This window comes from Meles meles, chromosome 5 (genome assembly GCF_922984935.1).
Source record: "Meles meles chromosome 5, mMelMel3.1 paternal haplotype, whole genome shotgun sequence".
In the NCBI taxonomy this organism is placed as follows: domain Eukaryota; kingdom Metazoa; phylum Chordata; class Mammalia; order Carnivora; family Mustelidae; genus Meles; species Meles meles.
Genome location: NC_060070.1, coordinates 122,737,953 through 122,882,131, shown reverse-complemented (window position 1 = coordinate 122,882,131; position 144,179 = coordinate 122,737,953). Strand labels below are relative to the sequence as shown.

At 37.8% G+C, this 144,179-nt stretch overlaps 1 protein-coding gene and 1 long non-coding RNA gene across 2 annotated transcripts; both read right to left on the bottom strand.

The window, feature by feature from the left end:
• Positions 1-39,399: 39,399 nt before the first annotated feature.
• Positions 39,400-94,916, bottom strand: LOC123941440 (butyrophilin subfamily 1 member A1-like). The gene is made up of 10 exons (XM_046004592.1): positions 94,709-94,916; positions 76,011-76,184; positions 73,438-73,548; positions 70,929-70,949; positions 45,866-45,886; positions 42,639-42,656; positions 41,711-41,737; positions 41,222-41,248; positions 40,639-40,665; positions 39,400-40,463 (listed from the first exon to the last, which is right to left on the bottom strand). Exons 2-10 carry the CDS (start codon positions 76,021-76,023, stop codon positions 39,907-39,909), a joined length of 822 nt encoding a protein of 273 aa, XP_045860548.1. The 5' UTR covers positions 76,024-76,184; positions 94,709-94,916; the 3' UTR covers positions 39,400-39,906.
• A 14,280-nt stretch (positions 94,917-109,196) lies between these two features.
• Positions 109,197-114,155, bottom strand: LOC123941442. The gene is made up of 3 exons (XR_006818289.1): positions 113,985-114,155; positions 113,010-113,189; positions 109,197-109,467 (listed from the first exon to the last, which is right to left on the bottom strand). It is a non-coding gene; the product is annotated as an uncharacterized LOC123941442 (long non-coding RNA).
• Between the last annotated feature and the right edge of the window lie 30,024 nt (positions 114,156-144,179).

Here is a 144,179-nt window from a genome sequence, read left to right as displayed (position 1 = left end):
TCACAGATATATTCAGAACATTTCATCCCAAAGCAACAGAATACACATTCTTCTCTAGTGCACATGGAACCTTCTCCAGAATAGATCACATCCTGGGTCACAAATCAGGTCTCAACTGGTATCATAAGATTAGGATCATTCCCTGCATATTTTCAGACCATAATGCTCTGAAGCTAGAATTCAATCACAAGAGGAAAGGTGGAAAAAACCCAAATACATGGAGACTAAACAGCATCCTTCTAAAGAGTGAATGGGTCCACCAGGAAATTAAAGAAGAACTGAAAAAATTTATGGAAACAAATGATAATGAAAAAACAATGGTTCAAAATCTGTGGGACACAGCAATGGCAGTCCTGAGAGGAAAATATATAGCGGTACAAGCCTTTCTCAAGAAACAAGAAAGGTCTCAAGTACACAACCTCACACTACACCTAAAGGAGCTGGAGAAAGAACAAGAAAGAAACCCTAAACACAGCAGGAGAAGAGAAATCATAAAGATCAGAGCAGAAATCAATGAAATAGAAACAAAAAAAAAAAAAAAAACAAAAAAAAAAAACAATAGAACAAATCAATGAAACTAGGAGCTCGTTCTTTGAAAGAATCAATAAGATTGATAAACCCCTGGCCAGACTCATCAAAAAGAAAAGAGAAAGGACCCAAATAAATAAAATCATGAATGAAAGAGGAGAGATCACAACTAACATCAAAGAAACACAGACAATTATAAGAACATACTATGAGCAACTCTACACCAACAAATTTGACAATCTGGAAGAAATGGATGCATTCCTAGAGAAATATAAACTACCACAACTGAACCAGGAAGAAATAGAAAACCTGAACAGGCCCATAACCAGTAAGGAGATTGAAACAATCATCAAAAATCTCCAAACAAACAAAAGCCCAGGGCCAGACGTCTTCCCAGGGGAATTCTACCAAACATTTAAAGAAGAAATAATTCCTATTCTCCTGAAACTGTTCAAAAGAATAGAAATGGAAGGAAAACTCCCAAACTCATTTTATGAGGCCAGCATCACCTTGATCCCAAAACCAGACAAAGATCCCACCAAAAAAGAGAACTACAGACCAATATCTTTGATGAACACAGATGCAAAAATTCTCGCCAAAATACTAGCCAATAGGATTCAACAGTACATTAAAAGGATTATTCACCACGATCAAGTGAGATATTCCAGGGCTGCAGGGTTGGTTCAACATCCGCAAATCAATCAATGTGATAGAACACATTAATAAAAGAAAGAAAAAGAACCATATGATACTCTCCATAGATGCTGAAAAAGCATTTGACAAAGTACAGCATCCCTTCCTGATCAAAACTCTTCAAAGTGTAGGGATAGAGGGCATATACCTCAATATTATCAAAGCCATCTATGAAAAACCCACCATAAATATCATTCTCAATGGAGAAAAACTGAAAGCTTTTCCGCTAAGGTCAGGAACACGGCAGGGATGTCCATTATAACCACTGCAACTGATTTCTGTGCATTGATTTTATATCCTGACACTTTACTGAATTCCTGGACAAGTTCTAGCAGTTTTGGAGTGGAGTCTTTTGGGTTTTCCACATATAGTATCATATCATCTGCGAAGAGTGATAGTTTGACTTCTTCTTTGCCGATTTGGATGCCTTTAATTTCTTTTTGTTGTCTGATTGCTGAGGCTAGGACTAGAAGGGGAAAACCCAAAAGACTCCACTCCAAAACTGCTAGAACTTGTACAGGAATTCAGTAAAGTGTCAGGATATAAAATCAATGCACAGAAATCAGTTGCATTTCTGTACACCAACAACAAGACAGAAGAAAGAGAAATTAAGGAGTCAATCCCATTTACAATTGCACCCAAAACTATAAGATACCTAGGAATAAAACTAACCAAAGAGGCTAAGAATCTATATGCAGAAAATTATAATGTACTCATGAAAGAAATTGAGGAAGACACAAAGAAATGGAAAAATGTTCCATGTTCCTGGATTGGAAGAATAAATATTGTGAAAATGTCCATGCTATCTAAAGCAATCTACACATTTAATGCAATCCCTATCAAAATACCATCCATTTTTTTCAAAGAAATGGGACAAATAATCCTAAAATTTATATGGAACCAGAAAAGACCTCGAATAGCCAAAGGAATATTGAAAAAGAAAGCCAAAGTTGGTGGCATCACAATTCCGGACTTCAAGCTCTATTACAAAACTGTCATCATCAAGACAGCATGGTACTGGCACAAAAACAGACACATAGATCAGTGGAACAGAATAGAGAGCCCAGAAATAGACCCTCAACTTTATGGTCAACTAATCTTTGACAAAGCAGGAAAGAGTGTCCAATGGAAAAAAGACAGCCTCTTCAACAAATGGTGCTGGGAAAATTGGACAGCCACATGCAGAAAAATGAAATTGGACCACTTCCTTACACCACACACGAAAATAGACTCCAAATGGATGAAGGACCTCAATGTGAGAAAGGAATCCATCAAAACCTTTGAGGAGAATGCATGCAGCAACCTCTTTGACCTCAGGCACAGCAACATCTTCCTAGGAACAACGGCAAAGGCAAGGGAAGCAAGGGCAAAAATTAGCTATTGGGATTTCATCAAGATCAAAAGCTTTTGCACAGCAAAGGGAACAGTTAACAAAACCAAAAGACAACTGACAGAATGGGAGAAGATATTTGCAAATGACACATCAGATAAAGGGCTAGTATCCAAAATCTATAAGGAACTTGGCAAACTCAACACCCAAAGAACAAACAATCCAATCAAGAAATGGGCAGAGGACATGAACAGACATTTCTGCAAAGAAGACATCCAGATGGCCAACAGACACATGAAAAAGTGCTCCACATCACTCAGCATCAGGGAAATACAAATCAAAACCACAATGAGATATCACCTCACACCAGTCAGAATGGCTAAAATTAACAAGTCAGGAAATGACAGATGCTGGCAAGGATGTGGAGAAAGGGGAACCCTCCTATACTGTTGGTGGGAATGCAAGCTGGGGCAACCACTCTGGAAAATAGCATGGATGTTCCTCAAAATGTTGAAAATAGAACTACCCTATGACCCAGCAATTGCACTACTGGGTATTTACCCTAAAGATACAAACAGTGATCCGAAGGGGCACATGTACCCGAATGTTTATAGCAGCAATGTCTACAATAGCCAAACTATGGAAAGAACCTAGATGTCCATCAACAGATAAGTGGATAAAGAAGAGGTGGTATATATACACAATGGAATACTATGCAGCCATCAAAAGAAATGAAATCTTGCCATTTGCGACGACGTGGATGGAACTAGATTGTATCATGCTTAGTGAAATAAGTTAATCGGAGAAAGACAACTATCATATGATCTCCCTGATATGAGGACATGGAGAAGCAACATGGGGGCGTAGGGGTATAGGAGAAGAATAAATGAAACAAGATGGGATTGGGAGGGAGACAAACCACAAATGACTCTTAATCTCACAAAACAAACTGGGGGTTGCTGGCGGGAGGTGGGGTTGGTAGAGGGGGAGGGGATTATGGACATTGGGGAGGGTATGTGCTATCGTGAGTGCTGTGAAGTGTGTAAACCTGGTGATTCACAGACCTGTACCCCTGGGGATAAAAATACATTATATGTTTATAAAAAAAATAATTGGAAGGGGAGGGTAACCATAAGAGATGGACTCTGAAAAACAACCTGAGGGTTTTGAAGGGTCAGGGGTGGGAGGTTGGGGGAACAGTTGGTGGGTAATAGGGAGGGCACGTTTAACATGGAGCACTGGGTGTTGTGCAAAAACAATGAATATTGTTACGCTGAAAAAATAAATAAATTAAAAAAAATAAAGTCAACTTAGTGGATATAAAATGGGGAAAAAAAAAACACCATAAGAATGTAATAATAGTGCAGAGGATCATAGGAGAAAAGAGGGAAAATCAAATGGGAAGAAATCAGAGGGGAGACAAACCATGAGAGACTCTGGACTCTGGGGGAACAAACACAAACTGAGGGTAACAGAAGGGAGGGGATGGGTGGATGGGGTACCTGGTGATGGGTATTAAGGAAGGCATGTGTTATGATGAGCACTGGGTCTTATACGCAACTAATGAATCACTGAACACTACATCAAAAATTAATGATGTACTAATGTTAGCTAATTGAACATAATAAAAAAATTTTAAAGTAAGAGAATCAGAGAAGATATTTGCCGATATTTAACAAAATATAAAAGATTGCTTTCATAATTATAAAGAATTTCTACAAATCAATAACCTCATGGATAAATCGGTAAATTAAATGAACAGTTTGTATAAGGTGAAGCCTTAAGTAGGTAGTAAACATGTAAGATACTCAGTTTCAGGATTGAGGAGAAAAATGCGAATTAAAAATTTTACGCTAATCCAAGTGGCAATAAGGTGGAAATATGACAAAATTGGGGTTGTTACTCATGTAGGAAAATGGGAAGCATTTATAGATTTTTGTGTGCCTCCTATGTGGAATTCAATTAAACAACAGCTAGTAAAGTAAAAAAGTGCTTAAATTACATAAATGTTCATACACACCGTGATTAATTAATCCCATTTCTGGGTGTGTACCTGGGATTAATTATTTTTTAAATTACTTAAGGAGATTTTGCAGCATTATTTATGATAGCAGAAATTGAACACATTGGGAACAGAACAGTAGGAGAAAGAATAGAAGAAATATGTTCAAAAGTTGGGATATTTATTTAACAATTAAAATGTATAACCTGGATTTCTGTATGTTTTCAATATTATAATATTTGAGGGGGAAGCAAGTTTTAATTATACTTTCAGAATGATGTCATTTCAGTAAAATTTTTAAATAAATATGTACAAAATTACTATGTATTTTTCAGTGATCCATAAAAATCATATAAATAGATGAAAATAAACTTACAGGATTTATGGTACATTTATAAGAATTTGGGAATTGGGGAGAGTGGAATGTATGTAGGGATGGGGACAAAAGAGATTTCTATATTATGTCACTTGAGAAATATGACAAAGTATCAGTTGTCAAATCTAGGGTATGGATTTACAAGGGTCAATTATTTTTGTACTTTAAAACTTCTTTAAGAGATAGAAATAAAATACAGAAACTATACAGGATGTGCAAACTAGATGATAGTAGAAAATCCACAAGGAACTTACCTAAGGAGTTGGCTGTTGGTGCAAAACCAAACAGAAACATGAGGTGAATTGTCAGAATTTGGATCACTGACCTTGCATATAAATTACTGTGACCTCCTCTCAGGAGGAGGTCCAGGCCCAGGGAGACCTATTGACCTAGTTGTGGGTACCAGAAGCCACTCCCACCTACTCCATCCCTTCTATCTCTGTAAAGTGTTTCAGCTTTTAGTAGACAGATGTTATTCCTATGAAACTTTGTGGCTTACATCTCTGTCCTAATCCCTCCCCCATTCCTTTCCTTTCTTCTCCTTTCCTCTTCCCCTCCTTTCACTTCCCTTTCCTGTCACTCATCATTACCTCTTTTTTTTTTTTTTCCTTTTCTCTCAGACCGTTCTGAAACCAGCAGACCAAGTATGGAAACTGACAGTTTCTTAATGACAAACTATCTTAAACCGGCACTAGGAGACTTCACTTATTACTTAGTATTCATATGAACTGATGGCATTTCTCTTTTCTCAAAGCATTTACAATCTAGGGAAGCACATTTTTGTTGAAAAACAAGAGAATACTTACTGTAATCTCCTTTGGATCCCTCTAAAAACACAAAACCAAGAAAAATCAGTTTGAATTGTCTATTTCTATAGTTTCAATATCATTACAGAGGATTACCCAATCAACGCCCTCAAATATCCAAGTAGGCCAGAAACTGGGGGCAAAAATCTTCTCATGACTTAGTTTATGAGTCAAATGACATGAAAAACCAGGCAAAGATTAATAAGGTAAATACATAATGAGAAGAAATAATAATTATACATGGAAAGAAACACAGAAACAAGAAGAGCACAGTAGTTATAAAATAAGGTAAAGTAAGAGAAAAATGGCAAAATATTTATTCAACTAATTGAGAGTTCAAATTTAATGAAGAGTGGCAAATTTAATGAAGAGATTGTGAAAATTTAATGAAGGCATGGCAAAGTATAATCAATACACACACACACACACACACACACACACACACCCATATTGTGATTGGATGTGCATCCTACAACCTAAAACTTAGTAATGTTGTGAAAACATTGTCTAAAAAAATCTGGAGACAAAGTAAATTACATGAAAACTTGTCATCCTATCACTATTGTTTTCATGAAAGTGTAAAAATAAATTATACCAACACTCTGGAAATGAAAAAATTATGTTGCATGACGGTCTAATTTGCTATTTTACTGACGTATAAGTAAAATCTACCTGGAAATGTAAAGACAACTTTTTTTTTTTTCTCATCCCCATCCTGAAAATGAATGCTTTCCTTCCATACTCGCGTGTCATTGTGATGGGATTAAGTCCAAGACACACAAAACCTCTGGTTTACACTATTGTTATTTGTTTCTTTTTTTTTTCTGTGGGTATTTTAAAAACAGGAAATACCAAGATGTATATACCAAATGTGCCTCAATTACACTTGCTCTAAAAGTTAATAACATTAGAAATAAATTCAGTGCCTTTCAAAATTCGTGAATTATCATGGCAAATTTGATATGTAATACATGATATATTTAAATATCAAAATTTAAGTACTAAATTTCATGCACCTCAACTGATCTGATGACTTTGCCCAATATTTTCCTGTCAGAGGATTTTTGTAGTCTCTAGCTGACCAGCAAATTTATATCTCCATGTCTAGAAAATATAGAAGGGCAGACTGGTAGAGCTTGGGAATGTAGAAACAAGGTCACTGAGTTTCATAAGGCTACTTTAGAGAGACTGGGAAATCAAAGAACTAAGTTGTCATTTAGCTCTATGAATTTTAAATTATAGCTTATTTAGACCACAATAAAATGTTTACTGATCCAAGTTTTCCCTAAAAATGCAAGGGTAGCCTGGAATAGAAAGAAGCTAAGATTGCAAACTCTACAATAAAGATCCATAACAGGAAATTAGTAAGATATTACTAAATTGTGTAAAAATAAGGAACATGAAATCTAGAGTCAGATAATTCTATGTTTCTATCAGGTTGAGTCATTTGTAAACCCTGTGGCTTTGGGCAAGTGACTAACATTTTTCATGTGTCTATTTTTCTAATTAGGGATAAAAAATCAAGGATGACAATATATAGTAAGCTAATTGATTTGAGAACTGCTTGCTAAGGATCATCCTTACTGATGAAGAAAATAGACTGTAAGAGGGCAAGAGTAGTTCAGGCAAGAGATGTTGATGCTTGAGCTAAGATTGTCATCATGGTGAGAAGTGATCTAATTTGTAATATAATGGGAAAGTAGTGGGGATAGGATTTGCTGGTGGATTGTCTAAGGAAAGTGAGAAAAAGAAGTGAGAGATGGCCTGAGCAATTGGGGGAATGCATGTGCTGGTACCTGTATGTAAATAGGATCAGGACTTGGGTTTTGGACATGTTAAGAATGAACTACCATTCTTATATCTTCAGGACCACTGTATTATGGCTGCATAGGTTGTTCACGGTGCAGAGGGATTTGGGGGCTAAAATTCCAGTAGTGCCCTTGAGTGGGACTGCATCTGCCTAGAGAAAGGAAGACTCTAATTTGTACCAAAGCAATCTGTAGGCTAACTTGTAGAGACCTTGAGCAGCCACAGGAGTTTCATTCTTGTGGTTCCCAGGGTCATTTGTAGATGTTAAAATAAAGTGAAAAACATCCACAAGAGTGGCTGGCACATAGAAGGTACTGAATGCATGTTAATTCTCTCCCTTTCTTTGTTTATAGCTGCATTTTACTTATCTGTGTACCCTTACATTTCTCACATTCAGGTAGCTTTTTGCACTGGTTTAATGCAGTGTCGTGATGACTGACTATTCTGAGGAGGTTTGTTTCCCAAGAAACATGAGATGTAAATGACAACAGTAGACAAGATCAGGCTTTCTTTGCCCTCTTGGAATTTCAGTGCAAAGGTCAAACCTTAATATGACAAATTTTAAGGGATTTATTACTCCATTTCTTAACATTTATATTAAAAAAGACACACTTAGTGGCTAGCATTCCTGTGCTCTGGGATATTGAATGTACCTTGAGTACTCAGACTACTTTAAGACTATTAGGAAGTGAATAGAAGAGGAATTGGATGGTACTGGGGGAAAAGACACCTTATGGTGTGAAGGTAACCATTTCTGAATGCTTCTCAGAATCCTCTATACATTACGTAGATTTCCCATCTTTTTGCATAAATTGTACAGCCCCTCATGTTATAACAGGAAAGAAAACATATCTAAATATACTTACCTTGATCATCATATGAGGTGTCTAGAGGATTGAAGGAAAAACATAAGATTCTTAATTTCTCATAAATAGATGTCTGTATTAATTTCTTAATAATTCAATATTTAATTTATTTACCACTTTCTGTTGAATACAAATGATGGAATCATAAAAGGCAAAATGAAAACGTAATGAGATTCTACCCTGACAACTATGTCTACATTTTCTTTCTAGGTGAAAATCTGTTTACCTCTTCCTCTTTCAGATCTCTGAGAAGGAACATCATTTGGGGAAAAAAAAAACAGATTAAGTTTACTAACAGCTCATCAAGAAATGTTTCATCATATGTCTAAATCCAACTAGTAGGATTTCTCTTCTTCCCTAGATTTTTCTCCTTTCCTAGAAGTTTCCATTTCCCTTGGATCCCATTTCAGGAAAGAAAGAGAGGATCCCATGGCTCCTCACTCTGTTCATGACAGATGAATCATAGAAGTAAGAGGAGAAGGCATGGACCAAGAGGCCAAGTGTGGGGCAAGACAGGAAGCAGAGTGACCAAGCTGTCTCCTCTTTCCTTTTGGAAATATGAATCTTTATGCTTGTAGAGTGTGTACATGTGAGCATCTGTGTGTGTGTGTGTGTCCCTACGAAAAAGTAGGGTGCCTTGGCCTCTACATCGAACCATTAGATTTCTGGCTGTTTCATTTCAAATAAGCTTTATCATTATTTTTGCATCATGTCAGACTAAATGTCCTGATTTGATTAATATTAATATAATTAATATAAATTAAAATTAATATTAATTAATATTAATAAAATTAATAATAAATACCGAAGTTCAGTTTAAAATGAGCCTTTGTTGTCTTATCCAAATGGGGGTAGTGTCATGTGAGAATATGAGTACTGAACTCAAGGCCACAACCACGTGAATTTGCTATCTAACTTTTTTTTGCTAGGTGCATTTGGGTGAGTCTTAACTTTTAACATTTTTGTTATCAATTCCTTCTTCTAAAATGATGATAATATAAGTTGTGCTCACCTATTGTGTTGTATAGTTTACTGTTTCTTTTCATGTATGCTATGCAGTCTTCATGATGACCCATGAATTATCCCTATTTTATACATATTTATCCCTATTTTAAACATCTAGGAAATTGTTTCAGAGAGGTTTCTTCCCTTTCCAAGATCTTGGTATAAACAGGAGTTGGAAAGACATATTTGACATATTTGTCTTTTCTGAGAAAAATATACAAATATACAAATCACATTATATATATATACATATATACATATATTTACATATATACATATATTTATGTATTATATACATATATTTACATATATACATATATTTATGTATTATATACATATTTATGTATTATATATATTGGATTGACAGTTGGATATGATAATAATAAAAGTTATGCTGACCTCACAAATTGTGCTCAAAGGGAGATGGGGTTTTTTTGTTCTTTAAGAGCACATTTCTCTATTCATTCTGTAGTAGTTCCTAATCTATTTACCTCTACCATCCTCATAGTGCAGAAGACCAGCACCTGGAGTATAAAGAGAGAGTGCTTCATGGTTTTGCTTCTTGAAAAGGAGTGGGGCTTTAAGACTCAGAGCTAATGTAGAGATGAACTCCCAGTAATGAATGATGATGGGAATTTATTTACTTTGTAGGAACTAAGGACTGCATAGCTGGAGCAGTTGATGAGTGACTGTGCCAGTCACCAGATTCACTAGACTAAACAGTAATCAGAAAGGGCCTCAAATTGTTTTTCCTTCTTGGTGCTCCAGAGCTTAGCTCCTGTTTTCCTTTTCTTACTAATCCTGGGCTATCTTTCAGCAATTTTGACATCTCACTAGACATTGCCATGGAAAATATGCTTCATCTCTTCATATCTTGAACTTGGTGCTCTTCTCAATCATAATTACCTTAGTTGTGTTTACTTTTTTATTATTCCTAGCAAATTTGATTCTTCTACCCAGCCACCTTGCTGAGGCCCTCTTCACTACCAGATTTAGACCTTCTATTCCACTGCCCGAGGAATCTGCTGTTTTCATGACTTGGTATTCCTGTTGCTGTTGTTCCACAGAACGTATCCAAACAGAGCCTCAGAATCATGTGGACCTATGACCTATTAATTTATTCTGCCCAATTTCAGTTTGGCACTCAGCGTTACATAGAAATCTCTGGTAGATTTTTCTGAGTAAGTTAGAAGTTCAATTTATGGAATGATTCATTTTGCAAGGTGCTGGGAATACAATGGTAAATAAGACAGACTGGGCCCCTGACTTAAGGAAATTCCATTATGCATTCTATTTTTCTTTCTCTCTTGGATCTAAGTACTTACTTTGTTCTGAACTGTATCTTGAAACATCAATTTCTGTGGAAGAATCAAGCAAAAATATTACTATTAACTACTTGTGAGAGGTGTTCATCCTCTTGACCCATCTCTCGTCACTCTAAACTGTGCTTCTGTGTTCCCAAGGCGGCACTCTTCATACAATGTATTACTGGTTCCTACCCCTTTCCAGCACCTACAGGCAGCCCAGTTCTGTCTGTTTCCACACTTATTCTCTAAGGGCTCATAGGTGCTGAGATGAGAAAGAGGGGTGGTGGGGGGATACAAGGCAATGTAGAAAATACTGAGGAAAATCCTGGAAAGAGACACCTTATGGCATAGAAATAGGTCATTGGCTACATAAGCCCCATTTCTATTTCCTTGACAAATACTAATTTATACTTGTTTCTTCTTATCACCTCTGTAGTATTAAGTAACTAAAATTCTTTTTTTTTCAGATTTTATTTATTTATTTATTTATTTATTTATTTATTTGATAGAGAGAGAGAACACAAATAGGCAGAGCGGCAGGCAGAGAGAGAGGAGGAAGCAGGCTCCCTGCTGAGCAGAGAGCCCAATGTGGGGCTCGATCCCAGGCCCCTGAGATCATGACCCAAACTGAAGGCAGTGGTTTAACCCACTGAGCCACCCAGGTGCCCCAGTAACTAACATTCTTGAAATTTTTTGGTATAATACCAGCTACTGTTGTCTATCACCACAGTATCTTTTCTTTTCCATTTTTATTACGTAGATAATTTCCTTGGAACTTAGACAATTACTATTTTTAGTATTTACTATTTTACTATTACTATTTTTAAATTCAATCTGCTTTTTGGGGGGCTTGACATTACTGGCTATGTGATCTTTTGGAGTTTAAAATGTCTCTAGCTATCTCTAGAAAAGTCCCTAGCTATCTAATAAGTAAAGACGAAGTGAAACTGAATCTTGACATCCCTTCCACTGTGACTTTCATGAGGAATTTCCATTTTGACTTGTTACTCACCATTTTGCTTGTGCCATGTTCATCTTGTTAATAAAATAGCCAGAATGGCAAGTCCCAGTAGAGTCAGGATGACAGCCAAAGTTATTTCTGCAACAAAATCTCACCTGTAGGCCTGCTTATTTAGACCTGGTCATTATCAGAGACAGTTACCGATCACCTCTTTATTGTTTTCGCCAAATAGATGTATCTCCCCTGCCCCTTTTTCTGCTACCTGAACCCTTTTCTTCCTTTCTGTTCTTCATCTTATTGTCCCCACATTCCTTTCCCTACCCATTTTTTATGTTGGTCCTTTTGGTCGGATACTAAGAACCACAGTTGCTGTCTACCATTGATTTAGGGTGGAAAATGTGACAGATTTCCTCCTCAATTGAATCCCTTACTCTCTATAGACAGAAGACTAGAGGAATTCAGTGATATGCAAAGCAATCCACTGGGGTGTGAGGAAAAAAAAACAGTTCTACTTTTATGTAATTTTATATTACGACTTTAAAATTCTAGGTTTTCTGTTTTGAGACATATATTAGAACAGTAGTATGTTTTATGTGTGTGTGTGTGTGTGTGTGTGTGTGATATACACACATATATAATGTGTGTGAAAAATTTTTACAGCAGAATTTTTTGAGCAATCAATACTTAATGGCCCCTGACTGAAAGTGGTCATATTAATGAAAACCACAGTAGAGGGCAGAAATTTCTTACCATTGGGAAATACCTTTCAGTCATCATCCACAAATCTGTGATGAATGTTACTTTTATTAATAGGAGAAAGAATGCTGGAACTGCCTAAACTATATATGTTTATGTATAATTGGAGAAACAAATCTTAATTACATACTTTGCTACGGTTACTGAAAAACTGAAACTAAGGAACCTTTGGAAGGAAAAAGGCAGTCAGTGAGGCAGAAGGAAGGAAGGGAGGGAAGAGTGGAGAAAGGAAAGAAGGGAGAAAGAACAAAAGAAAGAGAAGAAGAGATAGTAAGGGAAGAAGGAGGAAGGAAAGAAGGAATGAATGGACAAAGGAATCATACATCTGCCTGTGACAGTGAAAAATGTTGAAGACAATTGACTATGAAGGGCTAAGAAAATTAATTACACTAAGATTAAGGATGCTTCAAGAAAGCAATAGCTGAATTCATCTCAAGATGTAATGACACACCTCCAATGGGAAAATTGGGCAAATGTCTACCAAATCTTTCAAGTATTAGATCATGTGAGAAAATTTTCGCAAAAAGACAATCTTCAGAGATTTTCTCCTAATGGACCACTAAAATGAATAGTAAGTAGTTGGACTCTTTCGTGCAAGTCAGAATTTCATAACTGATCTGAAGCAATCCTTAGGGGTGGAAGGGATAACCAGGCGGTATACTTGGATCAAGCTTCTGGTACTCCCTTTGAGTAGTGTCAGAAATGTTCTGGCTATTGGACTCCATTTATGGGGAAAATAAGAGGAAGAGTTGAGGTCGATTATAAAGTGAGTAGTATTACCAGAAGTGAGATAACAGGCTAAGGAATTTTCTTATTATTCCAGAGGATGGTTATTTTCTTTTGGTAATTCAAACTCCTAAAACCAAAAGAAAGATTAATGTCCTTACCCTAGAGTTCAGTTGACTATGTTGGTTGTTTTCCCCAGGCTCCCAAAGGAATCAATGAGAATGAAAGAAAGGATATTGAATTTGAAAGTAAGCAGGCAAGAAAGGTAAAGCCATGTGTTAAAGTCGCTAAGGAGGAGACTTTTCTGATTCAGTAGGGTGAGGGAGGTCTTAGAAAGGGATTCAGTCCATACCCAAAACTACCATTTTCCAGATATTGTCTTCAGTGGTTTCTGTATCATCTGGATTTCTTTGTCAGAGGGTGATTTAGAAAAAAGGAACACTTCAAGCTCACTGTTTCTGAGCAGTATGAACTTGAATGTGGGGGAGACCCTTGTAGACAAGCATGCAGAGGGTTGCAGAGGAACTGTGTGACTTAGGCTGATCAGACCTAAGCAGGCTACAGGAGTGCGGCCTATGACATTTCCAGAATCTATGTCAAAACAAAGAACTGGAACGTTAGAGAGGCAAGAAGAAAGGAAGAGGAGAACCAAGACACTGGGAAGATTTCAGAATATTTTAAAGACTTTAAACTTATGATTTTGGAAGGGATTTTATCTGTACTTTGGAATAAGTTCTAATTTTCCAGCAATTTTGAGGCCAGAGGCTGTATTTCCATCATCCTTATAACTCTTGAGACAGAGAATGTCCTATGGAATAGGAACTTAATGTAAGGGCCTGGTTGGCCAGAGGGAGCCATTTCATTGTGGGCTTAGATTGGCCCTGCCCCTTCCAGAGGAACTTACTTGCAAACCCCGGATATAGGGGTGGGCCAGGTCAGATGGTAACATCCAATCAGTTGGGTGCGCATATATTTACTGTGGTGAGTTGAAATCTCATTGGCCACCTGTGTGTGGGCTGGGCTAAACCACCTCTCTAATGGTTAGTCTGTGAGGCTTGGGGCTGGAGGAATAGTAGGAAGAGTTAGAATAGTCGTTGGGATAGCTGTTAGGAAGGCCTCAGAGTGAGAGTTGTCTGGAGCCATTCCGATAGCCGTTGTAGTGATAGTTGTCGGGAACAGCACTGCCAGGAACGGCCCCACAACCACCAAGCCGCAGTCCCACCGCAAGTGGCCCTGCCGCCCAGAGTGGCAGCCCCCCCACCCTGAGCCACAGCCCTGCCGCGAGTGGCCTCATCCAGAGCAGCCTCATTGGCAGCGGCCTCATCAGCGTGCAGCCTCATCATTGAGTGGCCTCCTCTGGAGCGGCCTCATCTGGAGCAACCTCATCTTGGGAGCAGCCTCATCTGGAGCGTCCTCATCTTGGGAGCGTCTTTGTCTTAGGAGCATCCTCATCTTGGGAGCGGCCTCATCTAGAGGCGGCCTCTTCTAGAGTGGCTTCGTCTGGGGAGTGGCCTCATTCCAGAGCAGCCTTGTCCAGAGCAGCCTCATCCAGGGAGCGGGCTCGTAGGCGAGCGGCCTCGTCTGGAGCAGCCTCATCCAGAGCGGCCTCGTTCAGAGCGGCCTTGTTGGGAGTGGCCTTGTTGGGGTCGGTTGTCGTCCCCTCTCTTTCCTTTGATCACGGACCCTAACAGCCTCTTCGTAAGAGACAGCCCCTACCGGTCAGTTGGGTTTCAGATGCTTGCCGCAACATAAAGCTTTGCTTGACTTTCGCTTTGCATCAGTCTCGTTCCTTTGATCACGGACCCTAACACTGGGGGCTCGTCTGGGATCAAACGACAAGAACTGAGTTAGCTTCAGAATTTCTGGGAAAAGCCTATGGAGGTATCGGGATCTTGTCTGTCTGTCTGGTTGCAGAGCTCCAGGGTATAGCCCACCAAGGAGAAGCTGGATGCGGCCATGCTCCCCAGGGCTCCAGCGGGGATGCCCCATCCCTCTGCTGGTAGATCAAAAGGGGGTTCGAGTCCCCCTGGGCGATTGGGGAGTTTGAGTCCCCCTAGACAGTTGTGGGGGTTCGAGTCCCTTTAGATGGTTGGGGGGTTTGAGTTCCCCTGGGCAGTTGGGGGGCTCAAGTTCCCCTAGATGGTCAGGGGGTTCAAGTTCCCTGGGCGATTGGGGGGTTTGAGTCCCCCTAGATGGTCAGGGGGTTTGAGTTCCCCTAGGCAGTTGGGGATAAAGAAAGCCCCCACCAGTGGTAGGTTCTGGGTAAGAATCGTTGGGCCTAGGGTACTTTGCCTGATTCTTTTGTTGTCTATTGTGTGGTTTGTTGTGTTTGCAGGGGACCAAGAAAGTCCCCACCAGCAGCAGGCTCTGGATGAGGATCGCTGGGCCTGTGGTTGTCTTTGCCTTGTTTTTTTGTTGTCTGTTGTGTTGTTTGTTGTATTTGGAGAAATGGGACAAGTAGGGAGTAAGGGACCTGTGACACCCCTAGGTCTTGTTCTTGAACATTACAAGGATTTTCAAGGTAAAGCCACTCATTTAGGTGACAAGGTTTTCCCGGGAAAACTAAAAACACTCTGCCAATTAGAGTGCCCCACTTTCTCCACAGGGTGGCAGCTGGGAGGAATGTTTGCCTTGGCTCAGATCTATTCTACCCTAAGTGAGGTCTTCAATCTACATTGAGACCAAATACCATACATTGTGGCCTGACGATATCAGATAGAAGAGCTACCATCATGGCTCAAGTCCCACCTTCCCCCACTAACGAAACCATCTCTCTCCCTCTAAGGCAGGTCAGAGCACCAAAACCAGAACAGACAGATGAGGGGGAACCAGGGAAGAAGACTGTTCTACCTCCATTGGATATGGAGGATGTGGAATTCCGCCCCCCCATCTGTTCCCTAAATCCGACTCTCGGTCCCGAGATGCCTTTACCAGTCTACCTCATACGTGGTCGGGGTCCACCTATGGGATCACCAAGCAGAGACTGCCCTGATCCTTCCCCTCTCCTCTATCCCCCTCTGCTTCCCTTTACCTCACTGGTACTGTCCATGCCAATGCTGCCTCTCTGTGAGGTTGCTCTACAAGGTGGGAGAGGGCACCCCCACCTAAGCTATATCCCGTTCTCCTCTTCTGACATCTATAACTGGAAGACCAACACAAATCCTTTTCTGTCCACCCTCAGGATTTAATTAGTCTCTTGGAGACTGCCTTTATTACCCACCATCCTACCTGGGTGGATATTTAACAGCTCCTTATGGCTCTCTTTAATGGGGAAGAGACGGATTGCATCATGTGAGAAAACCATAAGGTGATAAGTGAGAGACTTGACAGGGACTTGATCCCCGCTGAATAGAGGACTACTGCCCAAGGGAACCCCCTGACTGGGATCCAAACTCCAATGAAGGTAAGGAGAGCTTACATTTCTACCACCAGGCTCTACTGGGAGGCTTTGGTGCAGCTGCAAGGAGACCCATAAATTTATCTAAAATTAGAACGGTGACTCAAGGTAAGAATGAGTCTTCAGGAGCTTTCTTAGAAAGGCTGATTGAATCCTATAAAATGTATAGCCTGATCAACCCTGAGGCACCCAAAAATCAGAGGGCAATGAATCTTGCATTTGTCAGTCAGTCAGCCCCAGATATAAGGAGGGAACTTCAGAAAATCGAAGGATTTGAAGGGAAGAATCTGACTGAGTTAGTGGGAATAGCAGAAAAGGTGCTTAACAACAGGGATGCACAAGAGGATGAAAAACAGACAAAAAAACTGGTTACAGTTTTGGCTTTATATGAGGCGGGGAGGAGACAGGTAGGGGATAGTAAATGGAAGGAAAAGCCTAAGCACAGAAAAGGCAGGCAGGAAGACTTAGATTCAGATCAGTGCACTTACTGTAAGGAAAAAGGACATTGGGCCAGGGAGTGCCCCCAAAAGGAAGACAGCAATGCTCACCACCAGAGACTGAAAGGGCCATGGTTCAGAACTCCTCCCGGAACCTTGGGTAAAAATTGAAGTGGAGGGGAAATCAGTTGATTTTTTGGTGGACATGAGAGTCCAATTTTCATCATTACTTAAACCTATGGGAAAACTATCTGGAGAAGAAGTCTGGGTACAAGGAGCAAATGGCACAGAGAGACATAAATGGACAACAGAAATGACTTTAAATTTGGTCTCAGGAGTAGTTAAACATCGATTTTTGGTCCTCCCTAATGCCCCATATAACTTGATGGGAAGAGATCTCTTCCATAAGTTAAGAGCTGGCATTCAGTTCTCAGAAGGAGACATGACTGTAACCTTGAGGCAACCCATTATACAGTTGCGTATGGAAGCAGTAGATGAATACCTCCTTTATAAGCCAGTCTGAAAACCAGAGGAGAAAAGGAGTGAAGCCTTCTCCAAATCCTACAGGTCAAGTTTCCCAAGGTCTGGGCAGAAGGGAAGCCCCCTGCCTTGGCCAAGGAACAGCCTCCAGTGGTGGTACAATTAAAGGCAAGGTCTATGGCTGTTCATGTTTGGCAACACCCCCTTCCCTGGGAAGCAAAGGAAGGGATCAGAAAACACATTAACCGCCTCCAAAGAGATGGGATCCTAGTTCCTTGCAAATCTCCATAGAACACATATTTGCTGCCTGTCAAAAAGGCCAAGACTGGGGAGTACTGACCTCTTCAGGACTTGTGGGAAGTTAATAAACGGGTTGAAGATATCCTCCCAATGGTGCCTAACCCCTATACCCTATTTTCCCTCCTGGGCCCCAAAAGAACGGTGTATACTGTCTTAGATCTAAGGATGCATTTTTCTGCATATCTTTAGCAAGGAAATCTCAGCCCCTTTTTGCTTTTGAGTGGTCTGACCCACAGAAAGGGTTTCAAGGCCAGGTTACCTGGACAAGACTTCCCCAAGAATTCAAGAATTCACCCACCATTTTTGATGAGGCCCTACATGAGGATTTGCATGAGTACAGAACCTCCAACGCAGGAGTCACTCTGTTACAGTATGCTGATGACTTGCTAATAGCTGCTGAGGACTATGAGTCATGTTTTGGGGGATGAGAGCTCTCTTACAGACTCTGCAGGAAAAAGGGTATCGGGTGTCAGTGAAGAAAGCACAGCTCTATCAGAGCCATGTCACTTATCTAGGATTTGATCTGCACGAGGGAGTGCGTTCACTGTCTGAGTCCAGTAAACAGGTGATCACTCGATACCCCCACCCCACCACATCCCAACAAGTGAGGGAGTTTCTTGGGACAGTGGGCTACTGTAGGCTGTGAATACCGCGGTTTGCAGAGATTGCCTGACCTCTCTATGAACTGGCAAAAGGAGGGCTCACTATGATAGAGTGGACAGCTGAGGCAGAAGGAGCATTTTGGGAATTACAAACAGGCTTACTGAGTGCCCCAACATTGGCCATCCCAGATGTTACCAAGCCCTTCCACTTGTATGTGGATGAAAAAGCAGGGGTGGCAAAAGGAATTTTAACTCAGACTCTGGGGCCTTGGCAAATGCCAGTAGCCTATCTTAGCAAGAAACCAGTAGCAGCTGGGTTTCCCCCCTTGCCTCTGCATAATTGCTGCCACGGCCCTCCTTGTCAAGGATGCAAGTAAATTGACTTTGAGTCAAAATCTCATCGTAACCACCACACACACTATTGCGGACCTTCTCCGGACTCCACCAGACCGATGGATGATGAACGTCCGAGTGACGGGGTATCAGGCCTTCCTCCTCAATAAACCAAGAGTGACGTTCCGGCCCCCAGCGGTGCTAAATCCAGCCACACCACTGCCAGAGGAGCTGGCTGACCACCCACATGACTGTGGGGAGGTCCTAACCCAAGTCACGGGAATAAGGCTGGATCTCAGAGACATTCCTGTCCCGGATGTCAAGATGACTCTGTTCACAGATGGGTGTAGCTACATAGTTAATGGAAAGAGGTATGCGGGGGCTTCAATGGTTTCTCCTGAGCAGGAACTCTGGACAGCTGCCCTGCCACACGGAACTTCGGCATAAAAAGTGGAACTGATTGCACTCACTAAGGCACTGCAGATGGCCAAAGGTAAAACTGCCAACATCTATATGGACAGCAGGTATGCCTTTACTACTCTCCATATACATGGGGCTATTTATAAAGAAAGGGGCCTATTAACAGCAGAAGGAAAAGGAATTAAAAACAGAGGAGAGATATTGGCTCTCCTCCAGGCTACTTGGGGCCCAAAAGAGGTAGCCATTATGCATTGCCGGGACACCAAAAGGGGACTTATCTGATTTAAAAAGGAAACCAATTATCAGATCCATCCACAAAGCAAGCAACCCGAGAAACAGTACACAAACTAGTTACACTCCCGGCTCCACCCCTACCAGAAAAACCTAATTATTCAGAATAAGATTTAAAGTATTTACAGAAATGGTTTAAATTGGACTATGAATGGGACTGAGCTAAGACTAAAGCAGGAAAAATAATTCTTCCTCGAAGACTAGGTAAGAAGTTAGTAGACCAGATACATCATGGTACTCATTTGGGAATACGCAAACTCAAGGAGCTTATAGGTAAGCAGTTCCAGGTTTCTAAATTAGGGCGTATGGTTCAGGATGCAGTTGATAGATGTGCTCAATGCCAGGCACTTAATTTGGGAAGAACTAAAATGGGAAGAGGGAAAAGAGAAAGAGGTAAGACACCAGGAATTTATTGGGAAATAGATTTTACAGAAATTAAACCCGGAAAATATGAGCACAAGTATATGTTAGTTTTTGTAGATACCTTTTCAGACTGGGTAGAGGCTTTTTCTGCCAAACATGAGATGGCAGGAGTGGTAGCCAAAAAGATACTAGAAGAAATAATTCCTAGGTTTGGGCTGCCTCTCACAATCGGGTCAGACAATGGCCCTGCATTTATGAGTTCAGTCTCACAGGCATTGGCCAAGGCTGTGGGCACTAATTGGAAACTACACTGTGCCTACTGGCTCCAGAGTTCTGGGTAAGTAGAAAGAATGAACCAGACTCTTAAAGAGACCTTGACAAAACTAATTCTGGAGACTGTCAGTGGATGGGTGGATCTCCTTCCTTTTGCCCTCCTCAGGGCACTATGTACACCCTATTTAAACAAGGTGATCCCATTTGAAATAATGTTAGGGAGACCCCCCCCCCGGCTCTGTCCTTGGCTACAAGAGGTTGCCCTAGCAGAAATTACTGATCAGTCTGTACTCCAGTCACTGCAAGCATTACAGTCTGTCTTAAAAAAAGCCCACACAGGGATCCAGACTGTACACACTGAGACGGAGATGGAGGTGGAACCACATCCTTACCAACCCAGGGACTTGGTTTGGATACGTCGCTATCAAGTGGGAAACTTGGAGCTTTGATGGAAGGGACCATTTATTGTTATCCTGACCATGCCCACAGCAGTAAATGTAGAAGGGCCTGGGTTCACAAGGGTCACGTCAAATGAGCCGAGAACAAGGACGCCCCCAAGAGATGGAAGCTGCAGCTGATGGAACCCACTGACCATGGACTAAAACTAAGACTAAAGAAACTGAGTTTATTGTTGCTCCTATTGTTACTTGTTTATGTAAATTTTAGGTGGGAAATTAGATGAACAGAATTAGGAAAAATGGAAAAGGTTATACAAAGCGTTGAATGGCTAACTCATCAGCTGACTGTGCACTACTGTTACTTTTTGACCCCTGTATTATAAACGCCCTAATGTCATTTGTACCAAAGAAAATTAGAGCAATAAAAATGTTAGTCTTACATACTCAATATGACCCCTTACAATAGGAAAACATAGAACTGGCTGAAAAGTCAAGGATTTGACTAAATTCCAAAGAAAAGAGGGGAATGTAAGGGCCTGGTTGGCCAGAGGGAGCCATTTCATTGTGGGCTTAGATCGGCCCTTCCCCTCCCAGAGGAACTTACTTACAAACTCCAGATATAGGGGCAGGCCAGGCCAGATGGAGACATCCAATCAGTTGGGTGTGCATATATTTACTGTGGTGAGTTGAAATCTCATTGGCCACCTGTGTGTGGGCCAGGCTCAACCACCTCTATAAAGGTTAGTCTGTGAGGCTGGGGGAGTGGTGGGAGTAGTATGAGGAGTTAGAATAGCCGTTGGGATAGCTGTTAGAATAGCAGTTGGGATAGCCGTTAGGATAGACTCAGAGTGATAGTCCTCGGGAGCCCTTAGGATAGCTGTCATAGTGATAGTCGCCAGGAGCCATTACGATAGCCGTCGTAGTGATAGTTGTCGGGAACAGCGCGACCAGGAGTGGCCTTGCCACCACCGAGCTGCAGCCCCGCCACCCCTAGCCCTGGCCCTGCCATAAGTGGCCTCGTCCAGAGTGGTCTCATCTTGGGAGCGGCCTTGTCTTGGGAGCGGCCTCGTCCAGGGAGCGGCCTCATAGGCGAGCGGACTGGTCCAGAGCAGCCTCGTCCAGAGCGGCCTCGTCCAAAGTGGCCTCATTGGGAGTGGCCTCGTCGGGGTCGTTGTCGTCTCCTCTCTTTCCTTTGATCACGGACCCTAACAGCCTCTTCATAAGAGACAGCCCCTACCGGTTGGTTGGGTTTCAGATGCTTGGCACAAAATAAAGCTTTGCTTGGGTTTTGCTTTGCATCAGTCTCATTCCTTTGATCACGGACCCTAACACTTAATAAATGTTTAATAATTAGAAATGAAAAAAAATTCCTAAATCTATTTAAAAGAAATACCTTGAAACAAATGGAGGGTGAGCCAGTGAAGCCCAGATGATGGGGTTAGATAGTAAGGGAAAGTCAAGAGGTCTGTGGTGCTAGGAAGAAAAACAAAGCCAGTGAATGGGATTTCAAGCCACTGTGGAGAACAAGAGGAATAATAAAACCATACAGTTTTATTATAACTATAAGGCTTTATGGTAGATATATACTTTATATGTACAAATGTATTTAATCCTTAATAATGTTTACAATGAAACCCTTCACCTGAGACATCACCTAGCCAACAACTGGCAAGTTTCTGACTCCAAAGCACACTCTATTCACAAAATCACATTTCATTTCAATCTTGGGGGACTACTCTTCATGGTAGTGTGTTATAGTGTGTTACAGGCTGAGCTGTCAGCCACTGGAGGAGCAGAGTGACGGCCAGTTTTAGGATGCTCTACCCTCCAGGTTTTGGGCAGCTCTGGACTACTACTGATTTATTTTTCACCCATCTCCCCACTGACTTCCCTCTGGTAACCATCAGTTCGATCTCTATAATTAAGAGTCTGCTTCTTGGTTTGTCTCTTTTTTTCCCCTTTGTTCATTTGTTTTGTTGCTTAAAGTCCACATATGGCACTTATCTGTCTGATTTATTTCACTTAGCATGTAGTCTCTAAGTCCAACCATGTTGTTGCAATGGCAAGATTTCATTCTTTCTTATGGCTGAATAATATTGTATTTTATATATATGTATATATATAATATATATTATATATATATATAATATGTATGTATACGTGTGTGTGTGTGTGTGTGTGTGTGTATATATATATATATATATATATATATATATAATCTCACAGCTTCTTTATTCATCCATCCATGGGTGAATGTTTGGGCTGCTTCCATAGTTTGGTTATTGTAAACAATGTTGCAATAAACACAGGGGTGCATGAATGCCTTTGAGTTAGTATTTTTGTATTTTGGGGGGGTAATAAACAGTGGTAAAATTGCTAGATCATAGGGTAATGCTATTTTTACTTTTTTGAGGAATTTCCTTACTCTTTTCCACAGTGGCTGCACCAGTTTGCATTCCCACCAACAGTACATGAGTATTGTTTTTCTGCATATCTTCATGAACACTCATCATCGCTTGTTTTTTTTTTTTTATTATTTTAGCCATTCTGACACGTATGAGGTGATAATTCATTGCAGGTTTTTTTTCCAGACACTATTTTTTAAATTTATTTTTATTTTATTTTTACTTTTTAAATTTCTTTTCAGTGTACCAGAATTCATTGCTTATGTTCATTGTAGTTTTGATTTGCATTTCCCTGATTCTGAGTGAAGTTGAAGATCTTTTCATGTGTCTATTGGCCATCTGGGTGTCTTCTTTGGAGAAATGTCTGTTCATGTCTTCTGCCCATTTTTTTTAAAAGATTGTATTCATTTATTTGACACACAAACACACACAGAGAGAGAGAGAGAGAGAGAGAGAGAGAGAGTGAAAGAGAGAACACAAGCAGGGGGAGTGGGAGAGGGAGAAGAAGGCCTCTGGCTGAGTAGGGAGCCCAATAAGGGCTTAATCCCAGGACCCTGGGATCATGACTTGAGCCAAAGGCAGTCACTTAATCAACAGAGTCACCCAGGCACCCCTTCTGCCCAATTTTTAATGGGATTATGTTTCGGGTTGAATAGTATCAGTTCTTTATATATTTTGGATATTACCCTTCATTGGCTGTGGCATTTACAAATATCTTCTCCCATTCCATGGATTTCATTTTAGATTTGTTGATTGTTTCCTTTGCTGTGCAGAAACTTTTTATTTTGATGTAGCCCCAATAGTTTATTTTTGCTTCTGTTTCCATTGCCTTAGGAGATATATCTAGAAAGATGTTGTTATGGGCAACGTCAGAGAAATTACCACCTGTGCCCTCCTCTAGGATTTTTATGGTTTTGGGTCTCACAATTACGTTTAACCCATTTTGAGTTTATTTTTGTGTGTGGTGCAAGAGAATGGTCCAGTTTCATTCTTTTGGATATAACTGTCCAATTTTCCCAGCACCAGTTGTTGAAAAGACTATCTTTTGGCCACTGTATCTTCATATATCCTGTGTCCAAGATTAATTGACCATATAATTGTGGATTTTCCCTTCTATTCCATTGATCTATGTGTCAACTTTTATGCCAGTACTGTGCTGTTTTACTCCCTTCTGCTTTGCAATATGACTTGAATTCTGGAATTGTCATATTTCCTGGTTTTTCTTTTTCAAGGTTGTTTTGACTAATCAGGGTCTTTGAGTTCCCATAGAAATTTTAGGATTGTGTTTTCTAGTTCTGTGAAGAATACTGTTAGTATTTTGATAGAGATTACATTTTATCTGTAGATTGCTTTCAGTAGTACAGACCTTTTAACAATATTTGTTCTTCCAATTCATGAACATGGAATTTGTTTTTCCAATTCTTTGTGTTGTCTTGAATTTCTTTCATCAGTGTTTTATAGTTTTCAGAGTACAGATCTTTCACCTTGTTGGTTAAGTTTATTCCTAGATACTTAATTGTTTTGGTACAATTGCAAACGGAGTAGTTTTTTTAATTTCAATTTTAGTTGCTTCATTACTAGTGTAGAAAAATGCAGGATATTTGTGCACATGGATTTTGCATTCTGTAATATTACCAAATTCTCTTATCAGTTCTAGTAGTTTTATGATGGTTTTAGGATTTTTTTTAAATTATTTTAATTGGGAGGAGTCAAGATGGTGGAGAAGTAGCAGGCTGAGAGTACAACAGGTAGCAGGAGATCAGCTCGATAGCTTATCTAAACATTGCAAACACCTACAAATCCAACGGGAGATCAAAGAGAAGAAGAACAGCAATTCTAGAAACAGAAAATCAAACACTTTCTGAAAGGTAGGACTGGCAGAGAAGTGAATCCAAAATGATGGGAAGATAGACCGTGGGGGAGGGGCCAGCTCCCAGCAAGCGGTGGAGGAATGGAGCACAAAATCAGGTCTTTTAAAAGTCTCTTCCACTGAAGGACATTGCTCCAGAGGCTAAACCTGGGTGAAGCCCACGCAGGGTCAGCGTGGCCCCAGGTCCCGCAGGGTCACAGAAGGATCGGGGGTGTCGGAGTGTTGAAGAGCTCACAGGTATTGGAACAGAGAAGGCAGCTACAGAGACAGAGCCAAGGACTAAGTCTCAGCTCGGGGATACTTTGAACTGGTCTCAGGCTGGGTGAGCTTGGAGCGTGGCTGGAGGCTCGGGATATGGGAATGTTTGGGTGCTGTTCTCTGGGGGTGCACTGAGGAGTGAGGACCCGGGTTCTCAGCTCCTCTGGGCCGGAGACTGGGAGGCCGCCATTTTCATTCTCGTCCTCTGGAACTCTACTGAAAGCATTCAGGGAACAAAAGCTCCCAAAAGCGAACCTGAGCGGATTACTTAGTGTGGGCCCCCAGTAAGGGCAGTGCAATTCCGCCTTGGGCAAAGACACTTGAGAGTCACTACAACAGGCCCATCCCCCAGAAGATCAACAAAATATCTAGCCAGGTCAAAGTTCATCTATCAAGGAAAGCAGGTTCAATACCTAGGACAGAAGCAGAATTCCAGAGGAGGAGAAAGCAAAGCATGGAACTCATGGCTTTCTCCCCATGATTCTTTAGTCTTGCAGTTAATTCAATTTTTTTTTCAATTTTTCTTTCTTTTTTCTTCTTCTGCTAAATTTTTTAAAACTTTTACCCTTTTCTTTTTTAGCGTTTTGACTAGTTTATCTAAAATATATATTTTTTTCTTTTTTATATTTTTTTCTTCATTTCTTTTATTTTCTTATTTTTTTTCTTTTTTTTTCTGAACCTCTTTTTATCCCCTCCCTCCCCCCAACAATTTGGAGTCTCTTCTGATTTGGTTACAGAGCATTTTTCTGGCATCTTTGCCACCCTTTTAGTATTTTATTTGATCCTTCATATACTCTTACCTGGACAAAATGACAAGGTGGAAAAAATCACCACAAACAAAAGAACAAGAGGCAGTACCAAAGGCTAGGGAACTAATCAACACAGACATTGGTAATATGTCAGATCTCAAGTTCAGAATGACGATTCTGAACATTCTAGCCGGGCTCAAAAAAGACATGGAAGATATTAGAGAAACCCTCTCTGGAGATATAGAAGCCCTTTCTGGAGAAACTAAAGAATTAAAATCTAACCAAGTTGAAATAAAAAAAGCTATTAGTGAGGTGCAATAAAAAATGGAGGCTCACAATGCTAGGATAAATGAAGCAGAAGAAAGAATTAGTGATATAGAAGACCAAATGACAGAGAAGAAAGAAGCTGAGAAAAAGAGGGACAAACACCTACTGGACAACGAGGGGAGAATTCGAGAGATAAGTGACACCATAAGATGAAACAACATTAGAATAATTGGGATTCCAAAAGAAGAAGAAAGAGAGAGGGGAGCAGAAGGTCTATTGGAGAGAATTATTGGAGAGAATTTCCCTAATATAGCAAAGGGAACAAGAATCAAAATCCAGGAGGTGCAGAGAACCCCCCTCAAAATCAACAAGAATAGGCCCACACCCTATCGCCTAATAGGAAAATTTACAAGTCTTAGTGACAAAGAGAAAATCCTGAATGCAGCCCAGGAAAAGAAGTCTATAACATACAATGGTAAAAATATTAGATTGGCAGCAGACTTATCCACAGAGACCTGGCAGGCCAGAAAGAGCTGGCATGATATATTCAGAGCACTAAAGGAGAAAAACATGCAGCCAAGAATACTATATCCAGCTAGGTTATCCTTGAAAATAGAAGGAGAGATAAAAAGCTTCCAGGACAAACAAAAACTAAAAGAATTTGCAAACACCAAACCAGCTCTACAGGAAATATTGAAAGGGGTCCTCTAAGTAAAGGGAGAGGCTAAAAGTAGTAGATCAGAAAAGAACAGAGACAATATACAGTAGCAGTCACCTTACAGGTAATACAATGACACTAAATTCATATCTCTCAATAGTAACCCTGAATGTTAATGGGCTAAATGCCCCAATCAAAAGACACGTGGTATCAGAATGGATAAAAAAACAAAACCCATCTATATGTTGCCTTCAAGAAACTCATTTTAGATGCGAAGACACACCTCCAGATTTAAAGTGAGGGGGTGGAAAACAATTTCTGATGGGTATCAGAAGAAAGCTGGGTGGCAATCCTTATATCAGATCAATTAGATTTTAAGTCAAAGACTATACTAAGAGATGAGGAAGGACACTATATCCTACTCAAAGTGTCTGTCCCACAAGAAGATCTAACAATTTTAAATCTCTATGCCCCTAATGTGGGAGCAGCCAATTATATAAACCAATTAATAACAAAATCAAAGAAACACATCAATAATAATACAGTAATAGTAGGGGACTTTAACACTCCCCTCACTGAAATGGACAAATCACCCAAGCAAAAGATCAACAAGGAAATAAAGGACTTATATGACACACTGGACCAGATGGACATCACAGATATATTCAGAATATTTCATCCCAAGCAACAGAATACATATTCTTCTCAAGTGCACATGGAACATTCTCCAGAATAGATCACATCCTGGGTCACAAATCAGGTCTCAACCGGTATCAAATGATTGGGATCATTCCCTGCATATTTTCAGACCACAATGCTCTGAAGCCAGAACTCAATCACAAGAGGAAATTTGGAAAGAACCCGAATACATGGAGACTAAACAGCATCCTTCTAAAGAATGAATGAGTCCACCAGGAAATTAAAGAAGAATTGAAAACGTTCATGGAAACAAATGATAATGAAAACACAATGGTTCAAAATCTTTGGGACATAGCAAAGGCAGTCTTGAGAGGAAAATATATAGCGGTACAAGCCTTTCTCAAGAAATAAGAAAGATCTCAAGTACACAACCTAACCCTACACGTAAAGGAGCTGGAGAAAGAACAAGAAAGAAAACCTAAACCCAGCAGGAGAAGAGAAATCATAAAGATCAGAGCAGAAATCAATGAAATAGAAACCAAAAAAACAATAGAACAAATCAACGAAACTAGGAGCTGGTTCTTTGAAAGAATCAATAAGATTGATAATCCCCTAGCCAGACTTATCAAAAAGAAAAGAGAAAGGATCCAAATAAATAAAATCATGAATGAAAGAGGAGAGATCACAACTAACACCAAAGAAATACAGACAATTATAAGAACATACTATGAGCAACTCTTTGCCAACAAGTTTGACAATCTAGAAGAAATGGATGCATTCCTAGAGACATATAAACTACCACAACTGACCCAGGAAGAAATAGAAAACCTGAACAGGCCCATAACCAGTAAGGAGATTGAAACAGTCATCAAAAATCTCCAAACAAACAAAAGCCCAGGGCCAGATGGCTTCCCAGGGGAATTCTACCAAACATTTAAAGAAGAATTAATTCCTATGCTCCTGAAACTGTTTCAAAAAATAGAAATGGAAGGAAATATTCCAAACTCATTTTATGAAGCCAGCATCACCTTGATCCCAAATCCAGACAAGGATCCCACCAAAAAAGAGAACTAAAGACCAATATCTTGATTAACACAGATGCAAAAATCTCACCAAAATACCAGCCAATAGGATTCAATAGTACATTAAAAGGATTATTCACCATGACCAAGTGGGATTTATTCCAGGGCTGCAAGGTTGGTTCAACATCCACAAATCAATCAATGTGATAGAACACATTAATAAAAGAAAGAACAAAAACCATATGATACTCTCCATAGATGCTGAAAAAGCATTTGACAAAGTACAGCATCCTTTCCTGATCGAAACTCTTTAAAGTGTAGGGATAGAGGGCACATACCTCAATATTATCAAAGCCATCTATGAAAAACCCACCAAAAATATCATTCTCAATGGAGAAAAAATGAAAACTTTTCCATTAAGGTCAGGAACATGGCAGGGATGTCCATTATCACCACTGCTATTAAACATAGTATTAGAAGGCCTAGCTTCAGCAATCAGACAACAAAGGGAAATTAAAGGCATCCAAATCAGCAAAGAAGAAGTCAAACTATCACTCTTTGCAGATGATATGATACTATATGTGGAAAACCCAAAAACTCCACTCCAAAACTGCTAGAACTTGTACAGGAATTCAGTAAAGTGTGAGGATATTAAATCAATGCACAGAAATCAGTTGCATTTCTGTACACCAGCAACAAGGCAGAAGAAAGAGAAATTAAGGAGTCAATCCCATTTACAATTGCACCCAAAATATAAGATACCTAGGACTAAACCTAACCAAAGAGCCTGAGAATCTATATGCTGAAAACTATAAAGTATTCATGAAAGGAATTGAGGAAGACACAAAGAAATGGAAAAATGTTCCATCCTCCTGGATTGGAAGAATAAATATTGTGAAAATGTCTATGCTACCTAAAGCAATCTACACATTTAATGCAATCCCTATCAAAATCACATCTATTTTTTTCAAAGAAATGGAACAAATAATCCTAAAATTTATATGGAACCAGAAAAGACCTCGAATAGCCAAAGGAATATTGAAAAAGAAAGCCAAAGTGGGTGGCATCACAATTCCAGATTTCAAGCTCTATTACAAAGCTGTCATCATCAAGACAGCATGGTACTGGCATAAAAACAGACACATAGATCAATGGAACAGAATAGAGAGCCCAGAAATAGACCCTCAACTCTATGGTCAACTAATCTTCGACAAAGTAGGAAAGAATGTCCAATGGAAAAAAGACAGCCTCTTCAACAAATGGTGTTGGGAAAATTGGACAGCCACATGCAGAAAAATGAAATTGGACCACTTCCTTACACCACACATGAAAATAGACTCAAAATGGATGAAGGACCTCAATGTGAGAAAGAAATCCACCAAAATCCTTGAGGAGAACACAGGCTGCAACCTCTTCGAACTCAGCCGCAGCAACATCTTCCTAGGAACATCAGCAAAGGCAAGGGAAGCAAGGGCAAGAATGAACTATTGGGACTTCAGCAAGATCAAAAGCTTTTGCCCAGCAAAGGAAACAGTTAACAAAACCAAAAGACAACTGACAGAGTGGGAGAAGATATTTGCAAACAACATATCAGATAAAGGGTTAGTGTCCAAAATCTACAAGGAACTTAGCAAACTCAACACCCAAAGAACAAACAATCCAATCAAGACATGTGCAGAGGACATGAACAGACATTTCTGCAAAAAAGACATCCAGATGGCCAACAGACACATGAGAATGTGCTCCAATCACTCAGCATCAGGGAAATACAAATCAAAACCACAATGAGATATCACCTCACACCAGTCAGAATGGCTAAAATTAACAAGTCAGGAAATGACAGATGCTGGCAAGGATGTGGAGAAAGGGGAACCCTCCTATACTGTTGGTGGGAATGCAAGCTGGTGCAACCACTCTGGAAAACAGCATGGAGGTTCCTCAAAATGTTGAAAATAGAACTACCCTATGACCCAGCAATTGCACTACTGGGTATTTACCCTAAAGATACAAACATAGTGATCTGAAGGGGCACATGTACCCGAATGTTTATAGCAGCAATGTCTACAATAGCCAAACTATGGAAAGAACCTAGATGTCCATCAACAGATGAATGGATAAAGAAGAGGTGGTGTATATACACAATGGAATACTATGCAGCCATCAAAAGAAATGAAATCTTGCCATTTGCGACGACGTGGATGGAACTAGAGGGTATCATGCTTAGTGAAATAAGTCAATCGGAGAAAGACAACTATCATATGATCTCCCTGATGTGAGGACATGGAGAAGCAACATATGGGGTTACGGTGATAGGAGAAGAATAAATGAAACAAGATGGGATTGGGAGGGAGACAAACCATAAATGACTCTTAATCTCACAAAACAAACTGGGGGTTGTGGGGGGGAGGTGGGGTTGGGAGAGGGGGGAGGGGGTTATGGACAATGGGTAGGGTAATGTCCTATCGTGAGTGCTGTGAAGTGTGTAAACCTGGCGATTCACAGACCTGTACCCCTGGGGACAAAAATACATTATATGTTTATAAAAAAAAAAATTGGAAGGGGATTGAACCATAAGAGACTATGGACTCTGAAAAACAACCTGAGGGTTTTGAAGGTCAGGGGTTGGGAGGTTGGGGGAACAGGTGGTGGGTAATAGGGAGGGCACGTTTTGCATGGAGCACTGCGTGTTGTGCAAAAACAATGAATACTGTTATGCCGAAAAATAAATAAATTTAAAAATATTCTCTAAAAAAAAAAAAAACACATTGAGATATCACCTTACACCAGTTAGAATGGCCAAAATTAGCAAGACGGGAAATGACGTGTGTTGGAGAGGATGTAGAGAAAGAAGAACCCTCTTACACTGTTGGTGGGAATTCAAGTTGGTGCAGCCACTTTGGAGAAGTGTGGAGATTCCTCAAGAAATTAGAATTAGAGCTTCCATATGACCCTGCAATTTCACTGCTGGGTGTTTACCCCTAAGATACAGTTGTAGTGAAAAGAAGGGCCATCTGTGCCCCAATGTTTATAGCAGTGATGGCCATGGTCGCCCAACTGTGGAAAGAATCAAGATGCCCTTCAACGGATGAATGGGTAAGGAAGATGTGGTCCATATACACAATGGAGTATTATGCCTCCATCAGAAAGGATGAATACCCAACTTTTGTAGCAACATGGATGGACTGGAAGAGATTATGCTTAGTGAAATAAGTCAAGCAGAGAGAGTAAAGTATCATATGGTTTCACTTATTTGTGGAGCATATCAAGGAACATGGAGAACATGGGGAGATGGAAAGGAGAAGGGAATTGAGGGAAATTGGAAGGGGAGATGAACCATGAGAGACTATGGACTCTGAAAAACAACCTGAGTGTTTTGAAGGAGTGGGGGTGTGGGAGGTTGGGGAAGCAGGTGGTGGGTAATAGGGAGGGTATGTATTGCATGGAACAGTGGGTGTGGTGCAAAAACAATGATACTCTTACATTAAGAGTAAATACTCTTACACTGAAAATAAGTTTTTTAAAAAGTGAAAAAAACAAAAAACAAAAAACCAAAGGTGGATTGAGGGATGTCTTAGATGACATGAAGTGAGCTAACATTCACTTTATATTAGTCTCAGAAGGAGAAGACAGAGAGAAAGGTAGAAAACTAATTTGAAGACATCCAAAACCAACATAATATTCTTTGTAAGTGAACATGATACATTCTCCAGGATAGATCAAATGTTAGGTGACAAAAGAAGTCTCAAAGAATTTAAGAAGGTTCAAATGATGTGATACATTTCTGATCACAACAGTATGAAATATGAAATAAATTACAAGAAAAAAATAGGAAAAAACACATATGGAGGAGACCAGCATGCTAGCAAACAACCAAAGGGTCAACAAAAAAATCAAAGAAGAAATTTAAAAAATAAATGGAAACAAATGAAAATGGAAATACAATTGTCCAAAATCTTTGGGATGTTGCAAAAGCAGTTCTGAGGGAATGATTATAGCACTATAGAACTACTTCAGGAAACAAGAAAAAACCCCAAAGAATCTAACCTAATACCTTAAGGAACAAGACAAACAAAAGCCAAGACGAGCAGAAGGAAGGAAATAATAAAATCAGAGCAAAAATAAATGACATGAAGACTAAAAAGTGAAGAAGAAGAAAAGAAGAAAATATAGAAAAGATCAATGAAGTCAGAGATGGTTCTTTCAAAAGATGCACAAAATTGATAAACCTTTAGCCAAACTTAAGAATAATAAAATAGAAAGGACCCAAATAAATAAAATTAGAAATGAAAAAGAAACCATAAAGCAGTCCAAGATGTAGAGGAGTAGGAGACTTTAATTTCGTCTGGTCCCAGGAATTCAGCTAGATAGTTATCAAACCATTTGAACACCTGCAAACTCAACCAAAGATCTAAGAAAGGAATAGCTGCAACTCTACAAATAGAAAAGTGACCACTTTCTGCAAGGTAAGCAGTGTGGAGAAGGTAGTCTGAGGCAATATATGGGAAGACAGACTGTGGGGGAGGAAGCCTCCATCAGCCAGCTACTGGAAAGTGATACAGCAGTGGAGCACAAAACTGGAACTTTTAGAAGTCTGCCCCAGTGAAGGACATAGGTCAGGTGAGTAAATGCCAGTGGAGGGTGGGCAGGTGGAACATTTGCTGGGACAGTGTGCTCTCAGGATCCTCAGGGTCACACAAATATTGGAGTGCCTGAGTGTGGCAGAGCTCCTAGGTATCAGAGCAGGGAAGCTGGCTGCAATCATTGAGTCCAGGAGTGGGCTCTCAGCTGGAGGTTGTCATAACCCTTGAACTGTGGCATAGTCAGATGACTGTTTCTGAGCAGGGGTCCAACAAGCAGCAGAATGGGTAATATTCCCATTCTCCCCAAGAAGGAGCAGCAGGGAAGCATGCCACAGGAGTCTTCAGGGTTTGGAGACTTGAAATGTCTGAGATAGAAATGCTCAATCACAAGGCTGTGTGAGCATGGACAATGGCCTGAGACCAGGGACACAGGAGTGACTGACTGCTTTTCTCTGAAGGCTTGCTGGGTGAGACCCTGAGCTTTTAGCTCAGAGCCTGGAAAATGGGAGGCCACCATTTTCATTCTCAACCTCTAAAGCTGAGCAGAAAGCCTTCAGGAAACAAAAGCCACTTGGAGCAAACGGGAGCAGATTACTTAGGTGGGCCCTCTGGCAAAGGTGGTGCAATTCCAACTTTGGGAAGGACATTTGAGAACCAATGCAACAGACCTCTCCCTCAGAGGATCAGCAAAAACATCCATCTAAGAGCCAGTTTACTGATTGAGAACTGCAAAACTCCAGCGCTAGGGGAATATAGCACATAGAACTTAGGACTTTTTTCCCATGATTCATTAGTCTTCCACCTTTAATTTTTAAATTTTCTTCATTTAAAAAAAATTTCTCCCCCTTTTTAAAAATCTTTTTTAATTTTCATTTTTACAATCACATTCTATCCCTTTATTGTATTTAACCTTAATATATCTTAATTTACATACATAAAGATATCAATATAGATATAAAGATATCTTAAAGATAAAAGACATATATGTGTGTGTGTGTGTGTGTGTGTGTGTGTGTGTTTCTTTCTTTCTTTCTTTCAAATTTTGGGATCCAGTTTCCTCTAACAGACCAAAAAACAAGCAAAATCTAGTGTATGGCTCTGTTCTATTCACCTGCCTGATCATAATCTTTTTGTTTGCTTGTTTTTCTTCTTCTTCTTTATTGTTTTCTTTTGTTAGAGCTTTTTTTAAACTTTCCTCTTTATAGTTACATTTTATCCTCTCAATGTATTTAATTTTATATTTTTATATAAGGTTTTTTTTTTCCTCACAATTTCAAGATGTAGTTTCTTCTAAAAAACTGACCAAGATACTTCAGGAGGTAGAGTATTGCTCTGTTATATTCACCTGTCTCTTTATATGTCTTCCTTTTTGTTCTTATTTTGTTATTTTTTTCCTTTTTCTTTGTGCTATCTTGTTTTTTAACTTCCATTTTTATAATCACATTCTATCCTTTCATTGTATTTAACTTTATTTCTGAACATATAAAAGTTTTTCTTTCTTTAAATTTTGAAATCCATCTTTCTAAAAAACAGATAAAATACAAACAATCCAGCATATTGCTCTATTCTGCTCACCTGTCTGATTATTTTTTCCCCTGGTTTTGGATCTCTTCTGATTTGTTTAGTGTATATTTCTCTGGAGTTGTTGTACTTCTAGTATTTTATTCTCTTATTCATCTACTCTTCTCTGGACATAATGACAAGGCAGAAAAACTCACCTCATAAAAAGAGAACAAGAGGCAGTACTGACTGCCAGGGGCCTAATCAATATGGACATTAGTAAGATATTGGAACTGGAGTTCAGAATAACAATTATAAAGGTACTAGCTAGGCTTGAAAAAAGCATAGAAAACACTAGAAAATACCTTTCTGGGAAAAAAAAGAACTAAAATCTAATCAAATTGAACTCAAAAAGGCTACTAATGAGATACAATAAAAAATGGAGGTTCTAACTGCTAGGATAAATGAAGAAATAGTGATATAGAAGACCAAACAGAGGAGAATAAGGAAGCTGAGAAAAAGAGAGTGAAACAACTACTGGATTATGAGGGGAGAATTCAAGAGATAAGTGACACCATAAAGTGAAACGGTATTAGAATATTTGGTATCCCAAAAGAAGAGGAAAGAGAGAGAGGAGCAGAAGGTATATTGGAGCAAATTATAGCAGAGGCTCTCCCTGATCTTGGGAAGGAAACAGGCATCAAGATGCACAGAGAACACCCCTCAAAATCAATAAAAATGGGTCAACACCCTGACATAAAATAGTGAAACTTAAAAATCTCAGAGAAAAAGAGAAAATCCTGAAAGCACCTCAGGAAAAGAAAGCAGTAACCTACAAGGGTAGAAACATTCGATTGGCAGCAGATCTGTCCACAGAGATCTGGCTGGCCAGAAAAGACTGATAAGATATATTCATGCTGCTAAATAAGAAAAACATGCAGCCAAGGATATCCAGCTAAGATGTCATCTAAAATAGGTTCCAGAACAAACAGAAACAGAAAAAGAATTTGTGATTACCAAACCAGCCTTATAAGAAATACTGAAAGGGGTCCTCTACACAAAGAGAGTCCAAAATTAACAGACCAGAAAGGAACAGAGACAATACACAGTAACAATCACGTTACAGGTAATACCATGGAACTAAAGTCATATATTACAACAGTTATTCTGAATGTAAATGGGCTAAATGGCCCAATCAAAAGACACAGGGTATCAGACTGGATAAAAAAGCAAGACCCATTAATATACTGTCAGCAAGAGACACACTTTAGAACCAAAGACACCTGCAGATTTAAAGTGAGGGGGGGGTGGAAAACAATTTATCGTGTTAATGGACATCAAAAGGAAGCTAGGATAGCAAACCCTTATATCAGACAAATTAGATTTTAAACCAAAGACTGAAATAAGAGATAAGGAAGGATACTGTATCCTACTTGAAGGGTCTTTCCAACAAGAAGATCTAACAACTCTAAATATCTATGCTCTTAACCTGGGCACAGCCAATTATATAAGTCAATTAATAACAAGATCAAAGAAACACATAAATAATAATACAGTTATAATAGGGAATTTTAATAGTAGTTAGGGGAGCCCTTCTCATTGCAATGGATAGATCTTCTAAGCAACAGACAAACAAGGAAATAAGGGCTTCGAATGGCACACTGCATCAGATAGACTTCACAGATATATTCAAGACCTTCCACCCCAAAGCAACATATACACTTTCTTCTTGAATGCACATGGAGCATTCTCTAGAATAGATCACTTCCTCAGTCACTAATCAGACCTCAACTGGTACCAAAATATTGAGATCATCCCCTGTATATTTTCAGACTGTATAGCTTTGAAACTGGATCTCAATCAGAAGAGGAAAGTTGGAAAGAACTCAAATACATGGACGCTACATGGCATCTGACTAGAGAATGATGGGTCATCCAGGAAATGAAAAGGGAATTAAAAAATTCATAAAAACAATTGAGAATAAAAACACAACTATTCAAAATCTGTGGGACACAGCAAAGACAGTCCTGAGAGAAAAGTATATAGTGATACAAGCCTTTCTCAAGAAACAAGAAAGGTCTCAAATACACAACCTAACCCTACACCTAAAGGAGCTGGAGAAAGAACAGGAAAAAAAAGCCAAAATCCAGCATGAAAAGAGAAATAATAAAGATTAGAGCGGAAATCAATGAAATAGAAACCAAAAGAACAGTAGAACAGATCAATGAAACTAGGAGCTGCTTCTTTGAAAGAATTAATAAGATTGATAAACCCCTATCCAGACTTATCACAAAGAAAAGAAAAATAAATAAATAATAATCATGAATTAAATAAAATTATGAATGAAAGCAGAGAGATCACAACAAACTCTAAAGAAACACAAACAATTGTAGAAACATGTGAGCAACTATATGCCAACAAATTTGACAATGTGGAAGAAATGGATGCATTCCTAGAGATGTGTATAAACATAGAAACTGAACCAGGAAGATAGAACACTTGAACAAACACATTTGCAACAAGAAAATTGAAGCAATAATCAAAAATCTCCCAACAAACAAGAGCCCAGGGCCAGATGGCTTCCCAGGGAAATTCTACAGAACATTTAAAGAATTAGTACCTTTTCTTTAAGATGTCTCAAAAAATCAAAATGGAAGGAAAACTTCCAAACTCTTTTTATGAAGCCAGCATTACCTTGATCCCCAAACCAGACAAAGACCCCACCAAAAAGGAGAATTGAAAAACAATATCCCTGATGAACATGGATGCAAAAATTCTTACCAAAATATGAGCAAGTAGGATCAAGTGTTCATTAAGAGGATTATTCACCACAACAAAGTGAGATTTATTCCAAGGCTGCAATCAGACAACAAAAAGAAATAAAGGCATCTGAAATGGCAAAGAAGAAGTCAAACTCTCTCTCTTTGCAGCTGACATGATACTCTTCAACAAATGGTGTTATCTCTTCAACAAATGGTGTAGGAAAGATTTGACAGCCACATGCAGAAGAATGAAACTGGACCATTTCCTTACACCATACACAAATGTAGACTCAAGACAGACCAAAGACCTAATGTGAGACAGGAATCCATCAAAATCCTAGAGGAGAACACAGGTTCTCCTCTCCAATCTCTTCTGCAGCAACTTCTTGCTAGACATGTGTCCAAGGAAAATGAAACAAAGGCAAAAATGAACTATTGGGACTTCATCAAGATCAAAAGCTTTTGCACAGCAAAGGAAACAGTCAACAAAATCAAAAGACAACCAACAGAATGGGAGAAAATATTTGCCAATGACATATCAGTTAAAGGGCTAGTGTCCGAAATCTATAAAGAACTTATCAAACTCAACACCCAAAGAACAAATCCAATGAAGAAATTGGTAGAAGACATGAACAGACATTTCTCCAAATACGACATCCAAATGGCCAACAGACACATGAAAAGTGCTCAACAACACTCGGCAGGGAAATACAAATCAAAACCACAGTGAGATACCACCTCATACGAGTTGGAATAGCTAAAATTAACAAGTCAGGAAATGACAGATTTTGGTGAGGATGAGGAGAAAGGGAAACACTCATACACTGTTGGTGGGAATGTAAGTTGGTACAGCCACTCTGGAAAAGGGTATGGAGGTTCCTCAAAAAGTTGAAAATAGAGCTACCCTATGACCCAGTAATTGCACTACTGGGTATTTACCCTAAAGATGCAAATGCAGTGATCCAAAGCAGTGCATGCACAGCAATGTTTATAGCAGCAATGTCCTTAATAGCCAAACTGTGGAAAAAGCCTAGTTGTCCATCAATAGATGAATGGATAAAGAAGATTGGTATATATACACAATGGAATACTATGCAGCCATCAAAAAACTGAAATCTTGCCATTTCAGCAATGTGGATGAAACTAGAGGGTATTATGGTAAGCAAAATAAGTCAATCAGAGAAAGACAATTATCATTATCATGTTACTGATATGTGGAATTTAAGAAACAAGGCAGAGGATCATAGAGGAAGAGAGGGAAAAAATGTAACAAGATGAAACCAGAGGGAGACAAAACCTGAGTCTCTTGATCATAGAAAACAAAGAAGGGTAACTGGAGGGGAGGAGGATTGAGGGATAGAATAACTGGGTATGTGTTGTAATGAGCACTGGGTATTATATAAGACAGATGAATCATAGGCCTGTATCCTAGAAACAAATGTTATATTATATTTTAATTAATTGAATATAAATTTTGAAAAATTAAAAAAAAACAAAGTAAGAATATAGTCATACACTGAGATTAAGGTGGCAGTAGACTTGGAAATTTAAAGAAGGTGGATTTTTTTTTAAGTTGGGACTGTGCCCTGCATGCAGCCCACACAGGGTTCAAATTCACAACCCTGAGATCAACATCTGAACTGAAATCAAGCATCAGATGCTTAACTGAACCACACAGGTGTCCCAAAGAAGGTGGAATTACTAATGAAACTGATTGCAGAATAAGGACATGCAAATGGCTGAAGACACATGGGAGGATTATTGGATAGTGCTGGTGTTCAAGTTCTCGTAGGTGATTATGCTTGTATAGAGGAACCAATCTCCTCATATATCTGGAATGTTATAGCATATTAAGCTGCCAGTATGAGAAATGGATAATTAGATTGTTTCGTATTTTGAGTTTTGGCAAGACAACATAACAGAAAGATAGTGATGCCAGGCATTTTCATTTATCAGTAAGAGAATGCTAGAAATTATTAACCATGGGACTAAATTAGGGAAGGTTAAGAAATGAAGTCAGGAGGAACTGATGCCTCAGAAAAGTTCAGGGACCTAAATGAGACTGACACACTGAAGGAGTGTGAGTACCTAAGTAATAAACTACCAGACTTTATACTTCCTGTTCCATCTAAATAATCAGTTGTGGATGTCATCTGTTGCAATGTTTAAAGGGAGAGGGCATAAGTCGGGGATAGATTCAATCACAAATGACGAATATCCAATAAACAAATGGCTTAAAGATAAAGTTTATTTCTCACAGAAAAGAATTCTAAAGTTCTATAATAGAGCAGTTCCATAAGCTTGCCCCAAAAATCCAAGTCCACTGTAATTTCTCTGCCATGCATATTGTATTACATAGTCAGAAATGTTCTTTCAGTTCCATTCACCATGACACGTTTGGCCAGCAGAAAAGAACTGAAGGATACAATTTCTCTTTCAGGACACATTCCAGGAATCACACAGACTAATTCAGGTTATAACACACTGGCCATCAACTAGTCACATGCAACAGGGGAAGCTAAGAAATCTAATGTTTATTTGAGGTTGTCATAGGACAGGATAATAGTATGAAAACATTACAATTAAGAAAGAAGGGAGAACTGATATGAGGAACAATCACCAGTTTTTGTCTCAGAGCATCATCTTAAGAATGACTTGTAAGAAGAAGGAAAAAATCATTTGCATCTCCTTAGGGGAGAATTATAATAATCATTGAGGCCCAAAATAATTATTTCTCCTATTCAGGTATGTTAATTATAGCATCATTCTCTTCTCCCATTGGACAGATGGTTAGGGAACCTCCATCAGAGGACCAAAGCCTGAAAAATGGTCTTACAGCACCACTAAATGTGTTATTAGTAAAGGAGAAAATGTGGGATCCATCTGTCATATTATAGAAAGATACATCTCTATCTTCATAATCCAGGAATATCCCCACACTATAGGGTATTTCTCTTATAGTGAGACAGGTTTCTGGGGAGGTGAGGGCCCAGTACTCTCTATTATAGAATCTGATGGCCCAGAAACCATACGGTGGAGACACAGTGAACCTTCCCTTCCTTGTTACATTATTGAGACAAATTCCCAGGTCCCATGAAGGTGCATCCTTAACCTTAACCTCCCAGAAGGATCTCCCAGAGCTGATGTGTTGCTGACCCAACACGCAGGGGAGGGAGTCAAATCTCTGGGTGGAGCTGGATTGATCTTGACGACTTTCTTGCCAGGTCACTCGTGTCCTGTTTTCAGACAGGAGAAGGGAAGGATGGGCAGTGGCTTCATCCAGAGTCACATTTACTGTGGACAAGTAGACTATTATTTTTCTGGGAAGGACCAAGTGAGTTTGGACCAGAGGGTCCCCCATTCAGTGAAGGTTTCTTTTGCCCTGGGTAAATCTAACTCACCTTCACCCATCTTTCCCCAAGACTACCCTACAAGAAGCAGTGTCCCTCCTGCATCATCATAGACTTACCAGCCTGGAACTCTTCTTTCCTCCAATCTACAAGAAACAAGTGCATATGAGAACCTACCCTCTAAAATATAGCTGCCTTTCTCACCAGAATACCGTGGGTAAAATTCCCTAGGATTAATTAAGGAATAATAGCAACCAAAGGAAATACTCTTTTATATTCTTAGATATTTATTTATTTACCTTTTGCCAAATTGTGTTTGACTTGAAGATTTCACACATATCATGCTCTCTTTATATAATGTTCCTTGAGGATAAATTTCATTTAAATATTTAGGATGTTGAGAGGAAACAGGGAATATGGTAAATCTGATCAAATAACTTATTTTTTGCTTTAGTTTTCTCAGATTTTTAGCAGACAATAACTGCTCTACCTATGTTCAACTTATGCTCAAAAGTAAAGAAACTGCTAAAATGTAATATTTCCAACACATTATCTATTAAAATATTGAGTAATCTGCCAAGTTCATGGAATATATGCTTTGAAGTTGCTTTGATTTTTAGCACATTGTTTGATACACAGTAGGTATTAATTTAAAATATCTTTGGTACTAGGATTTTCTTCATCAGAGTTCAGAGCACTCACCAGCATATAATTGTGCCTTCTTCCAGGCTGGAAAAAAAGAAAAAAAAAAAAAGAAAACTTTTACTTGTTTTCTCTCATTGTCTTTTCCATTTCTCCCTGTCTTTGTCCAATTTCTTCTGAAATTCTTGGATTTTCTGTTTTAATACTTTTTCATACTCTCTTTTTTTCAAATATCATTTAAAAAAAGATCGCGAGTAGGGTAGGTACATGTAGAAGCAAGACAAAGTAGGAGAGATGGGGGAGCAGGAAAGATAACATAAAATCAAGACAAGGTTGGAGGGGAGGAGGGAAAAAATGCCAAATCACTTAAGGTTTGCTCTTCTGAGAGATTTTACTAAACCTCTTTAAATTCATAAAGCTAATGCTACAAATACTTCTTTGCCAACCATAGACTTTTTTTTTTTTTATTTCTGCAACTGTGTTAACAAATTTAGGACAGGACCTGAGAGATGGTAGAATAGAGCTTTCTGAGAGACAAACATTACTCACCAGCCTTGTATTGAGCTTTCCTCCTAGCTGAGAGAAAACACACAAACACTCATGTATGAGACAGATCTTCTTAATGTCATAAGGAAGATATAATTAAAAGCATACATTTGCTAATATTTATGTCTGTTTATTGGTCAAGTAAAGCCCATTTCAAAAGTAATAAAAGGAATCTCTAAAGTCCATTCCATGCAGAAATTTTACTGCAATTTGCAGAATATAGTCTCTATACAATACACTGTAGATTTAATATGAAGATTTAAATAATTCTTCTTATGTAATACTAAAAATAACATAAGGATATCTTAGAAGATAGCCTTAGACTTTAGAGAAAATAAGCTATGAAGCTAATAAGCAATGAAGTTTGAGTGAAAAAAAAAAGAATGTATAAAAGACCATAAAAGAAGAGCAACCTATTGAATTAATAAGTAAATGGATTTAAATAAAAATGAAAGAGGAGTAATAACTATGGCTGGAAAGAGACAGTAAGCAGGCAAAGCATGCAAAAATTCTTGTATACCGTGGATCACTGAAAATTTGTCAAGAGAAGAAGACTGTTATATGTCAAGGTTAAACTTGACATCAGTAGTATGCAAAATGTGTGAAAGGCAATCAAAAAGAGGAACTTCTGTCACTTGGCAGTTTTGGAGTCTGAGCCCATCCATTAAGAACTGGGGTAATATTATGTACAAAACAATGGGCACTTTGTCTCAGAAGATGTGTTGGAGAACTCAGTTTAAAGGGCAGCTTTCTATTAAATGGAGAAGACCACTTCTCCTTAGCTTGATCCTCTCACCTCACCAAGCTTATAATGAAATTATGGCAATCATCTAGAAGATAGAACCCTAAGAATAAATCAAAGGAAGGAAAAGGAATGACAAAAAATATTCCTATGAAATACATCAGTAAAAAGAATGCCAGAAAAAGTTACCAATTTCCTGTTGAAGTCCTGAAAAGTAAAAAGGAAAAAACTCATGTAAATGCCAATAAATGTTAAGGAAAACCAAAACGGAAAATAAAAATGAGTCAAAACTTTCCATGCACAGAATATTGGTAAGATAAATGCAATCAGAAAACAACAACAACAAGAACAACAACAAAACCCAGGAAATAGAAAGCAAAAAAATAACAAGAAAGAACATTTTTATATTAGAAAAGTGAGAACAGATTATGGATTTAAACAACTGAATAAAAGAAGAATGGTGAAGATGTGGAAAGAAATAACTAGAATTTCATCTACTCTATTCATCTTATAGCCAGTTTTAAGGATATAAGTAATTCAAGATTTAGACCAAAACACATATTTAATAAAATACTTTTCTAAAAGATGTTATCTTGTTAGTAGCTTATTGAGTAGATTAGTAATCTTGAAAATTTTTGTGACTATGTCAGACTAAATAAGATACCTTTAGTGAAGACACATATGTATAAATCCTGAAATGATCCTTCTAGAAGATTTCACAGCCATTGACAAAAAAATGACGCATATTTATAAATCCTGAAATGATCTTTCTAGACGATTTCACAGCCATTGACCAAAAAAAAAAAAAAAAAAGACTCTGGGTCTGGGTATAATCGTTTGCAATTCTGTTGATATCTAATTCTTTGTCTTTAATAAAATTTAATTTAGTTGTCAGTTGATAGGACTTTCCAAATTAGCTTTAAAAATCTGTCCTCTTGGATTTTATCATTTACTTTAGTAGGTCAAAAAGTAAGTGACAAGGCTCTAACTAAAATCTTTCTATTCCTAGTAACTTACATATAAGTAGATAATTTCTCAGAACATAAATCTCTTAAAAACAAACAGAAAATAAAATTGATATTGATTACTGACTCATGTATTTGGGGGAAATATAATTTTTATTTTAATTTTTATAAACATATAATGTATTATTAGCCCCAGGGGTACAGGTCTGTGAATTGCCAGGTTTACACACTTCACAGCACTCACCATAGCACATACCTTTCCCAATGTCATAACCCCACCACCCTCTCCAGAATGGGAAATATAATTTTTAAAATGAGTCATGGAGGAAACAAATGCTATGATTTTATAAGTAAAATGTTAGAAGAGTGTGCTTTAAACACTTATCTTTTCCCTAAAATGTGGCTCTGTGCTTTCTTAAAGTTTCTTAGAAAACATTCATGGAAATTTCAAAAGATTAGCTCATTTATTAAGTTAACATTTTGTAGAAAGCAGTATTTGAGGGACAACTCTGGGGCTCAGTCAGTTAAGCACCCACCTTTGGCTCAGGTCATGATCTCAAGGTCCTGGGATAGTGTCCTGCATAGGGCTCCGTGTTCAGCAGGGCTATGGCTACTTTAAATGCATTTGTCAAATTGCAGTATTGCAGTAGCTACGTTGTATAAATTTGCCATAAATACTGTACAAGGGAATACTGAAATATTGCTCACTTAAATAATGAAAGGTCAGGTTTCAGGTTGCTTCTATTCACATTTTTCTTCACTGATTAATTCATAACCTTATTTTATTTTAGTTCTGTGTTAACTCATGCCTGCATGAAGATTATCTTAAATGAACAGGTTGTGAAATCCAGGACAGGGAAATGAATAGGGTTTTCAGAGAAAGATTCTCTTTCTTACCAGAGTTATACTGTGCCTTCTTCCTATCTGAGAGAAAATATGTAGAAACATGTATATGAGAGTGCTTTTCTTTTTTTGCTTTTTATTTTATTTTATTATGTTATGTTAGTCACCATACAGTACCTCATGAGACAGGTTTTCTAAACATTAGAAGGAAGGTACAACCAAAGTCCTACTCCTGCTAATGATTATTTTTTGATAACTGACCAAGTCATGTCCATTCCATAATTAAGGAATTACATCTCTGAAATCCATTCCATTGATATTTCATTGAATACCATGGGATATGTAGGGATGTGAAGATTTAAATAATTCTTTTGGTGAGGCAATAAAGTCAGTGTAGAAAAACTTAGAACATAGCCTTAGATTCCAGAGATATAGTATCAATGAGATTAATTGAATGAAAAATGTATGTATGGGGCCTATGGGTGGTTCATCAGTTAAGTGTCCAGTTCTTGATTTTGGAAGTCACAATGTCAGGGTCCTGGGATTGAGCCCCACATCAGGCTCCATGCTCAATGGGGGATGTGTTAGGATGCTCTCACCCACTCCCTCTGCCCCTTGCTCCCCTCTCTCTCTCTCTGATGAATAAACAAATCTTTTTAAAAATATTGGAGGGGAGACAAACCACGAGAGATTGTGGACTCCAAGAAAAAAACAGTGTTTTAGAAGGGAGGAGGGTAGGTGATGGGTGAGCCTGGTGGTTGTTATTAAGGAGAGCACATATTACATGGAGCACTGGGTGTTATATGTAAACAATGAATCTTGGAACACTACACAAAAACTAATGATTTATTGTATGGTGACTAACATAACACAATTAAGAAATAATTAATAAATAAGTAAAATATTTAAAATATTTATTCAACAATTTGTTGAATTACTAATTGAATAGATAAAACTGCAAATGAAAGAAGAGTAATAAGTGTGGTTAGAAGGAGAAAATAACCAGCATAATCATGCAAAGAATATTATATAGGTTCGGTCACTTGAGAAAATGGTCAAGGGAAGTTGAACAGCAAGTCTCAAGGTTACACTTGACTACAGTATGTTCAGAGTGTTTAAGAGGCCAAGAGAAGAAAAAACTTAATTCAGAAACTTTGGAATCTGATTCCTTATGTTCAGATTTAAGATATTCTCCTGTTCACAGTAAAGGTCACTCCTAGTCAAAGACCATGTTGGAAAACTCAAGTGAAAGGATATTTTCTGGAACATATCTTGCGTGGAAACAAGCACATTTTTCCTACCTAATCCTCTGCATCTCACCAACCTTAAAATGAAATTATGATAAGCATCTGGAAGATAGAAGATGTTGAAGAATATATGGCAAATAAAAGCAAGGAAATGAAAGCCTTGAGGAGAATGAATGAGAAGGGACAATGGGAGAATCTCAGGAAACAAAACAAAGTGGATAGAATAATTAGACATTCAAGAAAACAAAGGACAAAGATGGGGTGGGTAGTGAGTTAAAGAATCAGGAAATGACAAGAACAAAATCATTTCTATGCAGTGCATCACGAAAGGAATGTGAATCTGAAAAAAAAAAAAAATTACCATTTTCTTCCTGATGGTCTTCTGCAAAAGAAATGGAGAACACTTTGTAAATTTAAAGAGAAACACCCAGTAGTGCAATTGTAGGGTCATAGGGTAGCTCTATTTTTAATTTCTTAAAGAATTCCCACACTGTTTTCCAAAGTGGCTGCACAAACTTGTATTATAAATATGGAAAAGTAAGATGAATTGAAAATTTCCAATGCAATGTAAATTGCTAGGATGAATATAATGAGATAAAAGTAAGCAGAGAACACACAAAAACCAAAAAATTGGCAAAAGAGCACACGCTTATCCTCAGAAAGGGATAAAAATGAGTTAATTTTCTCAAATGACTATATGATAAGCAAATGTTGAAGAAGTGTCAGAAAGACTACCTAGAATATCATCCCACACATATTTCCTTATAGATGGCTTTAGGTATTTAAGGAATTCAAGGTTTGGAACAAAACACATATTTGATAAAATAATTTTACAAAATATTTTTCTGATAGTGGTTTTTAAAAATTATTTTCTAAATTTTGCCAATTTTTTTTTACAAGTACATGATTAAGCAAGTTGTCTTTAAGTGAATACACAACTTGTATAAGTAGAAATCAATTTGTAAATCTTGGGAAAGTCTTTTTTGTAGATGTTAAAGTCATTGAGAAAATGAATGGATATAACGTGTGGACACAGATCTTTCTGTAAGTCTGATAGTTTCTAATTCTTTGAGATTAAGAAATGTGCTATAATTTAATTGTCAATATATAGAACTTTTAAAAACTAGCTTTGGTAAACACTAAGATTTTTAATGTTTAAAAAGAAATTCAAAGAATTGAGTGATGTTGCTCTAACCCACCTTACCCATTCTCACTAACATGTATATAAGGATGCACTTGCTAAGCACCTGTGTCTCTTTTAAGCAAAGAAGAAAATAAGAGGATTAAAATTGATGCTGAAATTGATTTGGGGGAAATAAAATATGTGCTAATGATAATATAGGAATTCTATAAATATCCTGAGTGCTATAGAAATGCACCTTCATGTATTTTTAAACTGAGCGTGGTGTATATAAAATGCAACCGTGAATGTTGAGAAAGTCACTCTCATGTTCATAATCCCTCAGTCTCTACTCTGTTTTTGGTGTTAATCGCTCTGTCTGACTCTTTCCCCCAGTTTTCTTGCATTGTTTAGATACTCATTACACCTATTAGTCTTCATTTCTATCTCCCAAATTTTAAATTTTCTTCAATTATATACCTTCTGGTCTAATTTTCCTCCTATGAAAAATGAGGTTTTTATCAGCTCTATTCATTGCTGGAAAAAATGTTTAATTATTTCTAAACTAAATGACTTAAAAGGAAGGAAAATAAAGCATGACGTGATGTGAATTAGGTTTAAAACTAATGACCTAATCCTACCTTAAGGTGATACTTAAACATCTGCCAAACAAAAATACTGCCACACACACACATTATTAATAAAATTTACTTGGAAGAAGTGATTAGCTTACATAAATCAAAGGACATAAAAAGTTGCAGAAATAATAATGAGGGTAGTTGAAATATGAAATAAGACTGCAAACTTCATTGGAAAGATAAAATAATGAGGCAATATTGTAGGAAAATACATGTATCTTGGTGTTGACAAAGATGATGATGATGGAGAGTTCAAGACAAATGTACAAGAAGCAGATAAAGACATAACAGAAATAGTAAGTCAATTAAATTTGCTTTTTACCTACTTATCTAAAAACGGAGGAGGAACCAATTCATGAAGAAAGACTAATATTAGGAAGGGAGGAGGGAAAAACCTGAAACACTTCTATGGCTTTCTTCTTGTGCAAGCTGACTTACATTTTTGAGAACTGGAAACATTAAGCTTCAAAGGCATTTTTACCAACAAGGTAATTGTAGTCTGTAGCTTTCACTTGTGTAAAAAGCACATTTTAACACTTAAGAAAAAAAAAAGAAGAAGAAAGAAAACACTTGAGAAAATGAGCCCCAGAAAATTGGAGTAGGGGCTTTCTCTGAGACAGCCAATGTCAAATTATTCATCTTGCATTGGTCTTCTACCATTTTGAAAATAAAGCATAACATATATGCAAGAGATAGGTTCTCCAAAAATGATAAATAAGGGTGCAGTATTGACACTCAACCACAAGTAATTGTATCTTTAGCATTTCTCATAACATGTTTGCTACATAAATTGAAGTAATATTTTCTTATATTCTAATCCCTGTGAGAAGATAAGTAAAATTGAAAAAAAATCATCTACCTAACATGGGTTATTAAACTTTATGACTATTTTAGGGTCTTACAAGAGAACTTACAAAGATTCAAAAAGAAGACCACTTTGCAAAATTAATCATTGGTTGAATTAAAATGTGAAGAAAAAGTGTAACTATAATGGCTGGAGAAAAAAAACCAAAGGCAAAATTGTCTAAAAGTACTTACATACAAAAGAACACTTGACTAATGATTAATGGGAAAAGAAGAGTGAGCCTCAGTCTCACACTTGACCAATGAATAACATTGGAACTTATAGGTTTTTCTTTTCCTTTTATTTTTAATTTATTATGTTAGTCACCATACAGTACCTCATTAGTTTTTGATGTAGTGTGCTATGATTTCTTGTTTGCATATAACACCCAGTACTCCATGCAATACATGCCCTCCTTAATACCCATCACTGGGCTTAACCATCCCCCCATCCCCCTGCCCTCTCAAACCCTCAGTTTGTTCCCTGGGGTCCATAGTCTCTCATGGTTCATTTCTGCCCTTTCCCCCCCCGTCCATTAGTCCCTTCCTTCTCCTAATGTCCTCTATGCTATTCCTTATGTTCCACAAATAAGTGGAGCCATATGATAATTGTTTTTCTCTGCTTGACTCATTTCACTTAGCAAAATCTCCTCCAGTCCCATTCATGTTGATGCAAAAGTTGGTGAATCATCCTTTCCAATGCCTGAGTAATATTCCATTGTGTATAGGGACCACATCTTCTTTATCCATTTGTCTGTTGAAAGGTATCTCAGCTCTTTCCACATTTTGGATATTGTGGACATTGCTGCAATGGACATTGGGGTGCATATGGCCCTTCTTTTCACTACAACTGTGTCTTTGGGGTAAATATCCAGTAGTGTAATTGTTGGGTCATAGGGCAGCTCTATTTTTTATTTTTTGAGGAACCTCCACACTGTTTTCCAAAGTGGCTGCACCAATTTTCATTCCTACCAACAATGTAAGAGGGTTCCCTTTATCTACAACTTCTCTAAAATTTGTTGTTTCTTGCCTTGTCCATTTTTGCCATCCTAACTGGTCAAAGGTGGTATCTCAATGTGGTTTTGATTTGAATTTCCCTGATGGCTAATGATGATGAACACTTTTTCATGTGTCTGTTAGCCATTTCTATGTCTTTATTGGAGAAGTGTCTGTTCTTATCTTCTGTTCATTTTTTTTACTTGATTATCTGTTTCTGGGGTGTTGAGTTTGAGAAGTTTTTCATGGATCTTGGATAATAGACCTTTGTCTGTAGTGTCATTTGTGAATATCTTCTCCCATTCCGTGGGTTGCCTCTTTGTTTTGTTGACTGTTTCCTTTGTTGTGCAGAAACTTTTAATCTTTTTTTTTTAAAAGATTTTATTTATTTATTTGACAGAGAGAGATCACAAGTAGGCAGAGAGGCAAGCAGAGAGAGTGAGAGGGAAGCAGGCTCCCTGCCGAGCAGAGAGCCCGATGCGGGACTTGATCCCAGGACCCCGAGATCATGACCTGAGCCGAAGGCAGTGGCCCAAACCACTGAGCCACCCAGGCGCCCCCAGAAACTTTTAATCTTGATGAAGTCCCAAAAGTCCATTTTTGCCTTTGTTTCCCTTGCTTTTGGAGATGTATCTTAAAGAAGTTGCTGTGGTCAATGTCAAAGAGGTTACTGCCTATGTTCTCCCCTAGGATTTTGATGGATTCCTGTTTCACATTGGGTCTGTCATCCATTTTGAGTTTATCTTTTTGTATGGTGAAAGAGAATGGTCAAGTTTCATACTTCTATACATAGCTGTCCAATTTTCCCAGCACGGTTTATTGAAGAGACTGTCTTTTTTCCACTGGATATTTTTTCCTGATTTATTGAAGATTACTTGACCATAGAGTTAGGCTCTCTATTCTGTTACATTCATCTATGTGTCTGTTTTTGGCCTGTACCATGCTGTCTTGGTGATCACAGCTTTGTAATAAGCTTGAAATCAGGCAATGCGATGCCCCAGCTTTATTTTTCTTTTTCAACATCTCCTTGGCAATTCAGTCTTTTCTGGTTCCATACAAATTTTAGGATTGTTTGTTCCAGCACTTTGAAAAATGACAATTGTATTTTGATCAGGATGGCTTTGAAAGTATAGATTGCTCTGGGCAACATAGACATTTTAACAATGTTTATTCTTCTGGTCCATGAGCATGGAATATTTCTCCATCTTCTTGTGTCTTCAATTTCTTCCATGAGTGTTCTGTAGTTCCTAGAGTATGGATCCTTTATCTCTTTGGTTAGGTTTATTCCAAGGTATCTTATGGTTTTTGGTGCTATTGGAAATGGAATCAATTCTCTAATTTCTTTCTACAGTTTTATTGTTAATGTATAAGAAAGCAAAAGACTTCTGTGCATTGATTTTGTATCCTGCCACATTACTGAATTACCACATGAGTTCTAGTAATTTGGGGGTGGAGTCTTTGGGGATTTCCACATAAAGTATCATGTCATCTGTGAGGAGAAAGAGTTTGACTTCTTCTTTGCCAGTTTGAATACATTTTATTTCTTTTTGTTGTCTGATTGCTGTTGCTAGGACTTCTAGTAGTATGTTGAACAATAGTGGCAAAACTGGGTATCCTTGTCATGTTCCTCATCTCAAAGGGAAGGCTGTCAGATTTTCCCCATTGAGAATGATATTCACTATGGGTTTTTCAGAGATGGATTTTATGAAGCTGAGGTGTGTTCCCTCTATCCCTATGCTCTGAAGAATTTTAATCTGGAAAGGGTGCTGAATTTTGTCAAATGCTTTTTCTGCATCAATTGAGAGGACCATGTGGTTCTTCACTCTTCTCTTATTGATTTTGTTCTATCAAATTGATTAATTTGCCATTGTTAAACCACCCTTGTATCCAGGGGTAAATACACCTGATCATGATGGATAATCTTTTTAATGCACTACTGGATCCTCTTAGCTAGGATCTTGTTGAGAATCTTCATATCGATATTCATCAAGGATATTGGTCTGAAATTCTCCTTTTTATTGGGGTCTTTTCCTGGTTTTGGGATCAAAGTAACACTGGCCTCAAAGAGTGAGTCTGGAAGTAAGTGCGCACCCTCTCAGTGGTCGACCAAGATCCCTGCTTTTCTCTACACCCCCTTGCCACCAAAACCAAGAGTGATACTTGTCTGGGTGAACCCAGCCCTGGTGGCTGCCATTCCTGGGACTGCTGACTCAAGTCCACACTGGCTCCTCTCAGGTGTGGGTGGGTGGTGGCTGCGCCCATCGGGGACCATGGGCTTACATCCATGCCGGTGTCCCTGATCCCAGCAATTATCCTTTGTTCTGATTGCTGTTATCAGTCCCTTTCTGTCTCACAGCCAAGGAACACAGGGCACTTTTTTATTGGGTATTACTTTCCAATGGCTCGCTTTTGGTGTCTCCTTCCCCCTTATGTTTATCCTCTGATATCTTCCCGCATAATCCCAACTCAGTCTTTTGTAACTCTCAGCTGATGATCCTCTGCCCCTATAGAGATCCAGGCATGTATAATTTTACATCTCAGACTGGTTTCATGGATGTTCAGAGTACTCTGGTAGATATCCAGCTCAATTCATGGAACCAATTGAAATAGAGTCCCCTCCTTCTCTGCCATCTTGCCCCCTTCCCAGAATTTACACGTGTATTGAAAGATAAATGATAAAGGATAAACTCAGTGACCTTGGAGTGCTCTACCATGTCTTAAAGATTGAGGTAATATCTTGTTCCATGGGAACCCTTCCCTGGAATACATGATAAGGCACTCAAGTAAAGAGTTGTCAATAAATGTAATTGTGTGGAAACCATGTGCTTGTTAACTAAATTCCTTTTATTTTATCAACTTCATAATTTTACACTGGCACTGGCAAGGCATAGGATGAAGAAAAGAAATATGGGAAAGAGGAAAACAGAAGTGAAGGAAACAATATGGGAAAAGTGCAGAAACCAAATAATGGGGAGGGAGAGCAGACATTCAAAAGGGAGAGCCAAGGGATGCATGCAAGAAGAAGCAGGAAATGTCAGTGGTGACAGACATCATAGTGCAGAACTAAAGTGTTGTCAGAATATTTACAATTCCTTTTTTGAGGTTCTTCTGATAAACAAATAAAAAATATTAATGTGATATTAATGTGAATGTCAAAGTAAATATAAATGAAGAAAATTAAAATTTGTTTAAAAAATAAGAGTGTGCTTGGGTGTCTGGGTGGCTCCATTGGTTAAGTGTCTGCCTTCAGCTCAGGTCAGGATCCTGGAGTCCCAGGATTGAGCCTCCACATCTGGCTCCTTGCTCAATGTGGAGTCTGATTCTCCCTCTCCCTCTGCCCTTCCCCCCTTTCCTTCTCTCTCTGTCTCTCTCTGTCTCTCTCTCAAATAAATAAATGAAATATTTTTAAAAAATAAAAAATAGTGTAAAGTTAAAACTAACAAGATGTTGCACACAGGCACACACGCACACACACACACACACACACACACACACACACACACCCCTACTCACATCCCAGTGGTAGCAGGAGAACTCATTTTGATTTACATAATGCTCTCCAGAAAATATTAAAGGAAAGGAAAAGAGTGATGATTTTACTGAATTAGAGAATAAATGAGAAATGTTATTTTTGGTGGTTATATTTTATGAATATCTTTTAAAAATGTTCTCATACTTTCTTATCCTAATAGGGTCTTTAACTCTTTTTAATCTACCTCTATCTTTATATATCACACATGCACACACACATATATAGAGATGTTCTCTTTCTCTCTCACTCTCTCCAAATGTGTGTGTGTATGTATATACACACACAAATATAATCTCAGCAATTACATGCTTATATGTATGCTATACATATATATGTAATACATATATTATATATATATATATTTTATATATATATACACACACATACACAAATGCATAGCAACAAATAGTACTCATTTGCCAACTCTTTGTATGTGATTTTGGAATTCATCACAAAAAGTTAGAAAGTGAATAATTCCAATGATGCATACAATTCTTTTCTCAGTTTTGGTCATGTTCACTTTTTTACTTCAGAAAATATTGCAAGAGTATTCAATTAGTTTCTCAGTTAATTCCTCACAATTAATTATTTTATTTAAAAATCACTAAAGAATTTAAGAATTTTGAGTATTTAATTGGAAAAAAAGTTTAAAGCTAAAATATTGTCATAATTTTGTTCTTTCTTCTCTCACTTCATCCTTCTTTTTTTCCTTTTCTGCATCCACTCCTTATCCTCAATTGTTCCTGTGTTTCCAATCTTTGCCTTCATCACATGATGATGACTGCTATTATAATACTGAAGTAAAGTAGTGAGAAGAAGAAAATAAGAATGAAAGTTGAGAGGAAAGAAATGAGAGTGAAGAAAGGAAAAGAAGGGAGTAAATTGAAGAAGCAGAGGTGTTTGTAAAATGGCTCTGTTGTTTGCACTCTGGAAGAAGCCATCTACTTTATGGAGATGTAGGGAAAAAAACCCAGGGAGAAATAATAATGGTGAGAATTTCAGTGCCCCACTTTCATCAATAAATACATCATCCGGACATAAAGTAAATAAGGAAATACTGGATTTGAACTACATTTTATATCAAATGGACATAGCAAACATATACAGGTCATGCCATTCAACAGTACCAAAATGCATATTTTTCTCAAGTGCACAAAGGGTATTCTCCAGGATAGATCATATTTTAGTCACAAAACAATTCTTGACAAATTTATGAAAATTGGTATCATATCAAGTATATAATTTTTTTGTCACAGTGATATGAAACTACAGGTCAGTAACTGGAGAAAAGGTGACAGAGTCACAAATACAATGAGATTTTAAAAAGTGTGCTGAAAACCCAATTTGTGAAAGAATTAAACAAAAGGGAAATCAAAAATGTCTTGAGGTATATGAAAATGGAATCACAACATAGAGAAACATAAGGGAAATAGCAAAACAGTTATAAGAGGAAAATTTATAGTGATCAATCCTACACTAAGAAAGAAGAAAGATCCTAAATAAACAACTTAACTTGAAACCTCAAGGCTTACTACCCCAAAGTTAATAAAGGAAAGAAATAATAAAGATTTTATAAATGTAATAAAAGCCAGAAAACAATAGAAAAGATCAATGAAACTAAAAGTTGGAAGTTGGAAGATAAACAAAATTGACAGATCTTATTTACACTAACTTAGAAAAATTGGGGAAGACTTAAATGAACTAAATTGAAAAAGACATTACAACTGATAAAGCAAAAAATCAATAGACTAAAAACTAACTTTTTCTCCACATTCTGGCCAACAGTTGTTATCTTGGGTTGGTGGAATTATAAATTGGTACAGTCTTATTAAAAAAAAAAAAAAACAGTAGAGAAGATCTTCAAAAAATTTAAACTAAGAGCCAGGGAAGATGACATAGGAGGACCCTGACCTCATCTCATTCCATGACACACCCAGGTAACATCTATATCTACGCAACTCTGAAAATGACCCAGGAACTGGCAAAACAGGTATTTCACAGCTAATTATAGAGACAAGGCAGACCTGGAAAAGTAACAAAGTGGTAGATAGATCTGGTTAGGAACCATATCCCCAGCCTGACTAACCATAAACTAAAGTAACAGAATCACAGAAAACTGAGATCAGACCCCACACTGGGCTCCCATGTCCCTGGGATGCACACTGATAAGATGAGTCCCTATAACATCTGGCTTTGAAAACCAGCATATTTTTAACTCCTGGATGTTTGTGCCCGGCTAGCTCAGTCGGTAGAGCATGAGACTCTTAACTCCTGGATGTTTAAAAATCATCAGGCTTGGGGCCCCTGGGTGGCTCAGTGGGTTGGGGCCTCTGACTTCAGCTCAAATTGTGATCCCAGGGTCCTGGGATTGAGCCTCGGGCTCTCTGCTTGGCAGGGAGCCTGGTTTCCCCTCCCTCTCTGCCTGCTTCTCTGCCTACTTGTGATCTGTCTGTCAAATAAATAAATAAAATCTTAAAAAAAAAATTATCGGGCTTAACCCTGGGAGAGCTGGAGGCCAATAGTAAACCAAGTTACCACCCTCAAAGAGCAAGCATACTAAATAAATCAGCAAGAAACAGCAATTAAGATATCTGAGGTATATCTGAAGGAGATTTATTGACTAAATTCATAACGTGTTCTGGAGGGGCAGGGATCTCCAGAAGATTTATCAGGAAACAAAAGAACTTGTGAGGATTATTTCTCACCCCCTTCCACAACCTAGATAATCAAAGCACTTGTGAAAGCCCTGTTAACACTATCTGCCTTGCTAGCACCACAAGCCTCACCCTGGCATCCCATGCAGACACATCCCTTCCAAATCACCCATTTGGCAGGCATCCCTCTAATGCATCTAGTCCCCAGCAACACCAAGCCAGCAGCCTCAGCGAGAACTACCTCCCCTACAAATAACTCTTGCCCTGTGGAAGAGAGGAGATAAGCTTGCACATGAGCACACCCAGTTGTTGAAGCCAAGCCTCTTAGCTGGCCATGCAGGGAGAGAGGTTAAGTGCAAATAGGTACACCCAGCTACTCCAGCCACACCCACCAACATCTCACAGCAGACTACACAACTACTCTCAACAGTCCAGGGATCAAATCCTACCCAGCGCACCCACAAAGAAGGTCATTGCAACCAGCTGGGCAATGGTTGTCAGCTGAAACAGGAGGGTACATATAACCTACACAGGGAATAACCCTGGAATGTCTAGTTCTGGTGACCAAGAGGGGTTAGTCTTTAGGGCACCAAAGGAACTTCTCTACACAAGATTACTATTCTCAAGACCTGTACACATACCTATTTTTCCTAATACATTGAAACAAGTGCAGAGAATTAGGCAAAATGAGGAGACAGAGGATTATGTCCCAAATCAAAGTATAAGACAAAATCACAATAAATTAGTTAAATAAAACTAAGATAAGCAATATGCCTGATAAAGAATTCAACATAATGGTCATAAAAACTCACTGGACTAGAGAAAAGAGTGGATGAACTCAGTGAGAACTTCAACAAAGATATAAAAAGGAACCAATCAAAGCTGAAGAATTCAATAACCGAATAAAAATACACTAGATAGAAGCAACAGTTGAGTAGAGGATGCAGAAGAACAGATCAGCAATCTGGAATACAAAGTAATAGAAAGCAACAAAACTGAAGGAAAAAAAGGATAAAAAAATGAGAAAAATTTCAGGGAACTCTATGACATCATCAAGCATATCATTTACATTATAGGGATTTCAGGAGAAAGAAAGGGGAAGAGAAGTTATCTAAAAGCATAATGGCTAAAAACTTCTTCAATCTGGGGAAGAATAAGACATCCAGGCCCAGGAAGCACAGCAGCCTCTGGGAAAGAGGAATCCAAACTTGTTCATAAAAAGACACATAACGATGAAAATGGCAGAAAGATGCCTTTATTATAAGGCAGACTTTTAAAATCTGCAAGGGAAAAGAAAGCAGTTTCATGCAAGGGAAACCCCATAAAGCTATAAGCTAATTAAAAAACAAAACAAAAATAAAAACAAAACTAATAGGCCAGGACTGTTGAAAGGGAAAAAAAAATAATAATATTCTACTCAGGACTGCTATCATTCAGAATAGAAGGAAAGTTAAAGAGTTTCTTGGAGTTTTTGTTACCAAACAAAAGTTAAAGGATTACATAATGACTAAGCAACCTTACAAGAAATGTTTAGGGGAAACTTTAAGTGGAAAAGGGCATAATTAGAAGTAAACAAAAATATTTTAAAAAGAGGAGGAGTTGAGATGATGGGAGAGTAGGACTCTAAGCATGCTTCATCCCTTGAACATAGCTATATAACTATCAAATCATCCTGAAGACAAAATCAGTCTGAAGACTAAGAGAACAAACATCTAGAACTAGAAAAGTGGCCACACTTTGGAAGGTAGGAGCTACAGAGAGTTGATTTAGGGGAGAAAAAATTGCAAGTGTTGCAAGAGGAAAGGTCCTTGGTCTTAGATAGAGGAGAGGGAAAGACTGTGAAAGCAGTGTACAGCATTGCCCCAAACCATTGACTGAGAAAAGGAGAGGGACTGACTACTGAAAGTTTTTATAAGAAGTGGAGCTCCAAGTCTGAAGTTTTTTAAATCTTGGCCATCATCAGGGTCATTCCTGGTGGACTTACCGGTGCTCCTAAAAGGAAGGCAGACAGGGGCCCAGGAATAGGTAATATGGTCTAAAGATCCCCTATATAGTACGGCAAGAAACTGTTGTAATTATTCGAGTGCATTTAGGAATGGTTGCATAGCCTTTCAAGGGACAAATTATTGGCAGGTGCTAACATGCTGCCCTGGTTGCCAGCATAAGAACTGAGACACCAGATGTGGGTACCAAACCATAGTGTCAGCTTTCTGTTATGTTTTACCATAAAGTCTGAAAAACTGCATACTCCCTAGACTGCCTTTATGGGACTAACCACTACCTGTCACATTGCAGCAAGGCCCTCCCCCAGAGGATGATTGCAGGTCCATGTTCCACCAGGTCCCTAAAATTTGGAGTTTTGAAACTCAGCTGCACTACTGAGATAAAGCAGAGGAGTAGGGTACTGCCCACTAGGCAGAGAGCCTGGACTCAGAGAGGGTGAAGTCAGGGATCTAAAGGAAGCTAGTGACAAAGGAGGGGAGATGGTCTGCTCTTTGCTGAAGGCTTCCTGAAGAGTGGCAGGTGCAAAGTACCTGCTATGGGGACAAGAGACTGTAGTGATGTCATTTCCTCCCAGCCCATCAGCACTGAACAACTTCAGTGAAAGCTGGAGCTGCTTACACCAAGCCCCACACTGCTACACCCTTCAGGTTTATCTCTACTAGTGCATGTCTGCCTGAGAATTAGCACAGCAAGCCTCTCCCACAGAAGCCCAGTGCAAACCCCACACAAGTCTACTAATCATAGACTCTGGAATGCTTCAGCTGTAGGGGAAAAAGAATGTAGCTTCTTTCAACAAGCAGACCAAAAATACCTAGTTAAAACTTGCCACACATCAGAAAAGATCCAAACAACCCCCATGACAGGCAAGGAGAAACTCTGCAGCAGACTGAACTCAGGGAAACAGGAATCAAAACACAATACCAGAGGGCGTATTCTAAAGTACTTCCTGATGCACTAAGCTGAAGACAGTATAGCTTCTCTTAATATAGTCATTACTCTCAGGAGTAAGCATATAACAGACTTTTCTAATAATCACACACACACACACACACACACACACACACACACCAGTGACTTACACAAAATGACACAATGGAGGATTTCATGTCAAAAGAAAGAATAGGAAGAAGTCATGGCCAGGGATATAATAAAAATTGACATAAGTAAGATGCCTGAAGCAGAATTTAAAACAACAATCATAAGGATACTAGCTGGATTTGAAAAGCATAGAAGAAATTAAGAATCCTTTACTGCAGAGATAAAAGAACTAAACACTTGTCAGGCCAAAAAAAATGCTATAGCTCAGATACAAAACTGACAAGATGCAACAGCAAGGATGGATGACACTGGAAAATAAATCAGAGCTATAGATGATCAAAATATGGAAAATAATGAGGCTAAAAAGAAGAGGGCAAGAAACTTATTGGATCAAGAAGGTATACTTAAGAACCTCGGTGACTCCTTAACACATAATAATAGTCATATCATAGGTGTCCAAGAAGAAGAGTGGGAAAAAGAGACAGAATTTTAATTTGAGCAGATTATAACAGAAAACTTCTCTAATCTGGGGAAAGAAATATACATCAAAATCCAAACACTATGGAGAACTCCCATCAAATTCAACAAATGCTGGCCTACACCAAGGCACAGAGTCAAATTTACAGACACACAAGAAAATAATCCTGAAAGAAGCAAGAAGGAAAAAAAGCCCTTAAACTACAAGACAAGATAATTCAAAGTTGCACAGATCTGTCCACAGAAATTTGACAGGCCAGAAGAAAGTAGCATGATATATTCAAAGTGCAGAATGGGAAAAAGTAAGCAACCAAGAATTCTTTATCCAACAAGGCTGTCATTCAGAATAGAAGGAGAGACAATTTCCCAGACAAGCAAAAACTAAAGGAGTTCTTGACCACTAAGGAATCCAACAAGAGATATTGAAGGGGACTCTTTGAGTGGAAACAAACAAACAAACAAAAACAAAACAACAACAACAACAAAGCAAAAAAAACTAGAAAGTAACAGAGAACATCACCCAAACCACCAACATTACAGGTAACACAATGGAACCAAATTCATATCTACCAGTAATCAGTTCAAGTGGAAATGGACCAAATGTTCTGATCAAAAGGCATAGGATATCATAATGGATAAACACACACACACATACACACACACACACACACACACACACATAAGACCTGTCTATGTGCTGCCTACAAGAAACTTATTTTAGACCAAAAGACACTGGCATATTGAAAGTGAGGGGAACAAGAACCATCAATCATGCTAATGGACGTTAAAAGAAAATTGAAGTAGCCATACTTGTATCACACAAACTGGATTTCAAACCAAAGACTGACATGAGATGAAGAAAGGATCTATCAATCGAGAAGATAGACAGTTATAAATGTTTATGCCCCTAAATTGGAAGCACCCAGATATATAAATGGATTTATAGCAAACATAAAGAAAGACAATGATAATAATACCATAATAGTAGGAGACTTGAACACCCTACTTACAATGAAGGACAGATTGTATCAGCAGAAAATCAATAAGAGTGGCTTTAGATAACACACTGGACCAGATGGACTAAAGAGATACATTCAGAACATTTCATCCTAAAGCAGCAGAATACATGTTCTTTTTGAGTGCACATGGAACATTCGCTGGGTAGATCACATACTAGGTCATCAATCAGCCCTCAATAAGTCCAAAAAGACTGAGATAATATCATGCATATTTTCAGACCACAATGCTATGAAACTTGAAGTCAATCACAAGAAAAAACATGGAATGAACACAAATATATGGAGGTCAAACAGCATGTCACTAAATAATGAATGAGTCAACAGGAAATCAAAGAAGAAATTTAAAAATACATGGAAACAAGTGAAAATAATAATAATAAAATGATAGTCCCCAAACTTTGGGATATGGCAAAGGCTGTCCTAAGAAGGAAGTATATGCAATGGAGGCCTACCTCAAGAAGCAATTAAAGTCTCAAATACACAACCTAACCTTACACCAAAAGAAGCTGGAAATGCAATAGCAAATAAAACCTAAAACCAGCAGAGGAAGGGAAATAATAATGATTAGAACAAAAATATATGGTATAGAAACAAACAAGCAAACAAAAACGGTAGAACAGTTAAATGAAACTAAGAGCTGGTTTTGTGAAAGAATTAGTAAAATTGACAAACCCTTGGCCAGATTTAGCAAAAAGATAATGGACCCAAAATGAATAAAATCATGAATGATAGAGGAGACATCACAGCCAACACCTTAGAAATACAAATAATTATCAGATATTATGAAAAATTTTATGCCAATAAACTGGACTATTTGGAAGGAAAGAACAGATGCTTAGACACATGCAAACTACCAAAGCTGAAACAGGAAGGAATAGAGAATTTGACCAGACTTATTACCACCAAGGAAAATGAATCAAAAATCTCCCAACAAATAAAAGTTCAGGGCCAGATGGCTTCCCAGGGGAATTCTGTAAGACATTTAAAGAATAGTTAATAACTTTTTTTTCCCTCAAACTGTTCCAAAAAATACAAGTGGAAGGAATCTTCCAAACTCATCCTATGAGCTCAACGATACCTTTATTCCAAAACCAGAGAACAACCCCACTGAAAAGGAGAATTATAGGCCACTATCCCTGATGAACAAGGATGTAAAAGTTTTCAACAAGATGTTAGCATTTTGGCAAAGAACTATTCACCACAATCAAGTGAAATGTATTCCTGGGCTGGAGGGGGAGTTCATTACTCACAAATCAATCAAAAACATATACCACATTTATAATGCTGATGGCATCATAATTCCAGACTTCACTTCATATTACAAACCTGTAATCATCAAGGCAGTATGGTACTGTCACAAAAACAGACACATAGATCAATGGAACTGAATAGAAAACCCAAAAATTGAGCCACAACTCTATGTTCAACTAATCTTCAACAAAAGCAGAAAGAATATTCAATGGAAAAAGGATAGTCTCTTCAACAATTGGTATTTTGAAAACTCCATAGCTGTATGCAGAAAAATAAAACTGAACCACCTTCTTACACCTTACACAAAAATAAATTCAAAATGGATGAAAGTCCTAAATATGAGACAGGAAATCACCAAAATTCTAGAGAAGCACACAGGCACCAATCACTTTGACTTTGACCTGAGAAAATTCTTATGAAACATGCCTCTGGAGGCAAGGGAAACAAAAGCAAAAATGAACTAAGACTTCCTCAAGATAAAAAGCTTTTGCACAGTGAAGGAAGCAGTCCGCAAAACTAAAAGGCAGCCTACAGAATGGGAGAAGATATTTGCAAATGATGTATCTGATAAAGGGTTCATGTGCAAAACATAAATAATTTATCAAACTCAACACCACACACACACACACACACACATCCAGTTAAGAAATGGACAGAAAACAAGAATAGACATTTTCCCGAAGACACTCAGATGGCTAACAGACACATGAAAATAAGCTCATCATCAGGGAAATACAGAGTAAAACCATGATGAGGTAACATTTCACACCTATCTGAATGGCTAAAATAACAGCACCAAAACCAACAGGTATTGGTAAAGATGCACATAAAGGGAACTTCCTCCACTGTTGTTGGGAATGCAAACTGGTGCATCACTCTGGAAGTCAGAAGTTAAAAATAGAGATAAGCTACAACCCAGCAATTACACTACTAGGTTTTTACCCAAAGTATACAAACATAATAATTTGAAGTGATACATGAACTCTATTTCTAGCAGCAATTTCCACAATAGCCAAAATATGGAAAGAGTCCGGATGTTCATCAGTAGATGAATTGGTAAAAAAAGTGGTATATATATACAGAATGGAATATTACTGATCCATCAACAAGAATGAAATCTTATCATTTGCAATGACGTGGATGGAACTGGAGGGTATTATGCTAAGTGAAATAAGTCAGTCAGAGAAAGACAATTATCACATGATTTCACTCATATGTAGAAGTTAATAAAAAAAAAACAGATGAACATAAGAGAAGGAGGGGAAAATATAATAAGATGAAATCAGAGAAGACAAACCAAAAAGACTCATAACTGTAGCAAACAAACTGACAGTGGCTGGATAGGAGGCAGGAGGATGGTGTAACTGGGTGATGATCATTAAGGAGGGCATGTGGTATAATGAGCACTGAGTGTTCAATGCAACTGATGAATCACTAAACTCTATCTCTGATACTGTTAGCACACTGTATGTTAATTGATTTTAAATTAAAAATAATTTTAAAAAGTTAAAAATTTAAATTAAAAAAAGAATTTTTCATCAATTAGTTTGTAAATGTTCAACTAATATGCCAGTATTTACTATGGTCACAAGTGAATCACCTTATGTCTGATGATCCCTGTGCCATTTCTGTAGAGAAGACAAATCTTATGGACTAAAAGGAGGTAAACTCCCTGGCTTTATAGGGTAGAAAAAGAGAGTTAATATCCAAGTGATCAATGTTAACCAATCATCCTATTATAAATTCCTCTGCTCTCCTAATTAGGATACAAAAGACAGACAAGGCATTCCTAGAAAAGAAAACTGCATAAAAAGTATCCATCATGCATACTGGAGCAAATGCCTCAACAAAATACTAAAGCAAACCAAAATAGCAACATACAAAGCGGATTAGTCTTGAAGATACACTGGGATTTATTCCTGGTATATAAGGATGGTTCAATGTACAAAAGTCAGTGTTATACACAACATTAATAGGATGGAAAGGAAGAGAATAAATCCATGATCATCTCAGTTGGTGCAGAAAAAATAATTTAGGAAAAAAATCCAACACATTTTCATGACAAAAAATAAAACACTCAATAATCTAGGAATAGAAAGTAACTTCCTTAACACAATCAAAGACATTTGTAAAAAACCTACATCTAACATTATATATTCTTAGTTGTGAAAGACTGAAAGTTTTTTATTTTCTAAATTCATGAACAAGACAAGGATGGCTGGTTTTGCCACTTAAATATATTGAAATTTCTAGCTAGAGCATTACAAGAAAAGGGAATCAAAGGCATCCAAATTGGAATGAAAAAGTAAATTTTTATTTTCACAGATGATAGGATCTCATAGCTAATAAACACCAAGACTGCACTTGCAAGAAGAAAAAAAAACTTTTAGAGCTAATAAACAAATTCAGCAAAGTGGCAGGATATGAAGTTAACATGCAGAATTAGTTTCAATTCTGTGCATTAACAATGAGGAATTTAAAAGGAAATTAAGAAAACAATCTCATTTATAGTAGCATTAAAAAGAATAAAATACTTTAAATAAAATTTAATTTAATGGACAGAAGACTTATACACTGAAAACTACAAAATATTGTTGAAAAAAATTGAAGACATAAATAATGGAATGGCATCCTAAGTTCACCAAATGGAAAGCTTAATACTTGTTAGGATTATAGTAATACCCACTATATTCTACAAATTCAATGTAATCCATAATAACACTTAGGGTTTTTTGTGTGTGCAAAACAGACAAAACATCATAAAATTCATATGGCACCCCAAAAGACTCTGAATGACCAGAACAATCTTGGAAAAGAACAAAATGGAAGGACTTACACTTCCTGGTTTCAAAATTTGTTACAAAGTTACAGTAATTAAAACGTTGTGATACTGCCATAAGGACAGATATATGGCCCAATGAAATAAGAAAAGAAGCCCAGAAATAAATTTTATATATATGGTCAATTGATTGTTGATAAGGTACCATGACCATTCACTGGGGAAAGCACAGATTTCTCAACCATAGTGCTCAGAAAACTGGATATCCATATGCAAAATAATAAAATTGGACCTTTATCTCTACCATACACAAAAATTAACCCAAGATAGAATAAGACATAATAATAAGGGCTAATACCATATAACTTTTGGAAGAAAACACAGAGAAAATCTTCACAACATTGTTTTGGTAATGAATTCTTGGACATTACATCAAAAACACAGACAACAAAAGAAAAAAAATAGATACATTTTACTTTATCAAAATTAAAATCTTTTGTAGATCAAAGAAAAGTATCAAAATTAGGTGAATGCTCTCTGGGGTAAGAATGTTGTTACAGTCATCAAATTACTTATGCAAGTTTGTTTTTGTTTTTGTTTTTGTTTTTTAAACTAAAATGACCAATATGGTCAATGATAGCCAGAAAAGCAAGGAATCAAGATCTCATGAAAGAAGTGCTGCCACTATGGACATTTGATAACAGAGAACTACCACATGACCCTGGAATTCTGTTCCTAACTATATGCCCCAAATAAATGAAAACATAAATCCACACAAAAACTTGTGTATGAATATTCATACTAATGTCAGAATATCCAAAAAGTGGAAACAACTGAAATGTTCATAAACTGATGTGTTATATCCGTACAAGGAATACGATTTACCAATAAAAATAAGTTAAGTACTGATACATGCAACAACATGGATGAACCTTGAAAGTGAAAGAAGCCCATCACAATTACATGTTAAATCATTCCATTTATATGAAATATCCAGAATAGGCAAATCCATAAAGACAGAAAGTAGATTAATGGTTGCCATAAACTGGAAGGAGGGGAAAATGGGAAGTGACTATTAATGATTATAGTTTATTTTGTGATGCTAAAAATGTTCTAAAAGTAGATGTGCACTCCACAATTAATATGTAACAAATTTAAATCTCCTACAGAAAACTCCTTTGCGTGGAAATCTTGAGTCTCTTTTAAAATTTCTGAAGAAATTGAGATAGACATCACTTGTAATTCCAAATAACATAAAAGAGGGGTGATGAGATAAATAATACCGTGGGCCCAGAGTTTCTGTCCCAGGAAAAGTGATTTTACTTGAAGGGGCATGCTTTAATAATAGTGTTTCTTGCAGGTTTTCCTTCTCCGTGGAATGAAGGGAAACTCCTTTGTAAGCAGCTATATGTTCAAATGAGCAACATCATTCTTAGGGCCAAAAGCTATCAGATAATTAAAGAATCACATCAATGTCAAAAGGCTAAAGAGTGGGTAACATTTATTTATATCCAGCTTTGAATTTGATAGGGAAGAAAGAGAGAGTAAAATCATTTGACCATAATTTGGTTATCATGAAGTGTGCCTCTCAACCTAATAACTCTGAAAAGAATTAATGACTGAAAAAGGAGGTATCACTTAGTTTGGTCGATTTTAAAACAGTCAACAGTTGGAGAAGAAAAAAAGAATGAAGAGCCACACTTCTCTCCATACACCAAATAAACCATATGGATAAATATGAAACAGTGAAATCATTAAAAAATGAAGCGAATACAGATGAATATATTTCTAACATTCAAGCTTTCTAAAAATAATATCCAATAAACATTATACCCAAAATGAACATACTTGACCAAACAGGAATATTTTCCAATTCAAAAGCCATCATAAAGAAAGTGAGAAATCAAATGATAAGAATTGATAATTAAGATTTGATTATACTTAAAAATTGGATCATCTAAAAAAATAGATAGATAATCAGATTATCTAAAAATCAGTCACTGAATCAGATATCTGAATACAACTTTAGCAAAAATAAATCTACCATTTACTGAATATATGCTATATTCTAAATTCTGGTCATTATGTTTTTTTCTCATAATTATACTTAATCTTCACAGTAGCCCTGGGATATAGGTGTTGTTTATTTCCGCTTTACAGAAAACTATAATTCATAGGACTTATGTGACTTTCATTTAATTCATAATTACCTAGATAGACTCCGAAATAAAGTTTATTATCTATCATTTAGGTACACTAACTCAGATAAATAACAAGTTAAGAAATATAAAAGGGTCAAAATCACACACAAACATGAACACATAAACTGCTTATCTTTATGAAGACACAAAAGCAGATTGCACTATGGAATATTATCTCTATGTCTATATTTATGCTCATATCTATAGTTATACCATATATAGTTGCATTGACTCCAGTTATCAAGGTGTGTCAAGAAATAAAGGGTCTTGGGAATTATTCATCCAGTGTGCAACAAGCAGGTATTAAAGGAAATAGAGGAAGAACAGAAATTCAGAGCCTTAAAGACTGAAAAAAAAAATTCTTCTGAATCTTAAGTATTAAAAGATGGGAGTAAAAGAGACTTTGAGAGCAAAGGTTGATAAAACCTTTCAATTTGGTAAAATGACTAGGGGCAAAGAAAATATATCCTGCCAGGTTTTCAAAAAGGAAAATACCGGTAAGTTCAGGGATGGTTCAAGGAAACATAGCCACAACTGATGGAAATTTTCAAGAAAAAAAACTCCAGCAAACTTAATATAAACATGTACAGACTTTAACCTAGAAATTCCATATGCATGATTGTATCCTTAAAATTATATACTTGTATGGATAAGTTTTTTGCACAAAGTTCTTCCTCACTACATTATTTTAAATAATAATTTGGTAACAATCTAAATGTAATTTTACACATTACATACATATACAAAGCATGTTAATTTACATATAATATATACACAAAATATGTAAATAAAAGTATACCAGAAATATGCTTGTTTATATGTGAATATGTATAGTTACTATTGTGCCACATTATTTCCTTTTTGTGTATTTGCATTTTGATAATAATCTTTTTTTTTTTTTCAACACAAAATAGAATGAACTTAGTTGGGTGAGATTTTTAAATTTCTGAATAATAAAAATCCCCAAATTAAGATGTGGTAGAGAGACTGGGAAGCATTATCGAGAATTTATAGAAGACTCTTGACTCTTTATTTTCTTAGTCTAAAGATTTGTCAATTTTATCTTTACAAATAATAGCTTGTGATTTCTTTCTTTTTTTTCCATCATTAATAAAAATTATATTTCAGAGAGGCATAATATCAGAAATGAACAAAGAACGATTTCCCCTTCAGGATTTCTTAAGCCGAATATACCTAGATGATTGGGCTTATCTCAATTTTTTTTTAATTCTTTTTTTTTTCTTTTCCATGCAACAGAATTCATTGTTTTTGCACCACACCCAGTGTTCCATGCAATGTGTGCCCTCCATAATACCCACCACCTGGCTCCACCAAACTCCCACCCCTCCCCTTCAAAACCCTCAAGTTGATTTTCAGAGTCCACAGTCTCTCATGGTTCACCTCCCCCTCCAATTTCCCCCAACTCCCCTCTCCTTTCCATCTCCCCATGTCCTCTGTGTTATTTGTTATGCTCCACAAATAAGTGAAACCATATGATAATTGACTCATTCTGCTTGACTTAAACCATTGGCCACACTAATCCAAAAGAAAAGAGAGAAAGCTCAAATTAATAAAATTATGAATGAAAAGGGAGAGATCACAACTAACACCAAGGAAGTAGAAAAAATCATCAGAAGTTATTATCAACAGTTTTATGTCAATAAGTTAAGCAACCTAGATGAAATGGCTGCATTCCTGGAAAACTATAAACTCCCAAATTGAACCAGGAAGAAATTGACAACCTGAATAGACTGATATCTAGTAACAAGATTGAAGCAGTGATCAAAAACCTCCCAAAAAACAAGAGCCCAGGACCTGACGGATTCCCTGGGTAATTCTACCAGACCTTCAAAAAAGAAATAACACCTATTCTCCTGAAACTGTTTCAAAAAAATCGAAGCAGAAGGAAAACTTCCAGACTCTTTTTATGAAGCCAGCATTACCTTGATGCCCAAACCAGGCAAAGACCTTACCAAAAAGGAGAATTTCAGACGAATATCACTGATGAATATGGATGCTAAGATTCTCAACAAGATCCTAGCAAACAGGATCCAATAGCACGTTAAAAAGATTATCGATACACCATGACCAGATGGGATTCATCCCTGGGTTACAAGGATGGTTCAACATTCGCAAATCAATCAATGTGATAGAACAAATCAATAAGAGAAGAGAGAAGAACCACATGGTCCTCTCAATTGATGCAGAAAAAGGATTTGACAAAATCCACATCTGTTCCTAATTAAAATGCTTCAAAGGATAGGGATGGCGGGAACATTCCTGAACTTCATAAAATCTATCGATGAAAGATCCTCAGCAAGTATCATCCTCAATGGGAAAAAGCTTGCAGCCTTCCCGTTGAGATCAGGAACACGACAAGGATGCCCACTCTCACCGCTCTTGTTCAACATAGTATTAGAAGTTCTAGCAATGGCAATCAGACAACAAAGAGAAATAAAAGGTATCCAAATTGGCAAGGAAGAAGTCAAACTCTCTCTCTTCGCAGATGACTCTTTATATGATTCATCTTCGCAGATGATTCTTTATATGGAAAACCCCAAAGACTCCACCCCCAAACTACTAGAACTCATACAGCAAATCAGTAACGTGGCAGGATACAAAGTCAATGTACAAAAATCAGTGGCTTTCTTATACATTAATCATGAAAATACAGAAAGGGAAATTAGAGAATCGATTCCATTTACTACAGCACCAAGAACCATAAGATACCTGGGAATAAACCTAACCAAAGAGGTAAAGGATCTGTACTCAAGGAACTACAGAACACTCATGAAAGAAATTGAAGAAGACACAAAAAGATGGAAGACTGTTCCATGCTCTTGGATCAGAAGAATAAACATTTGTTAAAATGTCTATACTGCCTAGAGCAATCTATACTTTTAATGCCATTCTGATCAAAATTCCACCGGTATTTTTCAAAGAGCTGGAGCAAATAATCCTAAAATTTGTATGGAATCAGAAGAGACTCCAAATCGCTAAGGAAATGTTGAAAAACAAAAACAAAACTGGTGGCATCACGTTACCTGATTTCAAGCTTTACTATAAAGCTGTGATCACCAAGACAGCATGGTACTGGCATAAAAACAGACACATAGACCAGTGGAACAGAGTAGAGAGCCCAGATATGGACCCTCAACTCTATGGTCAAATAATCTTCGACAAAGCAGGAAAAAATATCCAGTGGAAAAAAGTCGGTCTTTTCAATAAATGGTGCTGGGAAAATTGGACAGCTATATGTAGAGGAATGAAACATGACCATTCTCTTACACCGTACACAAAGATAAACTTGAAATGGATAAAAGATCTCAACGTGAGACAGGAATCCATCAGAATCCTACAGGAGAACATAGGCAGTAACCTCTTCAATATCTGCCACAGCAACTTCTTTCAAGATATGTCTCCAAAGGCAAAGTAAACAAAAACAAAAATGAACTTTTGGAACTTCATCAAGATCAAAAGCTTCTGCATAGCAAAGGAAACAGTCAACAAAACAAAAAGACAACCCACGAAATGGGAGAAGATATTTGCAAATGACAGTATAGACAAAAGGTTGATATCCAGGTTCTATAAAGAACTTCTCAAACTCTACACAATGTAGATAATCATATCAAAAAAATGGGCAGAAGATATGAACAGACACTTCTCCAGTGAAGACATACAAATGGCTATCAGACACATGAAATATTCATCATGACTAGCCATTAGGGAGATTTAAATCAAAACCACATTGAGATACCACCTTACACCAGTTAGGATGGCAAAAATTGACAATTGACAAGGCAAGAAACAATAAATGTTAGAGAAGTTGTAGATAAAGGGGAACCCTCTTACACTGTTGGTAGGAATGAAAATTGGTGCAGCCACCTTGGAAAACAGTGTGGAGGTTCCTCAAAAAATTAAAAATAGAGCTACCCTATGACCCAACAATTATACTACTGGGTACTTAACCCAAAGATACAGATGTAGTGAAAAGAAGGGCTATATGCACCCCAATGTTCATAGCAGCAATGTCCACAATAGCCAAAATGTGGAAATAACTGAGATAGCCTTCAACAGATGAATGGATAAAGAAGATGTGGTCCATATATACAATGGAATATTACTCAACCCTCAGAATGGATGAATACCCAGCATTGTATCAGCATAGTTGGAACTGAAGGAGATTATACTGAGTGAAATAAGTCAAGCAGAAAAAGACAATTATCCTATGGTTTCACTTATTTGTGGAACATAAGGAATAGCATGGCAGATATTAGAAGAGGAAAAGGACTAATGAAGGGGGGAAACTAAGAGGGGTGAGGCAAAACATAAAAGATGATGGACCCTGGCAAATAAAATGAGGGTTTTAGAGGGGAGAGGGGTGGGGGGATGTGTTAGCCTGGTGATGGGTATTAAGGCGGGCATGTATTGCATGGAGCAATGGGTATTATACACAAACAGTGAATCATGGATCCCTACATCAAAAGCTAGTGTTGTATTGTATGGTGACTAAGACAGCATAATAAAAAAATTAAAACAAATAAAATTCAAGAAATGCTACAGATTGCCACCAAACCATGAGAAGTGAAGGAAGAGACATGGAATAGAGTATTTTTCACCACACTCAAAGGAACTGACTCTGGTGACATCTTGACCTCAGACTTACTTAATCCAGAATTATGAGACAATATATTTATTTTATTTAGGTTACCTAGTTTTTGGCTCTCTGTTATAGCAGCTCTAGCAAATGAACACACAAATTTTTATAAATATGTTCTAATTTAGTGAAAATCATATTTTCTTCATATGCTTGTTTTAATTGGTTATTTCCTCTTTTTTGTTTTTTTGAAAAATTTGATGTTCCCCTTTTACCTGAATTTCCACTGAGTAAACCTGAAAGGAAAAGGAATCTTTTATTAAGACTCATATTTATGAAGAATAAAGGACAGAGACATATTATTAAATTAATATTTTATGTTATAACAGCTTGTCAAACATTAAAGTTTTCTTTTATATGATTATAAAACTTTTTGCTAACTTGCTGAAAAAGTTATATTTTCAATCATTATCATGTATTCAAAGTTTTAAAATCTCACTGTTCCATCCTCCTAATAATTCAGATATACATTGATTGGTGGTTATGTTATGTAAGGCTCAAAATAAGGGCCCTGACCAAATTTTAAATGAGAGATACTATGAACCTAAGAAGGAAAAAAAAATATCATGGGATTATCCTAGTCCAGTCTTGAAGAAGTGAAGTTTGATGATAAATAAACAAAAGAGATTTATAAACTCAACAAAGAAGTAGTTAATCTAGAGCAGTATACTAAGAAATTATGCATATGATCATGTAAGTTTTATAAAAATTACAAGAATGATTTAAAGGGTGGAAATTTTGTTAATGTATATTTCCAAAAGAATAAATTAAATAAGAATAATCATTTTGATATATGCAAAAAATTAAGTGATCATCATAGATTCATTCTTGATTTATATACAACTAATGAATTGTTGAACACTACATCAAAATCTTAGGATGTACTATATGCTCGCTAATGGAACATAAAAAAAAATTAAAAAAGAGAGAAAGAAAAAATTTAGAAAATTAGGCATAGAAGAAAACATGATTAACCCAATAAAGAGTATGCATCAGATACTGATAGCAAACATTTTTTTCTAAATAACAAAAACTAAAACATAAGCTGTGCTTGTTCTCTTTTTTATCAAATATGTAAATTTTTTAAAAAAAATCTATTTTAAATATGAAAAAAAGCAAGGGCATTCAATATAATTCAGATGTTCTAGGAAATGACATATTAACATTTAAAAAAAAATGATTTGGGGGCACCTGGGTGGCTCAGTGGATTAAAGCCTCTGCCTTCGGCTCAGGTCATGATCCCAGGGTCCTGGGATCGAGCCCCGCATCAGGCTCTCTGCTCAGCAGGGAGTCTGCTTCCTCCTCTCTCTCTCCCTGCCTTTCTGCCTACTTGTGATTTCTGTCTGTCAAATAAATAAATAAAATCTTTTAAAAAAAATGATTTGTCTCCTATATTCTATCTACAACTTTACTATAGAAAGAGGGAAATTGTTATCTTGAAATGATATAACTATAGTACTTAAAAAACTCAAGAAGATCAATAAAATTATATTTTAAAAATAATAAGTGAACTAAACGAGGTTGTCCACTTACTAAACAAAGGTTTTCTTTAAAAAAATCACTAGCTCCACTGCACATTAAGATGATTAAAACTTTCATTTTGCTTGAGATATTCCAAGATTATGCCTGTATTGTATTGTACTATTATCTATTACTGAATAGCAGATAACCACAAATTTAGTGGATTTTTTTTTTTAAGATTTTACTTATTTATTCGTCAGAGAGAGAGAGAGAGAGAGAGCGAGTGAGCATGGGCAGACAGAGTGGCAGGCAGAGGCAGAGGGAGAAGCAGGCTCCCCGCCAAGCAAGGAGCCTGATGTGGGACTCGATTCCAGGATGCTGGGATCATGACCTGAGCCAAAGGCAGCCGCTTAACCAACTGAGCCACCCAGGCGTCCCGAAATTTAGTGGATTAAAACAACACACATTTATTATCTCACAGTTTCATTTATCATCACTCAATACAGCTTCACCTGATCCTCCACCTTAGTGTTTTTCATGAAACTGCATTCATGATATTGGGCACCTGGGATCTTGGCCGGGGAAGGATTTGTTTACAAGCTCATTTATATGGCTGCTTGACCCTCCCTGGTGGTCTAGTGGTTAGGATTCAGAGCTCTCTCATTTATATGGATGCAGACATAATTCCAGCAGTTTCTAGCTGGCTGTTGACCTAAGGCTGCCATCAGATCCTTACCAAACGGTTTTCCTCAACACATTAACTTGCTTTGTTAAGGTTAGTAAGGGCAAGAGTCAGCTAACAGGACAGGTAGAAGAATCTTTTAGAGTTAACAGGGGAACTGATATCACTTCAAACTTCAGACAAGAATAGGGTTATTGAAGGGGAAAGGATTACATAGGCCATGGATACTAAGAAACAGAGAACTTTGGGACTTAAATGAAAATTTGAGTTTAGAATAAAATTTGCCTCAAATGCCCACATCTTATTGGTTTCTGTTTTCTCAACACTAACAACATCAACAACAAAAATATACCTGATATACCCATTCTTTTTACTTCAAAATATGACCATTAGTAAACTGATTATAAACACTATTGATATGCTATGGAAGAAAAACTGTTATTATTTTGATCTTTGTTTTCCTAAGCAGCTTAATATCTCAAAGGAAAAAAAAAATGACGATACTCTTTCGCTATTCTACCTGTCCCACTCATTCTATTGGCTTTGTCATAATTTACTCTATCCCATTTTTTATATCTTACCGTTTTTATTATCATTTTTCTTGCAAAAATATTTATAAATGCATAATCCTAGAAGTATTAAAATGATGATTCCAAATAGAACTATAATTATATGATATTTTGTGGTGTTTTCTGAAAAACAAAAAAAAAATAGATGTGCAATTAGATTCAATTTTCATTCTTAGTCATCTTTCACCCAAGAAAATACCACTCGTATTTTTTTCTACTCCCACTGTGGGAGGTCTGAGAGTTGTCTTTGTTTAAACAACAGAAACATGTTTTTGAACATCGGCTACTTTAATGACATTACACTAGTTGCTGTGAGAAATACCTCAAAAGAGAAATTACCCTTCCTGTGCTAAGGAAGTTTCACTTGAGCTATACAACTGGCTCTCTAGGAATTCTCCTCAAAAATCCCATAACAATGATGCTTGGTTAATCTCAGTTAACTTTGGAGGACTGAACTGGAAAATGAACTTTGCAAAAACTTTTATGGGATGATTTTATGGGACAGAATCAAGGCTATGTTACTATCTGTGAGATGGAAAAGTCTGTCATTCTACATCAATATTCAAACAGGAATTCTGAGAAAGACTTGTTCCACTCATACTTCTCATTCTACTTTTTAACTTACTACATTTTCTACCTCTTGATTTCCTACATCTCTTCTTATCTATGCAATGCATAATTTCAGCCCAAGATAAAAATTTTCCATTTCTCTGTTATATTCTCATTTCTATTTAATTCAGATGTTATATTCTGAATTACCCTATTTCTGACAATCTCTTTTCACTCTCTCTTCATTTTCATGTCAATTACCACAAATTAGCATACACTATCAATCAGTTTTGTCCAGGGTTCTTCATTTACGCACAGTGATACTGGAATTTCCTAGGATAAACACTACTTATTTATTTCCTGTCAAGGATTGGTTAATTATTTAACCCAAATCTCTATTTCTCTGATGATAGAGGTGAGATTATCTTCCTATAGACCTTGAAGGCTGCTTTCAGGATATTATATTCACAGGCTTAATAACAAATCCACTTCTTTTTTTTTTTTTAATAAATTGCTATCACATTTAATAAGATTTTAGAATACAGAATACAAATACCTTCTGCCCTGTGGGTTTATCAGAAAATATAATCAGTGGATTTTAAATGAGAGTTACTTATTGTTTTAAACAGACTACAATTAAAGTATGAAAAGTTACTTTGAATCCATTTTTTAAGTTGACTACTCTGGGATTTATAAATATATATATATATATATATATATTTTTTTTTTTTTTTGAATACTGTTATGCTGAAAAAATAAATAAATTAAAAAACAAAAAAACAAACAAAAAAAAAACAACACAAGAATTGATTAAGGGGGTCCCTGACCGGCTCGTCAATAGAGCATGTGACTCTTGATCCTAGTGAGTTCAAGCCCCAAGTTGGGTGTAAAGATTGCTTTAAAAAGAAGGAAAAAAAAATCCACTTCTTTTATTTATTTTTTTTAGTCCTGTCTGGTAAGCCACTCAGCTCTCATGTTTAGTTTGAATATATATTGACCTTCTGATCACTTTCCCAGATTTATTTCAAATTTTTTCTTCTCTTTAACATTTAGGTTGAAACCTGAACAACTTGGGAGAACTCATTGATTGTATATTTCAAAACTGCCTGTTACTCTTACTTGTACTCTTTCACATCCATAATTGATATTTCCAGTGTATTAAAGCAAACTTTTCATAAAATCATGACATATTTTTTCACAATTTCAATTTTCCTTTTAAAAAATCAGTTAGGGGGGCACCTAGGTGGCTCAGTAGGTTAAGTGTCTGCCTTCAGCTCGGGTCGTGATCTCAGGGTCCTGGGATCGAGCCCCGCATCAGGCTCCCTGATCAGCATGAGAGCCTGCCTCTCCCTCTCCCTCTGCTCATGTGCTGTATCTCTCTTGCTTATTCTATCTCCCAAATAAATAAAATCTTAAAAAAAAATAAAAAATCAGTTAGGAATCCTTTATTTTTAAGCAAAAATTCTGTTTCTTGGTTAAATGTGCTACAGTTCCATAAAACATGTTTTTATTTTTTTTAATATTGTTTGGTTAAGATTACTTTATAATCTGTTCAAGATTTCTGATTTTAGTAAAGATGCATTTAATCTCCAGCCTGAAATATCATAAAAAATTGAACAAAATGCCTGGAACAACAGAACCCAAGATATCAGGAATCAGACAATAGAGGAGAGTGATCTCAAAGGGATAGGAAACAAATGAGGAAAGGTCTAAATTTTCCACAGTTTATTCTCTTAAGAAGGTTTCTAGGTTGCATCAAAGAAAAAGAGGAAACAGGCTAAGCCTGGAAGAACGCCTGAGTGGAGGGACTAAGGCAGAGTATAGAAGAGAAGAAAGCTGCCCAAAGATAGAACTCAAGAGATCTGCAGAGGGTCCACTCTAATTCCTCCAGCATGAATTGGACAGCACCAGCATGTGAAGAAAACTATGTAAGGATGGAAACCATCTGAAAGTAACTTAAAGACCTAAATAAATGGATGATCATACCATGTTTATGAATTAGAAGACTTAATATGTTAGATTAAAATTCAGCATACCCTTGAAGCACATGGATGACTCAGTAGGTTGAATGTCTGCCTTCAGCTCAGGCTGTGATCCTGGGATCCTGGGATGGAGCCCTGCATTAGGATCCCTACTCAGTAGGGAGCCTGTTTCTCCCTCTCCTTCTGCTGCTTTCCCTGCTTGTGTTCTCTCATGTGCTTGCTCTCTCTCTGTGAAATAAATAAATTATTTTTTAAAAATCAGCATACTCTTTTTGTTGAAAATGACATGATAATTATAAACTTCTCATGGAAATTCAAAAGAACTTGAACAGTAAAAACCAACCAACCAAACAAACAAAAACACAAAAATACAAAGACCAAGATTGGCAGAGTACTACTGTCTAACTCCAAAATTTATTATGAATTTACTTTAATGAAGACAATTTGGTGTTGGTGTAAGGAAAAACCAAACAGATCAACTTAAGTCCAGAAACAGATCCACACAGAGCTGAACAACTGATCACCAACAAAGGTGAAAAGACAATAGATACATATGGCTATCCATATGAAAATAAAAGCTTTAATCCAAACCTTGAATACATAAGTGAATATATAAATGAATCATTGATGTAAATATAAACCTAAACCTATGAAAGGTCTCAAAGAAAACACAGCAGACAATCTTTGTGACCTTGGGTTAAACATATTTTTTTGGATATGACACCAAAAATGCTATATAAGGGGTGCCTGGGTGGCTCAATGGGTAAAAGCCTCTGCCTTCAGCTCAGCTCATGATCCCAGGGTCCTGGGATCGAGCCCTGTATTGTGCTCTCTGCTTAGCAGTGAGCCTGCTTCTTCCTCTCTCTCTCTGCCTGCCTCTCTGCCTACTTGTGATCTCTGTCTGTCAAATAAATAAACAAAATCTTTAAAAAAAAGATTTTTTTTGCAGAAATGTCTGTTCATGTCCTCTGCCCATTTCTTGATTGGATTGTTTGTTCTTTGGGTGTTGAGTTTGCTAAGTTCCTTATAGATTTTGGATACTAGCCCTTTATCTGATATGTCGTTTGCAAATATCTTCTCCCATTCTGTCAGCTGTCTTTTGGTTTTGTTAACTGTTTCCTTTGCTGTGCAAAAGCTTTTGATCTTGATGAAATCCCAATAGTTCATTTTTGCCCTTGCTTCCCTTGCCTTTGCCGTTGTTCCTAGGAAGATGTTGCTGCGGCTGAGGTCGAAGAGGTTGCTGCCTGCATTCTCCTCAAGGATTTTGATGGATTCCTTTCTCACATTGAGGTCCTTCATCCATTTGGAGTCTATTTTCGTGTGTGGTGTAAGGAAGTGGTCCAATTTCATTTTTCTGCATGTGGCTGTCCAATTTTCCCAGCACCATTTATTGAAGAGGCTGTCTTTTTTCCATTGGACATTCTTTCCTGCTTTGTCGAAGATTAGTTGGCCATAGAGTTGAGGGTCGATTTCTGGGCTCTCTATTCTGTTCCACTGATCTATGTGTCTGTTTTTGTGCCAGTACCATGCTGTCTTGATGATGACAGCTTTGTAATAGAGCTTGAAGTCCGGAATTGTGATGCCACCAACTTTGGCTTTGTTCTTCAATATTCCTTTGGCTATTCGAGGTCTTTTCTGGTTCCATATAAATTTTAGGATTATTTGTTCCATTTCTTTGAAAAAAATGGATGGTATTTTGATAGGGATTGCATTAAATGTGTAGATTGCTTTAGGTAGCATAGACATTTTCACAATATTTATTCTTCCAATCCAGGAGCATCCAGATGGCCAACAGACACATGAAAAAGTGCTCCACGTCACTCGGCATCAGGGAAATACAAATCAAAACCACAATGAGATATCACCTCACACCAGTCAGAATGGCTAAAATTAACAAGTCAGGAAATGACAGATGCTGGAGAGGATGTGGAGAAAGGGGAACCCTCCTCCACTGTTGGTGGGAATGCAAGCTGGTCCAACCACTCTGGAAAACAGCATGGAGGTTCCTCAAAATGTTGAAAATAGAACTACCCTATGACCCAGCAATTGCACTACTGGGTATTTACCCTAAAGATACAAACGTAGTGATCCGAAGGGGCACGTGTACCCGAATGTTTATAGCAGCAATGTCTACAATAGCCAGACTATGGAAAGAACCTAGATGTCCATCAACAGATGAATGGATAAAGAAGATGTGGTATATATACACAATGGAATACTATGCAGCCATCAAAAGAAATGAAATCTTGCCATTTGCGACGACGTGGATGGAACTAGAGCGTATCATGCTTAGTGAAATAAGTCAATCGGAGAAAGACAACTATCATATGATCTCCCTGATATGAGGACATGGAGAAGCAACATGGGGGGGTAGGGAGATAGGAGAAGAATAAATGAAACAAGATGGGATTGGGAGGGAGACAAACCATAAATGACTCTTAATCTCACAAAACAAACTGGGGGTTGCTGGGGGGAGGTGGGATTGGGAGAGGGGGAGCGGGCTATGGACATTGGGGAGGGGAGGCGAACCATAAGAGACTATGGACTCTGAAAAACAACCTGAGGGTTTTGAAGGGTCAGGGGTGGGAGGTTGGGGGAACAGGTGGTGGGTAATGGGGAGGGCACGTTTTGCATGGAGCACTGGGTGTTGTGCAAAAAGAATGAATACTGTTACGCTGAAAAAATAAATAAAATGGAAAAAAAAATAAAAAAAAATAAAAAAAAGATTTTTTTTAAAGGAAACAGTGATATATTAAATCTCATTAAAGTCAAAAACTTCTTTTTTTTTTGCAAGACACTTTTAAGATAATGAAAATATAATCCATGGTTTGGAAGAAAATAATTGTAACCTGAAAATATTATAAAAGATTTCTATCCAGAATATATAAGGACTCTCAAAATGCTAATATAAATATAATACAAAATAGGCAAGAGATTTGAACAAATACTTCACTAAATAGGATATATGATGGAAAATGGGTCCATGAAAATATATTTGGTATCATTAGTCATGAAGGATTACAAATAAAAACCAAAATGAAATATCACTACCCATCTATTAGGATGTCTAAAATTAAAAAGCTTGACCATATCAAGTGCTGGCAAGGTTGTAGAGGAATTGAAACTCATACACATTGCTCTTAGGAATATGAAATGATAGTACTACTTTGGAAGAAAATTTGATAGTTTCTTGAAAATATAAGCTATAAAACTACCATATGTTTCATCCATTCTCCTGTGCAAAATAAAAAATAAAAATGTATGTCCATAAAGACATTTCTATAGGAGTATCCATGATGACTTTCCTTGTAAGGTGTAAAGACTAGAGAGAACCTAAATATTTATCAGTAGGAGAGTGAATAGAAAAAGTTATTATATGTACATAAAATGGAATAATGCATAGCAATAAAAAGTAACGAACTATTGATACATGCAACACCATGGAGGAATCTTTTTTTTTTTTATCAAAAATATATGCTTCATTGTTAACAGATTAAATATCAAGATCTCATGACAAATTTAATTAGTATCATAATTTGACAGTAGTGGTGATCAAAAATAATATTTCAAGATATTTGCAACAACCATAAATATTATTAATTGAAAATACCCATAAATTCTACTAGTTACAAAGTCATCAGTAGTACCAAGACTGCTGTGGTTTATTGCCTCCATTTATAATTGAAGGAAATGCTACATTTTCAGTTACAGTTTAGTGAAAATAAAGATGCAATTTTTTTTCTCCATCTGAGTTTATGGCATGATGGAATTTCATTTCTGTGGTGAGATTCTTTATGCTTTTTGCATTTTTTAAGACTCGTCTCATCAACTACCATTTTCTGTTCATTTTTATTAATCCCTCTGGGACGAATATTAGAAGGCAATTGAAGGAAGTGAGGGAAATTGGTGAGTACAGACTTGACTCCTGGAACATGGGTTGCCTGTCGCTCAGCCCATCCCCCTTCTGTTACTCCCACACTGAATGCTCTGCCTCCCAGGCCCAGCCAGCTGTTGTAAGCAACTCCCCAACTGTGAAAACCAGCCTTAGTCCCAGAGGGTGTGGAATCTGCATTGGTTTTGTGGATTTATCTGCTGTATCTGCCCACAGCTAGCTGTTTTCTTTTCCTTTTTTTTTTTTTTTTTTGGGTGGTGGTGGGGGGTTGATGATGATTTTTTTATTTATTTATCTAATTTAACTTAATTTTTGTTTATTTATTTTTTATTTTTTTTTCCATTTTATTTATTTTTTCAGCGTAACAGTATTCATTCTTTTTGCACAACACCCAGTGCTCCATGGAGGAATCTTAAAATAGTTATGCTGAATGATAGAAGAAAGTACAAAGTTGTCCATAGTGTTTGATTCCATTTAGAAAATTATAGAAAGTGAAAATTAATCTGTAATGTGAGAATGTGTGGAACACAATGACTGCATGGAAATAAGGAGGGAAAGGAGGGCAAGAAATAAAGAGGGCAAGAAAGGGAAGAGAGAAATATTATAAAGTCTCATGAGGGAAGTTTTAGGATAATGAACATGTGTATTTTTTTGGTTATGGTTATGGTTTCAAGAATGCATACATCTTTCACAATGTACCCAATGGTACATTTTTAATAAGTACACTTTATAATGTGACAATTATATACCAATACAACTATTAATAAGAAACAAGCAATACAGCCCTTAGACTTCCTGGCCATTGGTACTGCCCCAGTTTCCCAATTCACCATTTCTTTCTTGGTTTTGTTTCTTTTCTTATCAAGATGTACCCTTTTTAAAGCACTTAATAGATATTCAACAATATTTTAAATTTATTATTAAATGTTTCTTTACTGAATTCTGTTTAAATTAATCCCCAAACTTAAACCAGCCCAACTCCTTAGTCATCTCTTCTGATGGAAAATAAAAAGTCTGGTTAACAGGTTGTTGCAATCACTCAAGAGAGAAAAATAAATATTGACTAGGACTACTGTAGTGGCTACAGATGGAAAGAAATGGAAATATTCTAAGTGTATTTTGATTATTTACACATTATATTTAGACAAAAGCATTATTTCTTTCTTTTTTTTTTAAAGATTTTATTTATTTATTTGACAGAGAGAGATCACAAGTAGGCAGAGAGGCAGGCAGAGAGAGAGGAGGAAGCAGGCTCCCTGCGGAGCAGAGAGCCCAATGCGGGGCTCGATCCCAGGACCCTGAGATCATGACCTGAGCCGAAGGCAGCGACTTAATCCACTGAGCCACCCAGGTGCCCCAAAAGCATTATTTCCATGACACAAATATATCTTGCTAGTTAATGAAAGAACCAACAATCCAATGAAAAATAAGCAAAGGATAAGAATACAGTTCACAATACAAATGAGCATGTGCGAAGAAGCTCAATATCTCATAATAAAAGAAATGCAAAAGAGGACAAGAATTCAAAATATTTAGTGGAAAAGTAATTTACATCAGGGTATAATCTCAGTGTTGAATAAATACATATTTAGAAATGCAGGGGTTGGAACAGTGAACCCTTGTGCAGTCAAAATTCAAGTGTAACTTTTGACTCTCCCAAAGCTAAATTAGCACTGTAGATAGCCTTCTACTGATTAGAAACCCTTCCCAATAACATAAACAGCCTATTAACACATTTTGTATGTCACATGCATTATAGCCTGTCTTCTTATAATAAAGCAAGCTAGAGAAAAGAAAATATTATTTTTAAAAATCAGAAGGAGGAGAAAACATATTCACAGCAGTGTAGGCATACTTATTAAAAGAAATCCAAATATAGGTAGGTGAATCTGGCTAGGCTGAGCTGGGAAAGGGAAGTGGTGATGGTAGGCCTGGCCCTGGATGGTGATGTTTTACAGCTTGATTGCCTAGGCTTAGCAGTGGAAAGCTGTCAGGCAGCCTTGCAGGTGGCAATGACAGTGGCCTAGAGGCACAGTACATGTACCCAATCTGACTTATAGCTGTATCACTGGCCTATAACTATTGGTAGCAGCAGTCACAACTGAGTGCACTGGTCCCCAGGAGAGTCTCCTGTATCTGGGGGACCTTTGTGGGAAGGTGTCTGCACCTGTCCAGGAAAAACTGGAAACCAACAACCACCCTGGCCCAGACCTCCATAGTCCATGGTGTGTAAAGAACTGGGGGTGCCACAGGGGCATCAAGGGCATGAGGCTCCCAGTACAGGGCCATACCTATACTCTGGGCACATTTCTCTGCTTCAGCCTGTCCTCTTGTATGCCAGGCTTGGGTGCTCTACAGACCATCCTGTGGGCACAACCATGACCTGAAACACTGCCGGGTCTTGGGACCCCTGGGGGCTACTGAAAACCTTGGTGGGCCTCCTTGGGTATTGTGAAGGCAGTGGGCACAATTTTAGCACCGTTGCCTTTGATTTGGTCCCGGGGAAACTAGGGTAGGCAATTGTAAATAAATGCCTATGGCTTTTGCTATCAACTCAAACAAACAATTCAGTACAACTGGACTAGTGCAAGTCAATCCATTTTGTTCAAGAGTTAACTGTACTTCCTCCAATTTTTTATTTAACTTTTTGAGCAAAACCTATATAGGTTAGGCTGATTTTTTCTATCTATATTCATCTTATTTTCTACTTATAGTCAGAGATGTTTTTTAATGTTTTCATTTACCAATTTTCTGGGTTTTGTGTAATTAATTAATTAATTAAAAGTATAATTAGCATATATTATTTTATATATAATATTTATTTATTTGAGAGAGGGGGGGAGGTAGTGGGGGAGGGGTTAGGAGAGAGAGAATACTCAAGTATTCTCACCCTGAACATGGAACCCATGCTCCAGGGCTCTATCCCAGGACCCCAAGACCTGGGATAAACCAAGACCTGAGTCAAAATGAAGAGTTTGATACTCAACCAATTGAACCACCTGGGTACCCTATATGCATTGTTATATTATGTCACTTTTAAAAAGCTTATTTTCCCCTTTTTTCTGTAAGATAAACTTCAACAAAAGAATTATGAATTTAACTTTATTTTATTTTATTATTTTATTATTTCATTTTAATTTTTCTTTTAATTCCAGCATAGTTAACATACAGTATTCTATTAGTTTCAGGTGTAGAATATAGTGATTCAACAATTTATTCCTCAGTTTATCAAAATGAGTGCACTATTAGCACCATTTACCTATTTCGTCCATTCCCCCAACCCACCTCACCTGATAACCCACTGTTTGTACTCTACAGTCAAGAGTCTGGTTTTTGGAAGGTTTTCTCTGTTTTTTTCCTTTGTTCTTTTATTTTGTTCCTTAAATTCCACATGTAACTGAACCTTATGCTACTGTCTTTCTCTGACTTATTTCACTTAGCATTATACTCTCTAAAGCCATCAATGTTGGTGCAAATGGAGAATTCATTCTTTTTAAAATTTTTTTTTTTTAAATTTGACAGAGAGAGATTGCAAGTAGACAGAGAGGCAGGCAGAGAGAGAGAGGGAAGCAGGCTCGCCGCCGAGCAGAGAGCCCGATGCGGGACTCGATCCTAGGACCCTGAGATCATGACCTGAGCCGAAGGCAGCGGCTTAACCCACTGAGCCACCCAGGCGCCCCAATTCATTCTTTTTATAGCTGAATAGCATTCCATTGTATATATCTCCACTTCCTCTTTATTCATTCATCTATTGGTATCCACTTGTACTGCTTCCATATTTTGGCTATTGTAAATAATGTTACTATAAACATAGGGATTCATACACCTTTTTGAATTAATGTTCCAGATTATCTTAGTAAATCAAGGTAATGTGATCACTGATCACAGGGTAGTTCTGTCTTTCATTTTTGAGTAATATCCAAACTGTTTTCCACGGTTGAATTCCCACCAGTAATGCACAAGGGTTTCTATTTCTCCACACCCTTTTCAACATCGATTGTTTCTTCTGTTTTTATTTTATCTATTCTGACAGGTGTGAAGTGTTATCTTACTAGGGATTTGATTTGAATTTCCCTGATGATGAATGATGTTGATGTATCTTTTGGTCATCTGGTTAAATGTCTTTGGAGAAATGTCTGTTCATGTCTTCTGTCCATTCTTTTGGACATATCCATTGCATTGGATTGTTTGGATTTTTGGCATTGAGTTGCATAAGTTCTTCATATATTTTGGATACTAACTCAGTATTGAAATGACAGTATATGTCATTTCAAATGTCTTCTCCCATTCAGTAGATTTTTTGTTAGTTTTGTTTGTTGTTTCCTTTGATGGGCAGAAGATTTTTCTTTAGATATAGTTCCAATGACTTATTTTTAGTTTTATTTCACCTGCATTTTAAAAAGATATATCTAAGAAAATGTTGCTATGGCTAATGTCAGAGACATTACTGCCTGTGCTCTCTTGGATTTTTTGTGGTTTCAGGTCTTATGTTTAGGTCTTTAATCCATTTTGAGTTTATTCTTGTGTATGGTGCAAGAGAATGGTCATGTTCCATTCTTTTGCATGTAGCTGACCAATTTTCCCAACATTATTTGTTGAAGAGACTGTCTTTTTCCAATTGGATATTCCTTCCTCATTTGTCAAAGGTTAATTTACTATATATTGTGAGTTATTTCTGTGTTATCTATCCTGCTGCACAGATCTATGAATCTATTTTTAGGCCAGTACCATAATATTTTGATTACTACAGCTTTGTAGTTTAAAATGAAATCTGGAATAATGATGCCTCCAGCTTTGTTTGCTTTTTTCAAGATTGCTTTGGCTATTCAGGATTGTTCCATAGAATTGTTTTCCTAATTTTGTGAAAAATGCTACAGGTGTTTTGATAGGGATTGCACTAAATGTGTAGGCTTATTTTGTTGTGTGGACATTTTAATAATGCTTGTTTTCCCAGTCTATGAACACGGAATATCTTTCCATCTGTTTGTGTTGTTTTCAATTTCTTTCATCAAAGCTTTATACTTTGCAGAGTACAAGTCTTCCACTTTTTTGATTGAGTTCCTTCCTAAGCATCTTATTATTTTTGGTACAGTTCTAAATAGGAATGTTTTCATAATTTCTCTTTATGCTGCTTCATCATTTTTTACTACACATTAGATTAATTGGGATTCCAGAAGATGAAGAGAGATAGAGGGGAGCAGAAGGTATATTGGATGGAATTATTGTAGAGAATTTCCCTAATATGGAAAAGGGAACAAGCACTGAAATCCAGGAGGCACAGAGAACACCCCTCAAAATCAGTAAGAATAGGTCCACACTCCATCATCTAATAGCAAAATATACAGGTCTTAGTGACAAAGAGAAAATCCTGTAAGCAGCTCAAGACAAGAAGTCTGTAACAGGGGCGCCTGGGTTGGCTCAGTGGGTTAAAGCCTCTGCCTTCAACTCAGGTCATAGTCCCAGGGTCCTGGGATTGAGCCCCACATCAGGCTCTCTGCCCCATGGGGAGCCTGCTTTCTCCTCTCTCCTTTCTCTCTGCCTGCTTGTGATCTCTGTTTGTCAAACAAAAAAATAAAATCTTAAAAAAAAAAAAGTCTGTAACATACAATGGTAAAAATATTACATTGGCAGCAGACTCATCCACAGAGACCTGGCAGGTCAGAAAGAACTGGCATGATATACTCAGGGCACTAAACAAGAAAAACATGCAGCCAAGAATACTATATCCAGCTAGGCTATCACTGAAAAATAGAAGGAGAGATAAAAAGCTTCCAGCTTTTTCCAGCACAAACAAAAACTAAAAGAATTTGTAAACACCAAACCAGCTCTACAGGAAATTTCAAAAGGGGTCCTTTAAGCAAAGAGAGAGCCTAAAAGTAGTAGACCAGAAAGGAACAGAGAAAATATACAGTAATAGTCGCCTTAGAGGCAATATTTGGCACTAAATTCATATCTTTCAATAGTTACCCTGAATGTAAATGGGCTAAATGCCCCAATCAAAAGACACAGGATATCAGAATGGATTAAAAAAACCAAAACCCATCAATATGCTTTCTACAAGAAACTCATTTTAGACCCAAAGACACTTCCAGATTAAAAGTGAGGGAGTGGAAAACAATTTACCATCCTAATGGACATCAAAAGAAAGCTGGTGTGGCAATCCTTATATCAGATCAATTAGACTTTAAGCCAGAGACTAAAATAAGAGATGAGGAAGGACACTATATCATACTCAAAGGGTCTGTCCAACAGGAAGATCTAACATTTTTCAATATATCTTCCATAACATGGGAGCAGCCAACTGTACAAACCAATCAATAACAAAATCAAAGAAACACATAGACAATAATAAAATAATAGTAGGGTAATTTAACACCCCCTCACTGAAATGGACAGATCATCCAAGCAAAAGATCAACAAGGAAATAAAAGCCTTAAATGACACACTGGACCAGGTGGACATCACAGATATATTCAGAACATTCCATCCCAAAGCAACAGAATACACATTCTTCTCTAGTGAACATGGAACATTCTCCAGAATAGATCACATCCTGGTTCACAAATCAGGTCTCAACTAGTAACAAAGATTGGGATCATTCCTGGCATATTTTCAGACCACAATGATCAGAAGCTAGAACTCAATCATAAGAGGAAATTTGGAAAAAAAACAAATACATGGAGGCTAAAGAGCTTTCTACTAAAGAATGAATGGGTCAACCATGAAATTAAAGAAGAATTGAAAAAAATCATGGAAACAAATGATAATGAAAACACAACAGCTCGAAACTTGTGGGACACAGCAAAGGCAGCCCTGAGAGGAAAATATAAAGTGATACAAGCCTTTCTTAAGAAACAAGAAAGGTATCAAGTGCACAATCTAACCCTACACCTAAAGGAGCTGCAGAAAGAACAACAAAGAAAGCCTAAACCCAGCAGGAGAAGAGAAATAATAAAAATCAGAGCAGAAATCAATGAAATAGAAACCAACCAGTACAACTATTTTATAGTTCTATATTTATAGATATCTATATATAGAATATATCTATTCTATAGTTCTACTATAGCACCAACTATACAGTAGAACAAATAGCGAAGCTAGAAGCTGGTTCTTTGAAAGAATTTATAAGATTGATAACCCCCTGGTCAGACTTATCAAAAAGAAGAGAGAAAGGACCCAAATAAATAAAATCATGAATGAAAAAGGAGAGATCACAGCCAACACCAAAGAAATACAAATGATTATAAGAACATATTATGAGCAATTAGATGCCAGCAAATTTGACAATCTGAAAGAAACAGATGCATTCCTACAGACATATAAACTACCACAACTGAACCAGGAAGAAATAGAAAATCTGAATAGACACATAACCAATGAGGAGATTGAAGCAGTCATCAAAAATCTCCCAACAAACAAGATCCCAGGGCTATATGGCTTCCCATGGGAATTCCACCAAACACTTAAAGAAGAATTAATTCCTATTCTCCTGAAACTGTTTCAAAAGATAGAAATAGAAGGAAAACTTCCAAAATCATTTTATGAGGTCAGAATTACCTTGATCCCAAAACCAGACAAAGATCCCATCAAAAAAGAGAATTACAGACCAATATCCTAGATGAACACAGATGTGAAAATTCTCACCAAAGTACTAGTCAATAGGATCCAACAGTATATTAAAAGGATTATTCATTACAACCAAGTGTGATTTATTCCATTGCTGCAAGGTTGGTTCAACATGTGCAAATCAATTAATGTGATACAATACATTAATAAAAGAAAGAATAAGAAACACATGATACTCTCAATAGATGCAGAAAAAGCATTTGACAAAGTACAGCATCCCTTCCTGATCAAAACTCTTCAAAGTGTAGGGATAGAGGGTACATACCTCAATATCATCAAAGCCATCTACACACTTCACAGCACTCACGATAGCACATACCCTCCCCAATGTCCATAACCCCCTCCCCCTCTCCAAACCCCACCTCCCCCCAGCAACCCCCAGTTTGTCTTGTGAGATTAAGAGTCATTTATGGTTTGTCTCCCTCCCAATCCCATCTTTCACAGACCTGTACCCCTGGGGATAAAAATACATTATATGTTTGTTAAAAAAAAAAAAAAGGAAAAAAAATAAAAGAAAGGATGAATACTCAACTTTTGTAGCAACATGGATGGGACTGGAAGAGATTATGCTGAGTGAAATAAGTCAAGCAGAGAGAGTCAAGTATCATATGGTCTCACTTATTTGTGGAGCATAACAAATGGCATGGAGGACATTGGGAGATGGAGAGGAGAAGGAAGTTGAGGGAAATTGGAAGGGGAGGTGAACCATAAGACTATGGACTCTGAAAGACAACCTGAGGGTTTTGAAGGGGTGGGGGTGGGAGGTTGGGGGAACCAGGTGGTGGGTAATAGGGAGGGCACGTATTGCATGGAGCACTGGGTGTTGTGCAAAAACAATGAATACTGTTACACTGAAAAATAAATAAATAAATTTAAATTGATCTTATTAAAAAAAAGCCATCTACAAAAAACCCACAGCAAATATCATTCTCAATGAAGATAAACTAAGAGGTTTCCCACTAAGGTCAGGAAAATGGCAGGGATGTCTACTATCACCACTGCTATTTAACATAGTACTAGAAGTCCTAGCCTCAACAATCAGACAACAAAAAGAAATTAAATGTATCCAAATTGACAAAGAAGCAAAACTCTCACTCTTTGCAGATGATGTGATACTTTATGTGGAAAACCCAAAATACTCCACTCCAAATCTGTTAGAACTTGTACAGGAATTTAGTAAAGTGTCAGGATATACACAAAATGCACAGAAGTCAGTTGCGTTTCTATACACCAAAAACAAGACAGAAGAAAGAGAAATTAAGGAGTCAATCCCAATTATGATTGCACCCAAGGCCATAAGATACCGAGGAATAAACCTAACTGAAGAGGCAAAGAATCTGTACTCAGAAAACTATAAAGTATTCATGAAGGAAATTGAGGGAGAAGCTCATGTACTGGAAGAACAAATATGAAAATGTCTATGCTACCTGAAGCAATCTACATGTTTAAGGCAATCCCTATCAAACTACCATCCATTTGTTTTCAAAGAAATGGAACAAATAATCCTAAAATTTATATGGAACTAGAAAAGACCTTGAATAACCAGAGGAATGTTGACAAAGAAAACCAAAGTTGGTGGCATCACAATTCCAGACTTCAAGCTCTATTACAAAGCTGTCATCATCAAGACAGTATGCTACTGACACAAAAACAGACACATAAATCAATGGAACAGAATAGAAAGCTCAGAAATACACCCTCAACTCTATGGTCAATGAATCTTCGACAAAGCAGGAAAGAATGTCCAATGGAAAAAAGACAGTCTCTTCAACACATGGTGTTGGGAAAATTGGACAGCCACATGCAGAAGAATGAAACTGGACCATTTCCTTACACCACACATGAAAATAGACTCAAAATGGATGAAGGACTTCAATGTGAGAAAGGAATCCATCAAAATCCTTGAGGAGAACACAGGCAGCAACCTCTTCGGCCTCAGCCATAGCAACTTCTTCCTAGAAACATCACCAAAGGCAAGGGAAGCAAGAGCAAAAATCAACTATTGGGATTTCATCAAGATCAAAAGCTTTTGCATAGCAAAGGAAACAGTTAACAAAACCAAAAGACAACTTATAGAATTGGAGAAGATATTTGCAAATGACATAATGGATAAAGGGCTAGTATCCAAAATCTATATAGATTTATCAAACTCAACACCCAAAGAACCAATAATCCAATCAAGAAATGGGCAGAGGACATGAACAGACATTTCTGCAAAGAAGACATCCAGATGGCCAACAGACACATGAAAAAGTGCTCCATATCACTTGGCATCAGGGAAATATAAATAAAAACCACAATGAGATACCACCTCACACCAGTCAGAATGACTAAAATTAACAAGTCAGGAAATGACAGATGCTGGCGAGGATGCAGAGAAAGGGGAACCCTCCTACACTGGTGGTGTAAATGCAAGCTGGTGCATTCACTCTGGAAAACAGCATGGAGGTTCCTCAAAAAGTTTAATATAGAGCTACCCTATGACCCAGCAATCGCAGTACTGGGTATTTACCCTAAAGATATAAATGTAATGATCTGAAGGGGCACGTGCACCCAAATGTTTATAGCAGCAATATCCACAATAGTGAAACTATGGAAAGAACCTAGATGTCCATTAACAGATGAATGGATAAAGAAGATGTGGTATATGTATACAATGGAATACTATGCAGCCATCAAAAGAAGTGAAATCTTACTATTTGAGATGACATGGATGGAACTAGAGGGTATTATGCTTAGCGAAATAAGTCAATCAGAGAAAGACAATTATTATATGATCTCCCTGATATGAGGAATTTGAAAGGCAAAGTGGGGGTCTTGGGGGTAGGGAAGGAAAAATGGAACAAGGTGGGATCAGGAAGGAGACAAACTATAAGGGACTCTTAATCTCACAAAACAAACTGAGGGTTGCCAGGGGGATGAGGGGTAGGAAGAGGGTGGCTGGGTTATGGACACTGCAGAACATGTGTGCTATGATGAGTGTTGTGAAGTGTGTAAACCTGGCGATTCACATATACCATATATAACATATCACATAACATATAATAATACATTATATGTTAATAAAAATATTAAAAATAATTTTTAAAAAGTCCCAATAAAGATTTAGCACCAGATGGATTCACAGGTGAATTCTACCTAACTAATACCAATTATTCTTAAATTCTTCCAAAAAAATAGGAGTGGGAACTCTTCCAAATTAATTTTATAGAGTCAACATCATCATGATACCAAAGCCAGACAATGACATAACTAGAGGAGAAAATTGCAGGTCTATAATTTGGATGAGCATTGATACAAATGGCTAATTTCTTTGTATTGCTTTATAATGTTTCATTGTATGAATGTACCATAGTCCATTTATTCATTCACCCATTGAAGCATTTGGTTGCTTCCAGTGTTTGGCAATTATGTTTTAAGCTGTTACAAGCATTTATGTTCAGGTTTTGTGTAGACATCCATTTTCAACTCACTTGGGTAAATACCGAAGAGTACAATTGCCAGACTGTATGTAAAGCTATGTGTAGCTTTGCAAGAAACAGCAAAAATGTCTTCCAAAGTAGTTATATCATCTTGCATCCCTACCACACATACATGTGCATTCCTGCTACTCCACATTACCACCAGCCTTAGGTGTTTTCAAGTCAATTCTTGTTTTACAAAGGTGTCAAGGTAATTAGTATTTTGATACCTAAATAACTGAATATGTATTTTAAAGATTAATCATGTCCTTACCTCATACCATGTACAATAATTTGTTCATAGGGAAACATAACATAAAAGCAAAACAATGAAACTAAAGGGACATTACATGGAAGAACTCTGGTAATGGAGATTTTCCTGGATTCATTTTTTAATGAAAATCCTATAGTCTCCTTTTTAAAAATTATTATGTTCATTTAGCCGTTTTATATACTTCATTAATATTTGATGTAGTGTTCAATGACTCATTAGTTGCATATAATATCCATTGCTCATCACAACACACACCCTCCTTAATACCCATCACCCTACCTCCATCCCTCACCCCTCTGAAACCCACAGTTTGTTTCTCAGAGTCCATGGTCTTTCATGTTTCCTCTCCCTCTCTGATATCTCCCCCTTCAGTTTTCTCTCCCCTCCCCTATGGTCCTCTGTGCTACTCCTTATGTTCCACATATGAGTGAAACCATATGATAATTGTCCTTCTCTGCTTGACTTGTTTCATTTAGCATAAGCCCCTCCAGTGCAGTCTTAAACTTATGGGATACTACAAAGATGGTCCTTAGGGGGAAATACATAGCCATCCAAACCTCTCTCAGAAAAGTAGAAAAATCCCAAAGGTACAAGCTAAAGTTACACCTAAAGGAGATGGAGAAGGAACAGCAAATAAAACCTAAACTAAGCAGGAGAAGAGAAATAGTAAAGATTAGAGCAGAGATCAATGAATTAGAAACCAGAAATACAGTAGAACAGATCAATGGAACTAGAAGCTGGTTCCTTGAAAGAATTAACAAGACTGATAAACATCTGGCCAGACTTATCCAAAAGAAAAGAGAAAGGATCCAAATTAATAAAATCATAAATGAAAGGGGAAAGACCACGACTAACACCAAGGAAATAGAAACAAATTATTAGAAATCATTACCAGCAACTATATGGCAACACATTAAGTAACCTGGAAGAAATGGATGCCTTCCTGGAAACTTATAAACTACCAAGACTGAAACAGGAATAAATAGACAATCTGAACAGACCAATAACCAGTAAGGAAGTTGAAACAAACTGAGGGTTTTGGAGGGGAGGGAGGTGGGAGGTTGGGTGAACCTGATGGTGGGTATTATGGATGACACATATTGCATGGAGCACTGGGTGTGATGTATAAACAATGAATTCTGGAACGTTGAAAATATATATATATATGAAATGATGGGGAAAAAAATCTGCCCCAAAATAGGAGTCCAGAGCCAGATGGGTTCCCAAGGGAATTCTACCAAACATTTAAAGAGGAATAAATACCTATTCTATTGAAGCTGTTTCAAAAATAAAAATGGAAGTAAAACTTCCAAACTCATTCCATAAGGCCAGCATTACCTTGATCTAAAAACCAGGCAAAGACCAAAGACCAAGGAGAATTACAGACCAATATCCGTGATGAATATGGATGCAAAAATACTCAACAAGATCCTACACAGTAACATCCAATAGTACATTAAAAGGATTATTCACCACAACCAAGTGGGATTTATTCCTGGGTTGCAAGGGTAGTTCAACACTCACAAATAATTCAACATGATAGAGCATATTAATAAAAGGGGGGAAAAGTGATCCTCTTAATTGATGCAGAGAAAGCATTTGACAAAATACATCATCCTTTCTTGATTAAAACTCTTCAAAGTGTAGGGATAGAGGGAACATACATCAGTATAAAAACAATCTAAGAAAATCCCACACTGAATATCATTCTCATTGGGGAAAAGTTGAGAGCTTTTCCCTTAAGGCCAAGAAAAGTACTGGGATGCTCACTCTCACCACTAATATTCAACACAGTATTAGAAGTCCTAGCCTTAGCAATCAGACATCAAAAAGAAATAATAAGCAAAGAAGTCAAACTCTCTTCACAGATGATGTGATACTTTAGAAAACCCAAAAGACTCCATCACCAAATTACTAGAACCCATACAGCAATTTAACAATGTAGCAGGATACAAAACCAATGCACAGGAAACAGTTGCTTTCCTATACACTAACAATATAACTGTAGAAAGAGAAACTAAGGAGTCTATTCCATTTACAATAGCACCAAAACCCATAAGATACTTCAGAATAAACCTAACCAAAGAGGTAAAAGATCTATATGCTAGAAAATACAGAACACTTATGAACAAGATTAAGGAGGTCACAGAGATGGAAAAACAGTCCATGCTCATGGACTAGAAGAATAAACATTGTGAAATTTGATTTCAGGAGTAGAATTCAGTAATTTATCACTTACATGCAACACCCAGTGCTCATCATAACAAGTACCCTCCTTAATATCCAGCACCTATCTTGCCCAACTCCCACTCACCCCCTCCATCAACCCTCAGTTTGTTCTTTATCATTAGGAGTCTCTTATGGTTTCTTGCCCTCTCTTTGTCCTCATGCTGTATGTTCAGAATGGCTAAAATTAACAATTAACAACACAAGAAGCAAGAAGTAGTGGCAAGTATGTACTGTTAGTGAGAAAGCAAACTGGTATAGTCACCTTGGAGAACAATATGGTGGTTCCCCAAAAAGTTGAAAATAGAACTACCCTAAGATCCAGCAATTATGCTACTAGGTATTTGCCCAAAGAATACAAAAATATAGATTCAAAGGGGTACATGCACCTGATGTTTATAGCAGGATTATCAACAATAACCAGACTATAGAAAGAATCTAAATGTCCATTGGCTAATGAATAAATAAAGAAAATGTGGTATATATAAAATGGAATACTACTTAGTCATCAGAAAGAATGAAATCAGGGTGTCTGGGTGGTTCAGTCTGTTAAGTGTTTGGCTCTGGCTTGGTCATGGTCCCAAGGCCCTGGGATTGAGCCCCATGTTGGGCTCTCTGTACTGTGAGGAGCCTGCTTCTCCCTCTCCCTCTGCCTGATGCTCCCCCTGCTTGTGCATGTGTGCACATATGCTCTTTCTCTGTGTCCAATAAGTAAAATCTTTAAAAAAAGAAAAGAAAAGAAAAGAAAACTTTCTATTTGAAATAACATGGAGGGAATTAGAGTGTATCATGTGAAGTGAAAAAAGTCAGTAAGAGAAAGACAAATGCCATATAATTTTACTCACATCTGGAATTTAATTTTATATTTTAGTAATTTTCCAGACTCTCTGAAGGCATCTTTTGGGAAGATGGGTTTATATCATTTATTCCATAAACTCTATTATTAACACAAAAAGTTTCTTTTGCTAAGGTCATTTGGTTTAACACATAGTTTAGGATGAATGTTTTCTTATTGATTTTCTGCCTGGGTGATTTATCTATTGATTGTATGTGGGGTATTAAATTTCCCTACTATTATTGTAGTGCTGTTTATTTCTCCCTTTAATTTGTTAACATTTATTTTAGTATGTATCTGCACTCTTATGTTGGGTAACTAAGTGTTCACAAATGTTACATTGTCTTGTTGGGGTGACCCTGTCATCATTACTAATGACCTTTTATCTTCCTGTAGTCTTTGTTTAAAGTCTATTTAGTCTGATACAAGTGTACCTACCCCAGCGTTCTTTTGGTTTCCTTTCACATGGACGGATATCTTTCCACCTCTCATCTTTCAGCCCATGTCTGTCCTTATTTGCAGTGAGTTTCTTTAAGGCAGCATATAGATGGGCCTTGTTATTTATCCATTCAGTAGCTTGATGTGCTTTGATTAGAAAATGTAGTCCATTTAAATTTAACGTAATTATTGATACGTTTGTACTGACTGCCACTTTATTAATTTCTTCCTAGCTGTTTCATAGTTCTTTGTCTTCTATCTTGCTCACTTTCTTTGTGGCTTGATCACTTTTTTAGTGGTATGCTTAAATTCCTTTATCTTTTGTATATTCACTATAGATTTCACATTGTGGTTACAATCAGGTTAACACATAGAATTTGTCTGTAACAGTCTACTTTAAGTTGATAACAACTAAGTTTGAACATGTTCCAAAGTTCTACATTTTACTCTTTACTCTTTTTGTTTTTGATGGTGCATTTGTATCTTTATATAATATGTATTTTGAAATTAGTTATTCTAGTTATAGTTGATGTTACTTTTGTCTATTAACCTTCATACTAGCATTACAAGTGATTATTGCACTACCATTACTATATGTTTACTTTTACTAGTGAGTTTTTTTATTTATATATTAGTGATTTTATTAAAACAGTGAACTTTAAATAGACTCCTTATCACTTAGTTTGTAGCACTTATGTAATTTTTAAAAATGTTATTCTAGTGTGGTTAGTATATAGTGTTATATTTACTTTAGTTATACAATGTAGTGATTCAACAATTCCATGTATTACTCAATGCTCATCTAGATGAGTGTAGTGAATATCTTTCACCTATTTCACTCATCTCCCCCGTCCACCTGCCCTATGCTAAACATCACTGTGTTCCCTATAGTTAAAAATCTGTTTTTTGAATTGAGGCAGAAGGAAAACTTCCAGACTCTTTTTATGAAGCCAGCATTACCCTGATCCCCAAACCAGGCAAAGACCCTACAAAAAAGGAGAACTTCAGACCAATATCGTTGATGAATATGGATGCAAAGATTCTCAACAAGATCCTAGCAAACAGGATCCAGCAGCACATTAAAAAGATGATCCACCATGGCCTGGGTCACAAGGATGGTTCAACATTCGCAAATCAATCAATTTGACAGAACAAATCAATAAGAGAAGAGAGAAGACCCACATGGTCCTCTCAATCGATGCAGAAAAAGCATTTGACAAAATCCAGCATCCGTTCCTGATTAAAACGCTTCAAACTATAGGGATAGAGGGAACATTCCTGAACTTCATAAAATCTATCAATGAAAGACCCACAGCAAATATCATCCTCAATGGGAAAAACCTTGAAGCCTTCCCGTTGAGATCAGGAACACAAGGATGCCCACTCTCACCACTCTTGTTCAACATAGTATTAGAAGTCCTAGCAACGGCAATCAGACAACAAAGAGAAATAAAAGGTATCTAAACAGGGAATGAAGAAGTCAAACTCTCTCTCTTCGCCGATGACATGATTCTTTATATGGAAAACCCAAAGGACTCCACCCCCAAACTAATAGAACTCATACAACAATTCAGAAAGGTGGCAGGATACAAAGTCAATGTACAGAAATTGGTTGATTTCTTATACACTAACAATGAAAACACAGAAAGGGAAATTAGAGAATTGATTCCATTTACTATAGCACCAAGAACCATAAGATACCTGGGAATAAACCTAACCAAAGAGGTAAAGGATCTGTACTCGAGGAAATACAGAACACTCTGAAAGAAATTGAAGAAGACACAAAAAGATGGAAGACCATTCCATGCTCTTGGACTGGAAGAATAAACATTGTTAAAATGTCTATACTGCCTAGAGCGATCTATACTTTTAATGCCATTCTGATCAAAATTCCACCGGTAGGGGAGCCTGGGTGGCTCAGTGGGTTGAAACCTCTGCCTTTGGCTCAGGTCATGAGCCCAGGGTCCTGGGATTGAGCCCCACGTCGGGCTCTCTGCTCCGTGGGGATCCTGCTTCCTCCTCTCTCTCTGCCTGCCTAGTTGTGATTTCTCTCTGTCAGATAAATAAAATATTAAAAAAAATTCCACCGGTATTTTTCAAAGAGCTGGAACAAATAATCCTAAAATTTGTATGGAATCAGAAGAGACCCTGAATTGCTAAGGAAATGTTGAAAAACAAAAACAAAATGGCAGTATCACGTTACCTGATTTCAAGCTTTACTACAAAGCTGTGATCACCAAGACAGCGTGGTACTGGCATAAAAACAGACACATAGACCTGTGGAACAGAGTAGAGAGCCCAGATATGGACCCTCAACTCTATGGTCAAATAATCTTCTACAAAGCAGGAAAAAATATACAGTGGAAAAAAGACAGTCTCTTCAGTAAATGGTGCTGGGAAAACTGGACAGCGATATGTAGAAGAATGAAACTCAACCATTCTCTTACACCATGCACAAAGATAAACTTGAAATGGATAAAAAACCTCAACGTGAGACAGGAATCCATCAGAATCCTAGAGGAGAACATAGGCAGTAACCTCTTCGATATCAGCCACAGCAACTTCTTTCAAGATATGTCTCCAAAGGCAAAGGAAACAAAAGCGAAAATAAACTTTTGGGACTTCTTCAAGATCAAAAGCTTCTGCACAGCAAAGGAAACAGTCAACAAAAGAAAGAGGCAACCCACGGAATGGGAGAAGATATTTGCAAATGACAGTACATACAAGGTTGATATCCAGGATCTATAAAGAACTCCTCAAACTCAACACACACAAAACAGATAATCATATCCAAATATAGGCAGAAGATATGAATAGACACTTCTCCAATGAGGACATATGAATGGCTATCAGACACATGAAAAAATGTTCATCATCACTAGCCATCATGGAGATTCAAATTAAAACCGCATTGAGATACCACCTCACACCGGTTAGAATGGCCAAAATTAGCAAGACAGGAAAGAACATGTGTTGGAGAGGATGTGGAGAAAGGGGAACCCTCTTACACTGTTGGTGGGAATGCAAGTTAGTGCAGCCACTTTGGAGAACAGTGTGGAGATTCCTCAAGAAATTAAAAATAGAGCTTCCCTAGGACCCTGCAATTGTACTACTGGGTATTTACCCCAAAGATACAGATGGAGTGAAAAGAAGGGCCATCTCTACCCCAATGTTTATAGCAGCGATGGCCATGGTCTCCAAACTGTGGAAAGAACCAAGATGCCCTTCAACGGACGAATGGATAAGGAAGATGTGGTCCATATACACAATGGAGTATTATGCCTCCATCAGAAACGATGAATACCCAACTTTTGTAGCAACATGGACGGGACTGGAAGAGATTATGCTGAGTGAAATAAGTCAAGCAGAGAGAGTCATGTATCTTATGGTTTCACTTATTTGTGGAGCATAACAAAGAACATGGAGGACATGGGGAGATGGAGACGAGAAGGGAGTTGTGGGAAATTGGAAGGGGAGATGAACCATGAGAGACTAAGGACTCTGAAAAACAACCTGAGGATTTTGAAGTGGCGGGGGCTGGGAGGTTGGGGAACTAAGTGGTGGGTAATAGGGAGGGCACGTATTGCATGGAGCACTGGGTGTGGTGCAAAATCAATGAATACTGTTACGCTGAAAAGAAATTTAAAAAAAAATCTGTTTATTGGTTTGCCTCTATTCTTTTTCATTTGTTCATTTGTTTTATTTCTTAAATTCCACATAGAAGTATTTGTATATGGCATTTGTCTTTCACCAAATAGCTTATTTTGCTTAGCATCATGCTTTCTAGATCTATCCATGTTTTTGCAAATGTCAGGATTTCATTCTCTTTTACGGCTATTATTCCACTGTATATGTATACACCACTTCTTTATTGATTCTTCTATCAATGGACATTTGTGCTGCTTCCATATCTTAGTGTAAATAATGCTGCTATTTAAAAAGGGTGCATGTATCTCTTTGAATTAATGTTTTTGTTTACTTTGAGTAAATACCTGGTAGTGCAATTACTGGATCATATGGTAATTGCATTTTTATGTTTTTGAGGAATCTCTGTGCCATCTTCCACAATGGCTGTTCCAATTTGGATTCCACCAAGAGTTCACAAGTACTCGTATTTCTCCACATACTCACCAACACTTGCTGTTTCTTCTGTTTTTTATTTAACCATTCTGACAGATGTGAGGTGATATCTCATTGTGGTTTTGGTTACATTTCCCTGGTGATGAGTGATTTTGAGCATCTTTTTATGTGTATGTTGGCCATATGGATGTCTTCAGAGAAATGTCTGTTCATGTTTCCTATCCATTTTTTAAACCGATTTGCTTTTTGGTGTTGAGTTGTAAAAGTTCTTTATATTTTTTTGGATACTAAGCCATTATCAGATATGTTATTTGCAAATATCTTCTTCCATTCTGAAGGCTGACTTTTAGCTTTGTTGATTGTTTCCTCCACTGTGCAGAGGCTTCTTTTTTTAAAGTAATCCTAAAGATTTATGTTTGCTTTCCTCAGCAGAGGCTAGGAAACATGTTAAATGTTGTTAAACATGTTAAATGTTGTTACAACTGATGTCAGAAAAATTACACTCTCTTCTAGGATTTTTGTGGTGTCTGGACTCACATTTAGGTCCTTAACCCATTTTGAACTTATTTTTGTAAAAATAGTGTAAGAAAGTATTTCAGTTTCATTATTTTACATGTAGCTGACCAGTGTTACGAACATTTTTTGAAGGGACTTATTGTTTCCTAGTACGTATTCTTTTGTCTTTCATTGAAGATCAATTGACCATATAATTGTGGATTTAATTTAATTTTTTAATTTTTAAATAAAATAAATAATTTAATTTGTAAATATTAATTAAATGAAATAGTTAAATTAATGTATTAATTCCTTTAATATTAAATAATAGATTGAATAATTTATGTAATTAAATTAATGATTTAAGTTTTTAGATTTGACTTAATTTCTGGGTTTTCTATCCTGGTGTATTGATCTTTGTGTCTATTTTTAATCCAGTACTGTTTGAATCATAGCTTTTAATATAACTTGAAGTCTGGAATTATGATAGCTCCAGTTTTGCTTTTCTTTGTCAAAAATATTTGGGATATTCCAGATCTTTTGTGGTTCCATACAAATTTTAAGATTGTTTATTCTAGTTCTGTCAAAAATAGTGTTGGTATTTTGATAGAAATATTTGATAGAAATTGCATTATGTTTATAGATTACTTTGGGTAGTATGGACATTTTAACAATATTTGTTCTTCCAGTCCATGAGCATGGGGTTTCTTTCCATTTCTTTGTGTCATCATTTTTTTCATCAGTGTTTTATAGTTTTCAAGTCTTTCACCTTTTTGGTTAGGTTTATTCCTAGGTATCTTATAATTTCTGGTGCAATTGTAAATCGGATTGTTCTGTGACTTTCTCTTTCTGCTTCTTCATTATTACTGTATAGAAATGCAATGGATTTCTGTACATTGATTTTGTATTCTGCAACTTTACTGAGTTCATTTATCAGTTCTAGTAGTTTTTCAGTGGAGTCTTTAGGGTTTTTTATATATAGTATATGTCATCTGCAAATAGTGAATGTTTTACTTCTTCCTTATTAACTTGGATACATTTTATTTCTTTTTGTTGTCTGATTCCTAGAGCTAGGACTTCCTGTACTATGTTGAATAAAGATGGTGAGAGTGGATATCCTTGTTTTGTTCCTGACCTTGGGAGGAAAATTCTGTTTTTTTTTTTCCCATTAAGTATGATGTTTGCTTAGATAGGCTTCATTATGTTGAGGTATGTCCCCTCTAAACCTATATCGTTAAGGGGTTTTATTATTAATAAATGTACTATGTCAAATACTTTTTCTGCATCTACTGAGATGATCAAATGTTTTTTAAATCTTTTCGTAATGATGTGATGTATCACATTGATTGATATGCAAATATCAAACCACTTTTGCATCCCAGAAATAAATCTCACTTGATCACATGATTTTTTTAATGTATTGTTGGATTTGATTTGCTGATATTTTGTTGAGAATTTTTGCATCCATGTTCATCAGAGTTATTAGGCTGTAGTTGTGTTTTGTTGTTGTTGTTGTGTGCTTCAGTGGTTTTGGTATCAACATAATGTGGGCCTCATAGAACAAACTTGGAAGTTTTCCTTCGTTTTCTATTTTTGAAATTTTTCAGAAGAATAGTTATTTACTCTTCATAAAATGTGTGGTAGAATTCACCTGTGAAGCCAGCTGTGCCTGGACCTTTGTTATGAGTTTTTTTGTTTTTAATTACGTATTCAATTTTATTGCTAGTAATTGGTTCACTCAAATTTTGTTATTTCCTTCTGTTTCAATTTTGATAGGTTGTGTGTTTCTAGGAATTTACTCACTTCTTCTAGGTTGTCCAGTTTAGTGACACATAATTTTTTTTAAGATTTTTATTTATTTATTTGAAAGAGAGAAAGATCACAAGTACGCAGAGTCAGTCAGAGAGAGAGGGGGAAGCAGGCTCCCAGCTGAGCAGAGAGCCCGATGCGGGGCTCGATCCCAGGACCCTGAGATCATGACCTGAGCTGAAGGCAGCAGCTTAATCCACTGAGCCACCCAGGTGCTCCCACATAATTTTTTTTAATAATAGTCTATTACAATCTTTGTATTTCTGTGATATAAGTTGTTATTCCTTCTCTTTAATTTCTGTTTTTGTTTATTTAAGATGTCTCTCTCTCTGTGATGACTCTGACTAAACATTTATCAATTTTATTGATCTTTTCAAAGAACCAGCTCCAGATTTCATTGATTAGTTCTATTTTTTAAATTTCTATATCAATTATTTCTATATCATTTATTTCTGCTCTCACCTGTATTATTTTCTTCATTTTGTTGGTTTTGGGTTTAGTTTGTCTTTTTCTAATTCCTTTAGTTGTAAAGATAGATTGTTTATTTAAATACTTTCTTGCTTCTTGAGGAAGACCTATATTGCTATAAACTTCCCTCTTACAACCACTTTCACTGCATTTCAAAGATTTTGCATTCTTCTATTTTCATTTTTGTCTCCTTGTATCTTTTTATTTCCTCTTTGATTTCTTGGTTAACCATTCATTGTTTAGTAACATGTTATTTAACTTCATGTATCTGTGCTCTTTCCAGATTTTATCTTGTTCTTCTAGTTTCATAGTGGTATAGTAAAAAAAGATGCATTGTATAACTGATATTTTTGAAATTTTAAAGGTTTCTTTTGTGACCTAAAATGTGATCTATTTTGGAGAACATTCCATGTGCACTTGAAAAGGATGTGTATTCTGCTATTTTAGGATGGAATGTTCTGACTATACCTGGTAAATCCATCTGGTCCAATGTGTCATTCAGAGTAATGATTTCCTTTTTTATTTTTTGTTCACATGATCTGTCCATTGATGTAAGTGGAGTATTAAAGTTCCCCAATACAATTGTATTACTAGTGATTAGTTACTTCATATTTATTATTAAGTGTTCTGTGTATTTGGGTGCTCCCTTGTTGGGTGCATAAATATTTTCCTTTGTTATGTCTTCTAGTTTGATTGTCCTCTTAATGTCTATATACTATATAGTGTCCTTTGTCTCTTGTTATGGTGTTTGTTTTAAAGTCAACCTTTTATGATAAGTGTTACTACCCTCATACATTTTTCATATTCATTTATTTATTTTTTTTTTGCATTTTAATTATTTTTTTTATTCGTTCATTTGTTTATTTACAGCATAACAGTGTTCATTGTTTTGGCATCACACCCAGTGCTCCATGCAGTACGTGCCCTCCCTATTACCCACCACCTGGTTTTCATATTCATTTAAATGATAATTGTTCTCCATTTCGTCACTTTCAATCTGAGCATGTCTTTAGGTGTGAAGTGAGTCTATGGTAGACAATATATATGAGTCTTGTTTTTTTATCCATTCCATCACCTATGCATTTTGATTAGAGCATTTAGTCCAATTACATTCAAATTGATTATTGATAGGCATGTGTTCATTACCAATTTGTTATTTGTTTTGTGTTCGTTTTTGTGGATGCTCTTCTCCTTTCTTCCTTTGTACTCCTCTCATCTTAAGTTGGCTTTCTTTGTGATATACTTGGATTTCTTTCTTTCTTTCTTCCCATCTCTTTCTAGTTTTTGATCTGTGGTTTGTCTATAACATCTTCTGTATAGGGGCGCCTGGGTGGCTCAGTAGGTTAAGCCTCTGCCTTCAGCTCAGGTCATGATCTCAGGGTCCTGGGATCAAGCCCCACATGGGGCTTTCTGCTCAGTGGGGAGCCCGCTTCCCCTTCTCTCTCTGCCTGCCTCTCTGCCCACTTGTGATCTCTCTCTCTGTCAAATAAATAAATAAAATCTTAAAAAAAAAGAAAAAAAAAAGAAAAACATCTTCTGTATATAGCAGTCTATGGTGTCATACTTCATATCCTTTTATTTTGTGAGTCCCTTCACTGATTTTTGTCAATATACCTATTTTATTGCTTCTGTGGTTCCTACTTTCCTCACTCTTAGGAATAGTCTTTCTTTTCCACCCAGAGTCCCATTTAGCATTTGTGATGGGCTGGTTTAATTGGTCATAAACTCCTTTAACTTTCATTTGTCTTGGAAACTCATTATCTCTCATTTTATGTTAAATGATAGCCATGCTGGATAGAGAATTTTTGGTTTCAGATTTTTTTTTCCTTTCAGCTCATTGAATAGGTCATGCCACTCCCTTCTGGGCTGCAAACTTTCCATTTAAAATTTCACTGATAGTTTATAAGGTTTCCTTTGTGTGTAATTGTTTTCTATTTCTCTTGCTGCTATTTAAATTCTGTCTTTATTGTTTTGTTTTTTTTTTTTTGCCATTAATTACTATGTGCCTTGATGTGGACTTCCTTAGATTGATTTTGTTGGGGAATCTCTGTGTCTCTTGGATCTGAATTTCTGTTTCCTTCCTCAAATCTGGAAGTTTTCAGCTATTATTTCTTCAAATAAAATTTCTTCCTCCTTTTTTCCCTTTTCTCTTTTTAAGATCCTTATAATTAAAATCTTATGATTGATGGAGTCAGTGAGTTCCCTAAGATTATTCTTGTTTGCATAACATTTTTCCCTCATCTGCTCAACTTGATTACTTTACATTTCTCTGTCCTCCAGGTTGCTCATTTGTTTTCTTCTTCCTGTAGCCTGCTATTTATTCCATGTAGTGTATTTTTAATTTTAATTATTTTGTTCTTCACCTTTATTGGTTCTTTTGTATCTCTGTGTTAAAGGTCTTGCTGATGTCCTCCATTTTTTTCTTAATGCAAGAGACTATCTATAATCATTTTTTTAAATTCTCTTTCAGGCATATTACTTTTCTCCATTTCACTTAGGTTGCTTGATGTGATTTTTTCCCCCTGTTCTTTCACGTGGAAAATGTTCCTCTCTCTTCTCTTTTTGCCTAATTCTCTGTTTCTGTTTCTGTGTATTGGGAAAGTCAAGTATGTCTCTTGCTCTTTAAAGTAGTGGGTGGGGCACACACTTTTATCAAGGTGGTCTTGGTCCTTTTGCACAGGAGATGCACAGTTACCCTGCAGATCAGCTTGGCCCGGGTCACTTTGCAATGCATATGTGGGTGGAAGGTGCAGTCTTAACAAGGTGTGTGTGTTGTCCACAGGAGGTAGGGAAACATAGTGTTGGCAAGGTTTGCCCCAAGATTTTGGGGGAAGGGACCTACAAGCCAGCAGATAGGCCTGGCTGGAAGGAGTGGCAAGGTGCAGTATGCAAGTTGGGTATTTACTAATGAGATTTATGCTTTCATATGTTTGTTGTTTTGGTTATTAGTGTAGTAATTATTGTCCCCTTTTTTGGTTTGAACAAGTCCCTTTAATATTTCTTTTATGTCAAGTTTAGTGATGATGATTTCCTTAAGCTTTTCCTTGTCTGGAAACTTGTTTAACTCTCTTTCAATTTTGAATGATAACTTGGCTGAATAGCGTTTCTTGGTAAAAAGTATTGTTTTGTTTTATTTTGTTTTGTTTTCAGCATTTTGAATGTATCATGCCACTCACTTCTGGCTTTCAAGTTTCTGCTAAGAGATGCTGATACTCTAATGCGAATTCCCTTATACATAGCAAGTTGGGATTTTCTTCTTGCTGCTTTTAATATTTTTCTCTGTCTTTAGTTTTTGACACTTTAATTATAATGTGTCTTTGTGTCAGTCTCCTTGAGATCATTTTTTTTCTTTTTTAGATTCGTTTATTTATTTTAAAGAGAAAGAAAATGAGTGGAGGGAGGGGCAGAGGAAGAGGAAGAGAAGGAATCCTCTAACAGACTCCTCACTGAGCATGGCACCCAATGCAGGGCTTCCAGGACCCTGAGATCATGACCTGAGCCAAAAATCAGAGTTGACTGCTTAACCTAGGTGCCCCTCTTTGATTTCATTGTATTTGGAGTTCTGGGCTTCCTACATCTAGGTGTCTATTTCTTTTCTGGTTAGGGAAATTTTCAGTCATTAAGTTTTCTGCCCTTTATTTCCTCTCTTCTTTAGAATCCCTATACTGTGAATATTTTCATCTGCTTATTGTGCCATAAGTCCCTTAAACTATATTACTTATTTCATTCTTCTTACTTTCTTCTGCTCTTTTTGAGTGAGTCCCACTGCCTTGTCTTGGAGGTCACTGATCCTTTTTTTTCTCTTCATTTAGCCTGCTGTTCATTCCTTCCAGTGTATTTTTCCATTTAGTTATTGTATTCTTTGGCTCCAATATTTCTATTTGTGACTTTCTTATATTTTTTATCTTTGTGGATGTTTTCACTGTGTTAATCCATTCTTTCTTCAAGTTGGTGTGCATTCTTTTTTTTTTAAGATTTTATTTATTTATTTGACAGAGAGAGATCACAAGTAGGCAGAGAGGCAAGCAGAGAGAGAGAGAGGAGGAAGCAGGCTCCCCGCCAAGCAGAGAGCCCGATGCGGGACCCGATCCCAGGACCCTGGGATCATGACCTGAGCCGAAGGCAGAGGCTTAAACCACTGAGCCACTCAGGCGCCCAAGTTGGTGTGCATTCTGATAATCATACTTTGAACTCTTTACCAGTTAAATTACCTATCTTTGTTTCATCAAGGATTTTTTTTTCTGAGTTTTATCTTGTACATTTGTAACTTACTATTCTGTTTCCTCATTGTGTTTGACTTTCTGGACTGGTTTCTGTGTATTATATGGAACTTTAATCTCTCCCATTCTTGAAGGAGTGTTCACATATAGATGATAAAAGTTGTTGTTTGACTCTGCCTTAGATCTTGTTTCTCAAACCTTTGTGATTATCTAAAAAGTTGATTTTATCTTAGTGGCTCTCAGTAGTTAAGGGGGTGCCAACACCTATCAGTGTTTCAAAAGGAAGGGTTATAGTTAACACCTAGATTTAGTCTGATTGGCATGTAGAAACTCAGGCGGCAGCTTTTTTTCTTCAACTTTTAAAGTATGAACATACATACAGTTCAGTGGACACATATAACCCACCGAAAATTTGTGCCCAGTGATCTAGAGGTGTCTGTTAGGTGGCAATCTCAAAAATCAAGACTCCAGATGAGGGTATAAATCCTGTCTTAGAGATATTGGTGAGCTATAGGAAGGCAAAGGGACAGTGAGAAATAATGTACACTGGTCTACATTCCCTAAAGCACAACAGAGTTTCAAATGCATCTACTATCTGAAGCTGTCCTTCAGGCTATATCTCCAAGAGAAGCAAATCTGCCTCTTTCATAGAAAAAGTGGAAGTCTGTATCAGTCTGCTGTTTGTGTAATGCCCTGGATATGCAAGCCTTCTAAGAACTGTTTCTCCAATGTTACAGTCCTGTGAGACCCAGGAACTCCTGACCACCAGAACTAGACACTCAAGGGAAGAACTTGGATATTAGCTGCAAAAACCATGGCACCAGAAATAAAACCTGTGTCAACAGACATATATGAAATCTCCTTGGGCTGCCTGGGTGGTGCAGTCGTCTAGGTGTCTGACTCTTGGTTTCAGCTCAGGTCATGACTTCAGGTTCATGAGATTGGGCCCTACATCAGGTTCCACACTCAGTGCAGAGCCTGCTTGGAATTCTTCCTCTCCCTCTACCCCTCCTGCTTGTGCATGTTCTTTCTCTCTCTAACAATAAATAAATAAATCTTAAGAAAAAAAAAAAACCCTCCTTTCCAGAAGAGACTGGTGATCTGGAGTGTGGGAAAGAAAGATTGTGAAGATGATGCCCACTAGCTAGAGTGAGGCATTTTTACTTTGCTAGAGTAAGACAGAGAAAAAGAGTAGACATGTATTCACTGGGAAAGGAATTTCAAAAAAGAAATAGAGAGGGTGGTGGGTAATAGGGAGGGCACGTACTGCATGGAGCACTGGGTGTGATGCCAAAACAATGAACACTGTTATGCTGTAAATAAGCAAATAAAAATAAATTAATTAATAAAAAAAAAAGAAATAGAGAGAAAAAAACCTAATATTTGAGAAAATAATGCTGCCCACTAGTTGAGGAAGACATAGGGAAAGCACAAAAATGTTGCCTGGGCCAGTCTCTGTCCTTAGACAGCATCACAGCAGTCACCCAATTGTCTAATAAGATGCCTGCCTTTTGGGCCAATACCCCACAAGAAGCGAATGAAGCTCTCCCTTACAAATTATGGGTACCCCTTGATTTGTTGCTTCCATGCTATGCTCTGAGGTGGGTGAATCAGAGTGAGTGAAACATTAAGACTTACTTCTTGGATGACTATAGCCTTATGAGTATCATGGTTGTGAGCCCTGCTAGTTTTCAAAGATAAATATTTTCAGACTCATCTTTCAGATGCAGATCTTAAAAGTATACGGTGCCTGATGTAGTGTTCCAACCTTTACCCCTTAGGAAGAAGTTCTAGGTTTGGAGTTCCCTTTCAATTGTGGGTTTCCATGTTGGTGGTGGGGTTTAGGGTGACATTGTTTCCCATTGTTTCTCTTTTACTTGTTTGGTGAGGATCTTCTTTGTTTGGCATAGTAGTCACTGAACTTGTTTTTAGGATTTTTCAGAGGAAATTTTTCCATATGTAGCTTAGATTCAGTTTGTGCCTGGAGGAAGAAGATTAGGGTTCCCTTACATAACCTTCTTAAAACAGAACCCTTAAGAAACATTTAATATAACAGAAATATTCTTTCATGATTTTGTGAGCAGTAACATAAGTATATATTTTTGTCAAAAGTCATTAAACAGAACATATGAAACAGGCACATTTATCATATGTAAATTATACCTCAATAACCTTAATTTTAAAAATAAATTTAGCTAAATATGGCTAGGAAACTCTATAAATATGTATAGTTATATAAGTAAATCCTCAATTTCCTCATTTCCTTATTCAATCCCCCACTTCATTTTCAAAATATAAGCCTTTCTTTTCATGGAAAAATAAATTCAGTATGTTTTAATTCCTTAGAGTATTACACTAATCATATTAAAATCTTTGTTATAGTTATGATGTGAATAACTACCTATACATGTTCCATTTATTATCTCTCTAATACCCTGTAAAATACTGATTTATGATTTATTTTTTAAATTCTTCTTATACATACTCCTCTCCCTTTATTTCTTTCCCTCTCATGACTGCATATCTTTCATTCAACAAATGACCTATAAAATCGTTTTTTTTTATTCTTACCTTTCTTCCTACAAATAAACATCTTTAAGATTATCATTAATTAGCATTCATTTTTACCACATAATTTGCAGTCTAATTAAATCACATTTATCGCTTTAAGCTCATAAAATGAGATATTTTTTCTATTTGCTCTATCAAACTTTATTTCTATATTTCACTTTTTTGGATATCTCTGCATTTGATATCGTGTTTGAGGAATTTCATTTGTTACAACTCTTTCTCATTTTGGTTTCAATGCTTTAAATCTGCCATAATTTAGTTCTTATATTCTGATAGTTTCTGCCTCTCAATCTTCATAATTTAATTTGATCCTTTGATCAAACTCTTGATAATAATTTTTTAGAAACTGTCAATATATTTTCATACTTATCATATGTGACATTAGCAAATGAAGAAAAACTACAGGGAAAACATGAAATATAAATTCCAGAATTGAAGAAGGCCTATGAGTCACATGTAAACCTATGAATCACATGATGCACTTCCCCACACCTCTCATATTATATATCTAGAAAATTAACTTACAACTATAAATGTCAATTAAAATGCCCATTATGAACACAATTAGATAAATACCAAACCACTCTGAACACCCAAGAAATCAATCTGAGAACTTAGAGAAAAAACTTCACATCTAGAAGGAGAAAAATGGAAACACCAATGAAGGTAGAAGCTACAGAGAGTTGATTAAGGGGATAAAAGAACTGTAGGTGTTGTGGATGAGAGGAAGCCCTGATCATGGAGAAAGGAGGGAGACAGAAAGAGAGAAAGAGAGAGTTAAAGAAACTTGCAGGGGAATGCAGATAAAAAATTATTTCCCAAAACCATTGACTGCAAAAAGGAGATGGGCTGTCCACAACTGTTTTTATAAGCAGGAGAGCTCAAAATATGAAGTTTTAGAAGTTCACACCATCATCAGGGTCATTCCTGGCATTTTTAGTGGTGTTTTGGTGGGGAAGCAGAGCAGAGTCCTGGGAGGAGGCAGTGTGGTCTGATGATCCCATTGTTCATGTGACAAGAAACAGTTCCAATTACTGGAGTGATTTTGGAAGTCATGGCACAGCTGCTTCGGGGATTTAGGATCTGGTGGGTACCAACATTCTACTTTGGTCACTACTGTAGAAACAAAGATACATGATGAGGACAGAAAACCTTTGTGCTTGCTTTTTGCAGCACTATACCATAAACTTGCAACCACTGAGCAGCCCTGCAACTGCTTTTCTGGGAGAAACCCACAACAGCCAGAGTGCAGTAACACCAAACCCCAGAGGATCAGTGCAGGTCATTGCTGTGCTGGTACCTAAAATTTGGAGTTTTGAAACCCAACCTAATGCCTGAGATAAAACACTAGAGTACTGTACCACCTGGTAGGCAGACAGTTTGGACCTGACAGGGTGAAGGTGGGGATCTGACAGAAGCTGGCCGTACAAAAGGGGAGATTGTTTGCTCTTCTGAGAAGGCCTCCTGAAGAGTGGCAGGTGCAAATTGACCACAGACTGCTGCAAAGCTTCACCTACAGAGGGAATAGGATCTAGCTTACTTTTTTTTTTTTAAGATTTTATGTATTTTCTTGAGAGAGAGAAGGCAGGAAAGCAAGCAAGCAAGGGAGTAGGGAGCAGAAGGAAAGGGAGAAACAGGTTTCACATTGATCAGGAATCCCTATGTGAGGCTCAATCCCAGGACCCTGGTATCATGACCCGAGACAAAGACAGATGCTTAACTGACTGAGCACCATAGGATCTAGTCTCCTTTAATAGGAGACCCAACCACATCCAGTTCAAACTTGCTATGCACTGGGCAAGGTCTAAAGAGTCCCCATAGCAGGAAAGGAGAAACTCTGCAGAAGACTGGCCTGAAGGAAAGAATAGTCAAAACACAACACCAGATTGCACGCTCTGAAACACCTCCTGAAGCCCAAGAAAATATAGGACCTCTTCTCAATATAGCCATTACTCTCAGGAGCAGAAATATAACAGGCTTTCCTAACACACACACACACACACACACACACAAACACACACACACACACACAGTGACCTAGACAAAAATGACAAGATATGGGAATTCACCCCAAAAGAAAAAACATAAATGATCAAGGATTTAATCAAAATTGATATAAGCACCTGCCTGAAACAATATTTAAAACATCAATCATCGGGCGCCTGGGTGGTTCAGTGGGTTAAGCCGCTGCCTTCAGCTCAGGTCATGATCTCGGGGTCCTGGGATCGAGTCCCACATCAGGCTCTCTGCTCAGTGGAGAGCCTGCTTCCCTTCCTCTCTTTCTGCCTGCCTCTCTTGTGATTTCTCTCTGTCAAACAAATAAATCTTTAAAAAAAAAAAACAAAAAAACAAAAAAACAAAAAAAAAACATCAATCATAAGGGTGCTAGCTGGGTTAGCATATAAGATACCAGAGAATCTCTTACTGCAAAGATGAAAGAATGAAAAAGTAGTTAAACCAGGATTAAAAATGCTGTAACTGAGGGGCGCCTGGTTGGCTCAGTGGGTTAAGCCTCTGCCTTTGACTCAGGTCATGATCTCAAGGTCCTGGGATCAAGCCCCGCATCAGGCTCTCTGCTCAGCAGGGATCCTGCTTCCCCTCTCTCTCTGCCTGCTTCTCTGCCTACTTGTGATCTCTCTCTCTGTCAAATAAATAAATTAACAAAAATCTTTTAAAAAAAACTTTTAAAAAATGCTGTAACTGAGATGCAAATCTGACTGAATACAATGACAACAGGATGGATGGAGCACAGGAATGAATCAGTGATATACATGATACAAGTTTTGAAAATAATGAGGCTGAAAAGGAGAGGGAAAGAAAAGTATTGGATCATGAAGATAGACTTAAGGATCTCAGCAAACGCTCAAAGTGTAATAACATGAATATCATATAAGTTCCAGAAGAATAAGAGAGGGAAGAAGGGGCGGAAAGTTTATTTGAGCAAATGATTGCTGAAAAGTTCCCTAATTGTGGGGAGGAAACAGATATCAAAATCCAAGAGGCACAGAGAACTCCCATAAAAATTCAACAAAAGCCAACCCACACCAAGACTTATCATAGTCAAATTCACAAAATACACAGACAAGGAAGGAAACCTGAAATGAGCACAGAGGAAAAAGTCCTCAACCTGCAAGGGAGGACAAATCATGTATGTAATAGATCTGTCCACGTAGGCCAAAAGAGAGTGGCTCAACATGCTGAATGGGAAAAATTCACAGCCAAGAATACTTTATCCAGCAAGGCTTTTATTCAAAAGGAGAGATAGAGTTTCCAAGACAAACAAAAACAAAAGGACTTCATGACCCCTAAACAGCCCTGCAAGAAATATTAAAAGGGATCCTTTGAGTGGGAAAGAAAGACCAAAAGCAATGGAGACTAGAAAGGAACAGAAAACATCACAAGGAACACCAACTTTACAGGTAATATAATGTAACTAAATTCATATCTATCAATAATCACTCTGAATGTAAATGGAATAAATGCTCCAATCAAAAGACAAAGGGTATCAGAATGGATAAAAAAAATCTATATGCTGCCTACAAGAGACTCTTTTATTTTATTTTATTTTAATCTTTTAAAGATTTATTTATTTAAGAGAGAGAGAAAGAAGGGGCAGAGGTTGAGGGAAAGAAATTCTCCAGCAAACTCGCCACTGAACACGAAGTCCAGTGCATGACTCCATGCCACAACTCTGAGATCATGATCTGAGCTAAAATCAAGAACTGGAATCTTAATTGATTGAGACACTCAGACACCCAAGACACTTATTTTAAACCTAAACTCACCTTCAGATTGAAAGTGAGGGGATGGAGAATGGGTGACAAAAAGCTGGAGGACCCATTCTTATATCAAACTAGATTTTAAACCAAACACTGTAACAAGAGATGATGAATGGCACTATATCATAATTAAAGGGTCTGTCCATCAAGAAGATCTAACGATTATAAGTATTTATGCACCCAATATAGAAGAACCCAAATATATAAAAAAATGAATAGCAAACATAAACTCATCGCTAATAAAACAATAATAGTAGGGGACTATAATACCCACTTACATCAATGGGCAGATCATCTAAGCAGAAAATCAGCAAGGAAACAATGGCATTGAACGATACACTGGACCAGATGGATCTACATCTATATCTATCTATATCTATTTCTATGTCTATAGAAATATTTATAGAAATATCTATAGAAATATATAATATCTATAGAAATAGATATAGATAGATATAGATATTCAGGACAATTCATCCTAAAGCAGCAGAATACATATAATTTTTTTGAGTACACATAGAGCATTCTCTAGAATAGATCATATTCTGGGTCACAAATCAGTCATCAACAAGTACAAAAAGACTGAGATGATACTATGCATGTTTTTAGACCACAGGGCTATGAAACTTGAAGTCAACCACAAGAAAAAATTTGGAAAGAGGACAGATACATGGAGGTTAAAGAACATCCTATGAGAGAATGAATGGGTTAACCAGGAATTCAAAGAAGAAATTGAAAACTACATAGAAGCAGATGAAAATAAAAACATGATAGTCTATGTGGTACCTGGGTGACTCAGTAGGTTAAGCATCTGCTTTCAGTTCAGGTCATGATCCCCAAAATATCCAGATCTATAACATCAATCATTTATAAACTTACCATTTTCTCTGGTGATTTTCTCAAGGGTAACTTGATTTAAAAAAAATAGCACCATGATTAGAAGGGCAGCTAACATCATCTTGGACAATTTAGTCAACATGATATAAGATGTGAAATATGGAATCCCAGAGACTAAAGTTGACTCCTTGTATGCTTAAAGTGTTTTTCTTTACTTCTTTCCTGCAAACAAACAGAAAAACCATTACCCAGGTAGTTTTTCTCAGGAAGCTGACCTCTACCATTTCCTAGGGATACAGGACAAAATTGCTATCCGGGCTTAGCCTATGGTGGTAAATCAAGGACAAGGTTGGGGTTGGACGGAGCTTCTGTTCTGGATCAGATGTGCACTTTGATAAAGGGAATATCATTCATCAGCCCCAATTCAGGGGTCTTCAGGAAGTCCTGCCTGATTATAAGACTTCTGTCACACCCATTTTCCTGAAGGAGGTGTGAAAAGCTAGAAGATATAGAGAAGATCTTAATTTGCCTGAATGAATTCATGAGTGGGTTTTGAGTGAGAGATTTAGATTGGGGAGAGGGCCCAGGGAAGAAAGAGATTCAGAATGTTCTAATCTGACAGAAAACAAAAGTTTCTTCTGGAAAGGCAGTGATAGGAGAAATAATGGACCTAAGGAAAAATATAAGGTCCATGGAATGGTCTCTCATAAACAGGATAAAGCTACATAATTTCTAAGAACCAGAGAGAGTAAGATGAACACCTAGTATCTAAGGTTGGAGAGGAGTATAGCTATATATTTTAGAACAATCCTTAATATTTTCTAACTAGAGAAAGGATCTAGTTAGAACAAAGATAGACTAATCATGAGGGTGAAAGACATTAAATGGAGACACTTTCTCCTGTCCCTATTGACATTTCACAGCTTCTTCTTAAACACACACACACACACACACACACACACACACACACCCCAACTCTGACTTTTTTCCCCACTGTAAAAATGTCTTTTCACTCACCTTGCTTAATCACCAACACCAAAATATTAGTTTCTTGGGAAACACTGGACAGCTAACTTCTCCTCTTGAACCCCCTCTGAAATACTGAAACCCATTACTTGGAAGCTTCACTCAGCATTCAGTTGTCTTCCTCTTTGTAGTGCAACAAACAGGAATGTGAGAGTGACATAAGGATGTGGAATATCAGGGAGTGTACTCTAACCAGTACTTTGCCCTTCTCCTTTTATATGATGGTAATAAAGACATCGCATGACCATAAAGACAATATTTAATCCAAATATTTATATGCTGTTTTGAGTGTGAATGAAGGTACACACACACACACACACACACACACATACCTTTGAAGAATGGCTTTTTTTCCTGCTTTTATTGTGTATATTATTATTTTCAAAATAAGAGCATATAGTAGAAATTTAAGTGAAACATTCTCACACCAACTTCCTGAGTCAACATATATACCTTGTTTAGAGTAAGGATTGGATATATCTGCTACTTCTACAATTTTTTATAGTCTAGCATAATTGATCTCCCAGTTTATGGAAAATCTCCCCAGGATGTTGAGAATAGCTGATTTTTACTTTTACATCCCATGCCCCAAAACTATATTTAACCTGTCTATGCAAAAAGCTACTGCCAATATTTACAATCATCACATTTTCTTTCTCCAAGATACTCCATGCATTAAATAAATGTCAGTCCATAGAATTATATATTATAATAGTTGTTCCAGGTAAGAACTCAGGAACTATCCCCCTTCCATGGTTTTGGATTACCTGCACTGTTTAGCCCCTTAGAACACACTAAGTCCTAGGGATCATAAACTGAATTTACCAGATATCTCTTGATTTCTTTGATTTGTTCCCAGGATTGAATCAAATTGAGGGATTGAGACCCCCAACTGGGCCTGTTGACTCTTATCTCCTCACATTGCTGTCAGCATCATGGATATTTTGGGCCTTGAGGTAGCTTGGTCCATGTGTGAAAAAACCCTACATAGTCCTCCCTTTCAGGTAGGAAATTGCATGACTGAGTGAGATAAATTCCCAACCCATATTCCCCAGTCATTTAGAGTTGAAAAAATGTCATTTAGACAAAACACTTTGTAGGTGAGAAATGCAAAACTGTTCTATTTGGAGCCTCCTTTTTTAGATTAATGGTTTTGCATGAACAAGAAACCATCAGAAGAGCAAACTGCACAAAAAAAATTTCAGGGAATTGAAGGAATTTATGACCTTGCAATTGCACAGATATCAGTATATCCACGTACTGTTTCTTACATGTCTCAGCCTGTGAGCTTAATAATTGCTAATAACTCTCTCGCTACTGGTTGAATTGTTAGCTCCATGGTCAGTGTAAAAAACAAAATGTTAAACAGGAAAAATCTAAGCCAAAAAGTAATACCCAAGTTCTACCACAAAAAAAATCCATTAAAATTATCAGGAATTCCCACCAAGTAAACCTACTATAATTCTGAGCTGCTCAAGTAAGAGACTTTGGCCACTGCTGACTAGAGCAGGGGAGTTGGTTTCTCTATCATTAATCTTTATGAAGACCAGGAAAAAATCATCAAGGACATTATTGGAGCTCTTTCACTTTAAATCTTGACCTTACTTGGTAAAAACAACTTCTTTTTAATTGTGTATTTTTAAATTATTATGTACATTTAGTCAGCATATATTACATTATTAGTTTTTGATGTAGTGTTCAATTCAATTCAGTGATTGCATATAAAGTAATTTTTTAATTAAAATTTAATTAGCCAAGGTACAGTACATTATTAGTTTTTGATATAATGTTCAATGATTCATTAGCTAAATATAACATCCAGTACTCATCATACCACATGCCCTTTTTAAAACCTATCACCTAGGGGCGCCTGGGTGGCTCAGTGGTTTAAGCCTCTGCCTTCAGCTCAGGTCATGATCTCAGGGTCCTGGGATTGAGCCCCACATCAGGCTCTCTGCTCAGCGGGGAGCCTGCTTCCCTCTCTCTCTCTCTGCCTACTTGTGATCTCTCTCTCTGTCAAATAAATAAATAAATTCTTAAAAAAAATTTATTAAAAAAAAAACTATCACCTAGTTATTCCATTCCCCCCACCCACTTCCCTTTCTGCAACTCTCTTTCCCAGAGTCCAGAGTCTCATATGGTTTGTATCCCTCTCTGATTTCTTCCCATTCAGTTTTCCATCCCTTCCCCTATTGGTCTCTGCACTATTCCTTATGCTCCACATGGGAGTGAAACCATATGATAATTGCGTTTCTCTGATTGACTTATTTCACTTAACATAAGTATTTCTGCTTTTTAAATTTAAGACACTATCTGAAACAGATATACCATTTCTCTGTATAATTATCTTTGAATTTTAGTTTTTAGCACTTCTATTAGTTATGTTTTTTTTTCTTCCCATACTTTAGATTTTGTGCTTGTGTTACCTTAAATGTGCACTCCATGGTTATCCTGTTATCACCAGGTCTCCAGCTGATGCACCACACCCTCCACTGAGGCAGATCAGGAAATGCCAGGGTATGTAGTTCTACAGGTACATAGGATTCTCTCAAAATTTATTTCCAACAATGGAATTAAATTACATATCACATTAGGGGACAATAATTTGTCCCTTGTAATGGTCAGAGAACAATTTCTTTCATAACCAGCCTGTTCTCATTTTGTTAGTTTATGCTGCTTGAACCTCAAAATTATAGGAAATTATACACTGCCCCCCTATTCTCTCCTCTTGCCTCTGCTGACCTCCTGTACTGCTCCAGCACCTAGTAATTGTCCCACGGAAAATTATAACCCTCATCTTAAAAGTCTCTACTTTCTCATTCATTTCTCCAGATCCACCTCATTGTGCTGTCAGAAGCGGAGTCCCTCTGCTTGGGCCAAGCCTCTTGCCAGAATCAGCAAATGTCCCTGGAAATAAAATGGTCATTGAATCACTAATCTAGTACAGCAAGTCAATAATAACTCCGCAGCTTTTAAAAATTTTCAATATAAGATTCTCATTCAATTTGTTAATGTTTCAAGTTGTTGGAAGAGAGTATTATCCTGCTGTTATTCCCACATTTTACCCATCAATTCAAGCCAGCAATTAATTATTTTTTTGAGAGAGAGAGAGACCACAAGGGTGGGGGGAGGGGTAGAGGAAGAAGGAGAGAGAGAATCTTAAGCAGGCTGCACACCCAGCAGGGAGCTTGACGTGAGGCTTGATCTCACCACCCTGAGATCATAAACAGAGCTAAAAATCAAGGGCTGGTTACATAACCAACAGAGCCACCCAAGTACCCCAGTTAATTACATTTTTAAGTGGAACGAACTTTAATGTGAATTCTCCCTATTTAACTTGATTAAATTTTATATGATAGAAGACAAATTCCCATCTATTATGATTATCTTTTCCATATAACATTTTAAATAAAAAGAATTAGAGAGTGTGGGGGGCAAGATGGGAGCAGAGTAGGGAACCTCATTTCATCCAGTCCCTTGAATTTAGCTGGATATCTATCAAAACATTCTGAAAACACACAAATTCAACCTGAGATGTAAGAAGATTTATCTGGAAAGCAGAAAAAAAGACTACTTTTGCAAGGTAGGAGGTGTGGATCCTTGAATCTTTGGGGGAAATATCCAAAGATAAATGGAGGGGAAACAGAACCTCCATAAGCTGGCCATTGGAAAGTGATACAGTGGAGCAGAAAATCATGACTCTTGGAAATCTCATCTAATGAGAGGGACCCCATTCTGAAAATAGCACAGGATATGAATGGGGAAGAATTCTAGGTGGATCATTGTGGTCTCAGGATTCCAGGAGACTCAGAAAGAATGGGGGATTCTGAAATGATAGAGTGCCCAAGTGGGAAGCAGGGGTGGGGAGACTGGTTATGTTCAGTGAGCCCAGAGGGGACTCTCAGCTCTGGTCACCATAAACTGTTAGCTGAGCAGATAGGGAGACTGCCCTCTGCCTGACGACCCTTAAAAGGACTAGAAGGTGCAGGGTGTTTAACATCCTAGGGGAGCTATAAAATGGCTTGCACTCATGACAGGTACAGCTCTCAGGGTGGTGTGACCCCTGAAAGGACATTGGGGCAATACCCAGCATTAACTAAGAGCTGTGGAAGAGGGTGGATGCATAGCCCGCAACTGCTAGCAGTTGCAAAGTCACAAAACACAGAAACACTTACATGTCTCCTTGATTCCCCCGGAAGAGCTGTAGTGTGCATGATATGCTTGAGTTTGTGGAGTTTAATGCTCACAGAGTTGGAGATGGTTTGACCTGACGATTTGTTGAGGGAGGAGACCACGAGGCTGTGGCTCTGGGCAGTGGATTCCTGCAGGGCCATGTTTGCACTGAGCCTCCAAAGAAAAGCAGAAAGATACCAGGGAACAAAAAGCCACACAGCCAACATGCTCACATTAAGCCCATCCCCCTGACAAATTGTGGTGCAACTCCACCCAGGCACAGGCACCTGGGAAGCAGAGAAACAGGCCTTCCTCAGACAATAGACTGGAAGAACAGGTGAATGATAAGCTTATTTCCCTTAACTTATTGGCATATAACTGTTGATAATAACTTCTGATGATTGTTTCTATTTCCTTGGTGTTAGTTGTGATCTCTCCCTTTTCATTCATAATTTTATTAATTTGGGCCTTCTCTCTTTCCTTTTGGATTAGTTTGGCTTCTAGTTTCATTGATGCGCTCTACTGTATCTCTAGTTTCTATCTCATTGATATCTGCTCTAATCTTGATTATTTCCCTTCTTATGTGTGGAGTTGGCTTATTTTGTTGTTGATTCTCCAATTCTTTAAGGTGTAGAGACAGCTGGTGTATTCTGGAGTTTTCAGTTTTACAAAGCAGGCTTGGGTGGCTAGGTGTTTCCCCCTTTAGGACTGCCTTTGCTGTATCCCATAGGTTTTGGGCCAAACTGTCTTCAATTTCATTGGTTTCCATGAATTGCTTAAGTTCTTCTTTGATTTCCTGGTTGATCCAAGAATTCTTAAGCAAGGTTGTCTTTAGCTTCCAGCTGTTTGAATTCCTTCCAAACTTTTCCTTGTGGTTGAGATCCAGTTTCAAAGCATTGTGATCTGAGAATATGCAGGGAATAATCTCAATCTTTTGGTATCAATTGAGCCCTGATTTGTGACCCAGTATGTGGTCTATTCTGGAGAAGGTTCCATGTGCACTCGAGAAGAGAGAGAATTCTGTTGTTTTAGGGTGTAATGTTCTGTATATATCTATAATGTCCATCTGGACCAATGTGTCATTCAATGCTCTTGTTTCTTTATTGATTTTCTGCTTGGATGATCTGTCTATTACTGAGAGTGGTGTGTTAAGATCTGCTACTATTAATGCACTCATTCAATATGACACTTTATCTTGATTAACAGTCTTCTTATATAATTGGCTGCCTCCATATTGGGGGCATAAATATTTATAATTGTTAGATCGTCCTTGTGGATAGTCCCTTTAAGAATTATGTAGTGTCCTTCTGTATCTCTGACTACAGTCTTTAGTTTAAAACATAATTTATCTGATATGAGAATCATTACTCCAGCCTTCTTTTGAGGCCCATTGGCATGAAACATGCTTCTCCATCCCTTCACTTTCAGTCTGGATGTATACTTAGGTTAAAAACTGGTCTCTTGAAGACAACATATGTATGGGTCCTGTCATTTTATCAGTGGATTTAGGCCATTCACATTGAGAGTGATTATTGATAGATACGTTTTTATTGACATCGTGTTACCTTTGAAGTCTTTCTGTCTGTAGATTGTCTCTATATTTCTTTTCAATGATATTCTTAGGATTTTTTCTCTTTTGTAGAACCCCCCTTAATATTTCCTTCAGTGTCAGCTTGGTGGTCACATACTCTTTTAAACCTTGCTGGTCTTGGAAGCTCTTTAACTCTCCATCCATTTTGAATGTCAGTCTTGCTGGATAAAGTATTCTTGACTGCATGTTCTTCTCATTTAGTGCCCTAAATATGTCTTGCCAGCTCTTTCTGGCTTGCCAGGTTTCTGTGGATGGGTCTGATGTTATTCTGATGGGCTTTCCTCAAAGAAGTACATAAGGAACTTCTTTGCCCTAGCTGCTTTCCAGAGCTCCTGTCTAAAATTATGATTCATCATTTTCACTATCAGGTGTCTCAAGGTCTTTCTCAATTCTATGACCTTGGGGGGATGCCTTTATGCCTCTAGTGCTCGTTCAATACACAAGATTGGGAAAATTTTCATGGAGAACTTGTTCAACTATATCTTCTAGTCTTCTTTCTTTCTCCTCCCCTTCAGGGATTCTAATAATTCTGACATTGGAACATTTCATGGCTTCATTTATTTCCCTAATTCTGTTTTTGTGGCTTCTAAGCTGTTTGTTCCAGGCTTCCTCCTCATCCTTTTTCTCTATCTGTTTGTCCTCCAGATCACTAATTCTATCTTCTGTCTCAGTTACCCTAGTTTTTAGAGAATTTAGATTAGATTGAAACTCATTGAGAACATTGTGAACATCATATCTGGTGGCTTTCACTTCTGCTCTAATCAATTCCATTTTGTCATCCAAGGCTTTCTCCAACTTCGCTACCATCTGGATAATTGTTAGCCTGAATTCCCTTTCTGACATACTGTCTATGTCCATATCCAATAGCACTAATGCAGAAGGCCTAGTCTCTGAATTTTTCTTCTGTTGGGCATTCCTCCTCCTAGTCATTTTGGTGAAAGATGGCTGAACGGATATGTAGCTGAATGTGTAAACCATGGTGCAGGCAAGGTGCACCCTGGGATGCTTCTGAGCAATTGAGAGTCTCCATCAAGAAGAAAGGGGGAAAAAAAAAGAGAGAGAGAGAAGAAAGATAGATCAGGAACATGAAAAGGATGCTCACACTCACCACTCTTGTTCAACATAATATTAAAAGTCCTAGCAACAGCAATTAGACAACAAAGAGAAATAAAAGTTATCCAAATTGGCAATAAAGAAGTCAAACTCTCTCTCTTCACAAATGACATGATACTTTATATGGAAAACCCAAAAGAATCCATGCCCAAACTACTAGAACTCATACAGCAATTCAGTAACCTGGCAGGATACAAAGTCAATGCACAGAAATCAGTTGATTTCTTATACACTAACAATGAAAACACAGAAAGGGAAATTAGAGAATTGATTCCATTTACTATAGCACCGAGAACCATAAGATACCTGGGAATAAACCTAACCAAAAAGGTAAAGGATCTGTACTCAAGGAACTACAGAACATTCATGAAAGAAATTGAAGAAGACACAAAAAGATGGAAGACCATTCCATGCTCTTGGAGCAGAAGAATAAATATTGTTAAAATGTCTATACTGCCTAGAGCAATCTATACTTTCAAAGCCATTAGGATCTAATTCCACCGGTATTTTTCAAAGAGCTGGAACAAATAATCCTAAAATTTGTATGGAATCAGAAGAGACCCCGAATTGCTAAGGAAATGCTGAAAAAGAAAAACAAAACTGGCAGCATCACATTACCTTATTTCAACCTTTACTACAAAGCTGTGATCACCAAGACAGCATGCTATGGGCATGCATAGACCAGTAGAACTGAGTAGAGAGCCCAGATATGGACCCTCAACTCTATGGTCAAATAATCTTCCACAAAGCAGGAAAAAATATACAGTGGAAAAAAGACAGTCTCTTCAATAATTGGTGCTGGGAAAATTGGACAGCTACATGTAGAAGAATGAAACTCGACCATTCTCTTACATTGTACACAAAGATAAACTCAAAATGGATAAAAGACCTCAACGTGAGACAGGAATCCATCAGAATCCTAGAGGAGAACATAGGCAGTAACCTCTTTGATATCAGCCACAGCAATTTCTTTCAAGATATGTCTCCCAAGACAAAGGAAACAAAAGTGAAAATGAACTTTTGGGACTTTATCAAGATCAAAAGCTTCGGCACAGCAAAGGAAACAGTCAACAAAACAAAGAGGCAACTCACGGAATGGGAGAAGATATTTGCAAATGACAGTACAGACAAAAGGTTGATATCTAGGATCTATAAAGAACTCCTCAAACTCAACACACACAAAACAGATAATCATATCAAAAAATGGGCAGAATTTATGAACAGACAGTTCTCCAATGAAGACATGCAAATGGCTATCAGACACATGAAAAAATGCTCATCATCACTAGCCATCAGGGAGATTCAAATTAAAACCACATTGAGATACCACCTTACACCAGTTAGAATGGCCAAAGTTAGCAAGACAGGAAACAACATGTGTTGGAGAGGATGTGGAGAAAGGGGAACCCTCTTACACTGTTGGTGGGAATGCAAGTTGGTGCAGCTACTTTGGAGAACAATGTGGAGATTCCTCAAGAAATTAAAAACAGAGCTTCCCAGAGACAAGATGGTGGGGAAGTAGGAGGAGGAGCCATTTCAACCTGAACCCTAAAGTGAACTGATTACCTACCAAAGAACTCCGATCACCCATGAAATCAGCCTGAGAACAGAATTATACATGTCTGGATCTCTACAGGAGCAGAAGACACCAGTAGGCAGGTAAAGCAGAATGGGAACAGCGGACTGATATAGAAAGATAAACAAAAGGGGGAGGGAGCCACCAGAGGTGACCCATTGGAAAGTAATGCCCCAATAAGAGAGTGTCCTGTGTCTGGGACCAGCATTAACTTGGAATCTAGTTGAAAGCACTCAAAAAGAGCAAAGGATTGCAGAGGGAAATTGTGGGAATCGGGGTGGTTGGGGACGGGCTTAATCCTCTGGACCCAGGACAGCCTCCCCTGGAGCTGAGCCAGAGAGAGTGCAGGAAAAGAGAAACCAGGTCTTGGTCCCTGAGCCACCAGCATGCCTGAGCCACCAGAGCACTGGAGAACACAGTGTCCAGCTCCCCTGAGGAGCTGGGAGTCTCGCCAGACCACAGAATGCCAGGCCCCGCCAGCAGAGCCTGAGACACACGCAACCCACACCCTCCCTTGAGAGAGGTGCAAGCAGGCACCGGCCACCGGCCAGATGCTCGCTCTTAGACCCATGCCGCGCCGCGCCATTAGAGCCTGAGAAGCGTGGGCTCCACACCCTCCCCTGAAAGAGGTACGGGAAGGCAGCAGCCCAGTGCTCGCTCTTAGACCCGCGCCACGCCATGCCATTAGAGCCTTAGAAGCGCGCGCTCCACACCCTCCCCTGAGAGAATGCACACAGGCACCAGCTGGGAGCTCTCAGACCCAGAAAGACCAGGAATTCCCAACCCGTGCCAGCGGGAAAATCTCAGTGTGCAATCCCTGCTTGGAACCTCTCTGGCAGTCTGGAGCTGCCCAGACAGCCGACGCTGCCCTGGTTTTAGATAAAAGTAGGAGATGCATGTCCCCAGGGACCTCAACTCAGACCTGCTCCGAGAGGGAGGTCAGGGTGCAGTTTGCGTTCCTCTAAACCTCCAAAAACCATCAAAAGCTGTCAAGGCGAGAGAAAAACAAAAACAAAAACAAAAACAAACAAACAAAAAATGAACAAACAAACAAAAACCTCCAGAGAACAAGCCTGAAAAACCAGTTTCCTCAGAGCCCACCCCCTTGAGGGGGGCAGGAGAACTTAACTCAGGGAACATCATTGACTGAAAACCCACCTGGCAGGCCCCTCCCCCAGGAAACTAACCAAGAAAGAAGGAAAAAAAAAAAAGACAACAAGAGAACAACCACCACTACTTCATAGATACAACTTTTATTTTTAACTCGTTACCACTATTCTGGTTCATTTTTTTTCTTTTATATAGATAATTTTTTTAACCTATTTACCATCACAGTGAGATGTCCAGTACATCAAATTCCATAATAACCTTCTAACCTGAACTTTTTGATACAAGCACCCGTGTTTTTCTTTTGCTTTTCTATTTTTTAACATGTTTTAAAATTTTAGTTTAGTTTAGTCTAGTTTATTCTTTTTTTATTTTTATTTTCTAAAATTCATATAGAGTTAAACTTCAAGGTAATTCCCTTTCCCCAATCAATGCTACCCCTATAGGTAAACGAATTTTTAATCCCCCTTTATCTTAGGAGAGTTGAGTCCTTTAACAAAGATATCAAGATACACCCAGGAAGAATCAAAATAACCTTCCTCACCCACACTGAGAACTTATAACCACTCTCCCATCTTTTTCTTCTGCCAGTGTTTCTCTGTATTTGTGTTTGTCCTGATATATATAAATTTTACACTTGGGGTTCCTTTGAACGAGGTTCTTCCCTTTTTATTTTTTTTTTTGCTTTTATATATATACATATATATTTTTTTCCTCTTGTCATATACTTTTATCAGTCTGTTTGTTTGTCTGTTTTTGTCTGTATACCTCATAAATCTTACCTTGGGGTCTATTTGGGCTGAGCCTTCTCTTTTATCTTCCTTTTTTACCCTGTCTCTCCCTCTCTCTCTCTCTCCTTTTTTTTCCCTTCATTTCTTTCTTTTTCTTTTCTTTTTTCTCTCGTTTGGGTGGGGAATCCTGTTTTCTCAGAAGCATTTCAGGGTGCACCTTGAATGCATCACGGTCGATACACCCAGCTACATCTGAACAGTCATCCAAAATGACTAAGAGGAGGAATGCCCAACAGAACAAAATACAGAGGATGGGCCTTCTACAGCAGAGCTAATGGCTATTGACATAGACAATATGTTGGAAAGGGAATTCATGCTAACAATTACCCAGGCAATAGCTAGGTTGGAGAAAGCCATGGATGACCAAACGGAATTGAGTAGGGCAGAAATGAAAGCCACCAGGGATGATGTTCACAATGTTAGGGCAGAACTGAAAGCCAACAGGGATGATCTTCACAATGCTCTCAATGAGATCCAATCTAATCTAAATTCTCTAAAAGCTAGGGTAACTGAGACAGAAGATAGAATTAGTGATCTGGAGGACAAACAGAGAGAAAGGATCAGGAGGAAGCCTGGAACAAACAGCTTAGAAGCCACAAAAACAGAATCAGGGAAATAAATGATGCCATGAAACGTTCCAACATCATAATTATTGGAATCCCTGAAGGGGAGGAGAAAGAAAGAAATCTAGAAGATATATTGGAACAAGTTGTCTATGAAGATTTTCCCAGTCTCACGAATGGAAGCAGCGTTCATATATTAGAGGCAGAAAGTGTTCCCCCCAAGATTTTAGATTCTCAAAGTCCTCGCGACACCTGATAGTTACAATGAAGAATTATAATTCTAGGCAGACCCTCTTGAAAGCAGCTATTACAAAGAAGCTCCTTACATAGAGAGGAAAGCCCATTAGAATAATGTCAGACCTGTCCACAGAGACCTGGCAAGCCAGGAAGGACTGGCAAAACATATTCAGGGCACTAAAAGAGAAGAACATGCAGCCAAGAATACTTTGTCCAGCAAGACTGACATTCAAAACGGATGGAGAGATAAAGAGTTTCCAAGACCGGCAAGCCTTAAAAGCCTATGCAACCACTAGGCCAACACTGCAGGAAATATTAAGGGGGGTTCTATAAAGAGAAAAAATCCTAAGAATATCATTGAACAGAAATATAGAGACAATCTACAGACAGAAAGACTTCAAAGGTAACACAATGTCAATAAAAACGTATCTATCAAGAATCATTCTCAATGTGGATGGCCTAAATGCGCCCATAAAACAACACAGGGTTGTAGATTGGATAAAATGGACAGGATCCATCCATATGTTGTCTAAAGGAGACTCATTTTGAACCTAAAGATACACCCAGACTGAAGTGAAGGGATGGAGAAGCATCTTTCATGCCAATGGGCCTCAAAAGATGGCCGGGGTAGCCATTCTCATATCAGATAAATTAGGTTTTAAACTAAAGAATGTAGTCAGAGAAACAGAAGGACACTACATCATTCTTAAAGGGACTATACACCAAGACGATCTAACAATTGTAAATTTCTATGCCCCCAATATGGGAGCACCCAATTACATAAGAAAACTAGTAATCAAGATAGTCATATTGATTGAATACACTAATAGTAGGAGATTTTAACATGCCTCTCTCAGTAATAGACAGATCATCCAAGCAGAAAATCAATAAAGAAACAAGAGCATTGAATGACACATTAGACCAGATGGACCTCATAGATACATCCAGAACATTCAACCCTAAAACAACAGAATACTCATTCTTCTCAAGTGCACATGGAACCTTCTCCAGAATAGACCACATACTGGGTCACAAAGCAGAACTCAACTGATACCAAAAGACTGACATTATTCCTTGCACGTTCTCAGATCACAATGCTTTGAAACCGGAGCTCAATCACAAGGAAAAGTTGGGAAGGAACTCAAACACCTGGAAGCTAAAGACCACCTTGCTTAAGAATGCTTGGATTAACCAGGAAATCAAAGAAGGACTTAAAAATTCATGGAAACAAATGAGAATGAAGACACTTTGGTCCAACCTACGGGATACAGCAAAGGCGGTTCTAAGGGGGAAATACATAGCCATCCAAGCCTCCCTCAAAAAAATGGAAAAATCCAGAATACACCAGCTGTCTCTTCACCTTAAAGAACTGGAGAATCAACAACAAATCAAACCAACTCCACATGCAAGAAGGGAAATAATCAAGATTAGAGCAGAGATCAATGAGGTAGACACAAGAGATTGGAGAATTGATTCCATTTACTATAGCACCAAGAACCATAAAATACCTGGGAATAAACCTAAAAAAAAAAGAGATAAAGGATCTGTACTCAACGAACTACAGAACATTCATGAAAGAAATTGAAGAAGACACGAAAAGATGGAAGACCATTCCATGCTCTTGGATTGGAAGAATAAACATTGTTAAAATGTCTATACTGCCTAGAGCAATCTATACTTTCAATGCCATTCCGATCAAAATTCTACCAGTATTTTTTGAAGAGCTGGAGCAAATCATCCTAAAATTTGTATGGAATCAGAAGAGACCCCGAATTGCTAAGGAAATGTTCAAAAACAAACAAACAAAAAAACTGGTGGCATCATGTTACCTGATTTTGAGCTTTACTACAAAGCTCTGATCACCAAGACAGCATGGTACTGGCATAAAAACAGACACATAGACCAGTGGAACAGAGTGGAGAGCCCAGATATGGACCTTCAACTCTATGGTGAAATAATCTTTGACAAAACAGGAAAAAATATACAATGGAAAAAAGACAGTCTCTTCAATAAATGGTGCTGGGAAAACTGGACAGTTATATGTAAAAGAATGAAACTCGACCATTCTCTTACACCGTACACAAAGATAAACTCGAAATGGATAAAAGACCTCAATGTGTGACAGGAATCCATCAGAATCCTAGAGGAGAACATAGGCAGTAACCACTTTGACATCAGCCACAGCAACTTCTTTCAAGACATGTCTTCAAAGGCAAAGGAAACAAAAGCGAAAATGAACTTTTGGGACTTCATCAAGTTCAAAAGCTTCTGCACAGCAAAGGAAACAGTGTAAAAAACAAAAAGGCAACCCACGGAATGGGAGAAGATATTTGCAAATGACAGTACAGACAAAAGGTTGATATCCAGGATCTATAAAGAACTTCTCAAACTCAACACACACAACACAGATAATCATATCCAAAAATAGCAGAAGATATGAACAGACACTTCTCCAATGAAGACATACAAATGGCTACCAGACACATGAAAAAATATTCATCATCACTAGCCATCAGGGAGATTCAAATTAAAACCACATTGAGATATAACCTGACACCAGTTAGAATGGCCAAAATTAGCAAGACAGGAAACAACGTTTGTTGGAGAGGTTGTGGAGAAAGGGGAACCCTCTTACACTGTTAGTGGGAATGCAAGTTGGTGCAACCACTCTGGAGAACAGTGTGGAGATTCCTTAAGAAATTAAAAATAGAGCTTCCCTATAACCCTGCAATTGCACTGCTGGGTATTTACCCCAAAGATACAGATGTAGTGAAAAGAAGGGCCATCTCTACCCCAATGTTTATAGCAGCAATGGCCACGGTCGCCAAACTGCGGAAAGAACCAAGATGCCCTTCAACGGATGAATGGATAAGGAAGATGTGGTCCATATACACGATGGAGTATTATGCCTCCATCAGAAAGGATGAATACCCAACTTTTGTAGCAACATGGATGGGACTGGAAGTCAAGCAGAGTGAAATAAGTCAAGCAGAGAGAGTCAAGTGTCATATGGTTTCACTTATTTGTGGAGCATAACAAAGAACATGGAAGACATGGGTAGATGGAGAGGAGAAGGGAGTTGTGGTAAATTGGAAGGGAGATGAACATGAGAGACTATGGACCCTGAAAAAGAACCTGAGGGTTTTGAAGGGGCGGGGGGTGGGAGGCTGGGGAACCAGGTGCAGGGTAATAGAGAGGACACGTATTGTATGGAGCACTGGGTGTGGTGCTAAAACAATGAGTACTGTTATACTGAAAATAAATAAATAAGTTTTAAAAAAAGATAAAGAGTCATATTGATATGAATACACTAATAGTAGGAGATCTTAACACGCCTCTCTCAGTAATAGACACATCATCAAAGCAGAAAATCAATAAAGAAACAAGAGCATTGAATGACACATTGGACCAGATGGACCTCATAGATATATAGAGAACATTCCAACCTAAAACAACAGAATACACATTCTTCTCAAGTGCACATGGAAGCTTCTCCAGAAGAGACCACATACTGGTTCACAAAGCAGGACCCAACCGATACCGAAAGACTGATATTATTCCCCGCATATTCTCGGATCACAGTTCTTTGAAACTGGAGCTCAATCACAAGGAAAAGTGGGGAAGGAACTCAAACACCTGGAAGCCAAATACCACCTTGCTTAAGAATGCTTGGATCAACGAGGAGATAAAAGAAGAACTTATACAATTCATGGAAACAAATGAGAATGAAGACACTTTGGTCCAAAACCTACGGCATAGAGCAAAGGCGGTCCTAAGGGGGAAATACATAGCCATCCAAGCCTCCCTCAAAAAAATGGAAAAATCCAGAATACACCAGCTGTCTCTTCACCTTAAAGAACTGGAGAATCAACAACAAATTAAACCAACTCCACACAGAAGAAGGGAAATAATCAAGATTAGAGTGGAGATCAATGAGTTAGAAACCAGAATTACAGTATAACATATAAATGAAACTAGAAGCTGGTTTTTTGAAAGAATCAATAAGATCAATAAACCATTGGCTACACTAATCCAAAAGAAAAGAGAGAAAGCCCAAATTAATAAAATTATGAATGAAAAGGGAGAGAGATCACACTAACACCTGGAAGTAGAAACAATTATCAGAAATTATTATGAACAGTTGTATGCCAATAAGCTAAGCAACCTAGATGAAATGGATGCATTCCTGGAAAACTATAAACTTCCAAACTGAACCAGGAAGAAATTGACAACCTGAATAGACCGATATCCAGCAATGAGATTGAAGCAGTGATCAAAAACCTCCCGGGGGTCTCCTGAAGATGGCGGAGAAGTAGCAGCCTGAGACTACATCAGGTAACAGGAGATCAGCTCGATAGCTTATCTAAACATTGCAAACACCTACAAATCCAACGGGAGAGCGAAAAGAAGAAGAACAGCAACTCTAGAAACAGAAAATCAACCACTTTGTGAAAGGTAGGACTGGCGGAGAAGTGAATCTAAAACGACGGGAAGATAGACCGTGGGGGGAGGGGCCGGCTCCCGGCAAGCGGCGGAGGAACGGAGCACAAAATCAGGACTTTTAAAAGTCTGTTCCACTGAGGGACATTGCTCCAGGGGCTAAACCGGGGTGAAGCCCATGCGGGGCCAGCGTGGCCCCAGGCCCCGCAAGGTCACAGAAGGATCGGGGGTGTCAGAGTGTCGGAGAGCTCGCAGATATTAGAACGGAGAAACTGGCTGCAAAGACAGAGCCGAGGACTGAACTCTCAGCTCGGGGTTACCTTGAACTGGTCGCGGGCTGGGTGAGCTCGGAGCGCGGCTAGAGGCTGGGGATATGGGAGTGATTGGGTGCTGTCCTCTGGGGGCGCACTGAGGAGTGGGGCCCCAGGCTCTCGGCTCCTCTGGGCCGGAGACTGGGACGCCGCCATTTTCATTCCCGTCCTCCGGAACTCTACGGAAAGCGTTCAGGGAACAGAAGCTCCCAAAAGCGAACCCGAGCCGATTACTTAGTCCGGCCGCCGGTAAGGGCGGTGCAATCCCGCCTCGGGCAAAGACACTTGAGAGTCACTACAACAGGCCCCTCCCCCAGAAGATCAACAAAATATCCAGCCAGGACGAAGTTCATCTATCAAGGAGAAAGCAGATTCAATTCCTAAGACAGAAGAGCAATTCCAGAGGAGGAGAAAGCAAAGCAAGGAACTCATGGCTTTCTCCCCATGATTCTTTAGTCTTGCGGCTACTTCAATTTTTTTTTCTTTTTTCAATTTTTTTTTCTTTTTTCAATTTTTTTCTTTTTTCTCTTTTCTTCTTCTGCTAAATTTTTTTAAAACTTTTACCCTTTTCTTTTTTAACATTTTTTGACTAGTTCATCTAAATATATATATTTTTTCTTTCTTTTTTATATTTTTTTATTTGTTTTATTTTTTAAATTTTTTTGTTTTCTTTTCTTTTTCTTTTTTTTTCAGAACCTGTTTTTTATCCCCTTTCTCCCCCCCACAATTTGGGGTCTCTTCTGATTTGGTTACAGCGCATTTTTCCGGGGTATTTGCCACCCTATTAGTAGTTTATTTGCTCCTTCATATCCTCTTATCTGGACAAAATGACAAGGCGGAAAAAATCACCACAAACAAAAGAACAAGAGACAGTACCGAAGGCTAGGGACCTAATCAACACAGACATGGGTAATATGTCAGATCAAGAGTTCAGAATGACGATTCTGAACATTCTAGCCGGGCTCGAAAAAGGCATGGAAGATATTAGAGAAACCCTCTCTGGAGATATTAAAGCCCTTTCTGGAGAAATTAAAGAACTAAAATCTAACCAAGTTGAAATCAAAAAAGCTATTAATGAGGTGCAATCAAAAATGGAGGCTCTCACTGCTAGGATCAATGAGGCAGAAGAAAGAATTAGTGATATAGAAGACCAAATGACAGAGAATAAGGAAGCCGAGCAAAAGAGGGACAAACAGCTACTGGACCATGAGGGGAGAATTCGAGAGATAAGTGACACCATAAGACGAAACAACATTAGAATAATTGGGATTCCAGAAGAAGAAGAAACAGAGAGGGGAGCAGAAGGTCTATTGGAGAGAATCATTGGAGAGAATTTCCCTAATATGGCAAAGGGAACAAGCATTAAAATCCAGGAGATGCAGAGAACCCCCCTCAAAGTCAACAAGAATAGGTCCACACCCCGTCACCTAATAGTAAAATTTACAAGTCTTAGTGACAAAGAGAAAATCCTGAAAGCAGCCCGAGAAAAGAAATCTGTAACATACAATGGTAAAAATATTAGATTGGCAGCAGACTTATCCACAGAGACCTGGCAGGCCAGGAAGAGCTGGCATGATATATTCAGAGCACTAAACAACAAAAACATGCAGCCAAGAATACTCTATCCAGCTAGGCTATCATTGAAAATAGAAGGAGAGATCAAAAGCTTCCAGGACAAACAAAAACTGAAAGAATTTGCAAACACCAAACCAGCTCTACAGGAAATATTGAAAGGGGTCCTCTAAGCAAAGAGAGAACCTAAAAGTAGTAGATCAGAAAGGTACAGAGACAATATACAGTAACAGTCACCTTACAGGCTACTAATGGCACTAAATTCATATCTCTCAATAGTTACCCTGAATGTTAATGGGCTAAATGCCCCAATCAAAAGACACAGGGTATCAGAATGGATAAAAAAACAAAACCCATCAGTATGTTGCCTACAAGAAACTCATTTTAGACGCGAAGACACCTCCAGATTGAAAGTGAGGGGGTGGAAAACAATTTACCATGCTAATGGGCATCAGAAGAAAGCTGGGGTGGCAATCCTTATATCAGATCAATTAGATTTTAAGCCAAAGACTATAATAAGAGATGAGGAAGGACACTATATCCTACTCAAAGGGTCTGTCCAACAAGAAGATCTAACAATTTTAAATATCTATGCCCCTAACATGGGAGCAGCCAACTATATCAACCAATTAATAACAAAATCAAAGAAACACATCAACAATAATACAATAATAGTAGGGGACTTTAACACTCCCCTCACTGAAATGGACAGATCATCCAAGCAAAAGATCAACAAGGAAATAAAGGCCTTAAATGACACACTGAACCAGATGGACATCACAGATATATTCAGAACATTTCATCCCAAAGCAACAGAATACACATTCTTCTCTAGTGCACATGGAACCTTCTCCAGAATAGATCACATCCTGGGTCACAAATCAGGTCTCAACCGGTATCAAAAGATTAGGATTATTCCCTGCATATTTTCAGACCACAATGCTCTGAAGCTAGAACTCAATCACAAGACGAAAGCTGGAAAGAACCCAAATACATGGAGACTAAACAGCATCCTTCTAAAGAATGAATGGGCTAACCAGGAAATTAAAGAAGAATTGAAAAAATTCATGGAAACAAATGATAATGAAAACACAACAGTTCAAAATCTGTGGGACACAGCAAAGGCAGTCCTGAGAGGAAAATATATAGCGGTACAAGCCTTTCTCAAGAAACAAGAAAGGTCTCAAGTACACAACCTAACCCTACGCATAAAGGAGCTGGAGAAAGAACAAGAAAGAAACCCTAAACCCAGCAGGAGAAGAGAAATCATAAAGATCAGAGCAGAAATCAATGAAATAGAAACCAAAAAAACAATAGAAAAAATCAATGAAACTAGGAGCTGGTTCTTTGAAAGAATCAATAGGATTGATAAACCCCTGGCCAGACTCATCAAAAAGAAAAGAGAAAGGACCCAAATCAATAAAATCATGAATGAAAGAGGAGAGATCACAACTAACACCAAAGAAATACAGACAATTATAAGAACATACTATGAGCAATTCTACGCCAACAAATTGGACAATCTGGAAGAAATGGATGCATTCCTAGAGACATATAAACTACCACAACTGACCCAGGAAGAAATAGGAAACCTGAACAGGCCCATAACCAGTAAGGAGATTGAAACAGTCATCAAAAATCTCCAAACAAACAAAAGCCCAGGGCCAGACGGCTTCCCAGGGGAATTCTACCAAACATTTAAAGAAGAACTCATTCCTATTCTCCTGAAACTGTTCCAAAAAATAGAAATGGAAGGAAAACTTCCAAACTCATTCTATGAGGCCAGCATCACCTTGATCCCAAAACCAGACAAGGATCCCACCAAAAAAGAGAACTACAGACCAATATCCTTGATGAACACAGACGCAAAAATTCTCGCCAAAATACTAGCCAATAGGATTCAACAGTACATTAAAAGGATTATTCACCACGATCAAGTGGGATTTATTCCAGGGCTGCAGGGTTGGTTCAACATCCGCAAATCAATCAATGTGATAGAACACATTAATAAAAGAAAGAACAAGAACCATATGATACTCTCAATAGATGCTGAAAAAGCATTTGACAAAGTACAGCATCCCTTCCTGATCAAAACTCTTCAAAGTGTAGGGATAGAGGGCACATACCTCAATATTATCAAAGCCATCTATGAAAAACCCACCGCAAATATCATTCTCAATGGAGAAAAACTGAAAGCTTTTCCATTAAGGTCAGGAACACGGCAGGGATGTCCATTATCACCACTGCTATTCAACATAGTATTAGAAGTCCTAGCCTCAGCAATCAGACAACAAAAAGAAATTAAAGGCATCCAAATTGGTAAAGAAGAAGTCAAACTATCACTCTTCGCAGATGATATGATACTATATGTGGAAAACCCAAAAGACTCCACTCCAAAACTGCTCGAACTTGTACAGGAATTCAGTAAAGTGTCAGGATATAAAATCAATGCACAGAAATCAGTTGCATTTCTGTACACCAACAACAAGACTGAAGAAAGAGAAATTAAGGAGTCAATCCCATTCACAACTGTACCCAAAACTATAAGATACCTAGGAATAAACCTAACCAAAGAGACTAAGAATCTATACACAGAAAATTATAAAGTACTCATGAAAGAAATTGAGGAAGACACAAAAAAATGGAAAAATGTTCCATGCTCCTGGATTGGAAGAATAAATATTGTGAAAATGTCTATGCTACCTAAAGCAATCTACACATTTAATGCAATCCCTATCAAAATACCATCCATTTTTTTCAAAGAAATGGAACAAATAATCCTAAAATTTATATGGAACCAGAAAAGACCTCGAATAGCCAAAGGAATATTGAAGAACAAAGCCAAAGTTGGTGGCATCACAATTCCGGACTTCAAGCTCTATTACAAAGCTGTCATCATCAAGACAGCATGGTACTGGCACAAAAACAGACACATAGATCAGTGGAACAGAATAGAGAGCCCAGAAATCGACCCTCAACTCTATGGCCAACTAATCTTCGACAAAGCAGGAAAGAATGTCCAATGGAAAAAAGACAGCCTCTTCAATAAATGGTGCTGGGAAAATTGGACAGCCACATGCAGAAAAATGAAATTAGACCACTTCCTTACACCACACACGAAAATAGACTCCAAATGGATGAAGGACCTCAATGTGAGAAAGGAATCCATCAAAATCCTTGAGGAGAATGCAGGCAGCAACCTCTTCGACCTCAGCCGCAGCAACATCTTCCTAGGAACAACGGCAAAGGCAAGGGAAGCAAGGGCAAAAATGAACTATTGGGATTTCATCAAGATCAAAAGCTTTTGCACAGCAAAGGAAACAGTTAACAAAACCAAAAGACAGCTGACAGAATGGGAGAAGATATTTGCAAACGACATATCAGATAAAGGGCTAGTATCCAAAATCTATAAGGAACTTAGCAAACTCAACACCCAAAGAACAAACAATCCAATCAAGAAATGGGCAGAGGACATGAACAGACATTTCTGCAAAGAAGACATCCAGATGGCCAACAGACACATGAAAAAGTGCTCCACGTCACTCGGCATCAGGGAAATACAAATCAAAACCACAATGAGATATCACCTCACACCAGTCAGAATGGCTAAAATTAACAAGTCAGGAAATGACAGATGCTGGAGAGGATGTGGAGAAAGGGGAACCCTCCTCCACTGTTGGTGGGAATGCAAGCTGGTGCAACCACTCTGGAAAACAGCATGGAGGTTCCTCAAAATGTTGAAAATAGAACTGCCCTATGACCCAGCAATTGCACTACTGGGTATTTATCCTAAAGATACAAACATAGTGATCCGAAGGGGCACGTGTACCCGAATGTTTATAGCAGCAATGTCTACAATAGCCAGACTATGGAAAGAACCTAGATGTCCATCAACAGATGAATGGATCAAGAAGATGTGGTATATATACACAATGGAATACTATGCAGCCATCAAAAGAAATGAAATCTTGCCATTTGCGACGACGTGGATGGAACTAGAGCGTATCATGCTTAGTGAAATAAGTCAATTGGAGAAAGACAACTATCATATGATCTCCCTGATATGAGGACATGGAGAAGCAACATGGGGGGGTAGGGGGATAGGAGAAGAATAAATGAAACAAGATGGGATTGGGAGGGAGACAAACCATAAATGACTCTTAATCTCACAAAAGAAACTGGGGGTTGCTGGGGGGAGGTGGGATTGGGAGAGGGGGAGCGGGCTATGGACATTGGGGAGGGGAGGCGAACCATAAGAGACTATGGACTCTGAAAAACAACCTGAGGGTTTTGAAGGGTCAGGGGTGGGAGGTTGGGGGAACAGGTGGGGGGTAATGGGGAGGGCACGTTTTGCATGGAGCACTGGGTGTTGTGCAAAAAGAATGAATACTGTTACGCTGAAAAAATAAATAAAATGGAAAAAAAAAAAAAAAAACCTCCCATAAAACAAGAGCCCAGGACCTGACGGATTCCCTGGGTAATTCTACCAAACATTCAAAGAAGAAATAACACCAATTCTCCTGAAGCTGTTTCAAAAAATCAAAGGAGAAGGAAAACTCCCAGACTCTTTTTATGAAGCCAGCATTACCTTGATGCCCAAACCAGGCAAAGACCTTGCCAAAAAGGAGAACTTCAGACCAATATCACTGATGAATATGGATGCTAAGATTCTCAACAAGATCCTAGCAAACAGGATCCAGCAGCACATTAAAAAGATTATCCACCATGACCAGGTGGGATTCATCCCTGGGTTGCAAGGTTGGTTCAACATTCGCAAATCAATCAATGTGATAGAACAAATCAATAAGAGAAGAGAGAAGAACCACATGGTCCTCTTAATTGATGCAGAAAAAGCATTTGATAAAATCCAACATCCATTCCTGATTAAAATGCGTCAAAGTATAGGGATATAGGGAACATTCCTGAACTTCATAAATCTATCGATGAAAGACCCACAGCAAATATCATCCTCAATGGGAAAAAGCTTGCAGCCTTCCCACTGAGATCAGGTACATGACAAGTTTGCCCACTCTCACGACTCTTGTTCAACATAGTATTAGAAGTCCTGGCAACAACAATCAGACCACAAAGAGAAATAAAAGGTATCCAAATTGGCAATGAAAAAGTCAAACTCTCTCTCTTCGCCGATGACGTGATTCTTTATATGGAAAACCCAAAGGACTCCACCCCCAAACTAGTAGGACTCATACAGCAATAGAGTAACGTGGCAGGATACAAAGTCAATGTACAGAATAAGTGGCTTTCTTATACACTAACAATGAAAATACAGAAAGGGAAATTGGAGAATTGATTCCATTTACTATAGCACCAAGAACCATAAAATACCTGGGGATAAACCTAACCAAAGAGGTAAAGGATCTGTACTCAAGGAACTACAGAACACTCATGAAAGAAATTGAAGAAGACACGAAAAGAGGGAAGACCGTTCCATGCTCTTGGATTGGAAGAATAAACATTGTTAAAATGTCTATACTGCCTAGAGCAATCTATACTTTCAATGCCATTCCGATCAAAATTCTACCAGTATTTTTTGAAGAGCTGGAGCAAATCATCCTAAAATTTATATGGAATCAGAAGAGACCCCGAATTGCTAAGGAAATGTTGAAAAACAAAAACAGAACTGGTGGCATCACGTTACCTGATTTCAAGATTTACTACAAAGCTGTGATCACCAAGACAGCATGGTACTGGCATAAAAACAGACACATAGACCAGTGGAACAGAGTAGAGAGCCCAGATATGGACCCTCAAATCTATGGTCAAACAATCTTCGACAAAACAGGAAAAAATATTCAGTGGAAAAAATACAATCTCTTCAATAAATGGTGCTGGGAAAAAAAAGGACCACGTCAAAAAGTACCCCAAGTATAAGATTTATATACTACCAGGACAAAACCAAATACACAGAAACACTGACAGAAGAAAGAGATGAGAGAGTGGTTATAAATCTCAGTGTGGGCGAGAAAGGTTATTTGGTAATATGTCAGATCTCGAGTTCAAAATGAGGTTTCTCAAGGTTCTAGCTGGGCTCAAAAAAGGCATGAAAGATATTAGAGAAACCCTCTCTGGTGATATAAAAGCCCTTTCTGGAGAAATTAAAGAACTAAAATCTAACCAAGTTGAAATCAAAAAAGCTATTAATGGAGTGCAATCAAAAATGGAGGCTCTCACTGCTAGGATAAATGAGGCAGAAGAAAGAATTAGTGGTATAGAAGACCAAATGACAAAGAAGAAAGAAGCTGAGCAAAAGGGACAAACAGCTACAGGACCATGAGGGGAGAATTCCAGAGATAAGTGACACCATAAGACGAAACAACATTAGAATAATTGGGATTCCAGAAGAAGAAGAAACAGAGAGGGGAGCAGAAGGTCTATTGGAGAGAATTTCCCTAATATGGCAAAGGGAACAGCATCAAAATCCAGGAGGTGCAGAGAACCCCCCTCAAAATCAACAAAAATAGGCCCACACCCCATCACCTAATAGTAAAATTTACAAGTCTTAGTGACAAAGAGAAAATCCTGAAAGCAGCCCGGGAAAAGAAGTCTGTAACATACAATGGTAAAAATATTAGATTGGCAGCAGACTTATCCACAGAGACCTGGCAGGCCAAAAAGAGCTGGCATGATATATTCAGAGCACTAAACGAGAAAAACATGCAGCCAAGAATACTATATCCAGCTAGGCTATCATTGAAAATAGAAGGAGAGATAAAATGCTTCCAGGACAAACAAAAACTGAAAGAATTTGCAAACACCAAACTAGCTCTACAGGAAATATTGAAGGGGGTCCTCTAAGCAAAGAGAGAGCCTAAAAGTAGTAGATCAGAGAAGTACAGAGACAATATACAGTAACAGTCACCTTACAGGCAGCACAATGGCACTAAATTCATATCTCTCAATAGTTACCCTAAATGATAATGGGCTAAATGCCCCAATCAAAAGACACAGGGCATCAGAATGAATAAAAAAACCAAAACCCATCTATATGTTGCCTACAAGAAACTCATTTTAGACCCGAAGACACCTCCAGATTGAAAGTGAGGGGGTGGAAAACAATTGACCATGCTAATGGGCATCAGAAGAAAGCTGGGGTGGCAATCCTTATATCAGATCAATCATATTTTAAGCCAAAGACTATAATAAGAGATGAGGAAGGACACTATATCATACCCAAAGGGTCTGTCCAACAAGAATATCTACCAATTTTAAATATCTATGCCCCTAAAGTGGGAGCAGCCAACTATATAAACCAATTAATAACAAAATCAAAGAAGCACATCAACAACAATACAGGAATAGTAGGGGACTTTAACACCCCCCTCACTGAAATGGACAGATCATCCAAGCAAAAGATCAACAAGGAAATAAAGGCCTTAAATTACACACTGGACCAAGTGGACATCACAGACATATTCAGAACATTTCATCCTAATGCAACAGAATACACATTCTTCTCTAGTGCACATGGAACATTCTCGAGAATAGATCACATCCTGGGTCACAAATCAGGTCTCAACTGGTACCAAATATTGGGATTATTCCCTGCATATTTTCAGACACAATGATCAGAAGCTAGAACTCAATCCCAAGAGGAAAGCTGGAAAGAACCCAAATACATGGAGACTAAACAGCATCCTTCTAAAGAATGAATGGGTCCACCAGGAAATTAAAGAAGAATTGAAAAAAATTCATGGAAACAAATCATAATGAAAACATAACTGTTCAAGATCTGTGGGACACAGCAAAGGCAGTCCTGAGAGGAAAATATATAGCGTTACAAGCCCTTCTCAAGAAACAAGAAAGGTCTCAAGTACACAATCTAACCCTACACCTAAAGGAGCTGGAGAAATAACAAGAAAGAAAGGCTAAAAACAGCAGGAGAATAGAAATCATAATGATCAGAGCAGAAATCAATGAAATAGAAACCAAAAAAAAAAAAAAAAAAAGAAAGAAAGAAAGAAAAGAAAAAATCAATGAAACTAGGAGCTGGTTCTTTGAAAGAATCAATAAGATTGATAAACCCCTGGCCAGACTTATCAAAAAGAAAAGAGTAAGGATCCAAATAAAGAAAATCATGAATGAAAGAGGAAAGATCACAACTAACACCAAAGAAATACAGACAATTATAAAAACATACTATGAGCAACTCTATGCCAACAAATTAGACAATCTGGAAGAAATGGATGTATTCCTAGAGACATATAAACTACCACAACTGAACCAGGAAGTAATAGAAAACCTGAACAAGCCCATAATCAGTAAGGAGATTGAAACAGTCATCAAAATCTCCAAACAAACAAAAGCCAAAGGCCAGACAGCTTCCCAGGGGAATTCTACCAAACATTTAAAGAAGAACTAATTCCTATTCTCCTGAAACTGTTCCAAGAAATAGAAATGGAAGGAAAACTTCCAAATTCATTTTATGAGGCCAGCATCACCTTGATCCCAAAACCAGACAAGGATCCCATCAAAAAAGAGAGTTACAGACCAATATCCTTGAGGAACACAGATGCAAAAATTCTCACCAAAATACTAGCCAATAGGATTCAACAGTACATTAAAAGGATTATTCACCATTATCAAGTGGGATTTATTCCAGGGCTGCAAGGTTGGTTCAACATCCGCAAATCAATCAATGTGATAGAACACGTTAATAAAAGAAAGAAGAAGAACCATATGATACTCTCAATACATGCTGAAAAAGCATTTGACAAAGTACAGCATCCCTTCCTGATCAAAACTCTTCAAAGTGTAGGGATAGAGGGCACATACCTCAATATTATCAAAGCCATCTATGAAAAACCCACCGCAAATATCATTCTCAATGGAGAAAAACTGAAAGCTTTTCCGTTAAGGTCAGGAACACGGCAGGGATGTCCATTATCACCACTGCTATTCAACATAGTACTAGAAGTCCTAGCCTCAGCAATCAGACAACAAAAGGAAATTGAAGGCATCAGAATCAGCAAAGAAGAAGTCAAACTATCACTCATTGCAGATGATATGATACTATATGTGGAAAACCCAAAAGACTCCACTCCAAATCTGCTAGAATTTGTACAGGAATTCAGTAAAGTGTCAGGATATAAAATCAATGCACAGAAATCAGTTGCATTTCTGTACACCACCAACAAGACAGAAGAAAGAGAAATTAAGGAGTCAGTCCCATTTACAATTGCACCCAAAACTGTAAGATACCTAGGAATAAACCTACCCAAAGAGGCTAAGAATCTATATGCAGAAAACTATAAAGTACTCATGAAAGAAATTGAGGAAGACACAAAGAAATGGAAAAATATTCCATGCTCATGGATTGGAAGAATAAATATTGTGAAAATATCTATGCTACCTAAAGCAATCTACACATTTAATGCAATCCCTATCAAAATACCATCCATTTTTCTCAACTTAATGGAACAAATAATCCTAAAAATTTATATGTAACCAGAAAGGACCTCAAATAGCCAAAGGAATATTGAAAAAGAAAGCCAAAGTTGGTGGCATCAAAATTCCGGACTTCAAGCTCTATTACAAAGCTGTCATCATCAAGACAGCATGGTACTGGCACAAAAACAGACACATAGATCCATGGAACAGAATAGAGAGCCCAGAAATAGACCCTCAACTCTATGGTCAACTAATCTTCGAGAAAGCAGGAAAGAATGTCCAATGGAAAAAAGATAGCCTCTTCAACAAATTGTGCTGGGAAAATTGGACAGCCACATGCAGAAAAATGAAATTGGACCACTTCCTTACACCACACATGAAAATAGACTCCAAATGGATGAAGGACCTCAATGTGAGAAAGGAATACATCAAAATCCTTGAGGAGAACGCAGGCAGCAACCTCTTCAACCTCAGTCGCAGCAACTTCTTCCTTCCTAGGAACATCGGCAAAGGCAAGGGAAGCAAGGGCAAGAATGAACTATTGGGACTTCAGCAAGATCAAAAGCTTTTGCACAGCAAAGGAAACAGTCCACAAAACCAAAAGACAACTGACAGAATGGGAGAATATATTTGCAAACGACATATCAGATAAAGGGCTAATATCCAAAATCTATAAGGAACTTAGGAAACTCAACACCCAAAGAACAAACAATCCAATCAAGAAATGGGCAGAGGACATGAACAGACATTTCCACAAAGAAGACATCCAGATGGCCAACAGACACATGAAAAAGTGCTCCACATCACTTGGCATCAGGGAAATACAAATCAAAACCACAATGAGATACCACATCACACCAGTCAGAATGGCTAAAATGAACAAGTCAGGAAATGATAGATGCTGGTGAGGGTGTGGAGAAAGGGGAACCCTCTTACACTGTTGGTGGGAATGCAAGCTGGTGCAACCACTCTGGAAAACAGCATGGAGGTTCCTCAAAATGTTGAAAATAGAACTACCCTATGACCCAGAAATTGCACTACTGGTTATTTATCCTAAAGATACAAATGTAGTGTTCCAAAGGGGTACATGAACCCGAATGTTTATAGCAGCAATGTCTACAATAGCCAAACTATGGAAAGAACCTAGATGTCCATCCACAGATGAATGGATCAAGAAGAAGTGGTATATATACACAATGGAATACTATGCAGCCATCAAAAGAAATGAAATCTTGCCATTTGCGATGACATGGATGGAACTAGAGGGTATCATGCTTAGTGAAATAAGTCAATCGGAGAAAGACAACTATCATATGATCTCCCTGATATGAGGACATGGAGATGCAACATGGGGGGTTAGGGGGATAGGAGAAGAATAGATGAAACAATATGGGATTGGGAGGGAGACAAACCATAAGTGACTCTTAATTTCATAAAACAAACTGAGGGTTGCTGGCGGGATGGGGATTGGGAAAGGGGGAGGTGGGTTATGGATATTGGGGAGGGTATGTGCTATGGTGAGTGCTGTGTAAACCTGGCGATTCACAGACCTGTACCTCTGGGGATAAAAATACATTAAATGTTTATTAAAAAAAAATAAGAAATAAATAAAATAATAAAAAGTAAAAACAAAATAAAAAAAGTAAAAGTTGTATCTATGAAGTAGTTGTGGTTGTCCTCTTGGTTTATTTTATTTGGTTTTTTTTTTTGTTTGTTTTGGGGGTGGTTTTTGGTTTGTTTTTGTTTTTGGTTGGCTTTCAGGGGGAGGGGCCTCCTTTGTGGGTTTCCAGGGAATGTTCCTAGAGTTAAATCCTCCTCCCCCCATCAAGGGGGTGGGCTCTGAGGAAACCAGTTTTTCAGGCTTTTGTTCTCTGGAGGGTTTTTGTTTATTTGTTCATTTGTTTTCTCTCCCCTTGGTGGCTTTTGACAGTTTTTGGAGGTTTAGAGGAAATCAAACTGCACCCAAACCTCCCTCTCAGAGAGAAGACTCAGTTTCTTCCCCTCTGCTTGCTCCAGAGCACATAAATTCCCTCTCTGCCACTGGCAGAGCACATACCCAGTCATGGTCTCCTGGGTCACAGGAACTCCCACTTGTACCCAAAATCATGAGAAATACTACCATGGCTATCTGGGCAGGTCCAGACCACCAGAGAAGTCCCAAGCAGTGGTAGTGAACTCAGATTTTCAAGCTGGCCTGGACTCGAAGTGTTCAGATTCTCCAGGTCCAAGAGAGCTCCAGCTGGCACCTGCCCACACCTCTCAGAGGAGGGTGTAGGGCCCAACTTAGACTCTGGTCACACAGCACGCATAGAAAGTGCAAAAGACAGTGGTTCTGCCAGGTGGCAAGGCTCCCTCACCCTCATGGGCACTGCCACCCACATGCTCTCAGGTGCACCAGCGACTCAGGGACCAAGATGGCTTCTTTGCTGCACTCTCTCTGGCTCAGCACCAGCAGTGGCTGTCCTGGTTCAGCGGGCTTAAGCCCCTGTCCCTAACCACCCTATTCCCCCAATTTCCCCCTACGATCCTTTCCTCTTTTTGAATGCTTTCAACCAGACTCCAAGTTAATGCTGGTCCCCAATCACAGGGCACTCTCGTATTGGGGTATTACTTTCCAATGGGTCATTTCTGGTGGCTCCCTCTCCACTTTTGTTTATCTTCCAATATCAGTCCAATGTTCCCACCCCACTTTACCTGCCCTCTTCTGTCTTCTGCCCCCCGTAGAGATCCAGAAGTGTATAATTCTAATCTCAGGCTGATTTCATGGTTCATGATTTCAGAGTTCTTTGGTAGGTAATCAGCTCACTTTAGGGGACAGGTTGAAATGGCACCTCCTTCTACTTCTCTGCCATCTTGTCTCCCTACCTTCCCTTTCCCCAGCCTACATTTTTAAGTCATTTTTTCAAGTTCTATTTTCTTCATATATATGATATATATATATGATATATATATATACACACACACACACTTTATTGCAATTTTGGGATATAGTGTCTCCTAACATGCAGACTAAAAATCAATCAGGAACAGGCAGATCACCCTGTTTTGTCCACCCTGAGAGATTACAGTCTCTCTCCCCAACCTTCCCCTCCCTCTTTTTCTTTTCTTTTTTATTGTTTTGGACTCTCTTGGCTTTGGTGGCAAATTTGTGGTAGATTTTGACCACTTTGGATTTTTTCTAAGGTGCATTTTGCTTGCGTAGTAGTTGATATTTTGGACTCTGTACAATTCGTTTAACCAACCCTCAAGAGAATGACCAGGAGGAGGAAGTCCCAACAAAAGAAAGAACCAGAGACAATGTCCT

Coding starts and splice junctions, on each gene's coding strand:
- LOC123941440 (XM_046004592.1), bottom strand. Junction 41,249..41,710: donor GAAAGCTCAATACAAGGCTG/GTGAGTAATGTT, acceptor CTTTTTTTCCAG/CCTGGAAGAAGGCACAATTA. Junction 40,666..41,221: donor GAAGGCACAATTATATGCTG/GTGAGTGCTCTG, acceptor TGTTTCTTGTAG/ATTGGAGGAAAGAAGAGTTC.